This window comes from Cercospora beticola, chromosome 10, assembly GCF_033473495.1.
Source record: "Cercospora beticola chromosome 10, complete sequence".
Classification (NCBI taxonomy): Eukaryota; Fungi; Ascomycota; class Dothideomycetes; order Mycosphaerellales; family Mycosphaerellaceae; genus Cercospora; species Cercospora beticola.
In genome coordinates this window covers 352,289-495,705 of record NC_088944.1, presented here as the reverse complement: position 1 = coordinate 495,705, position 143,417 = coordinate 352,289, and the positions used below count along the sequence as shown (strand labels likewise).

The window sequence follows — 143,417 nt, the reverse complement described above, 5'->3', positions numbered from 1 at the left end:
TATCTCAAGACGCGTTTTGACAAATAGTCGTTAGAGTCTCGACATATTTGCATTATCAGACACTTACATGGCCGAATCCAGTAATGAATGCGGTCCTGCGACTAACGTGTAAGGGACTCGCTTGTGCCGGCGAAGAGGGACGTTATATCTCGAAGATCAAGAGATGAGCGCGCCGACCTCGTAGTGCTTCTGGTGGCGTGAAAGCCGATGCTGGAGACGTGAGCGTCAAAACGCTGTCCTCATGCCGTAAGGTTGGCAACATCGACAAACTGTTCCTACCTTGGGTGCTTCTTTGACAGCTTCACAACGCTAGCCGGGATTTCCGCACCCATTCCGTGCCAACAATAGTGCGCAACTCTGTTACAGGACCATATCGCGGCCAGCGTTTCCGTAATGCACTGTTTCCTGTCCCTGGTATCTAACAATGCTCCGCACTGAACAGACCTCGCAAGTCTTCTGAGTTTACCCCAATCCTCACACCGCGATGAGATTTAAGCTCTTCTGTACGAATTTCTAGAGCAGTGCTGATTGCGACGACATTCGCAATCAGTCGTGCTGGCTCTTAAGCGTCTTATAGTAGACGTTCAAGTTAGAAAGTACATTGCCATCCTGCGAATCGAAAGTCGCGCAAAGCTCATGATTGGAGGAAGCGACTAACGCATACTTTTTCGGGATCGTGAGCGACGACCGCCTCATGATGCCTGATGTTGTTGTAGTAGTGCAGAAGGACGCAGGAGGAGAAAGAAGAGCAAGTTGGCTAGTGCTTTCGTCAAAGCCTCGTTTGAGCATCGAGTAGTGTCGACGCATCAATGAATGCGTCTCGGTTGTTTTAGCTGCATGTCAACGTTGAGCTACCTCCACGACGAGTCGATATGGAGCTATCGACACCTGTGATCCTGTTATCGATCCACGCGGGCCATCACGTTTCTCGAAGTCTATGCATCGGAGGTTACTGGATGACGGGTCACAGTTACGAAACGAATCCATCGCGTTGGAAATCGTGTTGAAGCATGTGAACACCTGCTCTCAGTCCCTGTGAGTTTGCTTTTTAGCAAATCTTACAGCCACGGGAGGACGCAATTCACTATGCAGCCTTCACAGCAAATAGACGCGCCCTCAATACTAAGCATACCTACTGAGCAACGCTATAAAATCCTCTTGCACGTGTTTCCTCACCAGAGAATGTCTTACATACAAGCACTAGCCGACGATGGATACGGAAACGCTGCAAGAAAGACCGCAGGCGTTTAAGAAGCATCAGCGATGCAGCGTGTATGATAAGTACTGTATACTCTATCGACATCTCGACGCATTCTCCCCTCATACCCGAGAGGAGTTCCCTTGCCCAACGCCGGCATACTTAAGGCCTCAGAAGCAAGCGATACATCAATCTATCTTGAAGGAATTTGAGCGATCTCTCTTTTCTACCTACTCAATATGTCGATGCGTCCACGTCGAGACATCGCCTTTGAGTTACCGTCACAACCCCTCTGCTTCAACTCTCCAGGGGCTCTTACACACTTCGTTCAGCGAGTTTTGATGCCATGGCAGGCACGTAACGTAACATACATGGTACTGGTGTACCGCTGGCGTCCAAGCCTCCCACAACCTCCGCGATTGCACTTCTCTTAGATGTTGAGCCGCCACCGGAGTCTGGTGCTGTTTTTGAAGATCGATGGTGCCGAATTCTTCACGATGAAAGTTCAAGCCACGTGAGCTTCGACGGCCTCACAGCGTCATGGTGTCCACCACTGGAGTCCGCTGTGGTGGCTGCTTATCCGACCGGTCTTTTGATCCCTGCTACAACATCAAGCCCGACTTCGATGATTACATGAACGGGACCCAATCGATCATTTTATCGATTGGCTCGAAAACTTGGAATCTATGTTGGGCAAAAGCTCAAGTCTTGCCAAGGCCCGGAAGCTATACTACATTGGGCTCAAGCTCGCACTAGTGAACTTGGATTCCGACTTCACCTCCTGAGGTATGCGAGGAAAAGAAATTCATAACGTAATGAGGATAGGATTGAAATTACTCTGGCCATGAATACGAGTCAGCTGTTCACGATCATTGTAGATGCAGCAATGAGAACTGCGGTCTTGACACGAATTCAGACGATAGAATTTCGGGTACCGTTCTTGTTTACGTCCTTCGAGGACATCAAGTACCTAGAGCCTTGCGCAAGCACCATGCGCTCACAAATTCCAACTAGAACCGATCCGTGAGTCCGGTTGTCACTCCAAAGTCGTTCCAGACACCCGAGGGCAACGATGCAGTCTGCATGCAGTCTAGTGAGGGGCGATTCGAAAACGTAGCTATAGACCCTCAGCAAGTTGTAAGTGTAGCCCGCCTCCAGCTTTGGTTCAGATGCATGCGCCACTCTCCTAGCATGCATGCCATCAACCCTGGCAAAGATCCAGCCAAGTCGAAGTCCTTATTTATCACTAGACCGATTCTGTTACCAAGATTGCGTTGCCTCGCTCACGGCCTGGGCTTTGACGGATCCGATGTATCTCGTTCAAAAGCAAACGATCTATTCGACTGCATCGTGCGTGCCTTACTACAGACGGCACGGCCGATAGATCTCTTCCGTTGCAATGCCTCGGAGTTGGAAAGTGAAGTACAGAGTGACCTGAAATATCCCGCAGTATTCGCCCGAAACACAATGAGCAGCGCAATTCGCGACTAGTGTGCTATCAATCCAAAGAGCCGTTACTATATCGATGTAGCAGACCGTACGAGTACCTTCGCGATCAACGCTTTCTCCGTTCGTCTCACGTTTACCAGAGTGGTGACGGTGAGACTGGTGGCTATCTGACTTCTTTTGGCTACCGGATCAACATATCCTTCCGGCCATCAAAGTTCTTTCCGGCCACCAGCGGTACGACCGGCCAATCCAGGCTCGACCTCGTCGCAACCCTCTCCGGTCAGCTGCAAGCAAGATGATTCTTCTTCACCCCGAAGTCGGCTCCACCCGTTCGGGGTTAGATAATGCATCAGCACAACTACATAGTCCCGGTTCTGAACTTGCAGCCGGACACTCTGCCAGTCATTTCCCGGACGTTTTTTTGAATTTGCGGTGATGCTGCTGACCCTAGGGCTCGGTACCTCGCACTGACGGAGGATCAGCACGCTCAGACGTACATCCTCTGCGATATGCTCACGAGGCTCACTCCCATCATCCCAGCCGCGAGCATCCTGACGTCTCCACATCGACCGGCGACCGCTTAGCACGCCGTGACGATGGAAGTTTCTATCATCTTGGTGCCAAAGTAGCCAGGGCTTCGATTCAGGATGCGAAAAGGGACAAGTACTGCTACGTGGGTTGCATTTGCGTAAAGTACTGGATTGGTACTGTGTTGAACATTTGTGATCTGCTGCACGCCACTGGGAAGCCATAATGTCTTCTCCCTCTCCAGGTTTTGCAGCCACGCCTTATATCGTAGCTCGTACATCATGAGATCAGGCAGTCGTACTCTGCACGAAAGTCAAAAGTCTGTCATGTGTGCTGTGACCCTTGTGAGCTTCCCCACTGTTGCTTGCTAATAGGCACGTGCACTCACTTCTCTAGCTTGTCCAGCCTATCGTAGACCTGCTGATTGCTTCAAAACCTGAGTCAGTACTTGAGCAGATAGCACATCAAAATAGGTACTCCATCGAGCATGCAGCTATATGATGCTGCATGTTTTTGCGTATCTCCTGGACCGATGGCGTGATGACACGAAAGTCGTTACCATCGTCAAATCTTGGCCGAGCCAGAAGACCTCTTCGCCTCGCGCTTTCTGGCGTGCCCGACTCTATGATTAAAGCATGCATCATGGGTGCGACCAGGTCACCGGATCACCATAGCCTAGACGTGCACCAAAACTGCCATTCTGCTCTTGATGTGTCGAGAATGGCCGGTTAAAAGGCATCAGGGTACGACTGATCAATGTTTGGCCGCTGCTCAAAGCGAATGAGTTGTGCGAGGATCGTGGCCCGTTGGACACCTGAGTTCGCGAAGGTCGGTATGACAAAGACAAACTTCAAACGATTAGAACGACGGTGAAACGGTGCGCTGCGTGCTGTTTAGGAATCATGACATGGGCTCGAACCATGAGTTCCCGCGGCTGTCCATTGTGACGGTGCTTACATTTGCAGCAGCCACTGCGAGCTGCACGTTGTTCACACGGCCCGGGAGCCGCCAGCAGCGCACGGAAGCCTGCGCTCGAAGGCTTAATGTTGTTTCGCCTTAGTGTCGATCAATCTGCGCTCGCATCAAGGCCTCTCTGTGCCACTCGAAAACCCGTTTCCCCGCGTGTCGCCAGGCAAATGCTCGAATACATGACTTCAATCAAAAGTACGTGCTATGTACTGTCCAAAACGTCGATGCTTTCTGGCTTGTTTTGCTCAGCAAGAATCCCATCTTCTCCACTTTGGCTCACAGGACCACGAAAGGCCGACAGTGCCTGTCGTAGCTCCTTCCGCACAAACAGAGAACCGGCGATAACCGTCATGTACAACGATTCTCTGCTGATCTGAAGTGACGGGTAGATAACATAGTCCCCTTGCTGTCATTGTTACTTACAAACTCGAATTCCTCCCTCATGACTGAAGCACAATCAGATGTAGGCGTCAAGCTACTATTGAAGCTGATCACGGGCTGCTAACCACGTTTCAAAGGAGATCAGATGCTGCCATGGTAGCTGCCATGAATGTGACTGTGACTTCCTCAAAAACCTCCTGTTACAAGAGCAGGCTTTTATGGAGGATAACAACGTGCTAAAGCTCAGAATACAGTCAAGGAACAAGAGATCTAGAGCTCGTTAGCTACGCCGTGGCTTAGCCTATATTCTACTAGAGGACATTGAAAGGCCGTGAAAGGAGAGAAAGATCGAGTGCAGCAGCTATGCAACGAGCGGCAGGCGAGGAACGACGACCTCAATAGGCGGTACGACTATCTGTTCGAGTAGCTCAAGAGCTGGGCGACCTAATGATTCAGCTTGCCGCAATTGATGATATCGCCGCCACTTCATTTCAGGGTGCAGTCGATGTAGCAGATCTTATGCTTCGCAATAAGTATCAAGAGTGTGAGACGTAGTCTACAAGAGATGAGTTGGACATCAGCAAGCGTGCGGTGGAAGCAAATTACAGCGTGCACTCTGACGAGCCTCTACTGACAGCAGGAACGACAGGAGCTAAGTTTATCGAGTGTGATGCAAAGACATAAACTGACTTGTAGTAGCATTAAAATGCGCGTCAGATGAATCAGATATACCGCTACCCCTAGATAATGATTTCAAGGTGGTTCGCGAGGATGATGCGACTGCGTGTGCGCAGTGGAGGAGCACATTTCCGAAACATTTCTGTCGGCGGAGCAATAAGTAACAGACGCGGGCTGACGGAAAAACTCAAAGTGCTGTGGCAATTACAAGGTGGATTCTGCCTGTAGACGAGTCTTGTAAAAGTCTGCCATGGACCTTCCTATCGACTTGGTTTCAGATTCTCGAACAGGCTCTTTACTTGGGTATCCTGTACAAGCTCGCACGTGTTTACAGAAACATTGATCCACCCTGAGAGATCACTTTTTGCCCTAAAGCTGAGAATGCCTTCCATCCCACTTCCAGCGGCCTACGGCAGCAAGATACTCGAGGAAAATGTGCAAGACAGAATTAAACTAGCAGGGGGATTGCAGCTCACCCTGGGCGGGTACGTTCTTCTTGGCGGCGCGGTCTGCTGGCAGAGAGAACGAGGGTTTCTCCCTGTGGAACAAGCCGCATGGGATCAGGAAATCTTTCGTGAACGCAACATGAGTATCTGTAAACAACGGAGCTTGAGCTCTAACGATGCCGGAGGCAGCAGAACCAATCGTCAATCAACGGACTGACTTCGCAACCTCATTATATACCTCTCCGCGCTGCGGTGGTTCCTAGCTACTAGTTATCCTTATCTTCGCGTCGTTAGGTAGACATAAGTCATCAGGCTGATACCTCATCGCCTTTAGCGTCGCCCGTACTCGCGCAAGAAATATCGGAAAAATCGGAGCCCCTTGGAAGGGCGTCGCAGCAATGTGCAATTAACTCCAGTCGGCATACCCCGAGTCTCTAGGGTCCGATGCAAGGTAGTGTACGGGAAAGTGACAATTCTCTCATCATTTCAGACTCTGTTGTCATAAATTCAACGCCTTTTCGTCTTGAAGCCACTCGTGTTAGTGAAGGCCCTTTGCCAAGTACTCCCATCGGCCGAGGACATGGTTTCTCGTCGGAGCCGGCTGCCTCTGAATCTCATGCTGTTCCCAACGCACGGATCGGTTCGAGCGCTGACACTCGACCCAGGACCATACGAAAGTGGTCCAATATATATTCCATTGATCCCAATTCTTCATCACAGATCGGGGCTCTCACGCACAGTGGTCAGACCTTTCTCCAGCTCATGATATCGTCTGGAGTTTCGCATCATTGGCGAACATGACTACGGCTTGCGGGTATGGATGAGAGATCTGGTACACACAACTTTAAGTCCGCAATCTGGCAACACGTACACCACGCTTTGGCAGCCTTGGCGCTCAACCCTACGACACAAAGCATCTAGGCTTAGTATATTTTCGCCTTCCTCATAAGCCTAGCTTCCATAGCATTGTAGGCGACGCCAGTCGACCTTGGGTAGATATGGACGCACTTCACTCAGTTCTGGTACAAACGCATAAAAGGTTCGGCACACTCGCAAGAAGGCTTTCAGGAGAAGAGAATTGCGCTCGACCACAACAGAACTGCGTTTTAGTTGAGCGGCCACGAGAGCTTGGAAGGTCATCCTAAGCTGCTGTCTTTCTACGCGTTTGTATACTAGCTAATTTGGGGCTTGAAGTGCCTAACCGGGTCCGGCACAATCCAAGTGAGGTTAGCAACGACCAATTGACGCCGGAGAGAATCAACGCCTAGACGTTTAGCATCGAGCACCAGATTATTTCACGATAGGACGAGGCGGTGAGACATTTTTCCGACTATGCCAGAGCCACTGATGTGATTCACCCAGACTTGGCGGTCTCATAGTCCAAGATGAAATAGGGATTGATGCTGTCGAGATGACAGGACAGTTTGAGAGAGAAGGCACTGCTACCACCAACGCGGGTTCCACGCCTGGATCGTGCCCACCAGGCCACGGAATAAGGAGACCCGCGATCCTTGGTCCTCACTTTTGCCAAGTTCAGTATACAGACCGACCCTTTGAGCAAAGCGTGCGTCGGTATATCACTGGTTGGAGGAAGCAAGGCTCCAAGCCCATATTATAATCAAGAGTTCTACTGCCGGGAGATCCCTTCTTGCTCACTGCAGTTTGTTCGGGAAAGGTACATGGGAGAAATTTGAGCATAAGCATGCTCCCATCGCCTACAACGACCAGGACGAGAAGCATGTGATCTGGAATATAGATGCGCCGCCGAGTTTGATCACTGAGCGTCGGAGTCAGTGCAAGGGCGCTGCCCCTGGAATGCACCCTATTGAGTGTATAGCGCACCCATGTCGGGACTCGGCCATCATACCTCCATCTGAAGACAGTTGGCGGTGGACCGTAATTAGGCCTCATCTGTGAGGTTCGAACATCGGCAAAGGCCTCAAATTATGGTTTTGGGCCAGTGATGTGATCAGTGAGCGTGGTGGGTCCAGTCGAAGTGCAACGTTTTCTTGATAAACAGAAAGACCGACTAACCCGGGAGGCAGAACTAGCCGAGAGGCTAGCCGTGAAACAAGTCGGAACACTGGTCGTGAGTCTACTCATAATCCAAGCCATGTGGCTAGCCATGTCTCTGATGCTAGGACGGCTGGATTAGTAGCCTCGGTAGAACATCAACTATACTTAAGGCAGGACGAAGTTGCTGATATCTTACGACTAATTCAGCAGCGAGATTTGAATCGCTGGGTCGCGTGGACTACAATAGCACCAAGAGCTACGGGAGCGAATCATCTCCTAGTTCAGACAGCTATCGAGCTAGAACAATGATCTGTATGCTTACAAAGATATGACCATGTGAATTATGAACATAGACGAACGACGTGCAGTTGTGATATGTACTGTATGGTTGGACGAGCTAATTTCGACTTCTAGGAGATGTCCACGGTGCAGAGCAGACCTTCGCAACGGTGGGTCAGCTGAGACGCTAAATACACAAGGTGGCTCGGACGGACCGACTTTGATGACTGTAAAATGGGTAGGAGGTGACTACGCTGCAAGTAGGCATGCAGATTCAAATGAAAATGAGCGAGCTCAGAACTGAATACGTCATGAGCTGTGTCCATCAACGGCAAAGAATCGCTATGCTCCTCCACTTGATCTGATAAGGTTGCATACTAATAATCAGACACGAGACTCTATTCCCAAGGAAGGCAATTTATCGAACAAGAGGCCAGCGTTCTTGACGAGCTTGATATCTTTGCATAACACCGTGGTTTCAACGTTGATACAGAAGATTAGGATCTTAAACTAGAGCGTCGTTCTCGGGCGCAAGGTTTATCACCTTCCCAGGAACCGTCGCTTAGTTATTCGTGTTAAGGTGTCAAGAGGTTATGAGATCGGGACGGGTACAGGTACGAAACTATCTGTCGTTCTCAGATTCCTCCGGTATAGTCCAGCATGGTGCATTCAATCTGTCCAAGGTTCAAAATCGGGAAGCCGAAATTCCGAGTACAAGTTGCACCTACCAGGAGATCTTATCGTAGCGGAGGCTCCATTTGGTCGTCTTTAGCGCTCTCTCGTGGTTTCTTCATTCATAGTAGGCTGATCGACGATTCCATACTGAACCCAACGATCGATTGAAACGCATCTACCTTTGCGCAGAAAGGGACAACATTCTTCCCGTCCCATCATGAAACGAGTGGCAGATGAGTCCTCTCTCCGTACTAACGATGTGATGCAAGTCCGGTATCTCGATTCGTACTTGTCTCCCTTGCATTCTACAGGCCAAAAAGATGGGCTGTTCGATCGTCGCCGGGTCAATAGACGGCATGTAACGCTGCTTGCAAAGTGATTCAGTATCCCTTCCACACTCCTCTATACTCCCCTTCTTTGATCGGCTGCTTCGATAAGCCCTTGAGAAGAGCCGGTATCCCACATAAGCTCCAGAACCTGCGAACGCTAAGCCATATAAGCTTCAGAACCTGCGTCCTCCTACAGCAGGTAAACAGAAATAGTAGACTGCGCTAACTCCACTGCGTCTTGGTAAGAAATTTTCCACAGCTGGCTCGAATACCTCTTTGTACCTGCCTTTGCAAAACTTTGTTCGATGCAGGGTATCGCTCAAGTCAATTGGTAATCAAAGTGTCGTGTCACCAAAGCGAGCGGAACAATCATGACTGCACCACCGCAGATAGATGTACAGGCGTCCCAAACGCGATCGTTGCCATTGTTCTTTAAAGAGGGGAGTACTGCAGGTTCTTGAAGCGACAAGCGCTCGAAGAATACTGACTCTCTCGTAAAGCGAACAGTCGTGTTGGCGGGTCACTGAAATTCAAGATGCGAAGAGACCATTCCAGACACTGAAGCCGGACAACTCAGTACCGCGGGATCTGTTCCATTGCTCGACCTCGATGGTCAATGCTTTCTGAAGGGTGGTCAGGTCAGTGTCGACAACCCGCAAATTGTGACTGTGATCGGTACTGACGATTGCTTCTATGATCAAGAGACCTTGCCGAGTAGACTCTTCAGCTGCTTCTTGCGCACTCTCAGACCCCTCCATACCGTATGTGTACTCCTGGTTGTGTGAAGTCTGGCCACTGTTGGCAGAGTAGGGAACAAAGCCATCCGAATTAGGATTGGTGATTGCATGCCGTTGTGGTCCGGACTGTAGGTCTGAGTCTGTCCTGCTTTCAAGTTTACTGATAGCGCCTTTGCCTGCGTTCGCACCGACAGCATACACGGAATCGACGGCAGTTGTGTTTGTATTATTCCATTATAAGGCAAGGCAAGCGGTACGCAGGTTGAGAGAGCTGTGTCTCCGCATCAATTGCGCAGCAGTATAATAATACAGGACAGTCTAATGTTCCAAAACGGGTTGTTGACGGTCCGAAAGGGTTCCTACCCAGAGGACAAACTCACCAATTTTCGCAACACAATGAGTGCCCGTCGCCGAACTGCTACGAGCTTCACTTCATATCATTGATTTGTACGGAATGATTATGAATCAATCGTTTGATCAATAAGAAGGATTAGGAATCAAGTAAGATTGATTGGAGATACATTCACTCGCAAAATGCTGCTTTGGAATCAAAACAACATGGAATAAGGGCTATATATTCACTCACTTTGGGCTGCCTTAGAATAATCAAGCAATCTGATATCCGCCCGCCTACGTTCCAACACATATAATCTTTTCCAAACGGACTTCTTCATGTAGCCACTGCTCGCTTTGCATTGTCCGAAAGGACCTGTTAGCACGGCTTTCGCCTCAAAGACAGCTGCACACAGCTTTCCTCCATCTTTGCTGTTGTCCACGGATTTCGCATCAGTCTGGATTTTTCATGTGGCGCTTATGACTCCGAGTGTGCCGCACCGTACACCGAGCGGAAAAGTCTTCACGCGTTTCGACAGCGACGTGCGGGATACTTAGTACCAATTTCCCACTGATATCTCCACCTTGCTGGATTCCCGACGATCGATTTTCCACTGACCTTCTCACCTTGTCGCATTCTGTCCACGGACGTCTCCAGCGCTGATTTTCTCCCACGACAATTTTGTTCTATGTTCATGCCCACTGAATATGGAGCCACGCATGGAGTTTTCTACGGAGAGTTCTCAGCGAGCCATTTTTCTGCTAAGCTTCCCATGTTCTTTTGGCGCGTCCAAAGTTCACAGTATAGATTGTCTACATCTACCAATGTAATATTGGATGTCTATTACTATCTTGATAGTCCAGAGGAATTATGATACTCCTTTGCTGTCTCTGATGTGTCGCACGAGATCCTATGCCGTCGCGCATTTTCCGCGAACGCTTCGGGCTCTAGACGTCTTCCACCTTGCAAAGAGTTTCGCACTTCGTTCACATCCCGTCAGGAATATGGCATGGTGATTTCGGCCGGCAATGGTCATCACTGAACCTGCGAGTCGACGTCAATCGGATGAGGAGAGATGACTATCTGTCATACGTAGCCGAACTGAAAGTAGACTTCAAAATCTTCGGCGAATGCATATTCTGTAGACACCATGAATCACATACGACAGGAAACAGAATCACTGCTTGAACGGGCCGATATTGGACGGGCTAATAACTGCCACATCGAGCCAACTCAACGAAAGGCTGGAATTTTGGGAAAATAAGTTTCGTGTCTTAACTGTAGCGCAGCATTCCGCGTGCTTTGTCCCTGACCGCACGGTATGCCGAGACTAGCTTAATATCAGTCATGCCTTGATTTTAGATAGCCCGACACCTACCAGAAACGACGGTCTTGCCCTCGGCGACTATCGATTGTTCTACCAAGTGGATCTTAACAAGTCAGCTTGAACGACGAACATTGAGCCGACTGTGGTCTCCATACCGCTCAAATGCACTGCCAGGGTCATGACGACAGTATATCGAAATGCTCAGCATCTGAGCAGTCATTGGCAAGTCGGCTCATCGTGCTTCATTCGAATTATACCAGGTGTTGACCTTCTTAGAGCAGTTGATCAAGCTGTTCTCTTGCTCACCCACTGTGGCCTGTAAGGTCGTCAGATCTTCGTGACAAGGGCGCAAGACTCATCCTTGCAGCTGTCTCCAACTTCCTATTCCAAGCGGGTGCTACGAGTACAAGGTGTCTTGTGCACCGCGGCCTAGAGCAATTCCTTGGCCAGCGGGATCTGTGCAGTAATTACCAATCCCCGCGGCGAGCAGTATCAACGTCCTGAACTTTCCAACGTTAACCAAACATACTTCCGGCCCATTCACCCAGCAGGGGATACTCTGCGGTTTAGTCGACGTGAGGTCCCGGATGATCTTCTAGTGATGCCCTCCCGAGGCAAGAGTAATACACTGAGCCTCAACGCTCGGCACTGAGTTGCGTGATGGTCCTCGCGCCACCAACAAATCATCAATGGTCGAGATTGGCAACTCGAGAGAGCGAATAAAAAATGGCTGAGAATTCGTAGTCGAGCGTCAAGAAACGACACAAGACCGTCTTTACCAAAGCTCACAAGGTTAACGATCACTCCCCCGAGAGCGTGAAGGTTTACGTGCTCGTTGAGCGGGTAGATGAGGGCACGGTATACCATTGCAATCGTGGGCTGGACCAAGGCGGGGATGTGATCTGACCGCCTGATATGAATGGCCTAGTATGTCATTCATCTCAGATATGAGATCGAACTGACAATATGAATCATCTTGGGAAGATGAAGTCGATGAATCCAGGCGAAATGGAAGACGTGGAACAGCGCCAGGCGAGACGTTCTTCTAAGCGAGCATTATTGAACCAACAGCAGACTTCGCATGCCTTGGGTATCCGTCTCGGGCGTGTAGTTTGCCAAAAGGGTGGTCTGGTCTTTGTCACTTTTGTCGTCCCGATCGTGAATCGTGTGCGAGTGAAAGTTATGGTACAAGTTGTAGTTGGGGTCGACAAGGCTAGGGTTTGTTGTTGTGCTGTACTAGCAGCTTTTACGCTGTGACACGCACATGGAATAATGTGAGGGCTATGGAATCTCATGTCGTAGTTGTTGGCAGTTGAAAGCAGAGATCTGCTGAGCATGCTGTATATTAATGGCGGCTACGGGCTGGATGATTGTCGCGAAGACGGGCTCTCGCATGCCGGTTTGGTTTTCCGCATCACGTCAACTATACCTCAGCATATATGCATGCCGGAAAGACCGGCTACATACTGTTATCGACTGACCTCAAGTCGCATGGCATAAATAATTAAAGTCCTGCGGCTTAAACATGATATAGAAGGAGGCAACAGTCTCGGTGACCTCATGCGTAAGAGATACAGTCCCCGAAGAGAAGACAAAGACGAGTTACTCTCATGAGAAAAAACCCTCACGAGCTCGTTGTAAGATGCGATGTTCACGTGTATATCCTAATCGGGACGGGACGCTGGCGAAGATCGATGAGCAAGACCAGTCCTAGTCCCAATCCGACTGGAACCATAAAGAGGCTAATGAATGCTAGGAGGTACTATTTGTCTTTGTTCCATAATTTCTTCGAAGGTGCTATACAGAGAAGTGCTATTTTCACGACTATATACTACGACCTATGACGAACTATAACAGGCTTAATAAGTCGAACCGAATCTGCAACCTCTATGAGCTTTCTCGTACTGCCTCTATAGCTTCGTCCACGCTCGCGACAGAGATTGTTTTCCGCTTCTTGGCTGTGCTGAAGCCTTGGCCAGCCTGTCCTTTGGCGCGACGTGAATGACGCTCAACGAATGTGCGAGCATAATATCAAAACAAATTCGATGTGGCTTTGCCTCGACAAAGCTTGTTGTCGTCCTGACCACCGAGATCGAAGGTCAATGACCTAATCGCACCTGGGCATGCGACCCAAGTCACTTCTGATTCGATAAGACTGTAACTGATGGTAGTCGAGCTCTTTTTCTTCGCGGTGGTGAGGGCGTTCGTAGGGAAGCGCGTGGAAGCTAGAGACGGCATATGTTCAATGGATCTGATTCGAGGCTACTGTTGCAAGTGCTACTGGAGCAGTTGGCTTTGGTAGAAGCCCTCTGGATCGTTGGCGCTAGGGAAAGGTCAATGTATACAGGCGACAACGTATGAACTGCGGAGGAACGCTTTCTTGGAGGCATAGCGCAGAGAGTAATCTTGAGTCTGAGGGTCGCGGTTGCGTAAGGGAACACGCATATATAAACCGTACAACAGGGCTGCTGGCGGTTATATCTATTTATGGCAAGCGACTGTCAGATGGCACATCGTAGACATCTTCTGAGTTCACCCTCTAGATCCACCCTTGATGTTGAAGCTCGCACCAGGTGCTATGTCCGAACGTGTTGACAAGTTTCTTTGTGTAGCGTTCACAGAGATCGCTCGAACTTTGAATCATACTCGAATCTGAAGAGCCATCAGCAGAACATCCAAGACGCTCATCAATACGACTTGCGCTGAAACGTAAAGATAGTCCACCATGACTTCGGCTTGACACCGTCCTCACAGTGAGGATCTTCGGACGTAGTCGCTTTATGGCAGATAAGCATCCTTAGTGACGCCACGAGGTGAATCGCGAAGAGGCGACGATTCTTTCTCACTCGGGCTCATCAGCATTGTCTACTGATTAGGCTTCGCATCTTGTGCCATATTGATCGGGCGCTGGCAGTGGCTATTCATCGTTGCAATGTCCCTTATCAATCCTAACAAACTTCAGGGCAGCAGAATTCTAATACACGAGGTCGTTAAGCGTCGATCAGTGATCGAACTGCTCTGGGAACTTATTGCTGCCTTGCTCGCAACTGATCACAGAGCAGTACATAAAAAGTCCACCCATCTTGCTGGGGTACCGAACATGAAACGAAGCTCCCAGACGGGCGAGTCAGTCAATCCTGGTAAAACTGGCCGCTTGAAGCTCGTTGAAGAACAACATATTGTGTAGAAGATGCAGGGCTCCAGGACTGAAGCTTGTCTTGTTCAAGGTCGATGTGTATATTCGCCTCTGCGTCGCCCTGCTCGTGGAACGCGTCACCGCTAGCAGCGGTGTCGGCCCCCGATACAAGGGAGGGGATCGGTCTACCTCATTTTCTGTGGATGTGTCCCTGGAGATTGAACTCAGCAATCATGACTATGATCTGGCGGCGCCCTATGCTGACGCTGCAAGACTGACAACAACTATAGTCGAAGCTCAGGGCAACGATGTCTTCCAACCAATCCATGTCACTGCCAGCTGGGGTGATCTCGTGAAGTTCCAATTCCTGTCTAGTAGTACCCGTACAGTGAAACAATCCACTTTCGAGTATCCATGTATTCCCAGCGGCTCCTTGGACATGGACTATCTAACTGCAGAAAATGAGAATATAGATGTTCTGCTCTCCATCACGTCTCTCAGTAGGGCTTCTGCGCTCAGCAAGGACCTAGCAGGCACTGCCACGGGGGTATGCGGTTTGCTATCAAATTTCAGAGGCCACAAACTAGACTCTGTCAAGATGCTAGTCAATGGAACTACCCCTCGTACACCATCAAGACCGCACGTTTCCTCGTTTCCCACGATAATTGCGGATGGTCATGGGATCTGTCCAACACAGACTGGAACAGCGACTGGTGGCGCGACAGTCTTGACTGATTGCGTTAAAGTTAGTAGTATGGCCCAGACAGGCTTCGCACACTCCACAACCTACGGTTCAGGAGCTTTGACGGTTTCAGGCCTCCTGGCGACCTACTGATCGTCTCAGCTTGGGTCTCGAATATCACAGGAGAAAGCACTTACACTTTGACGCCAACGTCGACTATGACACTGCGTGTTGGCCGGAGGCTGGGGCATAGTTACATGGCCGGAAGTTGCCAAGCAATATCTTCAGTCGCCTGTGCGATCTGCTGCTTGTCAGTCCGAAACGGGATGTTCAGGGCCCAAACTTCTCTTCGCCTGACGTCGAGCGAGTCTACATGGATCACCACTCGTCGGCTTGTTTGTCGAGTTTCGTAACCACCCTGACCACGTGATTCTTGGTAGGGAAGAGTTCTTACAGCACGCTGGAAACGCGTGTTATGTAGTCAATCAATTGAATAATCAAACATGGAAATCGCCCACCGCCATGCGTGGAACGACACTGCATAAGCGTAACATTGTTGCGTTGATATTGTGCCGATCGAAGCAGCTCTAAACTGCCCGAAGCGTCCAAACAGCCACAACTGAATAAGGAAGACTGTTCAACGCTCGCAGCTTCGAAACTTAGTATGGCATCCAGTCGCATTCCTGCGTACCATCGAGGTGATTGTTTGCTCGTCGACCGTGCCAATGCGTAAGTTTCCTCGTTGACCGTACCAATGTGTAAGTCTCCTTCCGCCCCCAGAGGCGAGCGCTAACTGACACCATACCTCCAGACATCTGTATTTCCATTTCTTTCGTCTACCGAGAAAGGATGCTTCACTTCTTCGACCAAGCCATGCACCGCTTGATGAGAAGCACTAGACTGAGCAAAGATGCTCGAAGATGAACGAACGACGCAGTTAATGACCACTTACACCACATTATCCTGTCCTATCTTGTCCTGCTACTCCTCCTCCTACTCCTTTTTTGCGGTGATCCTACGCAGTGTACGGCCTACCAACCACCACCACCCTGCTCGCCAAGATGTTCATTACTCCAAAGCTAGCTTGCAAGGACTTGTTCTTTGTCCTTTTCCGCATGAGATTGCCATCGATCGCGCTTCATCCCGTACGGCGCGGCGGGCTGTCTCGGGAGGAGCGTAAGAGCGCTTTCTGCCTCTGTCTATCGCAGTGGTCTGAATAACATCTGGTTCAACAGACGCTGAAGCACTTCTCTCGGCCGCGAAACGGTGATTGACAACCTGCCAAGGCAACGCACCGTCTCGAAGGCGATGATGTGGTGCTCTGAGAGAGTAAATCCTTCTCTTGAAATGTTGCTTCCGACTCGCTTCCGCGCAAGCTGGAGTTGGCCTTTTCGATCAGGTTGCGGTTGATTTCCTGCTGCGTGAGAGTGATGCCAGGTGCTTCAGCCATCCATGGTGGCGGTAGTGGCGATGGTGCTAGTGGCGGCGGTGGGGTCTATATAAGTGGTTAGTGGCAGCAGTCTGGAGGTTTGCTTCAGTCGCAAGGTCAGCAGCTGTCACTTCCCGTCGCGTTTGTTTTCAAAAGTCAGTAAAGCGCTCCTCGGCTCGGAGCAACGACTGCGAGCGGGCAGCGAGAGAGGGATGGGAACAGGGGAGTGCAAGGAAAATGATTGCTAACGTTGATCCATACTTGCTACCAAGTTGGTGGTGAGTGTCCGCATACGGCGAACGCCATCCGTGCGGAAATCAGCTATGGCGAACCCTCACATCAGTCATCAAGCGTATCATTATCAACCACTTCATCGTCTGCATCATCGAAACCGTGAAGGTGTCACGAGAAAAAGCCCTCCTCAGCTGAAACAGCCTGCCGAATGTGCTCAAGACTACTTACTTCCGAGCCTCTCTCAGAGCTTTGATCCGAGCACCTATTGCCACGTATTCTTCTTCTGCCTTGCGAAGCAGTGAGTCTGCACTATTCTCAGCGTCCTGGGAGAGTTGTCGATATGTACGAGCATCGGCTTGAAGCACTTCAATCATCATGTTTTGATGAGTCCTGTCCTGGGCCGCCAACTTGTCTGCCAGGGCCGTTTGCTCTGCAATCTGGGCGTCGAAGCTGCTGAGCTGCCGGCGGAGGAACGTTGGGGCCAGTTCCCGACAGAGAAGACCTGCTTTCATTTCTTTGAGCCAGTCGAGGTGCGCGCGTGTGCTGTCTAGTGAGACGGAGCCTTGCACTTGCTCGACGATCAAACTCGTCTCTCTGACCAGCGCATCGAAACAGCGGCGAATTGTATACAACTTGGAAGTGGTCTCCAAGTCTTGTTGCGTCGAGCGCGGTGTGCACGGCCATGTCAGGCGGCCATCCTGCCCTCGCTCGAGGTCCAGTCCGAAATGATGGGCAAGGCGCTCTGCAGTCCATGATGGCGCAAAGATTTCGTCTCCGACGGCAGAGCTGGGCTCATGCACCGTGGACATCAATGACATTGCTCGTCGCCACACCTCGGGAATGATGTACTCAGGACAAAGCCTCTCGTGCATATGAAAGATGACTCGGGCAGCGGCATACACCCCACAGTCGTACCCGTTGCCCTGGCGCAAGCCCGGAGCTGCGACAATCTGCCACTCCTTGGAGCCCGAGCCTGTCGTATGGAAACCGCTTGCGAACTCGAGCACAGCTCGACGAACTGTGGAGATGGGTCGAGGGTGGAGGGAGTCGTACAGCTCGATGGTTTTCGAATTGCGGTCCAGAATCGCGATCATGTAGTGGGAGTTGTGGTTCAGAAGACCGTAGATGACGGATTGCTGGCGACGTTGCGCGCATTGGCGGCCTTGCTTTGCGTTGTGCGCTGCTCCGTCTGCGTCGAATCTCAGGAACCCATTCTCTAGCACGAGCCGGCTGCTTGAATCGGGGTTCAGAGCGGAAATAAAGTTGGACACGGTCGTGATGGACAACCACCTGCCAGGCTGCAAGAAAGCCATCATACTATTGGCAGTAGAGCTGGGCGGCTCTTCGTTGGTGGAGACGTTGGTTTCGAGAATCTGTGCAATCAATGCTCGCATGTCCATGTCCGGTACAGCAGACATCTTGTCCATGGCGACTGCCGACTGTGGTGTTGTCACTGTACCAAAACTCCAAGGTGTGGGAGACAGTGGTGTACAGGGCTGGTCTTGACCTGGAACGACGAAGCTCTCCTGCTCGGTCATGGCAGCTTCGGAGGCAGTCGGAGACATGACCTCTTGCCCAATTTCTGTTGTGCTGTGAGAATCGAGCTCCAAGTGGGACACCGCATCAGCAGCGCTTTCCAGGAACGACCCATGAATGTTTTTCAAGAGCGAGCTGTCATCATCCTCTGTCGGCGCAGCGCAGCGACCATGTTCGACAGATATTTCTGTATGGTCTCCGTCGGCGCTCTCCGCAGACTCGCTTTCCGCGTCCTCCTCGTTCTCGTCTTGGTTGTCTGTGCAACCTTCGTCTCCGTCCACGTCCTCCCAATCTTCTTCTCCAGACTGTGTCTCGGCCGCGACTTCATCGTGTTGGAGAACATTCGTGGCTGAAGCGGGCGAACGGTCAATAGGGGGTCGAGTGGCTGGCACGTCTCCTTCCTCGCCGTGATCGTTGACGTGCAGCTCAGTTGCACCATCGTCCGCCTCGCCGTCATCGTTGGCATGCAGCTCAGTAGCACCATCGTCCGCCGTGATCCGATTCTCAGGAGCGTTGAGTAAAGGCAAGTCGTCCACGTCCTTGGAGCGAGCTTTCAGCGCATCAGGTGTCGCGTGACCCTTCGCTGAAATCAGCCCGGCGCCGGTGGGGCGGAAGCCGCGGCGGTCTCTGAGGCGGCGGAAGGTGAATCCGAACTGATCTGGCGAGCGCACAGTCATGGACGGAGGTGAAGGCTTAGGAGGGACAAAGATCGGCGGTGGCGAAAGGGGCGACGCGGCGCCATGTTCGGGCTCGCGCTGGTCGTCGCCCGAGTCGGAGTCGTAGGTGTCGTGAAGGGGGAGAGTGGATTCGCGATGCTCCTCCAGCTCGTGGCCGCCATCTGTCGCCGCCGGTCGAGGCTTCTTTGCGGGCTGCGAAGCGGAGGGGTCGGTGCCGTTGGGCGAGGCCTTGCGTTTCATCCTGCCGCTGCGAGGGGAATCGGTGCTGCGGACCGCAGAAACGACGGTGGTGACCAGACGCGCCTGCTGCAAGTTCGCGATGGCGTTTTTGACGTCGCTGGGCAAGAATGGTCGGGTGCGACTCTTTCCGCGGCCGGGACGATGGAGGTGGCGTTGTTGTGCCTCGTGCAGCACCGCACGCGCGAATGTCAGCCAGGGCACGCGCTCGCCGTCGGTGTCGAGCAGCGTCTGCGCGGCGCAGGCGCGCATGAAGTTGCCGCTGTGGATGGCCTCGAGTCCCAAGTCGCGAATGATGTCGTGCGCTTGGAGCGACCACGTGGAGATGCAGTTGCGCAAACGCCCGACCGCATCGGTGCCCGCGGCGGTACTGCGCTGACCCTCCCCTCTCGCAATCAGCTCCGCGTCGGCTGCCACGGCCGCCAAAGTTTTATTGTCCAGCTGCTCGTCCAGTCGCTCCCAGCGTTGGGGCGAGTTCGCCTGCCATCCAGGCACGCTCTTGAATGTTTCGCACAGTACCGTGAAGGCCTGCAGGCGGGACAGAGGATCGAGCGCAGCACGCAGGACCGCAATCTGTGCTGCGACTACACGATCCATGGAATGCCGTGATTGTTGGTAACATGGAAGAAGTGTCGGTTGTGGCAAGAGAGAGCTTCACCGAGCTTGATTATCGTAGAGAAGCTCCAGCTCGGTGGGCTTCGAAGTTGGCCAAGAGTCTCGGTGAAGTAGAGCAATGGCTTACATCATCGTAGCAGTTGACCGAGATTGCTGGTAAGATAAGAGCTTGGCCTACGTCAGTGTTGAACTTCACCGAGATTTACGGTCGAGTATGATGAGCTTGGCAGACGTAACCAGTACGAAGTTCACCAGAACAGCAGCTTGGCACACTCATCTGCTGCACGGCTGTGCTCCCATCCCCATCAGCAGCTCTCCCATCAGTCTGTATCCTCGATTATTACCAGGTTTACTACAACTGCGGACGGGATTGAGCCCGTTTCAACTTCTAAACCTTCTGATTTCATCTCGCACCTTCTGCCCGCCGTCCTCATCTTGCGCCCCGTCTGTAGCCGGAGCAGCCCAGCGTCTCCACCACTCCTTATCCGTCAATTGGCAGCTCGGCGCCCTCATGTCCCCCGCAGCGACCTTGTCCTGCACAGCTATTCGTCCGTGGGGTGCACATTGGCAGATGGCAAGGGCGGCGGAAGGGAAAATGCCACAGTGAGTGTCGGGAGAGTTGATCGGGAGGGCTGTGTTGGCGAACAGGCAACATATCAATCTCCGAACCATCATGGCCAAAGTCCGCACGATTTTCAGATGCAGCTGAGCCTGTGCCGGTTGTTGCAGCTCATAGTAGTGTGCCAGCGTGGTTATCGAAGGGTAGCTCTCTCAACATGCCCGGACGAGGCGATGATGGGACTGCACGTACATCCTTCTCGAGTCTCGTGGCATACGCGTCTGGCTGTGCTTCTGGCTTACGTTGCGACCCCGAGGAGGAGCAAATCTTGGCTGGCAGAGTAAGTCTTGTATGAAAGGCGTGCCCGTTCCTTTCAAGCAGGACGCGCCCAAATCCAAACAGATGGCGTGGACCTCGAGATCGAGTACACGGCGTCCGCGACACTGGCTGCGTCGCAAGAGTTGATGAAGGCCACCTGAGGCAGATGGGTTCAATAACACTGACGGACTGGATAACAACGACGGAAAGCACAAGAGCCGAAGGGATCTGCAAGATGTGGACCGCAGCACGTGAACATGCGAACGCCAACCAGCCGGCGGCTTGGAATGATCTTGTGCAGAAAGAAGCAACCACCCTCGGATCGCCCAGCGAGGATCGTGACGAAGCGATGCGGGATGGAAGATATCTACGTTGGCCACAAGCGAACACTTCATCCCAGCAATTCAACATGCTCTTCGTCCTGTCCTTTCCCCACATGCTTTTCACGACGAGCAGCGAACGAAACAACCTAGGTGCACGGCCTGATAAAGAGCCATGTGTTTTTCAGTCTTGTTGCAGCGATGCAGCAAACATTTGGCCACTTCCGAGAGCCACAGGCAGCAAGCACCTGTGTGAGTGTCAGCGGTTCAATCGCGATAGACGACGCACTAAGGATCGGTTGCAGCAAGTCGCTGAAGCTGAAGCGAGACACCGCGAGGACAACGACGACAATTTATACCACTTATTCTTCTGCAGCTCGCCTCTCTACCACCCATCACAAGTCAGGGCGACAAAGCCGCTTCCACGCTGCAGCACCTCCTTGGCGAAATGAGACCAGATGACAACAGCAGCATAGAGTCATTCATCCATGATGATGACAATGACTCGCGATGCTCCATCATCTTCTCCTCACACGACGGAAATGAGGGCGAATCTCTTAGCTCAGCACTCCCGTCATTCGATCGATGCGGACAAGAATCTTCTTCTTGATTCCAGTCAAGAGAGAGAACAAAAGCCGCAGCAATAGGGCAGAGCGGCAGAGGATAACCTCCTCCTCCCTGCGCTGCTACTAACTTCTCATCTCCTGCGCCCATCTTGTCCGATCCCTCCTCCACAGTCGTGCCGGTACGGCTTTGCGGAGCGCTCTCCGTCTCTCGCTGCGGCGAGAATTCGTCTTCCTTTTCTACTCGCCGTTGTAGTTGCATAGTACAGTGTACTGCTTTCTACTGATACGACCAGCTAACACGCCTATGAGCACGACACATAGTCCCATCTTCGTGGACTGCTCCCGCGCAGCGTCGTGGCCTCTCACTCATTCATTCCCCTCGTTGCGTTCTTGGTAGCGCGGACCTTGTGCCACTTGATTTGATCTTCTATCTGCCTGCGAAGGCCTCATCATCCCCATGTCCCCTTTCACGCTGCCAGGGCTGCAATAAGATTGAGATAGAAGAATTCGATACCTCTCGACGCCCAAGTACGCTATCGGGACCATCTCGCTCCCTAGCCTTCGCCGCCACGGCGCTTGGGGCTGAGCAATACAAGACGTCCCTCGCTGTTGAATGGCTAGACAAGCACACCTTCACAGTCAGCGATCGATTTGCTATCTACGGCTTGACCGATACCCTACCACCAACCTCCGTCGAGCTCCGTGCGCTGTTCGATGAAGCCACCACAGGCACCACGAACGCAGCTTGGAGCAACCTCATCGTTGTCTGACAGGACCTCAGCCACGGAAACTGTCAAAATGCTTCAGCTGTGCAGCAGTGAAAAATTCACGCAAGCCGAATGGCAGCTGTATCGGATGGGATTTCTCATACGGTCACGACCTGGAGGACTTCCATCTGAACGATTTTCAAAGACGAGAACATGTGAAATAGTGGAGAGCATGAAAGCGTCGGACTCTAGCTGCGGATAACGAGATCGCCCGAAGAACGCAGGAATTACGAGTCAATGCTCGACTTCCCCCGCACGCAAACAACATTGCTGTGGCCGCTGATGCCTGGTCTACAGTCGCTGGTCTGGATCTCGATCTGACGGTGACAGACGGTGACGATGACGGCGGTTCGGGGCCGGAGGCAGTATCCGAGGAAGAGGTAGCGGCGACGCTGACCTAGATAAGTAGTAGGAGCATGAATGCGTTTCTAGCAAAGAAGAACGATGTTGAAGAAAGAGTAACCCGGAATCCCGTGACAGATATGTCATGCAAATGGTGTATGGACTTTCCAATCAGTGGGCTGGTTGCCATCGGAGAGTCAAGAGCGAGGCCACAATCCATGACGGGGTCGTCATGCGAATCAGACATGCACTTTCCATTAACTACGTTGGTTGCCATGGCTAGAAGGGGGCAGGGCAAGGCGTCTTGGGGTGATGGCATTCGGTTGCTACGCCAGTAAGCGCAGGTGGAAGGCAGGTATGAAGCATAGGTTGGACGTCTGTATCTAAAATCTTAAGGAGTCTCTTGTTGTTGATCGTGGTAGCAGACAGACAGCGCACGCACAGCACACGCGCGCACACACACACACACACACACACACACACACACACACATAAGAAGATGGCGGCCACAGAGTATACTGCAGCAAAAGCTTTTTTGGACAGCCTCCTTGCCCAGCGAACGAATGATCGTGCAAGACAGAATTTTTGCGAGCAACAGATTCGAGACAAGATACAATTATATAGCAAACAAGGCTGGCAGATTTTTTGCGCGTGGGAATGGCTGCAGCGATACGACGGCCGTAGAGCCGAAGAGTTCCGATCGACTCTCCCGATGCCCGAGCAGCTGGAATCCTGTGTGATGGGGTGTAGTGAGACGTTGCGGCGTGAGCGCGGAGCCCGAAGGGCTATCGAGGAGAATTGGGCGGGATGGAATGGAATTTTCGGGATCGCGGAGTATACTCCCCCAACTTTTTCGATTGGGCTGCTGGAGAAGCTTGCTGCCCTGGCCAGGACCACGCCGGGCCATGGGCCCCTTATTACTGGAGAGATCGGTCGCCGCACGCGGCATAGGCTGCAGACCACGAGAAGCACGAAGCGATATGTTGTGCTGCGCGATGTGGAAGATGTGCTGAAAGAGTGGCGCCGCCCTGTTGTTGCTCCTGCTGGTCCTGGTAGTGGACATCGCTCCCGCTCTCGCTCTCGTTCGGTGGAGATTGGTCGTGGGGCTGAAAAGCCTCTGGTCGACCGGCCTTCGTCCCTCTTTGTCTCGGGCGCTCCGTTGGATGACGACTCTGCGGGCCCTGCTGGCGGCCTGTCGCTCCTGGACCAGCTCGAACTGGACCTGCAGTCGGCATCTGGCCGACATGACGCCTCCTCCCTTGCCCCGCCTCGCTCTCCGTCCCCTCCTCCGCCTCGCTCTCCGTCCCCTGCTCCGCCTCGCTCTCCGTCCCAGAGTCCGGCCCGGCGTGGCCGTAGATCCGTCAAGGATCGGATCCGCTCGCTCCTGGAGCGAGAAGTGCGTTTCGAGGAGAAGAATGGTGGAGACGAAAGTGCGGCGTCGCGAGCCTGGCGATCGTCCACTGAAGCAGGCTGGCTAGATATGCTTCCGGAGCATTGGAAGTAAGGCCACATTGATGGCACAACGCTGGCGAAAATCCAGGATAAAAACTATACCTCCAACATTCATGCTCGCACCTTGAAGGTCTTTGATACCTACGGTTTGGAGGCAGGAGTACCAGGCACGTCATTCGTCCTGGGAAGCTAAGCGCGAGCATGGCGATCATCATTCCGCAACTGTGCCATCTTTGGAGCGACATAGGAACCTACATGACAAGAGAACCCATCGGTCGACATTGTTTGTCTCGATACAGCACCCACTGCCGACGTTCTTCATCTTCAGACAATACACCGCCGACCTCGTTCGTCTCTGGCCAACGTGTGCGACATAACTGGCCATCACAATCGCACCATATTTCCATCCGAACATCAGAACGATCCAACTTCATCTGTTGACAAAAGCCTAACCCACCATCGGACAAGCAAGCATGGATCATGGTTGATGGCTTCCGCTTTGCTAAGAGTATGAGGGACAAGATTCCTGGGGCCCAGCCAAGACCATCAAGCCCGACCATCATAGGAAGTACATGTGTATGCTAAAGAATTTCACTGGTTTCGGTCCCAACAATAGGGGCGAGTGGGATGTCCCTGACCCTACGGTGTTCCTACACAGCAGTTGGTTGTATTGGACTCTTTCGACAGGACTGCTGTCAGCAGCTTTTCGCACCGGACTTGAATACGAAAGAGCCACTCAGAAGACCTTGACTTGGACGCTGACGACATGTCATTCGACGACCGTAACAAGACGACCACTCTCGCTCCAGCTCTTGCAAGGCGGAGGACAATGGATCAGGAGTCCTGACAAGGATCGGGAAACCAACTATCCACGAGCTGCTGGAACGATGGACGATAAAGCAAGGGACAGTGATTCACTCCAGAAAATGAGAATAATGTTACGCTCACGGGTCCAAGCCCAAGCGCGAGCAAAAAAGAACGTCTGTGGGTCCTCGCTCTCATACGTTACCAACGTTCAACAAAAGCAGCGCAAGACAGGAACGGAGCAGACCAGACCAGACCAAGGCATATCAGTTTGTCTTTTCTCCTTGCAGCTCGCAACCACAACGTCCAATCTTCACCATCATCGTTTCACGAAGTACCGGCTCCATCCGCGTGCAAATCACGTCTGGTGCATGCATTTATGCATTCATCCTGGAAAGAAGATGGAAGCCATCATCTGACAATACCGATAGCCGTCCGCTCCGTCGCACGCATCCGTGATGCTCTTGAATCCCCAACGCAAGACCGACAAATGGTGCACCATGTGCTGCTAGGAAGCAGATACATCACAAAGCGCAAACTCACGTCAGGGGTGGTCCCAGATAGCAAAGGACCAGGCCCGATCTTTTGTGGCACCAGGGGATTCGATCAGGTTCACGATATTGACTTTTTGGACGAATCCTTTGCCGGTGTGATTCAGCAACCATTGGACCAAGACTCTATTCCCACTGCAAGCCCACGATGGCTAGCAATGATATCAACTTGGCGTCAACATGGCCCGCGAGTTTGGTGACCGTACCCGTCCGGAACGACTCAGATGGCCAGCATGCGCCAAGCAAGGATAGCTCCCGCAATGATGGCTACTTCAAAGAACGCCTTGGCGGGCTGGGGGTAGAAGAGCACGGTCAGGCACATTCTAGTATAGTGTACGGGTTGGATCGCTTGCCCACAGGATACTCGGGGTGGGAGGAGAAGCGGCGAGGCGAGTCTAAGCATATCGATCGATGTAAGCCGGACCTGTCACATTCGGGAAAACTCGTTAACCTGATTGCACAGATGTTGCTAAGCACCTGGGTTGGAAGGACTTTCGGCCGCTGAACGAAGCATGGCCTCATTTTCCAACATCTCATCGCACACGATGGTGACGACGGGTGCCTGTGTATATTGTGCTCGCGCGACCGGAAGAAGACCAAGACGAATCGAAGTGGCTCGCTTGCATCCAACTGGACGGCAGAGCCGTCGTCCTTCGCGGCTTTCGAGAGAAAGACACCAACATCGAACCATTCGAAGTTCCCCGGACCCTACGGCAAGGCACCGGAACTCAAGAAGCCACTGTACGGTCTTGAACAAGCACTCAGACGATAACCAATTCGACTCGGGGAACTCCTTAGAGCGAAAAGCAAGGCTGGAGTAAGAACTAAAACTCCACGACTGCATGACAACAACCCAGTCAAGTGGCTCCTGTATGTCACCTCCCAAGTCCGATTGAGGATTTCCGATTGAGGATTTCACTCCCGTCAGGTTTTCTCCGCTACGCACGTCGAGTAGTAGGCCCAGCTGGAAAGGAGATGTGTAAGAAATCAAAACAGCGCGAAGGAAAAGACAAACCGAGGGATTCGTCCCTGCTTGCTCACCCAACAACTATATACTCCTCCACGGTGATTTGTGACGGAAGCACGATTTGGGCGTCTGTCTGTTTGTCTCTGACAAGGTTTCGACAAACGACAAGATGTATATATGAGAAATCAATCGTTCTCTCTACACGAGAAAGGAAATGACGAAAAGGAAAAGAAAAAGCAACGGTGGCCGGATCCGATCATGATTATTGTGTCCGAGCCGATAACCGCGGGAGGGTAGAATGTGGAGTTAAGACGGACAGCTGAAAAACGCATTGATCCGCTTTTCAACAATGCCGAAGAGAAAGTCGCAGAGGAAAAGAAGAATGCACTATTGACTGACCGGACAGCAACAACACGCATACATGCATGCAACAAACAATGCATTTGTTCATTCCCAAGTATCTATGAATATGGCAGCCAGCCAGCAGAGTTCAAAGGGTCGCGTCTTCTAATCATTTGCTGCTGCTGCTTGCTGCTACATACAAGCATGCACGGCGATAGATATCCTCAAAAACGTCCTGTGCGGCTATCGAGACAGCTGCCCAGCTCTCGCGACCTATCATCCATCCTCTAACATGTGCCTGAGCTGAGTACAAAACAAACGGTCGAAACGCACATCCTCTTCTCCACAGAGCGTCTAACCCAAAAAAAAAAACCAATGCCGAAACGAAATGGAACGCCATCGTCGTCGCCGGAGGAGATGAAAGAGAAAAGGTCTCGTCATCGCTACCCTTCCACCCCTTACTTCCATCCCCTCCCCCCCTTCAGCGCTGTGCTATCCCGACTGATCACTCTCACCGCCCCGCAGCAATGCGCCCATCTCCTTCTCGAAACTGCCGTAACAGCGCGACATAAGCTCTCTGCTCCTGTTGCTCCGTCTCTGTCAGGAGGAGGACAGAAGAAGCAGAAGAAGAAGGATCCCGCCGCCGCCTCGCTCGGAGGAGAAGAAGCTGAAGTTCAGAGACGGCAAATTCCAATGCTGATGCCGCGTTTCTGCAGGCTAGGCGTGCGAGATTCTCGGTCTGGATGTGCGTGTTCATGAGATCTGCGACAGTTGCGTCGGCGCGGGGAGATGTGGTGGTGGCGGTGGTGGTGGTTGTTGTGGTGGTTGTTTCGAGTATCTCGCGAGCCGTGCTCAGGGCGAGGAGGTAGTCTCGCTGGACGTTGTGGGTGGTTTCGAGATGGCGAATGTAAGTGAGCTGGCGGGCAAGCTGGCGTCGATCATCGTGATCATTGTCGCTTTGAGCGGAGGTGCTGCTCCCGGTGGTGACATTCATGTCGATGAGTTGATGGGTTGCCCGCTGAGGTCGTTGTCGTTATTCTTGTTGCACGAAGACTCCTAAAGGTGCAGATTATGTTTTGGAGACGGCTCAGGTCAAGTAAAGGTCTTCGTGCGGCTTGCGTAGAGTTGCAACTGCCAGATAGAGAAATGAGAACAAACGAACGAGAAGGAACAATCGCCTCACTTTCCCACAAGCATCGCCCCTTCCTATTCGAGCTTCTTGTCTCGTCACAACCACAACCACTCCATCGTAGCATGCGGCCCGGAACTTCATTCCGCTGTCTTGGAACATTTATTATCAAGTTATTACTTACGATGCGAGAAACGCATACATAGCCTAAAGCAGCATCGGCGCCCTCGTTCTACACAATTATCGAAGCTATAGCAATAGCAAAGCTAGTCCTAAATATACCTACGAATTATTTATTAAATATAAACAAAAAGTATAAAGCAACGGTTAAGTTATCGATCTTATTCGATAGATTTATCGCACTTCCCGAACCTACGAACGGTAGAGATTTATAATAGTATAGAGCTAAATTAGTCGTATATCGGTAACCTCGTTATACTCTTAAGCCGCTTTAAGCTTCTTACTATATAGAGATAGGTATAAGTAAGCTAAGCGCTTAGTCTAATAGTATAAGAATAAGAATAATAATAATAATAATAATAATAATAATAATAATAATAATAATAATAATAATAATAATAATAATAATAATAATAATAATAGATAGATAGATAATTCTTATACGCTAGTCTACTTCTTTTAACTAGAGTAAGTAGTATACTCTATAGATTTTAGTCGAGAGAAAAGTCTTTAAAAAACTCTTATATATCTCTTTATTTATAGTCTATATATCTACTTTCTTTACTTCTATTCTTCTTCGAATAATACTAGGTATCTAGTAAGTTCTTCTCTTACTAGGCTCTATTCTTCCTTTTCTTTCTTCTTTTATTTTTCTATATCTCTTCTTTTATAAGTAAGAATTAGTTTAGAACCTCTTCTTAAATAAGCTATTTTACTATTATATATAGCTCTCTCTTTATATTAGCTAGATCCTTCTAGTTTATAGATCTTTCTATCTAGAATAGTAGATATTTTCTCTTATTCTATTTTAGATAGAATATATATATATATTTTAGTATCTTATATCTCTACTTATATTCGTAGTCTAGTATAAATTCTAGGACTCTCCTTTTAGTAAAGTATTACTTTATTCTAATATACTCTATTCTTAAGAGTATAACTATTATACTCTCTAGTTTAGTAAGTTCTTTATATAGATTTAGTCTAATAGTAGAGAAGATAGTAGTTTTCTATACTAGTAGTTATTTCTCTTCTACTTTTACTTTTCTTTTTTCTTTATTTCTTTCCTACTTTCTATTCTACTAATATTTAGCCTACTATACTTTATAGTCTAAGTATATCTATATTATTATTTCTTAGCTTTATACTATTTAGAGAATTTTCTTCTATCTAGTTTAAGTTAATAGTATAGGTTACCTAGCTCTCTTTCCTACTTATACTTACTTTTTAATCTCTCTATACTTATTTTTAATATACTAGTATATAGGTTAAGTATCTTACTTTTTAGATACTTACCTAGCTAGATTCTAAGTATATAAATAGAGAGAAGTAATATTTGCTTCTCTTTCTAGAATAGCTATTATAACTAACTTATATACTTCTATAATATTCCTTAGAGCCTCTCTCTAGATCTTCTTAATAGATTTAGTAAAGTTCCTATAGTAGCTTTATATACTCTCTAGGTTAGACTAGACTTAGTAGCTAAAAGTAATAGCTAGTCTTACTACTACTATATAGAGGTACTTTGCTTTTTAGAAGAATACTCTCTATATAGACTTATATAGTCTCTAAAGTAATTATATTTAGTAGGCTTCCTTTTCTACTACTTATTTAATATATAGGCTCTATTTAAGTTTAGTATCTATCTATACTCTAAGGAGTCTAAGTAATAGTAGTAGTTCTCTATTAAATCTCTAGATTTAGACTATAGCTTTAAAGTTATATTTCCTACTTCTAGTAAAGTAGATTAGCTAATATTTCTATAGTATAAATTCTACTCTATATCTCCTTACCTATTCTTTATATTTCTAGTAGGCTTTCTTAAGTTACCTATAGTTATTCTCTATTAATATACTATATATAAGGATATTAGAGTTATCTATAAACCCTATTACTAAAGTAGTTCCTTTATATAGTATTAGGAGTAGAGTAGAAGTAAAGAAAAGGAAGAGAATTAGAAATAGAGTAGAGCCTTAAGGAATTCCTATATTTTAGAGCTTTAGTTAGTCTATAAATTCTCTAAGCCTTAGGTAGATAGTTCTATCTTAGAGGAATAATTAGATAAAGCTAATAGTATAGTCTAGAAAGCCTTTTATTCTAATATTATAAAGTAGCCTCTAGTAGAAGACCTTATTAAATACTTTTAAGATATTAAGGTAGAGTATAGATACTATAGCTACTAGCTTAGTTTTCTAGATAGTTTTTACTTATTTAGTAATAAGGTCTAATACTAAAGTAGTAGACTTACTAGGTCTAGTACCTATTTATTCTTCTAGAAGAAGCTTCCTTTCTTTAGTCTTCTTAGATATTCTCTTAGCTACTATAGCTTCTAGAACCTTTACTATTATATTAAGTAGAGCAATAGGTCTATATACTTCTAGCTTTAAGTAGTCTAGTTTCTATAGTTTCTTAAGTACTACTATTATAGAGTACTTAAAAGCTTTAGAGTAGTATACTATTCTTAAGTATATAGTAAAGAGTTTAGCTAGAATTAGGGAAAGTTATACTCTATACTCTTTAAGTAAGAAGTTTAGTATTTAGTTAGATTCTAGAGCTTTATTACTAAGTAGTTTCCTAAGGACTTCTTCTACTTCTTTTAGTTAAATCTTAACCTCTATTTAGAATTAGAGTAGTAGTTAGGTATATTAGATATTACTTAAGTCTACTTCTCTTAGATCTAGGAAGAAGTATTTTACTAGGATTATAGCTTTCCTCTTATTAGTATCTCTATTATACTCTATATTAGCTAGACTTAGAAAGTATAGTAGCTAGTACTCTTAGTTAGCTCTCTCTCTAACTTATTTAGCTATTTTCTAGATCTTCTTAGAGTCCTCTATAACTTCTTTTATTAGTCTTCTCTAAGCTAGGTTTTACTCTTTTCTTATAGCTTTACTTCTTATATATAATACTTTAAGGTATAGCTTATAGCTCTATTCTATTTTATAGTTCCTCTATTCTCTTCTTCTTCTTCTTACTAGCTTTATAGCCTCCTTATATTCCTAGGTCTATACTATCTTTATATAGCTTAATAGTCTAGCTATTAGAACTATTTTCTTTATAATTCTCTAAATAGAGAATTATATTCTATAGACTAGTATATCTAGGTATTCTCTTATATTAAGTAGGAGTTAGTTAAGTTAGTTAGTATCTTAGGCTATAAGGTCCTAGATTCTATTCTAGTTAGTAGCTTTCTACTACTTTCTCTAGCTTCTTCCTCTTAGCTCTTAGAAGTTAATATAGAGAGTTATTCTAAGAGAGATATAGTTAGAGCTATATATCTATAATAGTATATAATATCGTAGTAGAATAGAAGTCGTAAGATAAGGTATCTAAGGAGAGTATAAGAGAACGTACGACTATATATAAGAAATATATATTATAGAATATACTATACTACGATATATATATAGCGTTATATACTATTAAGACCGTTTACTACTATATTATAGGCGAGGTCGTAATACTACTTCTCTCTAAACCTACTTCTATTCTTAGAAGTAGAGATTAACTAATTAGAGCTTTAGAAATACTTCTAACTTATTATTAGCTATACTAAACGCTTTGTTTACTAATCTAAACTCCTTAATCTAAGTCCTACTATTCCGGCGTATTACTAACTTAGCCTATCTAGTACTTATATATATAGTCTACTATATTATACTCGTTACTAGCTTCTACTAGATAACTACTAGTCTCTACTAGTATACTTATACTAGAAGTACTACTCTAAGAACTAGCGCTTCTATATAGGTCTAAACTTAGTATAGGTATCTACTAATCCTATTAGAGCTTTAGCGTAAAGTAGCTTACTTATATTATAGTATAGTTTAGAGTCGAGATAGTATTCGCTTATATAGAAGCTAAAGCCGACGAACGTATTATATATCGCGCCTCTATACTCGGAGTAATACGCTAATCCTTACTAGGTTCGCTAAACTCCTTTACTTCTATCGCCTAGTTAGAGTTAGAGTATATAGATATACTATCGAGTTACTTTATATAGAATACTACTAGTTCTTCGGATATACTTTAAAGAGATTCTATAGGCTTCTAAGTTAGCTTAGTATAACCTATTTATTTTACTTTAAATATTAGCTTCGGCTTTCTATCTAGCTATCTCTATTATCTATATACTAGTTACCGAATAGTACTATTAGTAATCTCTTTAACTTTCTATTCTTCCTCTATTCTATCTTCTTATATAACTTCGATTAGTAGTAGTAGGCTAGCTACTAGCGAGTTTTACTCTAGTAGTAGATCGTTATCGGCTTTACGTAAGAAGTTAAAGTAGAAGACTAGGTATTTCTAAATATTAGGTAGTAGATTAATATAGTAGGCGTTACGTAGAAGTACTTCTAGTACTTTATATAGCTTAGAGAATTTAAAGTCGAGTTTCTTAGCAAGTCTATATATCGACTAATTCTTAGTACTAATATAAATAAAGTTATCTACTTAGTAAGTAGAGGTAGCTAGCCTATATTAGTTAGTATTATTAGCTTAAAGCGCTTATACTAAGTATATATTCTGTCGAACGAACTCGTAGATCTAGTTTAGCTACGTACTATATATATTAGTAGCTACGAAGTCGATTCGGAGCTAGCCTAGTAGAATTACTCTATACGTAGCTTTAGTATTAGCTAAGTTAGTACTACTAGCTAGGCGTAGATTATAACTATAGTTAGCGAAGAATAGTAAGACTATTATAACTTTAGAGGTATAGTTATTAATCGTAAACTCGGCTATAAGTAGGAAATCTACCTAGTCTATCTAAGTATAATTATAGAACGAACGAAAGTACTATTCTAGTCCTTTATTAGAGTTCTTAGACTATCTATTAGTTTCGAAATAGAACGCTATAGATAGTTTCTACTTAATTCCTAGAATTATACTAACTCTCTTAAAGAACGTCGAAAGCTAGTTAGTACCTCTATCGATTACTATAGTTTAGTATAGCCTATACTATAATATAACGTATTTAATAAATAGGCGAGCTACGTATTTAGTATTAAGCTTCTAGGCTAGTACGAAATATCTCTCCTTTATTAAATAGTCTATAATTATTAGAATATTCTTATAAGTAACTCTCTTAATACTTTTGCTTAGTAGTAGGTCGATAATAAAGTCTATAGCTATATCCTACTATAGTTTATATAGTACTAGTAATAGTACTAGGAGTCTACTATATACTTAGTAGATTGCTTTCGTTATACGATATACTTTATAATTATAGATATAGTACTTAACTATCTATTAGGCGTATAGCTATATATACGTTCTTATAACTAGTTTAAATATTTTCGCGATACTTAGGTAGCCTATAAGAGTAGTATTATAATAGCTACGAATAATCTCTATATAAGCGAAATATATTATTTCGGAGTTAGTTAGTAGAATTAGTAAGCTTAACTCGCTATAGTAGTTAGTAATAAAAAACCTATCTTATTATAGCTAGACTAACGCTTAATCGATTTTATACTAATATAGTATATCTACTATTTTGCTTTTCTAGAATTACTATAAAGCTTAAAGAACTACTAGCTTCTAGTATAGTTATTCTATTATTTTAGATAGTAGAGAGAGTTCTAGAATATCCTCTTTAAGAGTTATTATAGCTACTATAAGTAGGTTAAAGTAGTATTCCGGAAGTAGTACCTAATTCTAATACTAATTTTATAAGTTATCTAGAGATAATAGAAGGTCCTAGAATCTTCTTATTAGACTATTAGGTTTAGTACTTTAAACGCTAGGTCTATATATAATCTTAAAGTTAAATTATAATAAGAACTTAGCCTATCTCGCTTGTCGATAATTAAGCTATTTAGTTATTATAAAATACTTAAAGTTCTTATAGTTAGATAGTACTTCGATATATTTATTATTCTAGAAATACTCGAAATCGCTATCTTCTTCCTTTCTTTCTATTATAAGTTTAGAGCGCTATTCTTTAAAGGCTTATACAATTACTAGTAACTTCTTATTATAGATCTTATAGTTATATTCTACTAGTAATATCTTCTTAGATATATACGCTACTAGATACTATATACCTATATCCGAGTTTTACTAAGAAAGTACTATAGCTATAATAAAATCGGAAGTATCTATTTCTAGTATTATCTTCTAGCTAGGTTAGAATAGAGCTAGTACTAGCGCTTTAAGGAACGCGACCTTTAGTACTTAGAAGGTAGCTTTATACTTAGTCGTCTAGTTAAATAGTATATACTTCTTTTTATTAGACGTACTATTAGTCTCCTTCTTAGTAAGAGTAGTTAGTAGCGCCGCTAGTCTACCGAACTTATCGATAAACTTATAGTAGAAGTTTATAAACTCTAAGAATACTTAAATATCTTTAATATAGCTAGGTATTTACTAATCTTATATAGCTTAAACTTTCTCTAGGTCTATTCTAATACTATTACGACTAATAATTATACTAAGATACTTAGTTTTATATACGAAGAACTCGTACTTATTAATATCTAGCTATAAGCTAGTAGCTCGAAGCCTCTCTATTATACGACGAATATACTATATATACTATTTATATAAATTAGAGAAAACGAGATAGTTATCTAGATAGACTAAGTAGAAGTTATTAAGGAACTCTCTTCGCGTATTATTAATATAACTTTAGAAAGTACCTAGTATATTATAAAAGCTAAAGAGTATTACTATATACTTAAACTATCTATATCTAGTAATAAATACTATCTTCTATTTATTTCTAGTAGTAACGTAGATATAGTTAAACGCTATAATTACGTCTATCTTAGTAAACTACTCCTTTCTAGTAATCTAGTCGAGAGTTTCCTAGACTAAGAGTATTAGGTAGCGCGACTTAATTATTAGCGTATTTAAACTCCGATAATTAAAGTATATATAGAGTTCTCTATTCGGCTTCTTAATAATAAGAACTAGTACTATAGTAGGAGATATAGAAGCGTATATATTACTCTTCTCGAGCTAGTTATTAATCTATTTCTTAATTATCTTATTCTACTACTATAATATCGAGTAAGGTCGTTTAAATAGTAGAATAGTACTTTCCTTAAGCTTAATTTTATAATCTAAGCTAGAATAGTATAGTAGTAGCTTATTAGCTTTGCGCCTATCGAATAGGTCGGTAAAGTCTTAGTATTCTATTAGTAGGTAGTCTATAATCGCTTTTAGATCTACCTAGTTTATAGTACTAGTTATAAACTTCTTAAAGTCGGCTATAGCTATAGCGTTAGTATATACTTACCTAATATATTAATTAATTACGATTATAGTAGAACCTCCTCGGTATAGTATAGTTTAAGACTTAATTATTCTTATTACGTATATAGTTAGGCTATTAAGAGGTACTTAATACCTCTCGTCTAGTCTAGCTATCTATATTATATAAACCTTAGTTCCTTATTAATATACTATATAGTATAGCGTAGTCGGACTAATTTCTTTAATATTAGTAACTAGGTTACTACTAGAGATATACTTGCTAGAAACTTCTATAGAGTAGTATACTATATATTCTTAGTAGTCTTTATATAGAAAGGTAATATAATTATCTAGCTATATAATATTAGGATTATATTAGTTAAACTATCCTTTTCTAAGTACGAGGTTATACGTAGAGCTTAAATATATAATAAACGCGTAGAATAGCTCTCTATAGTCGCTAATATCTAGTTTAACTTCGGCGACGGCGGTAATATCTAATAGAGCGGTAACTTCCGACTCTAGTCTAAGCTTCCTAGCCTATTCGAGTAGAATTAAAGAGAAATTATTTTTATATACGAAAGATAAGTTAATATAATAAGAGTTTATACTATAGTTAAAGTAGGCCTTAGCCTAGATACTATTTACTATAGTATCTATAATAAACTAGTCGGTAATCTCTAGTATTACTCTAAAGCTTTTAGCTATACCTAATATAGTAAGTAAGTATACTTTTAGTATCTCCTATATATTAACTTTATTACTATAACCTCTACTCGTCGTACTCGAGAGAAGGTCTAGGTATTTCTCTAGTTCTAAGTAGTACCGGTAGTATTACTAGTAGTATTACTAGCGCTAGAGCCTATAGTTATAGCGTTAGCGTTAGAGCCTATATACTTCTTAAGAACGTAAGTAGGATTATAAGAGTAGTAACTCGGTTTATAGTAGCGGAGATAGTAACTACTATAGATTAAACCGGCGCGCTAGTTCTCGGATAGAGGCTTTAAGTTCTTATACTTATTAGAGAGGTCGGCGTATAGAAGTAGATTAGACGAGGACGTAGTATTACTACTACGTCTATTACTATAGTTACGACTATTACTACTATTACCGTTACTATTATTACTAGTATTATTATTACTAGCGTTATTACTACTCTCCTTCTTAGAGTCCTTTTTATTCTAGTTAAGATAGGCAAAACTAGTCTCGATATTATATAGCTTATTAATAAGCTCCTTAAGAGTAGTCGGCGGCGTACTATTAACTAGTCGGTTCTAGTAACGATAATAAAGTAAATTATCGAGTATCTATATCTCGATCTCCTTAGTTATAGTAACGTAGAAGCGTAGGCTCTAGAACTTAGTATAGTACTCGGAGAATAGTTAACTCTCCTTCTGCTTAAGCTTAGATATATCTATAAAAGACTTACTAGTAACGTCGCGCTAGCTATAGCGCTTAACTAGGAAGATAAGTATCTCGTTAATAGAAGTAAATAGATTAGTAATAGAGCTCTTTTAAACGAACGAGAAGAGGCGAGTATTAATATAGAGTTTAAGTAGTATACGAATATTGCTCTTAGTCGTAGTAAGGAGCTAAGTTATAGCCTAATCGGCTAATTAGAAAATAGTATTTACTAGGAAGTAGTCTACGTTAAGAAGCTACTTATCGAATAGAGGCTTACTATCTATACTAAACTTCTTTAGATAATAGATACTATAAGCTATCTAAATACTAATCCTAAAAAGAGAGTCGATCTATAATAGCGTCGTTACGGCCGAGTCTATATCTAGTATCTTAAAGCGAGGTATCTTATAGGTACTATTATAGTCGTAGCTATAAGATAGGTCGTAGCTATTACTACGATAGCTATTATTACGACGGCTGCTACTATAGCCGCTATTATAAGAGTAGTTAAGTAGTCGGCTAGAGCTACGACTCGAATTAGAATCGGAGTTAGAGTTATTAGGATCTAGATTACTATACTAGTAGTATAATTATAGAGATAGAGAATAATAGCGCGGACGCGTATTATAATCGGAGTCGTAACTATAGCTCTCGTCGATTTTCTTCTATAGCTTCTTATTAGCTTTACTTAAAGCGGCTTTCTTCTTTATTAGAGTAGCGTTATCCTTTCTTAATATAAATAATATAAGATCTATATTCTAGCTCTCTACTAACTTTTACTTCTTAAGCTATATAATATATACTTTAAGCTCCTCGATATTAGCTTCGAGGTCCTTACTATAGTTATAGTAATATTTAGCTATCTTCTTAAATTTAGTAATATTAGCTATAAGGTCTTTAATAACCTTCTTAGTAGTATTATCGGACGAGAGGCCTATTATATCTTCGAGTCGCTTCCTAGACTCTTCGAGGTTATTACTAAGCTAGATATTCTCGGCTTCGAGGTAGTCGGCTTAATAAGAGAGAGCGTAGTACTTCTTTTAATTAAAGTTATATATAGCTTAAAAGCCTTCGAGTTACTAAAGAGCTATATAGTAATCGAAGTAAAAGTAACGAATAATAGTATATACGCCTTCTAGAGTAGCTCGGACTTAGTTATAGAGCTTAAAAGCACTTATATTCTATAGCTAGATAGTAGAGATATAGACTTCTCTACTAGTATTATCTTAGAAAGTAATTTTGTTTTATTCGGCGAGAGTAGTTTAGAACTTAAGAAAGTTAATAGGTTCTTCTTTAGGTTCGGTAGCTTCTTCGATAGTAGCGAGTTATTCTTTAATAGCCTTCTATTATTAAGCGAACTTACTATCTAGGTTATAGCTCTAGGTCTATAATTATAACTTAATATAGTCGTTTAAAAGCGATACGTAGAAGGAGTAGTAGCGGCTATTCTTACTACTAATACTACTCGGCTTCGCTATTATTAAAATAACGAGTAGACTATAAACTATATATATAAAAAAAAGAGTCGCGCTTAATATAGCGACCTACTATATTTATACTATATACTATATAATTATCGATATCGCGCTTTATCGTAGCGACTTACTATAAACTATAAACTATATAAACCTAGTCGTATAGATTAGTCTTACGAAGTATAATAGTATATAATATCGTAGTAGAATAGAAGTCGTAAGATAAGGTATCTAAGAAGAGTACGAGAGAACGCGCGACTAAATATAAGAAACGCGTATCGTAGAACGTACTATACTACGATATATATATAGCGTTACGTACTATTAAGACTATTTACTACTATATTATAGGCGAGGTCGTAATAACTCCTATATATTATCTTTTAACTATATCTATTCTCTAGTATTTCTTATTACTTCTAGATTATTCTAGCGAAGTTCTCTAATAAGAGCTACGAAAATAGAATAGAAAGAAGGAAAGTAGATTATAGTAGAGAAGTAGTAAGAGATAATAGTATACTTATTTAGATAGCTAGAAAATATAGAGATACTAGAGAGGAAGTTATAGTAGGCGTTATAGAGTCTAGTATATATACTACTATTAGAACTACTTTCGAGAGTATTATTAATAGTATTATACTATATAAACTATAGAAGTATAGTTATATAAGTCTTAGGTATATCCTTAGTACTATATAGAAAATATAGAGAAGTAATTCTTATATTAAACTTAGAATAGACCTAAGTTTCCTAGTAGTAGCTAATATCTTAGAAATCCTTCTTAATAAGATATTAAGAAGTAATTATATCGATATAGCTACTAGCTAGATCGTTCTCTAGTCGCTTAATTAAGCTATACTCTACTAGATACTTAAACTAAGCCTAGAACTTATTCTTATAGTATAGCCTCTTTATAATAATAGTATCTATATTATTATCCTTATCTATAAACGAGACTATACTCTAGATTATCTAGATATTATTACTAGTATTTAGTTTATATAGGCTAATATCGATATACTTAAAAGCTTTAAAGATATTAGCCTCTTATTCTAGCCTCTTAGACTTATAAGTATACTTAGTATAGTATAAGTATAAGACGAGGTTTATAGTATAGTCCGGATAATACTCGATATAGTTTATCTAGTATAGTAGGTCCTAGTAGATAAGCTACTAGATTAAACTATAGTATATATTATAATACTATTTAAGGTTATTACGACTATTAGCTTTATAGAGATACTAGTTATATATCTCGTACTCCTAGTAGATCTTCTATTCGATTAATACTAGCTAAGTAAAAATATCTATAATAACTATATCTATCTTCTTAAACTTAGTAATTATTTCTTTAAAGCTAGGTTTTATTCTTAGAAACTAATCTATATTCTAGTTAGATAGTAGCTTTAGTAAAGTAACTACTCCTTCGTTAATATTATAGTAGTAGATACCTAGTTCGTCTTCTAGAATATAGAAGCGATAAGTAGCCTAGAACTAAGTAGGCTATACTACTTAGACTATAGTAAAGCTATTATCGATATAGTTCTTAAATCGAGTATAGATAATAGCCTAGGTTATTCTCGTATAGAGCCTATATATTCTACTAGCTATATAGTAAATATAGTTAATATAGAGGATCTTTATATTACTAGTCCGAGCCTTAAGATCGTAATATTATTACTTAATTACTAGTACTATTTTAGAGAGTATCTATATAGTACTAGACTTAATAGTATCTACTATTCGAAGAAGCCTATTATTAATATTATACTTATACTTATAGTATAGAGACTTAGTAGAATCTATTAGCTTTAGAGTTTATCTAGAGTTCGAAATATTAGAACCTATACTACTTATACGACTATAGTATAGTAGGCTAGATACTAATTCGTAATAACTACTTAGAGTAGAACTAGTAGATACTATCCTCGAGTACTATAGTACTATAGATACGACTATAGTATCTAGTAGAAGTTATTTCTAGTACTATTACGACCTCGTCTATAATATAGTAGTAAATAGTCTTAATAGTACGTAACGCCGTATATATATCGTAGTATAGTACGTTCCGTAATATACGTTTCTTATATTTAGTTATATATTCTCTCGTACTCTTCTTAAATACTTTATCTTATAACTTCTATTCTACTACGATATTATATACTATTATACTTTATAAGACTAATCTATACGACTAGGTTTATATAGTTTATAGTTTATAGTAAGTCGCTACGATAAAGTATAATATTAATAATTATATAGTATATAGTATAAATATAGTAGGTCGCTATATTAAGTACGACTTTCTTTTTTTATATATATAGTTTATAGTCTACTCGTTATCTTAATAATAGCGAAGCCGAGTAGTATTAGTAGTAAGAATAGCTACCGCTACTCCTTCTATATATTACTTTTAAATAACTATATCGAGTTATAGTTATAATTATAGACCTAGAGCTACGACCTAGATAGTAAGTTCGCTTAATAATAGAAGACTATTAAAGAATAACTCGCTACTATCGAAGAAGCTACCGAACCTAAAGAAGAACCTATTAACCTTCTCGAGTTCTAACTCGCTCTTACTAAATAAAATAAAATTACTTTCTAAAATAATACTAGTAAGGAAGTCTATATTTCTACTAACTAGCTATAGAATCTAAGCGCTTTTAAGCTCTATAACTAAGTCCGAGCTACTCTAGAAGGTATATATACTATTATTCGTTACTTTTACTTCGATTACTATATAGCTCTTTAGTAACTCGAAAGCTTTTAAGCTATATATAACTTTAATTAAAAGAAGTACTATGCTCTCTCTTATTAAGCTAACTACCTCGAAGCTAAGAATATTTAGCTTAGCGATAACTTCGAAGAGTCTAGGAAGCGACTCGAAGATATAATAGGCCTCTCGTCTAATAATACTACTAAGAAGGTTATTAAAGACCTTATAGCTAATATTATTAAATTTAAGGAAATAGCTAAATATTACTATAACTATAGTAAGAACCTCGAAGCTAATATTAAGAAGCTTAAAGTATATATTATATAGCTTAAGAAGTAAGAGTTAGTAGAGAGCTAGGATATAGATCTTATATTATTTATATTAAGAAAAAATAACGCTACTCTAATAAAAAAGAAAGCCGCTTTAAGTAAAACTAATAAGAAGCTATAGAAGAAGATCGACGAGAGCTATAGTCGCGACTCCGATCGTAATATACGTCTATACTATTATTCTCTATCTTTATAGTTATACTACTAGTATAGTAATCTAGGTCCTAATAACTCCGACTCTAATTCTAATTTAAGTCGTAGCTCTAGTCGACTACCTAGCTGCTCTTATAATAGTAGCTATAGTAGTAGCTATTATAGTAATAGCTACGACTATAATAGTATTTATAAGATATCTCGCTTTAAAATACTAGATATAAACTTAGCTATAACAATACTATTATAGATCGACTCTCTCCTTAGAATTAGTATTTAGATAGCTCGTAGTATCTATTACTTAGAGAAGTTTAGTATAGATAGTAAGCTTCTATTTAATAAGTAGCTTCTTAATATAGACTACTTCCTAGTAAATACTATTTTCTAATTAGCTAATTAGGCTATAACTTAGTATTATAGTTCTATCTACCGAAGAGTCGACTAACTAATCGAAGTCGAGTAGGTATAGTAGCTAAATAGAGTACCTATTAGGTAGACGCCGAGCGCTCTACTACTACTTACTCTATACTCTATTATACTCTATAATAGAGAGTACGAGAGTACTATAGAGTAGATAGCTAAGGACTAGTAAGTCTTATTTATATTTAATAGTAATAAGTATTACCTCTCTAGATAGTTATTATATATAACTTACTATTCTATCTTACTAATTAGAATTAAGTAACTCTTCCTACTTCGTTATCTTCCTCTAGACTACTCGATAAGCTTAAACTCTAATCGAGCTTAAGCTTCTACTTAGTAAAATCTTAGATTATTAGCCTAGCGTCGATAAACCTAATAGCTTTATACGCTCTTAAGAATATCTACTATAGAAAGCTCTAGAGAGAATCCTACTTCTAGCGAAGTAGAATCTAGCTATAGTAAGCTAGTTTAAGCTCTAAGACCGACTCTACTAGACGACTCCGATAATAAACATAGTAGCCTAAGACTAAGAAGCTTTAAACTAGCGAAGCCTAACTACTACTATAGAGATTAAAATAAGTTCGATAATTAGGTTAACTAGATAGATATATACTTTATATTTAACCTAGTCTAAGTAATACTTAAGACTATTTTTATAAGTATATACTTTAGAGATAGTACTTAGAACTAGATTAAATCCTACTTTAAGGTCTACTTAGATAGCTAGAGAACTTAGGATTATACTAGTATATTTAGAAACTATATAACCTTTAAGGCTAAGCTTAAGAAGATCTTCGAATCTTCTAATAAGATAACCTAAGCGATTAGAGTTATCTAGTACCTCTAATAGCGAACCTTAGTATCTAAGTATATAGCTAAGTTCGAGGAATACTTATAGGTAACTAGATAGGACTAATAGACGTTAATAATAATATTTAGACGTAGTCTTAAAGACTTAGTTAAGGACTAGTTAATAAACTATAGAGGAATACTTAATACTCTAAAGGATTTAACCGAAGCGGCTATTAAGATCGATAACTAGCTCTATAAAAGAGCTCTAGAATATAAGTACGACTCTAAGATTAGAGGAATAGCTAGGTTTACTCTAGACTATAGAAGGAACTATAGATACTATTCGAAGCTAAATAACTAGTCTAATAAACTATACTATAGACTCTAACTAATAGAACTTAACGTAACCTAGAAAGATTATAGAATTAAAAGAAAAGGTAAGCTAAAGAGTAGGCTAAGCAAGAAATAAAGTAGCGATAAGACTTATTATAACTATAGTAAACTAGGCTACTTCGTAAGAGATTATCGTTCTAAGAATATAGTATAGCGATAATCTTTTAATATAATATAAATAAAAGAAGAAGGACGAGGAGGCTATAATAATAATTAGTCTTCTAAGAAGGTCCGACTTCTAGATATAATAACTTAGAAATATAAAAACGAGAAAACTATAGAGGAAACCGACCGACTCGTTAAGCTTACTAGGCTACGAATCCTTCTAGACAAAATCTTATAAGAAAAGGAAGAGATTTACTTTTAACTATAGTTCTAGGAACTTAAATAATAATAGGAAACTTTAGACGGAAGGTACGATACTATCTAAGACGAACTCTAGATTCTAGAAGACGAAATATAAGAAGAAAAGTAGACGTTCGGAACGATATAATAACGAAGTATTCCGATATAGATCTACTAGGAAGAACGTTATAGATATAGAAGCCTTTATTAGTAATTCTATTATAATAATATATACTAAATATATATCTCTTCTAAAAGAGAGAATAACTTTTTTCCGACTAAACTAACTTAAAAAGAAGATCCTTTAATCTAGCGATATAATAACGAAAGTAGACTCTTATCTATTCTAGAGAAGCTATAAGAACTAGTACTATACTTTAGACTCGCTAAGAAAGAAACTAACGAATCTTATTATAAAAACTAAAAGAATACTTCTTCTAAAATTAACTCTAAGAAGAAAGAATAAAACTCGACTATAAATAAAGAAGACGTATCTAAAGAATTATCTAACGAAGAATTAGATCTAGATAACGAGATTATAATATTTATATATATCTAGGTAGGAATTATATATAAGGTTATACTATTCCTAGCTATATAATAAGAAGATATATTTCTAAGGATTAGTAGGAAGCGATACTTATATTCTACTAAATTCGATCGAGTACTTAAGGAACTATAAGTTAAGCTCTAGAACTAGCTAAAAGTCTCTATATAGTACGACTTTAGGTCGCTTATATAAGAACTCGTTCCTATTAGAAGTACGATTATACTATTTAGATATATTATACTAAGCGAAGAAATCGTACTAAACTTAGTACGAGAAAATATATACCGAATCTCTAAATAATATACTAAAATATAATAATATTAGTTAATATATACTTATATCGAAACTCTAGAAGAAAAGGCTATATATAAAATAATTAAATATACGTTATACTAGATCCGAGAATAGTATAGAATACCTACTATCGAAATCTAGTTAGAAAAAGGATCGACTCTTAAGGAATAAGTATCTAAAAAGAGTTCTATAATATAGAAAGTACTTAAGTATTAATATTAGTCTTTCGTACTAATATTACTATTAATAGATATAGAGTCTAAGCTATAATTAATTCTAGAGCGAGCGGGAACTTTACTTCTAAATTATTAATAAAGTAATATAGAATAGCTACTTAATCGAAGGATAAAGAGTATAAATTAATTATAGTCGATAGATTATTATTACTAAGTATAGAACGAGAAACTATTCTATTACTACTTACTATCTAATAGTACTACGAGGAAATTATCTTAGATATTACTAATATAGCTAGTTATAATATCGTACTAGGTATACTTTAGTTAAGAAAGTATAATCTAATTATCGATTAGAAATAAGAAGTACTTAGGTTTAAATAATACGATTACGTTATCGATATTAACTCTATATAGCGATAGCGTTTACTAATAGATAAAGCTAGAAGATAGATTAACGAAATAATACTCTAGTTGCTTAGAGCTATAAAATAATCGAGCCTAACTCGGATAGTTACTTATAATAGTAAGGAGAATAAATAAGTTATAAGAATAGATAGAAGTAATATACTATCGAAGGATATAGTCTTAGAACTCGATATTTCTAAAGAGTATTAAAAATAGGCGAAACTTTTTAAAAAGATAAAGGATATTACTATCTTACCTAAATACTAGATATAGGATTACTAGATTAACCTAAAACTCGGAATAGAGCCTCTATTTATACTACTATTTAAGAAATCCGAATACGTACTCTAAGAAGAGGATAAGTAGCTATATAAGATACTAGCTAAGAGCTAGATATATAAATCTAGGTCTAGTATAGAAGTATCTATCTTCGGCGTTCTAAAGTCTAATAGAAAGATACGAATCGTCGTTAACTATAAGAAACTTAACGATATTATAATTAAGAACCGATATCTATTACTTAATATTAAGGAATTATAAAATAGACTTACCGGATTAGACTAGTATATAAAGATCGACCTACGAGACGTATTCTATACTATCTATATAGTAGAAAGCGAAGAATAGAAAATAGTATTTCGAATACGCTATAGATTATATAAATTTATAGTTATACTAATAGGATTAACTAACGTACTAGCTTTCTACTAGAAGATAGTAAACGATATTCTTAGAGATCTACTCGATATATATATTATTATATATATAGACGATATTCTTATCTATACTAAAGAATCTCTAGAGAAATATAAACGATAGGTATAAAGTATATTCGAAAGACTCTCTTAAGTAGAATTCTAGACTATACTCGAAAAATACGAATTCTATAAAAAGGAAGTTAAGGTCCTTAGCTTTATTATTAATATAAAAGAGATCGTAATCGACTCGGAAAAGATCGAATCTATTAAGATATAGCTAACTCTAAAAATAGTTAAGAATATATAATTATTCCTTAGACTAGCTAACTATAACTAGAAGTTTATTAAGGACTACTCTAAGATCGCTATACTACTATTAGACTTTATAAAAAAGGACCTTAAATAGAAATAGAAATAATAATATTAAAAGATATTCGATAAGCTAGTATAGATATACTACGAAGTACTAGTACTAATAATATTTAATACCGATAAACTAGTCTTTATCGAGACTAACGTATCGGATCTAGCTATAAGAGCGTACTTTATATAGATATATAATAGGAAAAGATACTTAGTAGCTTATTACTTAAGAAAGATATTACCTATAGAATAAAACTATAATATTTATAATAAGGAACTACTAGCTATTATTATAGTATTATAATACTAGAACTACTATATAGAAGAAGTACTAGGACTAACGATTCTTTCTAATTATAAGAATCTAACTTACTTTACTACGACTAAAGTACTAACTCGTAGATAGACCTACTAGTTAGAACTACTCGGATAGTATAAGTTCGAAATCTACTATACTCTAGAAAAAGAGAATAGTAGAGTAGACGCTTTAAGTCGAAGAGTCGACTATATAGAAGGAAAAGAACTTATATAATAATATATTCTTAAAGCTAATCCGAATAGAAGCCTTAGTACTAATACTTAAGAGTTTAATAATATAGTACGAATCCTTAACGATACTAAGGAGCAGTTTCTAATACTATAAGGCAAATACTAGGTACTAAAGGACCGAGAAGAAGAATATATATAATAATATTATAATAATCTCTCGAGAGAATACTTAGAAGTAACTAAAACTATAGAACTTATTTAGAGAAGTTTTAGCTTTCTATAAATATAATAAAAGGTACTTAAGTATATTAAGCGCTACGAGTATTACTAAAGAAATAAAGCCGAACGATACGCTAAGTATAGATATATATAGTTTAGAGCTCTACTATAATAACCTTAGAACGAAGTTACTATAGACTTTATTACGAAACTTCTACTTTCGAAAGATAGGATTAATAATACTATATTCGATATAATTATAGTTATAGTCGATAGACTTACTAAATATATATACTTTATATCTATAAGCGAAAGATATATAGTAGAGTAACTCGGATACCTTATAATAGATAGGCTAGTACGATACTATAGATTCCCGAAAATCTTTATTACTAATAGAGATAAGTTATTTATATTAAACTACTAGAAAATACTAGTCGGAATAATCGGAATTAAGTATAAGCTATCTATAGCCTATTACTTAGAAATAGATAGCTAGACGGAGAGAACGAATTAAATACTAGAGTAATATCTCCGATACTATATTAATTACGTATAAGATAACTAGGTTATACTACTCTCTATAGTATAAATAGTACTTAATAACTATAAGTTAGAGACTATATAGGCTATACTATTCTTTACGAATTATAGACGAAATCCGAATCTATTTAGAGATCTATATAGTTACTTCTAGGCTAAGAGAGCTATAGTTATAGCTTAAGATATAAAGACTATTTATAAGGAACTAGAAAACTATATCTAAGACTTATAAAAAATAATAGCTAAAGCTAAATAAGAAAGAAGAAAAATAGTATTTTAGCTTAAGAAAAGAGATAAGGTCTATCTTCTTACTAAAAATCTAAGAATAAGAAAGAAGACTAAGAAACTAGATTATATTAAAGTCGGACTATTTTTAATTAACGAAGTTAGAGGACTAGTTAACTACCGACTTAAACTACTAAAAGATATAAAGATCTACTTAGTATTCTATATATCGCTACTAGAACCTACCGACGCCAAAACTCTATACTAAGAAATATTTTACTTCTAGCTAGAAGAAGAAAACGAGTTCGAAGTTAAAAAAATCCTAGAACGAAAGAGTTAGAAATACCTTATTAAATAGAAAGGATACTTCGAATTAAATAATACCTAGGAACTAAAATTAAGCTTTACGAATTGTTGTTAGCTACTAATAAAGTTCTACTAATAATAGAAGAATCCCGAAGAGAGAGAGAACTCTAAATCTAGAAATTCGAAGAGAGATTATAGCTCTACTCGAGTATAAGATCCTATATCGGAAGCGAAAAGTAGAAGTCTTTATTAATATTCCTAGACCTAGCTTTATACGACTTCTTAGCTTCTAAGTTATAAATATTCGCTTTCTCTACTACTAAGACCTTCTTAGTACGACTATCGATAAGATCTATCTATTTCTATAGCTACTCCTTATAAGTATATATAATATCTAAGGCCTTATAGGCCTTATCTTATTTAGCTCGAGCCTCTTTAATTTATTTTAGAAGCTTCTTCTTCTAACTAATTAAGCGATCGAACTTAGAGCGAGTAACCTTAATATCGTACTTAAGATTATAACGATTATACTTATTATACTAACTCGACCGAGTATATACCTTATAGACCTACTTCTATAACTAATAGTACGAATAAGCTTAGACTATAATCTCTCCGAAGACGTCGATAAAATCTATATAACGTTTTCTCCGAATTATACTATTATCTAGAAGTATATCTAGAAGAAAAAGGAAGATATATTCTAGGAAATAGAAACTAGATAGACGAGTTATAAGGTTAGCTCGAGATAAGCTAAGCTAGAAGAGAGATAGTATTATAGTTCTACCTACCGAAGAGTCGACTAACTAATCGAAGTCGAGTAAGTATAGTAGCTAAATAGAGTACCTATTAGGTAGATACCGGGCGCTCTACTACTACTCGCTCTATACTCTATTATACTCTATAATAGAGAGCGCGAGAGTACTATAGAGTAGATAGCTAAGGACTAGTAAGTCTTATTTATATTTAATAGTAATAAGTATTACCTCTCTAGATAGTTATTATATATAACTTACTATTCTATCTTACTAATTAGAATTAAGTAACTCTTCCTACTTTATTACTTTCCTCTAGACTATATAATAAGCTTAAACTCCGATCGAGCTTAAGCTTCTACTTAGTAAGATCTTAGGTTATTAGCCTAGCGCCGATAAACCTAATACTTAGCTCCTTACTACGACTAAGAGTAATATTCGTATACTACTCGAACTCTATATTAATACTCGCCTCTTCTCGTTCGTTTAAAAGAGCTCTATTACTAACCTATTTACCTCTATTAATAAGATACTTATCTTCCTAGTCGAGCGCTATAGCTAGTATAATATTACTAGTAAGTCTTTTATAGATATATTTAAGCTTAAGTAGAAGGAGAGTTAACTATTCTCCGAGTACTATACTAAGTTCTAGAGCCTACGCTTCTATATTACTATAACTAAAAAGATTAAAATATAGATACTCGAGAATTTACTTTATTATCGTTACTAGAACTAACTAGTTAATAGTATACTACTAACTACTCTTAAGGAGCTCGTTAATAAGCTATATAATATCGAGACTAGTTTTACTTATCTTAACTAGAATAAGAAGAACTCTAAGAAGAAGAGTAGTAATAATACTAGTAATAATAATACTAGTAATAATAATACTAGTAATAATAGTAATAGTAATAGTAGTAATAGTCGTAACTATAGTAATAGATATAGTAGTAATACTATATTCTCGTCTAATCTACTTCTATATACTAACCTTCCTAATAAGTATAAGAACTTAAAGCCTCTATCTAAGAACTAGCGCGCTAGTTTAATCCGTAGTAGTTACTATTTCTACTACTACGAATCGAGTTACTACTCTCGTAATTCTACTTATATTCTTAAGAAGTATATAGGCCTTAACGCTAACGCTATAACTATAGGCTCTAGCGCTAGTAATACTACTAGTAATACTACTAGTACTACTTAGAACTAGAGAAATACCTAGACTTTCTCTCGAGTACGACGAGTAGAAGTTATAGTAATAAAGTTAATATATAGGAAAAGAAGATACTAAAGGTATACTTACTTACTATATTAGATATAGCTAAGAGCCTTAGAGTAGTACTAGAGATTACCGACTAGTTTATTATAGATACTATAGTAAATAGTATCTAGACTAAGGCCTACCTTAACTATAGTATAAACTCTTATTATATTAACTTATCTTTTATATATAAAAATAATTTCTCTTTAATTCTACTCGAATAGGCTAGGAAGCTTAAACTAGAGTCGGAAGTTACTACTCTATTAGATATTATAGCTATCGCTAAAGTTAAACTAGATATTAGTAACTATAGAGAGCTATTCTATATATTTATTATATATTTAAGCTCTACGTACGACCTCGTACTTAGAAAAGGATAGTTTAACTAATATAATTCTAATATTATATAGCTAGATAATTATATTACCTTCTTATATAAAGACTACTAAGAATATATAGTATACTACTCTATAGAAGTTTCTAGTAAGTATATCTCTAGTAGTAACCTAGTTACTAATATTAAAGAAATTAGTCCGACTATACTATACTATATAGTATATTAATAAGGAACTAAGGTTTATATAATATAGATAGCTAGACTAGACGAGAGGTATTAAGTACCTCTTAATAGCCTAACTATATACGTAATAAGAATAATTAAGTCTTAAACTATACTATACCGAGGAGGTTCTACTATAATCGTAATTAATTAATATATTAGGTAAGTATATACTAACGCTATAGCTATAGCCGACTTTAAGAAGTTTATAACTAGTACTATAAACTAGGTAGATCTAAAAGCGATTATAGACTACCTACTAATAGAATACTAAGACTTTACCGACCTATTCGATAGGCGCGAAGCTAATAAGCTACTACTATACTATTCTAGCTTAGATTATAAAATTAAGCTTAAGGAAAGTACTATTCTACTATTTAAACGACCTTACTCGATATTATAGTAGTAGAATAAGATAATTAAGAAATAGATTAATAACTAGCTCGAGAAGAGTAATATATACGCTTCTATATCTCCTACTATAGTACTAGTTCTTATTATTAAGAAGCCGAATAGAGAACTCTATATATACTTTAATTATCGGAGTTTAAATACGCTAATAATTAAGTCGCGCTACCTAATACTCTTAGTCTAGGAAACTCTCGACTAGATTACTAGAAAGGAGTAGTTTACTAAGATAGACGTAATTATAGCGTTTAACTATATCTACGTTACTACTAGAAATAAATAGAAGATAGTATTTATTACTAGATATAGATAGTTTAAGTATATAGTAATACTCTTTAGCTTTTATAATATACTAGGTACTTTCTAAAGTTATATTAATAATACGCGAAGAGAGTTCCTTAATAACTTCTACTTAGTCTATCTAGATAACTATCTCGTTTTCTCTAATTTATATAAATAGTATATATAGTATATTCGTCGTATAATAGAGAGGCTTCGAGCTACTAGCTTATAGCTAGATATTAATAAGTACGAGTTCTTCGTATATAAAACTAAGTATCTTAGTATAATTATTAGTCGTAATAGTATTAGAATAGACCTAGAGAAAGTTTAAGCTATATAAGATTAGTAAATACCTAGCTATATTAAAGATATTTAAGTATTCTTAGAGTTTATAAACTTCTACTATAAGTTTATCGATAAGTTCGGTAGACTAGCGGCGCTACTAACTACTCTTACTAAGAAGGAGACTAATAGTACGTCTAATAAAAAGAAGTATATACTATTTAACTAGACGACTAAGTATAAAGCTACCTTCTAAGTACTAAAGGTCGCGTTCCTTAAAGCGCTAGTACTAGCTCTATTCTAACCTAGCTAGAAGATAATACTAGAAATAGATACTTCCGATTTTATTATAGCTATAGTACTTTCTTAGTAAAACTCGGATATAGGTATATAGTATCTAGTAGCGTATATATCTAAGAAGATATTACTAGTAGAATATAACTATAAGATCTATAATAAGAAGTTACTAGTAATTGTATAAGCCTTTAAAGAATAGCGCTCTAAACTTATAATAGAAAGAAAGGAAGAAGATAGCGATTTCGAGTATTTCTAGAATAATAAATATATCGAAGTACTATCTAACTATAAGAACTTTAAGTATTTTATAATAACTAAATAGCTTAATTATCGACAAGCGAGATAGGCTAAGTTCTTATTATAATTTAACTTTAAGATTATATATAGACCTAGCGTTTAAAGTACTAAACCTAATAGTCTAATAAGAAGATTCTAGGACCTTCTATTATCTCTAGATAACTTATAAAATTAGTATTAGAATTAGGTACTACTTCCGGAATACTACTTTAACCTACTTATAGTAGCTATAATAACTCTTAAAGAGGATATTCTAGAACTCTCTCTACTATCTAAAATAATAGAATAACTATACTAGAAGCTAGTAGTTCTTTAAGCTTTATAGTAATTCTAGAAAAGCAAAATAGTAGATATACTATATTAGTATAAAATCGATTAAGCGTTAGTCTAGCTATAATAAGATAGGTTTTTTATTACTAACTACTATAGCGAGTTAAGCTTACTAATTCTACTAACTAACTCCGAAATAATATATTTCGCTTATATAGAGATTATTCGTAGCTATTATAATACTACTCTTATAGGCTACCTAAGTATCGCGAAAATATTTAAACTAGTTATAAGAACGTATATATAGCTATACGCCTAATAGATAGTTAAGTACTATATCTATAATTATAAAGTATATCGTATAACGAAAGCAATCTACTAAGTATATAGTAGACTCCTAGTACTATTACTAGTACTATATAAACTATAGTAGGATATAGCTATAGACTTTATTATCGACCTACTACTAAGCAAAAGTATTAAGAGAGTTACTTATAAGAATATTCTAATAATTATAGACTATTTAATAAAGGAGAGATATTTCGTACTAGCCTAGAAGCTTAATACTAAATACGTAGCTCGCCTATTTATTAAATACGTTATATTATAGTATAGGCTATACTAAACTATAGTAATCGATAGAGGTACTAACTAGCTTTCGACGTTCTTTAAGAGAGTTAGTATAATTCTAGGAATTAAGTAGAAACTATCTATAGCGTTCTATCTCGAAACTAATAGATAGTTTAAGAACTCTAATAAAGGACTAGAATAGTACTTTCGTTCGTTCTATAATTATACTTAGATAGACTAGGTAGATTTCCTACTTATAGCCGAGTTTACGATTAATAACTATACCTCTAAAGTTATAATAGTCTTACTATTCTTCGCTAACTATAGTTATAATCTACGCCTAGCTAGTAGTACTAACTTAGCTAATACTAAAGCCGCGTATAGAGTAATTCTACTAGGCTAGCTCTAAATCGACTTCGTAGCTACTAATATATATAGTACGTAGCTAAACTAGATCTACGAGTTCGTTCGACAGAATATATACTTAGTATAAGCGCTTTAAGCTAATAATACTAACTAATATAGGCTAGCTACCTCTACTTACTAAGTAGATAACCTTATTTATATTAGTACTAAGAATTAGTCGACGTATAGACCTACTAAGAAACTCGACTTTAAATTCTCTAGGCCGTATAAAGTACTAGAAGTACTTCTACGTAACGCCTACTACGTTAATCTACTACCTAATATTTAGAAATATCTAGTCTTCTACTCTAACTTCTTATATAAAGCCGATAACGATCTACTACTAGAGCAAGACTCGCTAGTAGCCGGCCTACTACTACCGATCGAAGTTATATAAGAAGATAGAATAGAGGAAGAATAGAAGGTTAAAGAGATTACTAATAGTACTATTCGGTAACTAGTATATAGATAATAGAGATAGCTAGGTAGAGAGCCGAAGCTAATATTTAAAGTAAAATAGATAGGTTATACTAAGCTAACTTAGAAGCCTATAGAATCTCTTTAAAGTATATTCGAAGAACTAGTAGCGTTCTATATAAGGTAACTCGATAGTATATCTATATACTCTAACTCTAACTAGGCGATAGAAGTAAAGAAGTTTAGCGAACCTAGTAAGAATTAGCGTATTACTCCGAGCGTAGAGGCATAACGTATAATACGTTCGTTAGCTTTAGCTTCTATATAAGCGAGTACTATCTCGACTCTAGACTATACTACGATATAGGTAAGCTACTTTACGCTAAGGCTCTAAAAGGATTAGTAGATACCTATACTAAGTTTAGACCTATATAGAAGCGCTAGTTCTTAGAGTAGTACTTCTAGTACGAGTATACTAGTAGAGACTAGTAGTTGCCTAGTAGAGGCTAGTAACGAGTACGATATAGTAGACTACGTATATAAGTACTAGATAGGCTAAGTTAATAATATACTAGAATAGTAGAACTTAGATTAAGAAGTTTAGATTAGCAAACAAGGCGTTTAGTATAGCTAATAATAAGTTAGAGGTATTTCTAAGGCTCTAATTAGTTAACCTCTACCTCTAAGAATAGAGGTAGGTTTAGAGGGAGGTAGTATTATAACCTCGCCTACGATATAGTAGTAAACGGTCTTAACGGTACGTAACGCTATATATATATATCGCGGTATAGTACGTTCTATAATACGCGTTTCTTATATTTAGTTATATATTCTCTCGCGCTCTCCTTAGATACCTTATCTTACGACTTCTATTCTACTATAATATTATATACTATTATAGGAGTAGAAGCTAGTAGCTTACTAGAATATAGCTCTTACTAAGTATAATAAAGTACTAAATAAAATCGAGAGCCTCGAGTATATACTATTCGGTAATAAGAGCTACTATATTAATAAGAGTAATTAGTCTAAGTAGCGTCTCTAGAAGGATAATAATATAGTAGATAAGAACGACTTATTAGAGATTTATAAATAGAAGGCTAATACTATCTAAAAAGTATAATATAAGAGTTAGAGCCTCGGAGCTCTAACTACTATATTCGTTTAAAGAATTTCCTATATTCTTCTCTTTATAGTTTTAATTATAAGATAGATTAGGTTTAAAATAGAAGTAGAGTATATTAGCCTACTAATATATAGAAAGTATAGGCTCTATTTAGTATAGGTCCTAGTATCTACTTCTATATAGAGAACTTAGTATATAGTTATAATAAGGATATATACTAAGTATAGTAGAAAGATATCGATATAGATATATATATATAAATAGAAGTAATACCTATCGTTCTACTATCTCGTTTTTCCTTTTTATACTCGTATTTCGTTCTATATTAGAATAGCCTCTAATATATATATTACTATAATATAGTCTATCTTTAATAGAGTCTACTACTTATATATATATAGAGTATTTTAAACTCTATCTACTCTACGACTAACTTCTTCTATACTTTAGAGCTTCTTAGCTATAAGTATAGTTTAGAGTTATACTATATAGGCTATAAGATAGAAGGAATATAAGAGTTTTTCGAAAGCTTTTCTCTTAACGGAATACTATAGAGTATACTACTTACTCTAGCTAAAAGAAGTAGACTAGTATATAAGAATTATCTATCTATTAACTATTATAGTTAGAAGCCTACGAAGACCGATTATATACCTCTATATAGCTATAGATAGAAATAGATAGTTAAGCTTATAACTCGACTATACTAGTAAAGTATATAGTATAGTAGAGTAGAGTAGTAGAGTATAAAATCTAGTATAGTTTCGCTAAAACTACTCTAAATAGAGAACTACTACTAAAATAGGTATAAAAACTACTTAATAATAATCTATTTATATTAGAAGTAGGTCCGCTCGATTATAAGTATATAAAAGAGCCGCGGAACTTCTAGATATCGATAGGATACCTCTAGTATATAAGAGGAATTCTTAGCTAAAAGTATTTAGAGCTAAAAGGATAATAAGTTACTTAATATATAGCTTCTAGATCTAGAATATTTATATCTCGAAAGTTTTAAGAAGAATCGAAGAGCAAATATATTATTAAAGCTAGAAGTAAATATATTATATACTTAGAAGAGCCTAGACTAAAGAGCTAGAAGGAGAGTATTAGTTAGTAGATAATAGAGCTTAGAGGAATACTACGAAGTCTATAGGAGCCTATTAATTACTTAAGTATAAGTAGGAGAGTATTATCTAGAGTATAGCTTTATAAAGAGAGATATCTAGTCTAGTAGCTATCTAGAAGAGCTTAGAAACCTAGAAAGGCCTATATAGAGAAGTAGGTAATAGAGATATAGAGAGATAAGCTAAAAAGAGTACTTAAAATAAGAAGAAGAAAGATATAAAATATAAGAGAATAAGAAGGAAGTAATATATTAGTTAGTAGATAGAAATATAAAAGTACTACTATCTAGCTAGAAGTAGGAATCTAAGTAAGCCTACGAGATATAGCTAGCTATAGCTAAAGAGATATAGTATAGTAAAGCGAAAGGAGTTATTTTCTTAGAGTATAGTAAGTAATAGTAGTAACTAAAATACTATCTACTTAGCTCGAGAGAATAGATATATATATTAGTTTTAGAAAAGAAGTAACTACTCTCTAGTTCGCTAGAGCTCGAAAGAGTATAACTAAAGCTTAAGGAGTAAATAGTATATAGAGTATAGAGTAGAGACTTTAGTTTAGAGTTTCTTTCTCGAAGCCTAGAAGTATATAGTAAGCTACTTATAGTAAAAGTCGAAGCCTAGAAATAGGAAAGTATAAGTAGGCTTTATCTACCTATCTTATATAAGTTTATAGGAATAAGTATAATTATATACTACTACTTAATATAAGAGAATATCTAGATATACTAGCTTATAGAATATAATTCTCTATTTAGAGAATTATAGAGAAAATAGTTCTAATAGCTAGACTATTAAACTATATAAAGATAGTATAGACCTAGGAATATAAGAATACTATAAAGCTAGTAAGAAGAAGAAAAAAAGAATAGAGGAACTATAAGATAGAATAGAGCTATAAGCTATATCTTAAAGTATTATATATAAGAAGTAAAGTTATAAAAAGAAAGTAAAATCTAGCTTAGAGAAAACTAATAAAAGAGGTTATAGAGGACTCTAAGAAGATCTAGAAAATAGCTAAATAAGCTAGAAAGAAAGCTAACTAAAAGTACTAGCTACTATACTTTCTAAGTCTAGCTAATATAAAGTATAATAGAAATACTAATAAAAGGAAAGCTATAATTCTAGTAAGATACTTCTTCCTAGATCTAAAAGAAGTAGACTTAAGTAATATCTAATATATTTAACTACTACTCTAATTCTAGATAGAAGTTAAAGTTTAACTAAAAGAAATAGAAGAAGTCCTTAGAAAACTATCTAGTAATAAGGCTCTAGAATCTAACTAAATACTAAACCTCTTACTTAAAGAATATAGAGAATAACTTACTCTAATTCTAGCTAAACTTTTTACTATATACTTAAGAATAGTATACTACTTTAAAGCTTTTAAGTACTCTATAATAATAGTACTTAAGAAACTATAGAAACTAGACTACTTAAAGCTAGAAGTATATAGACCTATTACTCTACTTAATATAATAATAAAAGTCTTAGAAGCTATAGTTACTAAAACGATATCTAAGAAAACTAAAGAAAGAAAGCTTTTTCTAGAAGAATAAATAGATACTAGGCTTAGTAGATCTACTATTTTAGTATTAGACCTTATTATTAAATAAGTAAGAACTATTTAGAAAACTAGACTAGGAGCTATAGTATCTATACTCTACTTTAATATTTTAAGTATATTTAATAAAGTCTTCTACTAGAAGCTACTTTATAATATTAAAATTAAAGGCTTTCTAGACTATATTATTAGCTTTATTTAATTATTTCTCTAAGATAGAACTATCTATTTAAAGCTTAGAGAATTTATAAACTAACTAAAGCTCTAAAATATAGAAATTCTCTAAAGCTCTACTCTATTTCTAATCCTTTTTCTTTTTTTTATTTCTACTCTACTTCTAATACTATATAAAGGAACTACTTTAGTAATAGGGTTTATAGATAACTCTAATATCCTTATATATAGTATATTAATAGAGAATAACTATAGGTAACTTAAGAAAGTCTACTAGAAATATAAAGAATAAGTAAGGAGATATAGAATAGAATTTATACTATAGAAATATTAGCTAATCTACTTTACTAGAAGTAGGAAGTATAACCTTAAGGCTATAGTTTAAATCTAGAGATTTAATAGAGAACTACTACTATTACTTAAGCTTCTTAGAGTATAAGTAGATACTAAACTTAAATAGAGCCTATATATTAAATAAGTAGTAGAAAAGAGAGCCTACTAAATATAATTACTTTAGAGACTATATAAGTCTATATAGAAAGTAAGTATCCTTCTAAAGAGTAAAGTATCTATATATAGTAGTAGTAAGACTAGCTATTACCTTTAGCTACTAAGTCTAGTCTAACTTAAAGAGTATATAAAGCTACTATAGGAACTTTACTAAACCTATTAAGAAGATCTAGAAAGAGGCTCTAAGGAATATTATAGAAGTATATAAGTTAGTTATAATAGCTATTCTAGAAAGAAAAGCAAATATTACTCCTTTCTATTTATATATTTAGAATCTAGCTAAGTAAGTATCTAAAAAGTAAGATACCTAACTTATATACTAGTATATTAAAAATAGATATAAAGAGATTAAAAAGTAAGTATAAGTAAGAAAAAGAGCTAGGTAACCTATAATACTAACTTAAACTAAATAGAAGGAAATTCTTTAAATAGTATAAAGCTAAGAAATAATAATATAGATATACTTAGGCTATAAAGTATAGTAGGCTAAATATTAGTAGAATAGAAAGTAGAAAAGAAATAAGAAAAAGAGAAGAGTAAAAGTAGAAGAGAAATAACTACTAGTATAGAAAACTACTACTTTCTCTACTATTAGACTAACTCTATATAAAGAACTTACTAGACTAGAGAGTATAATAGTTATACTCCTAAGAATAGAGTATATTAGAATAAGATAATACTTTACTAAAAGGAGAGTTCTAGAATTTATACTAGACTACGAATATAAATAGAAGTATAAGATACTAAAATATATATATATATATTTTATTTAAAGTAGAAGAAAAGAAGATATCTACTATTCTAGATAGAGAGATCTATAAGCTAGAAGGACCTAGCTAATATAAAGAGAGAGCTATATATAGTAGTAAAGTAGCTTATCTAAGAAGAGGTTCTAAACTAATTCTTACTTATAAGAGAAAAGATATAAAAGAATAAAAGAAAAGAAAAAAGAAAGAATAGAGTTTAATAAGAGAAGAACTTACTAGATATCTAGTATTATCTAAAGAAAAATAGAAGTAAAGGAAATAGCTATATAGGCTATAAAGTAAAAAGATATACGAGAGTTTTTCGAAGACTTTTCTTTTAACTAAAATCTATAGAGTATACTACTTACTTTAGTTAAAAGAAGTAGACTAGTATATAAGAATTATCTATCTATCTATTAATCTAATAGTAATACTTCTTCTATATATTTCCTTTATAGTCTATTTATTCTATACTACTATAACTACTAATAAGAAGTTAGTCTCTTCTTTTACTTTTTAGTTCTTAAGCTAAAAAGTCTTCCTAATTTTAAGTCTATCTAGAAACTAGATAAGATTATTTTAGTCGAGCTAGATCTAGCTTTTTATATTCTCTAGCTTCTAGAATATTCTAATACTATATATAATTACCTAAGTACTTAGTATCTCTACTTAGGCCTCTAAGTATATAGCTTTAAGCTATAATTAGTTCTTTTCTAGTCTACTTTTCTTTTCTTTTCTATAGAGAATAACTTTAAAGTCTCTACTTAGAAGTTTTTATATAGCTTTAAACTACTATACTTCTAGTTTTCTTCTAAGCTTTTTATAGCTTATTTTCTTTACTATTTTCCTTTCTTTTTAGTTTTCTATTCTTACTAAAATAGTTATAGATACTTAAAGCTAGAGCCTTAGTATTATATATCTAATTTAGGCTATCTAGACCTATATTTTAGAAGTAGTAGTAGTAGATATTAGATAGCTCTAGAGAGTTTTCTAGATTATCTAAAAAGTCTAGAACTCTTTCTAGTAGAAAGTATAGTAGAGAAGAGCCTATTAGATCTATTAGAAAAAAAGAAGAGTTAGAAAGAAAGAAAGAGTTACTTAGAAGTCGAGATAGCTCTAGATCTATTTAGTAAGTATCTTTAGGTTCTTCTAGATTATTAGCTTTAGAGTATAAGTATTAGTATTATTTTCCTAGCCTTATAAGCTAGAGAGAATAGTATATAAATAGGTTTAGGCTATCTAGAAGTTAGAAATATAATCTTCTTCTCTTAGGCTCTTTTCTCTACTTATAATATTATAATATTAGTTAGAAAGTATTATTATATATTAGGAGACCTCGAGGCCTTCTATCGTTATTATTATTACTAGCTAGAGCGCGTTTATCTTTTTTAAATATATTAATATTATATATAATTATATTAGATATCTCTAGTAGTAAAGAAAGATTATAGTAGAATATATTCTAATAAAAAAAATAGTTACTAATAGTTTTACTAAACTAAAGAATAGACTATAGTTTTAGAAGTTTATAAGATAACTCTAACTTATATAAGGAAAAGTAAAAGATTCCTACTCTAACTATAAATTAAACTCTAGACTCTTAGAAATTAAAATAGTAAGTAATAAAAACTATATAGATAGCTTTATTACTTATAATACTAAGCCTAGGAATTATACTATAGGAGAAGTAGCTTACTATACTTAATAAGTAATTAGGATCTAAAGATCTATATATAGTTTAAAAGAGAGTCTAAGTAAAAGAGTAAAAAGTATTAAACTTTACTCTACTCTAGTAGAATAAGTTTAATACTAGTACTAGGCTAAGAAGTTAAACTAAAATAGATTAGATATATAGCTCTAACTATATAACTATAGTACCTAATAACTTATTATAATTTAGAGTTAGATTTAAATATAGAAATATAAATAGAAAACTATCTAGCCTAAGTAGAAGTATTAGAAAGTATAGACTAGTTAGATATTCTAAGAAATACTTTAAAGATTAGAATTAGGTAATATAAGTTATATAATATTAGGTTATATAACTTAGCTAATACCTATCTTAGAAGTAAAATATAACTTATAACTAACTAATATAATTAACTTAGTTAGTTTCTATTTATTACTTTTACTTCTACTATACTATATACTTTATAATCTAACTTACTAACTCTATAACTCGATAGTAATAGTTTATAGTATACTTAAACGTATAACTTCGAGTAAGCTAAAAACTATAAGACTTATAAATAGAATAGAAAATATTAGATCTTAGTAGAGAATAGTATATATATATAATATAATAGCTATAAAAAGAATAGATCTCGAGATCTAGTATATAATTAGAAGTAGGTTATTTAAAATATATATACTAGACTAAGTATAGCTTATTATTTCGAATATAGCTAATCTTTTATCTTCTACTAAGACTTAAGTATAATAAATTTAATCTAGTAAATATCTTTATAAAAGGAATTATATAGCTAGTATAGACTTTACTTTCCTAGTTTTATTAATATTTTTTAAATAATTTTCTATTACTAAAAGAAGAGAAAATTAACTAGTAGTAGTAGTAAGTTTATAGTAAAGATAATAAGAAGAGATTTATAGCCGATTAGACTTACTAGGAAAAGTAATACTACTACTATTCTAATAAAGCTCTATAATATAGTACTATTAGATTAGCAAAAATTAATAACGTATTTCGTATAAAGTCTAACTAGATTAATAGCGCTTTGTCTCGGAGAGTCGTCGTCGTCTCTAGTTATAGTCTCGGTGTTATTACAAATACTATAGTTCTCCTCTATTCGAGGGCATTTACGGAATATTAGCGACGAGAGCTGCGCTCTTACTAGCAGTGCGAGTCTCGAGTGCGAGATCTAGGAGAGGTATGCATCGAGCCAAGGTTGGCCTAACATGGCCAGCCTAAGGGCATAGATCCATTTCCATATTCGAGGATCTGATACCTCCAAGCTGGTCTGGTGATGCCGAAAGACGCGATGACGCTCGAGGCCTGCAATATTAGCGTTGAGGGAAGTGCAGTGGTGTCTGGCGATTCCTGCTCCGACAACTGCAACGAGGAAGCCGCAGAATGCAATGCCTTTACCCAGCTCAGCTGACTCCGATTCACATCGGGCCGCGATCTGGAAGACAGCCAGAGGAGCGAGACGAGCTGGCGAGCAGTATCCCGCGCACGTGAGGAGGTCCGAAGATGCAAAGCATTGTCGAACAATGGCGATTTGTAGTGCTCTTTAGAATGATCTGGCTGGAAAGGCTGTTTTGAAATGTTCCAGAAGAAGGCACAATGCCAGCGCCAATAATCAGAGAATGCAACCAGTCAAAAGGCGACAATGTTTAATGTAGGCTTGAGAGAGGCACCGCTTTTGAAGACGACTCGTGCGTTTTTGTTTTTCTCCTTTTCCAACATTCCCGTACCATCTATATCATCTGAAGTCGACTGATGGCGAGATCGAACAGGACCTAAGTTGGTATGCCAGGCGATTGCGATTGAAACTCGATCTCGAAGTCTTCAGCATTCTGTATACCAGATCCTGTCGGCAGGAGCGCACTTCCTTCTACACAGAGTGCGCACAGAGAGCTGTCGCCAAAGTGCACTTCCTTTCTACCCAGAGTGCGCACCGAGAGATGTCGCCGAAGTGCACGCCGTTTCTTCAGAGTCTCATGATCTTCTCCAAACCTCTGTAATCCTCAGAGTCTTGCGAATCGCTCGAAGGGAATAGCACGCTGCACGTTCTCTCCCGCCCACCTGTTCACTTCTTCTTCTTCTTCTTCCTCGTCGTCTTCCCGTTCTGGGATGCTTCCCACTCCTCAATTGCTGCCCGACCAACATTCGCCTTTGGTTCCCACGAGTCGGACCATTTTTGGCCAGTGGCAGGATCTGCGCCATCCCATCGAATTAGGTAGTGTCTTGCTCGTTCGTCCAGGATTGCCTCGACGGCCCACACATTCTCTGTATCGCCATCATCATCATCTTCTTCTTCTTCTGTCGCAGCGACCGCAGTGCCGCGGTCGGCTGTGCTGCGGACACGCCCGCTCGCTTTTCGGTGGCTCGCCGGCCTCGCCGTCCTCCTCCAATGCTCCAAGGCCGCGCGGTTGAGGTTGCTTCGTGGCTCCCATGAATCGGGCCACTTGGAGCCGGTGGCGGGGTTTGTGCCCGACCATCGTACAAGGAAGCGCCGCGTGCTCCGGTTTTCGTCGATGATGGCTTCGACGTCGAATTCGCGCGTGTCGTCCTGCTGTGGTGGTAGCACCGGGTCGAGGGATGCTGTGGAGCGTGCACGTGAAGTCTTGGAGACGAGGTGGGATTTGGCGCGGCGGGCGTAGGTGAGGGTGCGCTTGCGAGTAGTGGCTGGGGAAAAGATGGGCGAGGACGCACCGCCCGATGCGGAATCGTATCGGCGCGCCATGGCGACTGCACGTTGATGAATGGTGCTCCGAGTAGCCGGAAGCAACAAGGGTCGAGTGAGTGGAGCGCTGACGATGGGCCGGGTGGAGAGACACGGACCATAGCCGATTCGCGAGCGGAGCCTCCTCCGCCTTCGCGACTCGGCTGTGCTCTCTCTCACGGACCTCCGCTCGGCTCCCTTCGGAGATCTTGTCGCCAGTGTTCTCGCCGTCATAATTCATCACACAAGGCTTTGACAGGACGATGTATGTATACGACGGCCCACGGAACATTCCTCATCAACGCCGCCCTGCCGCAAATTGGAGGAGCTTCAAGACGCTCGGCTTGGTGGACTGATGTCGAGGAAGACAAGCAAGGTGCTACTCAGCGGGTCGAGCCCTTGCCGCTTGAGGGACTGCTTCTGCTCTGCTCCTGACGTTTGTGCAACATCCTTCCGCTCCACGACAGTTCCCTTCCTCATTCATATCACACGCCCAATCGCGTCACCAGGACCGCGCTATGGATTGGAGACTGCTACAACGGGTGGAGTCTGCCCCGCGAAGCCGATTGCCCCGACGACATCCGAGAGCTGGACGGCGCACTCAAGGTTGGCGGAAAGACGACCGTGGAAGGCGGCGCAACGAATGGCGGCATGCAGATTCTCAAGGCGTCCATGAAGCGTCGCACCAAGGACATCCTGAAGCTAGACGGCGCACTCAACTTTGGCGGAAAGACGAATGAAGAGGGTGGCGCGATGATTGGCGATATGCAGCTCGTCAAGCGTGAGCTTCTCGCAGCGGAGTGCGATTTCGATCCGGTCGAGAAGGAATACCACGACACGCTGCAGTTCGGACATGTGAGGTGGTCCTGCTTGGCGTTCAGCTCCAACCCCGAGTACTTCATCTCAAGCACGGGTTTGGACAAGTATGCTTCCACGATCAGAAAGATGATGAGGGCTCTGTCCGAGGAGGACGATCGCAGCCACGTCAGGCACGTGCTGAGAAGCAAGGCCAAGACCTCGAACGTCCGCTCGAATGTGGACTTCGCGGAAAATCGGCGCGCATCCGTCCGTGTCTTCGTGGTGTGTCACTCGTTGGAGCGTCCACAGATGCTACTCGCGATGGAAGAACCAGGGCTACATCCTCTTTTGAAGGCGCTCGAGTCGTCCTACCCGTTCAGGGCCGGGTTGTGCAGCCTTCTCTCGGCTACAAACGTGTCCACATTCTGCAACTCGCTGAGTATTACACTGACGAACGCCGAGAAGAACTCGTATCTAGAGCCGATCAGGGATTTGCCCGAGCACGAGAATTGGCTCAAAAAGAAGTTCAGAAAGGGCTACAGAGTCTCGTTCGTGGGCGACGATGTTCTCACGCTCTCCAACCGCATATACGATCCCGAGAGGTACTGGTCCAAGAACAGATAACCGAGACAGACGACATAAGATCGATCTTGCTGAGCAGGGTGAGAAGCATCAAGCCGCCCGAACCCGCTCCGATAGACTCCTCGAAGCTGCTGACGGTCGACACGAGGATCAAGGATGAGTGCATGATCGCCACCATGGACTTGTTGAAGAAGTCGAAGCCCCTATCCGACGGCCCAACATACGACTGCGTGGCGAGGTCCATGCTTATGACCGCCCGCTCGTGCCCGCCCGAAAGCGTGTGCATAGGCATCCTCCCGCACAGGAATGGTATACTCCCTCCCGTCACGTCCGCGCTCGCCTACTCGCCGCTGTCGTGCATCGGATGTACGCTTTCGGTTCAGGGCCTGGCCCGGATCATGTCCATGGTGGCCGTCGAGAACGACAATGCGTACAAGTCCAAGCTCAAGGACGGTGCCCGGAGGCCATTCCCGACTCTAGAGGGGTGCTACACGAAGTTCGCGTCGACGCTGAGGGCATCATACTCGTGCCTAGATGCCCGTGTGGCGTTCGTCAACTGCTGCCCCATCCTCGTCAGCAACACGGCCAAGCGCGTATGTGCCATGTCCTTCTTCTCGGAGTTGTTGGCGTCGATAGTGAAGATCTTCGACAACTCCTACAAGCTGGTGGTCATATCGATGGGCGCAGTTCCAAAGACGTCCGTGAACGACATGCTCAAGTCGTACCCGAACCTGAAGACTTCCTTCACACACTACAACACCTCGGACCCAGCCCAATTCGAGCACATGAACGTGAACAAAGTCTCAGCCTCAGAGCCGATCTCGCCGACAGCCAGGGAGAACGAGCTGCTCATGTACGATCTGCTCATGTATGATCTCTGCGACCTCGAGACGGAGCTGAACATCAAAGCAACCTTCACGTGCAACTTGTACCTGGTCACCACCCTCAAGATAGGGACGAGTGTGGACGGGATATCGAGACTGGTGAAAGCACTCGTTGGGCACACACCCGACAGCTTGTTCAAACCCTTCGTAGACAGGTTCAAGCAGTTCAACGCCAGCCAGGCGATCCTGAACGCAGTCAAGATGGACTCGCAGATGATAATCGCCATGAGAGCTAGAGCGGAGGTGGGAGCGGCAGCCGACAGGACCATCGGGGACGACATGGGCAGCCCCGCTCCGAGCTCGCGGGACCTCACCTTCAGGAAGAGGAACGACGATCAGCCGACGCTCGAGAGCCAGCAGACGAGCCAGTTCCAGGCGCCTGCACGTCCCAAGAGCACGCACCTGTTCGCAAGGGCGAGCGCGGATCAGAGCGCGTCGCAGAACGGGGGCACGAACCAGGAGGGTCAGAGACAGCACTTCCAGAACGGGAGGATCGTGACTATGCCTCTTACACGTAGCAAGTCCTTGATCCGGCCCACGCACCAAAATCGACAACATGCCGGCATCGGACGTGCATGCGGTGTCGACTGGCATCAACAAAGTCCAGTGGGTTCGAGACTTCTACATCACACAACTGCTGTCGGTCCTGGACCAGGGTTGCACTAGCTGGCCGGAGCTCTATGTGGAAAACAAAATCCTGGACCCAATCCTGACCTCGCGTTCGCCGCCGCCGTCACAGACCTCGATTTCGACTGGTACGTGGACAATGACTATGGAGCAGCTGCTAATGTGGCTAAGTCGCTCGAATTGCTGCATAGGGAAGGTCGGAATCGCTGTCGCGGCGGCAATGCCTGAGGTCTGCCACGCGCTGCATGTACTTACGTTTCCATCTCGTCTCGGACTAGCCTTCTAGAATACCATGTCATAAACCGCACTTTACTGGCAAGCAGCAAGGGGATTCTCTCATGCAGAGTCTGCTACACGCTCGCGATGAAGTGAAGCAATCGTTGATCTATTAGAACAGGAACCAGCGAATAAACGACGAGCGAACCATTGTCAGGCCCATCCACTCAGCACTCAGTACCACCAAAGTCTCCAACTCGGCCATGGTGCCGCCTGCCCAGGTCACGAAACGCAGTAATCCTGAAGCATACATTGCCGATTGCTCGAAGAACCATTGCATACACCGGTCACGAGTGCCACGGAAGAGTCAGAGCGGGAGCATGAATCGTCGAAAGAGCCAGTGCGATATACAGAGCCGTTGTCAGGGAGCAGCGACTACTGCCATGTCGCTCGACAAAATCACCCAGAGGACATTAGGCGCAATTACGGAATGGACAAGAAGCATGTGCGTCTTGGAAACCTCTAGCAGGAGCGCATATCAGAGGTCTCTGAGCGGCATCACCGCAGCAATCAACGCCGCGTCTCATTGAGTCAACAATCACCGATCAGGTACGAACACTTTACTGAAGATGACCCGTTGACGCAGACAGTCCGCGAGAAAACAGGCTAAGATCCGCGCAGTAAGAACTGGCATTCAGCTTAGAACGATCTTAGCACATAACATCCAAGATACGCCGGTCCCATCGCGGAAAGCGATCCTGAAGGCCGCCGTCGCATCCGGAATTCACGGATTGGGGTCGTGTCGGAAAGAGTTACCGGCGTCAGAAAACGGATCAGGCGAAGAACCAAATGAAGAAACGCCGGAAACAGCGAGGTAGACGACAGGTCTGACGCAACAAGCACCTGCGTTTGCCAACGAGAAGTTTCATGATCGCCAGTGTGGTCAGCACTAGTCTAGCAGGGACAACATCAATGGCTGCAGTAAGAAACTGCATCTTGCGCTCGATCATGTTCCTAGCAAGCAGCATCATTCTCGCTGCATTATCGCGCTGCAGTGTATCAACTTGCACCGCTTGGACGACCAGCGCTAACTTTAGCACCGCCATCGAACGAGTCGTCAGCTACACCGCAGCCTCAACCTTCTGAGCAGCCTCCGCGATCGTCCAAGCCGGGTATGCAGCAAGAACATCAGCAAGAAGATCCAAGGACCACAGCCGATCATGGCCCCTACTCAGATGGCCAATCTGTTGATGCTGGGTCCACCATTGATTGAGCGCTGAAGATACGCAGGCCAGCGACGACGACTGCGAGATTCGTCGGCCGAGGATCGCGTGTAGGCACGAGCGCGGCTCGGGATCCAATGGACGAATTCGTCGACCTTCATCAAAGAGAGGAGGACACGCATCATAGTCATTGCGAACGCACCGCACGGACGACTGCTGCGTCTACGCGGCGCCAGCGACGACGAGACTGCAGGCTCGCTGGTGGGCAAACACATGCTTCAGCATGTTTTTGGCGTCTTGGAGAGAGGGATCTTCAATACAGGGCTGGAAATTGTCATGCTTGGTGCGGAGTGTGGGACGTTGGCTGAGGCTGACCGCGTGACTCAGAAGCAGCAGTGAAAGCTGACTGCAGAGAAGGACTTGCGCAATCGAGCGTTCGTGGAACAACCCGGCAATTCTGACACAAGCAGCCCAGGCCCTCGTCAATGGCGAGAAGGGCTCGACCGGGTTGAGCAGTCAGATGAAGACAATGCTCGGAGCTATGAAGGACACACCAGAGCAATCGTCAACTACCATGAGCACCATGGTACCTATGGAGGTAGCAGCTCACCGACTGGATTCGGGGCAGCCACAAGGGCGTCCAGAGTTACCAATCCCAACCCCATCGCGATGGACGTGCTCACCGTTATCTGCAAAGGCAGCAAAACCGGAAGATTCAGCAACGAGCCCATTGAGACACCAACATTGCACCACAGTTAGCAGATCCAACAACTCCACCTTTCGCAATAGCCGCAGTCTCAAGGACAGCCACCAGCATATCAGGGGCGGCGCTCTCGTGATCAGCGCGACCCCGGTCAGCAGCACAAAAGGCAACAAACTTGGTACTGTAATGCTGTTCGCGTAAGACAGCAGCATCAATAGGAGGAATCAATGCAGAGAAGCTCGTGTTGAAGCACGGCGAGCGATGACATTATGTGATACTCAAATCTACAGTCCCTCGATTAGCCTTCGCCACTCTTTGAAGAAGTTGTTCACTTTTCAGGCGCAAGAGGGGTTAAGGGAAGCATGCAGTTGAGCAATCTTGCTGCTAATTCCTGCTCATCGAACAGACGTGCCTGGCTTCAGAGTCCACCTGTTCGATGGAACGGCTGTGACACAGCCTCGAACGACAATCTCCTCCGATTCTCTCACCAGCACACCGAGATCCGTGCCACTCTGCGGTACACGGATTGCTGTCAGCGACACGGATTGCCGCCTGACCCCTCTTACTGAATGCTTTCTCGTACAATCAGGCTCCTATGCCTGGCTGGTATAAGTCAGACGCTAGCGAAGACCACGCAACTGACTTAGTCGCGGAACATCAGTATCTCTTGCACAATCACTTCGTGAAATGCCGCTCTCTCATGTGAGTGTGCTTGAACGTGCGGTACTCTGCTCGTGAACGACAGTCTCGATCACAAGATAGTAGAGCCAGGGATCCGAAGAACGCTCTGAGATTTGAACTCCGGCTTGATCTCTATTCACGCACCCGAGCAACGGCGTCACTGAAGCTTCTACAACTGCTCAGAGGCTTAAGGCGATGGAAACGACTGCGCTGACTTGATCAGCGCACATCGGACACCCACCGCCCACATTCTGCCTTTGGCAGTTGTCATTGCTCGCTGACCACTGCAGTCCGGATTGCAATGATAGTCTGAGAGATGTTGCTATCGTGAGGCAGGTGTGAGATCTCTCCTCCGATCGAACTCCCATTATTGTATCACTTAGGCATCTGGACGAAGAAGCCGATGGAATAGGCCATCTCACATGTGCTGCTGTCTGGGACGCTGATCTCACGGCATTTGCTGATCTGGGCGATAAGAAGCGGAAGAAGCAGCAGACCCAACTGCACGAAAGGAATCCTTGATGATAAGTGATCTCATCAATCATGTTTCCGACTGCATAAGTATTTTCCTGAGCGCATACTTCCAATTCTCCTTCAGAAATTCCTCGTCATCACCTTCAACCAGAGGGCCCAGCTGCCTCCACGCCTCTTGATGGGTCGAGCCAGATCACCTCCAGACCTGGCTCGAGGGGACGACAATCGCAGTGTTGAAAGCTTCCGCGCGACAAACGCCGTGCTCTGATCTGCGATCGACAAAGGTGTAGGAGGCAGGGAGAGGAGCGAGAGCGAGGGCAGAGGCAGAAAGCCGGCTCGGAATGCCAACCGCGCGATTCGCCGGCAAAGAATTGCATGTCACTTGGCTCAGCGTGATGGCGGTGTTCTCAATGCATGCGGCCACGGCGGTTCTTTGGACGATGAGCACGGGTAGTGTATGCCGCCAATGGCGTCGACCGTGATCATGCGGGTCAATGCAAAATCTGCCGCAGCCGGTGACGATGTGTTGTTGTGGTCGCTGTTGTCGTGCCTGTCGTGACGCGACGTGGACGCGACGCGTGACACCGCTTTGTCGGCAAACAGACATGCGACCGATCACAAACTCATCACACCTCCGAGGCGAGCCACGCAGAACGACTTGTCCCATCCGGATCGCGAGCCCATCCCTCCAGGATCGAATCTACGACGAACTGCCCGCACCTGACTGCGGTGCCGGGAACGGGCAACTACACACAGAACGACGTCGAGCGATCGCAGTGGTCGCCGCACATCTCAACTCGAGCGACTTGCCTTCCACATGCAGCAATTTTCATGCCAGTATTGTGAATGTTCGGGGTCGATCGCACTCTCAGACTCTCGGATTGACAGCGCAGTTCGACTTCCACTCCAACGTCGGCTTCATCAGTTGTGGAGGGCCAGCCCACGAGACCAAATCATCCAGGAAGCGATGCCGAGTTGTATGAGGAGGTAGTGGAACATGACACAGGAAACCTTGGCGATTGTGCTGCATGCAGCGAAGGAGAGGATTGGAGGCTCGCGGACCCGGAAGCGGTGCAACAAGAGCATGTCGATCTCTCGGGTGACGATTCATCACATATTTCCCATGCTTGACGAACGAGGGACAGCCTTTGATCATTGCATGCAGACCCAGCTCGCTGGTTCAGCCACCACGCAAGTCGACACCTGGCCACAATCTGGAGAGCGGCCAGAAGAGCGGTGCGAGCTTGCGAGCAGTCTCTAGGGCGCGTGAGATAGCTCCAAGATCCAATCAAATCTGTCGCCGCATCCACGATATGATCTCTGCCCTTGAGCGCAGACACAAGAACCACAGTCGACATTCTATCGCTTGCCGCGCTTGCCTTTCTCCTCGCAGCCGCGTCTGTTCTGTCCTCCTGGTCTTTCTGCTGCCTGTCGTGTCTGCACCTGCACTGGCTATCGACTCGGCCCTCCCCACGCGGGATTTGCTGCTGCACCCACGGCTGCTCAAAAATTCTGAATGCAATCGACTGTGTGACAAGATGGGTTCGCTTTGAGGCGGGCGAAAGAATCAGCCAGAGCGTCTTAAGCGCTGCACACAACAGCCCGGACTTCCAACAATGGCGCGCCCACGCACCATTCCGTTCGGCCTGACAGGTTGTCCTGGCGCAGGCACCCGTTGCTCTGCAAGTCCCGCACGGCAATCCCGCGTTTTCGACAGACAATCGTTACAAGGCAGAGCTTTTGATCGAGCGTTCTCCTATGCGCCATGCTCGTCGCTGCTCTCAACGACGATGACGAGCCTAAACGACCCCTGTCAGTAGCCATTGGATAGGTACAGCGCCTTCGTGTTGTCCATTCTCCTCACAGTCATCGCCCGCAATTGTCGCCCCATTGCGGTCCCAGACGCGCATGTCGCACTGTTATATGAAGCCTGCACACGATGTCTGGGGTCACTACCGTCTAGGAGGCCCCAAGCAGCAGGGGACATTGCTCAGAACCTGCAAATGCGCGTAGGAAGAAATGACAAACAGCACCGGTACCCTTGTGCTGGCTGGGTACAAATTCACTCGCCACCCATCAGTGTTGACACTGTCTCCATCCTCCAAAGCTCGACTTTGTCACTTGGCTGGCAATTCCGAGACATCACACCCAGTCTAGCGAAACTCGAGACCGACCTCAATCCCTATCACAAGCTTTTCCAAAATTCGTTCACTACGCTTTTATTCGCAACTCGTCCAGCCATATATCCAGAGTCGAAACCCATCTCTACAAGACGATCATGAGCCTGGACTTCTATGCTAGTGGGTACCACCCGCATGAGCATCCAAGTCCGGGAGCTTCAGGCATTGTCAGTCACTATCGGCAGCTCCCTGCTTACGGTCGCAGTTACTACGAGCCGCAGCACGAGCCATATTTCGATCGCTTGTGTGCGAGGGCACAGACGCAAGAGCAGGATTCAGGCACCGTGCAATCAGGCAGCTCGCGAAGACGAATCCAAGTCGCAGTGAGTGGCTTGCCCAGTTTTTGAGCGAAGAAGCTAATAATTTATCAGTGCTCGAGGTGCCGCCGACATAAGATCAAGTGCACAGGTGATCCAGGCGACGGCAGTACCTGCTCCGCTTGCAAATCGGCGAAGGAAGATTCTTGCACCTTTCGCAGAGTAAGGTCTCGTAAAGGGATCTTGGTTTTCGTATCGACTGACATGCACTAGGTCGGCAGTCACGAAGTGCAACTGCACGATCTGCACGCCAGCAGCACTGACATTGGGAACGGTAGCTGGAACACAGCATCTTACCTCAACCGACGGTCGGACAGTTCCTATCACGGCAGCGACGGAATGCAAAGTGATGGACGACAGCGTTTCACGTGGAGCGGGCACACCGACTCCGATTCCTACAGCGCTTCTCCCGTCTTCGCGTCACCCGCGCCGATGAAGCATGACCGCTATCCTAACGATGCTCCACTGGTCGGATCATCAAATGTCTCAGCAGTGGTGTTCCCTCCGTTGAACATTGGCTCAATGCCATTACAGCTGCCGATGCCGGCAGCAACAGAGCAGTCGTGGCCTACCTACGATGCACTACAGCACACGATACATTCATCGACAGTCTTGCCTCCGATGCGACTGTCGGCACCTTCACACGAGCCTCAGGCCTCCATTGACAATCCAACCAGCCGGCGGAAGCCTTGGTCGTGTAGCAATGCCGTCGTCAATGGCGTTGCTTCCTCTGGCCAAGCTCAGAGCACTGGTTCCGGCAGTACTATACCTTTGGGTCACGTCTGCGAGACCTGCGGCGCACCTCGCCAATAGCCGTTGGAAACAATCCACGAAACCCGTGGGATTTACAGCGATTCCAGACTGGTCTGTATAGCTACAGCAGGGCGGTCGAGGCTTCTGATCTCAGCAATCAGGTGGGAAACGAGGCTTCGTCTTCTGACTTGCATCGCCACTCGTCATGTACGGCGCTGGAAAATCAAACTCAGGCAGCTGAATACCACATGGGACGAATCAATATCTGTCAAACAGCTTGGCCATCACTGACCCGATCTGGCGGCCAGCAAGGGTGCGTCCTCCATATTACATGCGCCGACCTTTGAATATCCCAGAAATCCCCAGAACAAACCCCACCCGAGCCGGCAGTCACAGAGCCTTTCTCACCGCGTTGCCTCCAAATGGCTTCCCTTCTCATGGCTTTCCGCGATACCTTCGCTTTGACGCCCCAGCCCAACACCTAATCGATACCAGCATCTTCAGTAACCACAAAGGCAACGACAGCGGTGATGATGATGAGTCTGCCTCCTCAAATATTGAATCTTTCGGCCAAATGTGCTCGGCTTCGCCGTCAACCTCAGACCTCAGGAATCGCGGCAGCGTCCCAATTGCAGTAATCTACCTGTTCCGTTCGAAGCCAACATGGTCAACGAAGGTCCCGCAGTCCTCACGCGTATTTGAACGTCCAGTCTCACCCAGTCTTCCTGCTCCACTAGCAGCGCTCGATTTGCCGAACGGGCGTTGGGATCACGGATGACATCTCTCGGAAGTACAGCGATTCATCCTGGAGCAAGCCTCTCGTGCAGTCGAGCGAGTCAGCGTCGCTGACATGCACGGCTTGATGGAGACTCCGGTGCACCTGCTAGGAGCGGTGTTGATGTTGAGGAAGCCCTGAGCCACTCGAACTCATTGCTATTGCGTCGTCGTCATCCTACCACCACGAGACGATCAGGTGTCTGGGGGAATTTTGAGCCAAGAAACAATAGCTGTAAGCTAGATTCGTTCGCCAATATACATTGAACCACTTTGGCCTATCGTCTCCATCCTGTTCACCAGGCAGTCTTATATTAAGTCCAATGCTCGGAAGTTTTGATCATTGGATTACGTGCTATTAGAACCCAAGTCGGGGCGGGCACAGAGAACCAACACAAAGTGCGCTTCACTCATAGAGGGTTTGTCCGACTCCTTGCCTGCCCTGCTCTCGTCATCGTCGGCGACTCATCTTATCCACGCTGGTTGCACTGTGCACCCGCGGTAGTGCAGACTCAAGAGATCATCAATGCGAAGCCGGATGTGCAAAATTTTGCAACTTCGACAAAGCGTCAGCCGCTTCTTCTGAGCCCGAACACATCAACGGAGCAGCCTTTCTTTTTTTTTTTTTTGTGGAAAGAAACATTCCCAGCGCGGCTTTCGACAGAAAATCTGCCAAGGAGCTCGACCAAGAGCGGAAGGTAACTTAGTCCTGGAGAGCTCGGCCTTGAATACCGGCGAAATTCGCAGCTGCAACGGACCGGCTGGCCAGCGTTTGCTTCGGGAATCTGGAACTCGTGTTTTCACCCTACGAAGGACCTTGATGTGTAACTGACGAGACGGGTGCGTCCAAATTTTGGGCTTCGCTGGGCTGTTGCATGCCATGGCTTCCGCGGTTAACCGCGTCGTGGCGTCGGGAAAGCTGCATGTCAACTCCGGACAAGCCTGTGCTTCAAAAACTGCAAACAAGATCTCAAAATCGCATCCCCAAAGGTCAGGCACCTGAAGCATAGCATGTGGAGATACCGAGAATCCATCCGGTGAAACACTGTCCTATCTTGGACGAGAGTCGATTTAGGCATTACGGACATGAGCTGCATCGTTTGTACTGAGGCAAGTGGCAGAAACGGCTGAGAAGGTCATTTAGGGAAGATTGCCCTGCTCACGCTTCGTCTTGAAGAGCGGCAATGGCGGGAGGACGTCGATTTGCAACCCCGTTTGTCAGCACCACGAACGGATTCGTCTCTGAAACCCTTCATTATAGCATGAAATTCTCAATACGATCGTGCTCCTTTCTACAATCTTTGGTGCTTTGCTGCCTTGCATTTACTGGAAAGTGAACCAACATGACACCTGCAGCGACGAATGTCAACTACAGGAACGACTTTCCTGGCATGAATCCGCGGCGCGTGTACATCGATCTCACTGGGGACGAGCCAGTGGAATGCGACCCCTTTGACCTAGACCATCGATCAAAGAACCACAACCAGCGCTGCGACAGTCTGGATCATCCATCTTCATCCGCGACGACAGAACCAACGAACGACTCTGAGCATCACACGCACTATACAAACGATTGGGGTATCTGTGCAATATGCCAAGAGCTTCTCGCCAACAGCGGCACTTGCACCACCGATGGAATCACTCTCACCACATTCCGCACCAAGTGCAAGCACGCCTTTCACACCCAGTGCTTTACACAACACATTGTCGAAACCGATGTTCGTGTCACGGCCGCCACTGTCGGACATTCGTCGATTCTTACGAATCGTCGCCATGTTGTCGTCGTGCGCTGTCCTCTCTGTCGAGAGATCGAGGTAGAATTCCTGCGAAGCGAAGTGGGGAGACAGATCTGGGATGCTGTAGCGAAAGCGATGGAGGATGAGGTGACGGATCTGTTTGAGCCAGAGACGGAGCGGACTACAGGAACATGAAGGGAGATCGAGAAGTAAATGACATCTTGGGAAGGGAAGAGGACACTGGCGCTAGCGAATGTAAGACGTACTCGGGGAGGGGCAACAAAATTTGGAGCATAAGGCAAGGTCGTAGGGTGGTTTACATCAGAGCTTTCATACTCTCACATACGATGCGGAAGGGCGAGCGATTGTCGACTTGTAGGATTTGTAATTCGCATAGAGCATGAGAAGACCACACAGGTTCCGGCAGTTGCCGGGGAACGCACTAAGTGATGGGGGCGGCATGATGCGTGGAGCGAGAATGAAGAGAAAGAAGATTTGGTACAAAGTTAGCTCGTTTCGTTCTGTTGATTGAGCCAGCGTGGCAGATCTGATCTTCACCGCACCATATTCCGATATACCTGATGTTTCTTATCCACCGTTACAAGCCCAATGAATCGGCCCGCGTCAACCGACACGCACATAATCTCATCCTTATTGAGCGTACTCCCGAGCTACGCAAGGAGCCATAAATGAAGATACTGTGGTGGGCCAAATTGGGACGGCTACGTCTGGAGGAGAGGGCCAAAAGGGTTGGAAGATGGGGACTCGTCGGCTAGGCCTTGAGAGACGGGAGCTTCAAGTTTCTGACCAGAAGTCTTGCTCGCGATCATGCTCACCCCACCCACAACTGCTATGTCTTCCATGCATTTTGTAATACCGGTCTCGCTCGTAGACTGAGTTCTCGATGGCGTGGAGAACAAAGTAGAACGTGGGGTTGGTAGAGAAGACGCGTCACAGTTGCAGTGCTTCGGCTGCGGTAATGGTACGTATGAAGAAGCCGTAGTCCCTGGCAGCTTGTCTCCAGAGTCTTGGATCTCTGGAGAAGATGTTTCATCTTCACAGATATACTAGGCCTGCTTGAGCTTTGCGGTCAAGTGGTGCCTGCTAGCATATGGCGAAGGATGATCTTAGGGCAGCCTTTGCTTGGAAGGACGGAACTTTCGAGGCGCATGTGGTAGCAGTAGTGGATTGTTGCGTCTGGTGGAGGTGGTAGGCGGAGTGTCGTTTGAGTTTGTTATGTCACTTTGGCGTTTGGAGGATTGATAAGGTGATGGGCGTTGACTGTCAGAGGAGAAAGACGCGGACATTGTCTGTCAAATCCAGTCCATTATTACTAAAGCCGTCCGTCTATGGCAAACACTACATACGACGAGCGTGATGGTAGTGGAGATCCAAGATGGCCATATCTCGATGATTGCTGGACGAATTGGTCACTGCCGCCTAACGAGGCCATTTCGGTCTAGTCCGTCCCTCGCAGCTCCTAGAGTCTTCACGTACGCCGCCGTTCCATCTTATCTCTTCCCCTAGCGAAATCTTTCGTTTCATCCTAGTCCAGCTTGTGATCTAAACAGAAAGCGAAAACCTTCTGAGAGCTGCGGTCGTCGCGCAGAACGGGTACCTTTCTGGTCTGCAGCCGCGCCGAATCGCCAGGAATGAACTGATCGGACTATCTTGGCGGAAGAGCGTTGGTCGGCTGGTGATGCTGTTGAGGTGCGGCCGGAATGTCCTTAACTACACTCGTCGAAGGATGCTTGAATGCGTATGAAGACACAATAACACGGAGTGTTTTGCATTTCATCTCTGCACTCGTCCCCTAGGCGGCTATCGGAGCAGTGCCCGCTTTTTCGGCGCCGAACCAAGTCTACAAAGCTTACAGACTCGATGCAGATTGGAACAACGCAACCTCCCAATGTTCTAGGCCACAACGTGCTAGACGATGGAAGACGTGGGTAATAAGATCGTTCATCGAGGGGCAATCTCCCACATAATAAGGCCACAGACCTGCTCGGGCGTGCTTTTGCGCTGCTGATTGTCAAACGGCCAACCTCGGTCAAAAGTCTTGGCGATAGTCCACGTCGATGTTGGGCAGATTCTTTTCACAACTCGCATGGCCTCCGAACTCAGACACTTGTGCAATTTGGGGGAGTGCAGGATGGAAAGTTCGAGACCGAGCGGGAGGATAATCGTAGGATCGAAGCATAGAGATGGGAGGCTCCGGGCCATAGCAGAAATTGCCACGACACTGATGCCCCCCCTCGGCAACAGTCTAGGTCAGTGCTTGCGACTAAATTTGGTTGTGTCTCGCATCTTTCCTTTGACAACTGAAGCTTTAGGAGAGGGGCCGAAGCCAACGATAAGAGAAGCGACCTAGAGATATCACGATGGTAAGTATCTCTGCTGGCAAGTTCAACGGAAGGGGTCAACTTCCCAGCGGACAGTGAGAGCCTCGCGGATGCTGCGCTGTGAGGCCCGAGTTTCGTGCTCGGCGAGGCCAAAAGCTGAGTGGAAATCCTTGCGCTTTGAGGTTGTCTTGACATCGATGAAGAATGATTGTTGTAGGCGATGGTGCTGCTGGAGCTGTGATTGGAGTTGTTCAACCAGAGAAACGCGAAGAGAGAGGGGAACTTAGCTTTGGCTGTGAGTTCAGGAGCAGGTCGGGTGACTGGTAGTTCTGCAAAAAGCGTCAACAGCGAGACGATTCTCTTGTAAGATCCGACAGTGGATTGATGGAGTAGACCTGCTCAAAGTCGACGCCGAAGCCCCTACGGGTGGCCAGCCCGTGAGGGCTTCGGCGTCGACCTCGAGCAAGGAAGGTAGGTGTTTGTGTGATGTGGGAGACTCAGCTTTTCCATTCCGACGTTGAGGTCGGCAGCAGCGGTGCCGAGATCGGTTCTGAGGAGGTATCGAATGCCGTGAACGGGAGTTGTTGCTTGATTGTTCGCTCGATGCGGAGATGTTGCTCGACTGTTCGCTCGATCGGAGTGGCTCGGGCTCTGCAAGAAGTGCGTCAGCTCGTGTGTAGGCGCGCGGCACTGGTGATGGCGGGCTGGGTTCGTGTCGGCAGATGCAGTCCGGCGGGCGGGTTGATCAGGCCCTCCGCTCTCCTGTTGATCTCGACTAAGGAAGGTGATGGGTGCGGTTGTTGGCTGGGGGAGACTCAGCTTGAGAGACTTCGTTCGAAGCGGATGCTGGCTGGCCGGGCACGGGTCGTGCGAGAGGTCACTGGCGGCAAGGGCTGCAGAGTCATGTTAGCGGGCTCGCACGAAGAAGACGGCGGTGAGCTTGTGCGGTGGGCAAGGTGCGTGGTAGGTAGGCGGATCCGACTCGCCGAAAGGTGATCAGTCTTTCAGCTGCATCGTCACCGCCCACCGCGACGCCGGAAGTGGTGCACAGGTGAGACTTAGCTGAAGATGCCGCCGGGGCGGTAGGGTCGATGCGAGGGGAAGCCTAGCTCAAGGCCAGGCGAGCGGATCTTGAAGAGGATGAGGCGAGTGGTGGGTGTTGGAGTGGAAGTTCAGGTGTGGAGGGAATCGAAGAGAGTGGGAGGAGGAAGAAGGAGAACAACAAACGCGCGGGGCAGGCGTCAAGCGCGAGTGAAAAGGGAAGGAGTGACAATCAAGCGGCCGTTGAAGACAGTCGCGCTGCGCTGCATGAACGCGTCAAGGAAAGCGCGGCCTCCAGTTCGTGCAGGCATTGCAATCTCGTGCGCAACGCCTCTACGCCACTCTGCAATGAATTGCGATAGCGGCGATGACCGACCGATTGCTGCACCAAGATTATCATCGTGATTATAGCACAAGCCTATGGCGAGGAGGTAGTCCTGAGTTGACCGTGCAAACACCACCAGACGCCAGCACCTGGCCTCTACCGCGACCATCGAGACTTCGCCCCGCGGCAGCATGCTCTGTGGCAGGCCCGTCATTAGCCATTTCGTCGGTGGTAGTCTTGCATCGCCCTCCCGACTTCTCTCGCTGAACTGCTCCCCCACCTGGATATCATTATCGCGGACGGCTAGCGAGAAGAACAAGTGGCGAGCGAAAGACTAGTAACTTCTCCCATGGTTAAGATCGCATCAGAAATCGCAGGGGTGCAATCCGAGCCTTCCCAGATCCGCAAGCCATGCTCTCTCGACAACCGGCGCAGGAATTTTCCAGTCTCATGGTACTTCTTCCACACTCCGAAGTGAAGTAGACACCCGAGAAGAGGGCCAGTCGAGATGAACCCGGAAAGCGCTGTGTTGTCCACAGCCAACCGTCCCGATGAAGTTTGTGGCTTGTGCCCATGATATGAAAGCTCCCATGAAGCAGCTGATGATCTTTGTTCAGCCGAACGCCAAAGCTGACAGCACGCTTGCCTCGTAGCGCCCTTCTTTGCTTTGAGATCTCGAGGATGGTGACGAATCGCATGCATTGTGGCTCCGCCTCAAGCTGTCCCAGTTTCAGATTCGCGACACTTCTGGAGAATCGCCTTGATCATCTGACGACTCCTCTGCTTCTTGGCTTCGAAGGTATGGAGAACTTAAACGAGGAGATCGCCGCAGGCTAGAGGAATATCCAGAGGCATAGATGGATGCACGATAAGTGGGAGCCACCAGGAGACAGGCGTTAGTGTTTGGTACCCATCTTGCTCGACAGATTCAGCTGGCACATGTTCAGTGATATCTCCCACTGTCACGAGATTATCGATTTGGTGGTTATTGCAGAATCGCATCTGGAGACAGTGCTCAAGCTAGTGAGCTCCTCCCACCATATTATCAAAAACAACCCCAGTGTCTCGATAACAGTTCAATCGTCTAGGAATGTAAGCACTCAGAGCTACTGTCCAATATCACTGGATCATGTTCGTCTGATCCTGAGGATCCAGCGTTGAACAGAAGTGCCACTTTGTAGTCGACTCTGTAATGAGTTGTTCAGCTGAGGACGATGTGCTGTTGTATCCACCTCCACGCATGGCACGCTACGCTTGAGGTGTTGAGGCTTTCCTTGGAGAAGTCGACGGTCACGTAGACACTGTTGACCCAAAGCACGAGTGCGGAGTAGGGCATTCTGCATCTAGGATCTGGCCCCAAAAAAACTGTGGGCTTGCTTGTATCGTTGTGATCCAAGGTTGACGATGCCAGTGGAGATATCCGTGGCCAATAGTGCATCAGGTTGTTGCTTCGATATCCCGTTACCAAGGCTCTTTCCGTCGTTCCTGTCTCGAAGAAGTCGAAATCCGACAGCGCACGGGGATTTTATGGACAGAATCAATTTCGATTGCACAATATGTCTGCCCACTTTCGAGTCCGAGTTGCTCGGAATGGGCAGAAACAGCAGACAGAAGATCCGCCCCCTGCAAATACCTGTCACCCTCCCCGCCTGGCATGATCTCCGCAACCTCGTTGCGTTGCTTCCTCCGACCACAGTAGACATCTTCGGTATTGATGTCCGTGATTACTTACCGCGAGCTAAACCAGATAGATAGCTTGGTAGAACTTGGACGAACGAGTTGATAGTGGAATGCTCTGACGTTTGCACGAAGCGGCTGCTGGGGGAGGTGGAAGAGGGAATGGTTAATGAAGAAGTTGCAGGTGGAAAGGCAGACTCAACTATTTGAGAGTTGTGCATGTGTGTGGCTTGTAAGTTGTTGCAGAAGTAGACCAATGAGATTCTGGCTCTCTGTTATTGCTGTTCACGGACTTCGTCGTTGCGCGAGAAAGATCTACCATACGGCAGAATCCAGGAGGCTGATGTTGTCCTTCGTTATCGTAATGACAAAGAAGCCCAGCCGGAGCCGATATGCCTCCCGAGCCACATGTGTTCAGGCGCAGATCTCTTCTAGCCGCGCGAGCGAGAACGAGTCGGGAGAAGATGTTGCGTGTCTACGAGCATTGAGTTTGTCTTCAAGAGTAATATGGCGCGGACCAGACTACAAGCGCGTCTGTTTCGAATCTAATTGGGGACCTAGTGATGCTTCCAGGAAGCTATGACGAAGACTGTTACACCTCAGCAGTGATTCAGGCAAGTAAGAGAAACAGCCTACGTTGAGGTTATGAAAGTTGTGCACACGTCAAGTTACATGGGTGGCTGTCTCATCCGCTTCCTTGCATTGGCCCGAAACGCAACGAGGTCGAAGCGCATGTCTTGCTGCTCACTTCCAAGGCTGCTGTGTGCACCTGTACGCGCCGTTGAGAGAGAGCAGGAAAGGCATAATTCGATCGTCTCGAGATCCGCAGCATCGATGCCTGAAGCCCACGAGAGTGATTGAGGAGCTGCAGTGATACAGGAATCCGAGGTCATCGCATGGAAAATGCTGGCGCTCCGCATCTGCAACATCCTGGACTGATTGCTCATCGTCGAAACTTCGGAACCGCGGCGTGCAGGCTGTCGGTGCAGACATGGCTTCAAATCACTTTGGAATTGATGCGAATGGCCTCGGACCTCTTAATCATTGAGGGATACAGCGCTACGGGAACTATCTTGGATCTGTCCGTGTCTAATAGTGGAGCTGGTCAGCGTTGTACTCCCACCGCCCTTTCTCCCAAATGTGACACCAGACGTCACGACGGTGGGTCTCGAGTTATGCACACGCTTGATCGAGATGTTGGCGCGAGATGGACTAGTGTTCGGAAGGTGTTGGCTGTAGGGCGCTTCGAGAAGAGGTTCACCAGGCGGCAAGCGGCAAGCGTGAGTTGGCTTCGGGGAGAAACGGGCGGCGGCGTAAAAGTGGTCGGCGTGGGTGTATTGTTTCTGGTGGACCTGCGCTGCGACGCCGTCGTGTCGTCGCGGCGGTAGGGCATCGATGATGACGGCCTTGAGCTCAAGAGCGGCGGCGTCGAGGCAGGTGACTGCGGTGGAGTTGCAGGCGACATGACATGGTAGTGCTGAGGAAGAGATGTGTGAAGGACAGCGAGCTGGGTGACGGTGGACGTGGGCTTGGCGGTGGAGTACAGCGTCCGAAGTATGTCCGAAGTACCGAGGTGGCGCTTGAAGACTGTACTTTGATCAGAGACAGCACTCCGCAGACCCTCCGTGTTCGCCCATCTTGATACTCTCTCGTGCGAACAACACGCCCGCAAACTGTCCTCATTCATGGATTTTCCATGGCCCACCATACCAATTCCACGGATGAAGGTTGTGCTGCAGCAGAGGTCGGTTCCCTTGCAGAGAGCGTGCGAATGTGCAAGAATACAGTTGTGCTGCTTGCAGCACCCCAAAGTCCCTCATCCCCAGTCGTGGACCGCAGGATTTATAACTCGAGACTGGAAAGAGCATTTGTTAGTCACTTGTGCTCGGTACCGACTGACCAACTGCCAGAGCTGATCGGGTCTCACAATCCCAGCAGACCACCTGGCGTTTCCCTGGCCGCCGCTCAAATGATCACTGAAGCTGAATCGACATGAGTGTTCGCATATACTGTGGTTTTGTATCAAGTCTCCTCGAGATCATCATCTTCATCTGTTCAGGTTTGGAGCTCACGATCATGATGATCCTCAGATCAGTGGATGTGTCCCTGGTATTCGCCAATAGTAGAGGCGACCTTGACGTTAGCCGACTGCTCGTGTCGAATCACAAAAGGGTATGCCAACTGGGACTCTATACACTGCCAACACACCCTTGATAGCTTTGGACCAGCCCATACGCGCAGCTACCTCTGGGCACGAGACTGACCAAGCTGCAAGCTGGGCGTTGCAGCTCAGCCGACGCTTTAACGACTTACTGCTCGCCTCAACACCAACACTAAAGTGAGGGAGAAGAACAGAATCACGATTCCTGTTCAGCACTGTGCCTGCCAAATTATGGTCCTAAGCGAGATATCAGCACACGACTGCCGACTTTCGACTGCTACCAGCACTATCAGACTATAGTTGCGATCTTGAACGATGCGGCATATTCCTCAGCGACCTATTCGAACAGACGTATGTTGCTGGCAAGCCCGAAGTAGTTCGTGGCCCGAGTCAGTACGAACGTCATGACCTTAGTTTGCCATCTTAGGTCCTTTTCTCTGGACTTACTGGAACATGTCTTTGGAGCCCAATCGTTTTATCGGCGCTGGATTTCACGCATTTCGTTTCCAACATATGCATCGTCATGGCTCCTCCGCAAGATGGTCATCTTCACCATATTGGGAGCCGGCACTCCGGTTTGTCGATGTTTGTGCTCAGAGTGTTATAGCTACCGAGTTGAGCAGGTGAGTAGGTACTTATGTCCGGCGCCTTTTCCGAACTTCGCGAAGCCCAACAGAATGCCTGAATGTCGAAATGTCCTGGCGCCCTTACACTCAGCGCAGTGTTGTTGGACCAAGAGCAGGCAGAAGGCACGAGATGGCTCCCAGAGCGGCAGAGCCGACAGCACATTGTCTTCTAGCTCTACCGGCATCGCAGCCACTAGTCTGTATCGATCCACGCCTGGAGGAATGGCTATTCAACCAGTCTCCGAACGACAAAACGCTCTAAACTTTTACGAGACTGGTACTTGCCCAGACATCCCAGTCGACTCATGTGCTACTTTCAGCATACTCAGAAACGCCCTTTACACTTGATCTGATCAACCGTAAACTATTGCGTCGAAATTTCGAGCGTCTGCGGAGGGCAGCGCAAATCAGTCAGGGAGGGTCCACCTTAGCGACAACATCCTTGCTCATGCTGGAACCGTAGCTATATAGCTATTAGGACAGACGCAGAGCTTGGCAGACAGTAGTGAAGGGCCAAACATCGAGTTACCCAAAGTGTGTGCCAACGATGGCTGCTGGAACAGAAATATCTCCACTCAAACCCCAAGCACCAGGACACATAACAAAGTCGTCGTCACCGAAATCATTGACGTTTTACGCTGTAAGCTTGCACGACTGTCGTACAGTCTCATGAGATAAGGGAACGACTAGACCAACTTTGTCGTCTTTCACATACGGGAGGGCTCTCCTCTAATGGAATGTCAATGTTCTTACTGTCAATGTCGATGCACCACCATTCAGGGAACGGGGGCATCTCGCAAGCACAATAACGACAACAGCAGCACCAAAGCGGTTACGATGGCGGCGACGATGATGCGAGCAGCGCTTCTGCTAGCAGGAAACACTATCCTTGCCAAAAGAGACGTCTGATAACCAAAAGTCTGGCGAGACCGAGCTTAGGCACTATATATACCGGCACTATCGACTCAGCGATAGTTAACCTGGGCATAATTGACTGGCGTGCAGCTTAACTACGATGGATCCACCACGGCCCTGAATCATCAGTACTGTGAGGCACGCGAGACCACGACAACGCGTGTGGAATGGAATCAGCTCTTAAATACCAAGTGGATCGAGGTCATACCTAGGTCATAGCACAAAATGCCATCCTGTCCAAAATCGCCTTTGCGACTCGACCTATTGTCCTATCAAAAATAGTCTTTGCAAAGTACCCCCAACTTGACTGTGAAAGCGCTAGAAGGAGAGTTCCGAGGACACCGAGGCAGGTGTTCCTTCGTATGCTTGAAGACCTGTCGAGTATGGAACTTCAAAGCCGCGGTGGAGCTGCATCTTTCGGGTAATTTAGTTTCTAGGTGCCAACCATCGCTCAATGGGACACAGCTTCTCGGTCGGATCTATGACATCGCCACGCGTTAACAAGCTCGCACCCATGACGACCGCGATGGAAGTAGAAAGCTCGTGGCACAGCTCCAAGGACTCTGCAAATCTGGTACGGCGCGTCTTGGTTTCTACTTTGCCGCGTTGTCGTTCCGCCGCCTCACGCAGACGCTGCTCGTCCTCACGGCGAAGTTGTACTTCCTTGAGTTGACGACGCAGAGCCTCCAACTCATCTCGTATATCCTCTGCCATAGGAACGAGAGTCTCCTCTGACGGGGTAAGCAGCTACTGTTTGACAGCTCATTGTCCCATGGACCTGGCGGTGACGGCGCAATGAATCAACAAAACCCAGAACCTCGGTAAGGAGCAAGACAGACTGATGGGTAGGGCTACATGCGCGACGACGACGATTCTGGTTCTTTGTGCTTCGAACCGTTCTCCGAAGAGCGGTGCAGATAGCTTGCATAGTCTCTGCACATGCTGCTGAGAAGTCCTTGCGGCGGGCTGAGGCTATGCGAGTGACAGGTACACGGCTTTCGCGCTCACTGCTGCGCCACGCTGACGACTGCCTTCTTTAGCGCCCGTTCTAGTGCAGTGACAATCATCGAGTTAATACGAGAAGGGAATGGGTGAAAGCACACGAGTGCTCGATGCTGGTGGTCCCTTCAATTTTCCCAAGCAACAATGGAGGGAGCAGGGCGCCATATCGCATTAGTCAAACCCTGAGAGCTGTACGCCACATCGGCAAACTCTCTGCGATGCAGTGACAAGACCCGGACGAAAGACCCCGTCTTCCCTCATTGAGGCCTTCTTCAACAAACGAATGTGCCATACAGAAGGCCGAGTAACGCGCGCGCCGTAGTCACGATCTACTATCGGGAGTTGACCAATCCATACACACAGAAACAGAGGGAGACAGAGATCCCCGCGCACTTGGGATACTTGACTCGATGGAACCCGCGGAAGAAAATTGACACTGTTTAGGAGCTCGCAAGTATCGTTCGAGAGGCAAGCGCCAGCATTCCAAACGTGGACTTTCATCGTCGCCCTCATCACTTGCCTCATGTTCGAGAGCGTTTATGGTTCCGAGGCGTGGGGAGACGTGTTCATGTCGGAGCCGGTGCTGGTAGTACCTGTGGTGGGGTTCCTTCAATGATGGTGGGCGGAAGTGGAAGCTTGACTGTGCACGGGGTGGTGAAAGAAGTGTACTGCGTAACGCTGGGTTGGAAGACGGTGCGGGCGCTGGTGTGGGCGTTGCTTCAGTGCTATGTTCAGGTATGGCCTGGATGATCCGCCGCCAAGCTCAAAGCGCTTCCCTGCTTGAATCGTTACGCGTGGAGACGCGACGCATGGCGGGCAGGCAGGACGCGTGTGCTCTTAGAACTTTGGGGTTCAGTTCTGAGAAGCTTTCCGCCTTCAACACCGCCGCGCTCTCTGACCATTGATCAACAAAACTGCAGCGGTCTGCCAGCGCAAGCCGTCAAAAGCGCTATGAGCGACGGAATACGTGTGGCGAAGAGGCGCCGGTCAGTTCTGGCCCCCTGGCGTATTGCTGTTCCGGACACTGACCAAACGCGTAGAATCACCTCCGATCTCGTCGAAATCACCGTGGGCGAAGACAAGGGGGAACCCTTCAAAATTCAGCGCTTTTTGCTCGAAGAGAACTCCGAGTTCTTCAAGGCCGCCCTTCGCGATGAGTGGAAAGAAGGCCAAGAGAAGAAGGTCCACCTTGCAGACGACGACTGCGAGACTTTTGCAGTCTTTGAGGAATGGCTGTACTCGGGCAAAATCGGCTCAAAAGAGGGATGTGACACAAAGAAGCTTACCGCACCACAAATCTACAGAGAACAGCAGCTCATTGCCAAGCTGTACGTACTGGGAGAGAAATTGGTCGCCGACCGGTTTGCCAACTGTGTATTACGGGCGATGGCAGAGCTCTGTACAACTACCGGCTACATCGTAACATCGACAGCCATGGGCACCATCTACCGTGGCACGACAGAGACCTCACTCATGCGAAAATTTCTTGTGGACTCCTTCTACAAACACGTGGACCCGGAATTCCTCACTGAGGCCAATGCTTGGGCCGCTTGGGCGCACCCTTATCAGTTTTGGTGCGATCTCACCAGGAAGTGCCTTGCATCTCACGACCGCAGCAAGGTTGCAGCCCCCGAGGACAATATCGAGATCTACCTCAAGAATGAGTAGTCTAGTGCTTCGACGGTAATTGAAGATTTTCCATCGCTTGAACGCAGTACAGCAGGGTAGAGTGAAAGGCGTTACTGAAGGGCGGGTTGAGCCTACGCTGATGGTTCTGAGAATGTATTGCCTGTCGTTGGTTTGCTGGTTCCTACTCATCTATGTAAAAGGCGGAGCACAACCAAGAACCGGATCTCAAAGCCAAACTGCGATTCTTCCTCAGTAGCTCAATGACACACGGCGCTTCCTCAAAATAGGATGCGATAAAGTTTGTCAGAACCATTAACGCATACAACAGCTTCACGGACGCGATCGGCCACCGACGCTGACATCACACACGCGTGTAGAACAAGGCCAGCTGCCTAGGAGCGTAATGCGACACTGAAAATGCGGTTGCCAAACCACAAACCCGATCGCACCGTGAGAACTGCGACCGCGACAAAGCCACCGAGCCAAGAATCCACGAGCAGCAACGGGACGATAGCAAGATGATAAGAGCGTCAGAAGATAGAGAATCGGGAAGAAGGAAGGGAAAGGAGGATAGTCAAAGCCTGCAAGCAGACAATTGCTACCTTCTGAAACACAGATGAAGCCTTTCTCTGGTCTCTGATTGGCTAGAAGGCATCGGGCGGATGCTCTCTGCGAGCGAGCGTGCGCACTCGGACATTCGAAGCCAGCAGGGGAAACACGGTGAGCAACAGCGTTGCCTGTGCCTTCGCTCGCTGCACCCACAACATCTCCAACGTCGCCACAGCCCATTGCTAGTCCGATTGCTCCAGAAGAGAGGGGCGAATGAAATTCCTCGAACAGCCACGCGGCAGAGGGACTGTTCCACACTCTCGAGCGCGGAATGCTTAGGACGATGGCATAGATCAGGACAAACAGAGACTCTTAGTGCTCGGCATCACACCTTGCCAGCACGAATTGTGTCGACCTGCGTTCGACCTAAGACGTGCAAAAGGCGATTGAGCGTGCCGATCAGCCGACTACGAGGGGATCCAAAGATCGGCAGAAATGCAAAGAGTCAGCGAAGCGCAACTTTCACAAAGAGCTGGGTAATGAGGAGAAGGACACCGGCCAGGCCACTGCAAGTGAGGGGAAGGTTTCGCATGGAGATGATGAGACAAACAAAGAGATGCCAGCACAGGAAGAGCGCTTCGGCGATGGCTATCGACCAAATAACAAGCAGATGATCCCGGAAAGTTGGAACGTGGACGAGGAAACGCTCGAGTCTGTGACTGAGGATCGGAAAGAATGATCGCAGCATTATCTACGATTGACTGACAGATCTCCTGCCAGCCCACAGCTATCACGGGAGCCGGGCGAAACGGCTGAAGCAGGCAGGCTGGGCGAAGCAGGTGTAGTCCTTACCCAATTCGAGCCGGAAAATATACATGAAACTGCCCAGTCATGGGCATGCCAAGTCTGTCTGGGCTGGTGGTACGCGGATGGAGTCGTGGCAGACACACCGACTGGAGCCGCTGCAGGGCGAGGAAAACGTCAACAGCGAACCAAAGAAGATATCGAACTCTATCGTCGGCATGCTCGGGTAAAGGCCAATTGACATGAACCGCGTCATCAACGAGCTATGCACGATGCATGTTCAGCTTAGCATGATGGAATTTGTTCAGTGAAACGACAGCATCAGCAACCACCCACGCATGAGCCAAAGAAGGCTCAGCAACTAGGGACAAGCAATGGAGCGTAAAGTGAGCAGAGAAGGCATTGGCAAAGCGAAAATTGGGGCCTATGGACTTTGAATTCAGAAGAGGTTCCAGAGTTGCCAACGACTTGACGCAGATCGGATCCCGCGACACCGAATGGCGCCGTCAGCAACAGCGCAGCTAGTGGAAAATGTCATTATCCACACGTCGGCGGACCATGTCGGAACGGAAGTCAACTGTGTGCGTGCAGAGGTGCCGGAATTTATCAGCATGTAGGAGGATCGCGGCAAAGAAGGCAGGGCGTTCGAGGTGCCGAGCTCACTGTGGGCAGACGACGGCACTGTGGCCAATGATCAGCAGGAGCACAAACACAGCCGTGTATGAACTGTTGCCCCACGTCTTCACCATGGATTGCAATACCACACCCGTCGCCAAGGAGTTCCTGGTGGAGGCACAGTATTCTTGACCAAGTCGGCCAGCGGAAGTTCTTTGAAAGGCCATGGCCACATCCACAGCCACAACCGTGCACTCGACGTCTGCGTATTACGAAGATTCTGCTTCGCATCCCAATAGTTTGCTGGTCGGCATGGGCGGCAACATCAGATTCGACAGTAATCTGGAGGTACGGGCACACCGCATGAACTCCCGAATAGCACGCAAAAAAACGTTGGGATCTTTCCAGGGAGTATGCTTTACGCCGCTGGAAGGCAGTGCGCTTTGCGACAGCGTTTTTCAATACAGATCTGTCGTTGATGCCGAAAATTGTGTTCGGTCTCAAGTCAAGAATCGACAGCTTGAAGGCCACACACATTTCTCACGAAGCCGACCTTCGTGACAAGACTACTCAAATGGTTCTGGTAAATCTGATCCAGTCACGCCTATCGGACGAGACACGGGCAGTTCGCGAAGCCGTCTATGTGCGCTCGTTGTCGGGTCGCAGTCGTGCTTGAGTCGATGACAGTCACTGTCACTTGCTCCTTGCCGAGCTCAGGGCGGGATTTTCTGCTCGCACAAGGTATGCTGGCGTACCGCACACGATGTCACACCGAGACAACCTCATGCGGATATTGCAGAAACATGATATCTGCGTGCGATGCACAGAGTTTCCATAAGGCAGTGACCAACCAAACGACACGACACAAGTTGGGACTGTCCACAGCTTCGAATGGTTCCGCTCTCCAAGTGCATGATTTCGTGCGAAGTGCTTTTCTCATACCGCGACTCAACGTTTCTGGTTGAAGGCTTGTGACTCAAAAGCAGGACAATAGTCTCAATTCTCACGTGTAAGATAACAATGGCAGAGCGCTTCAGGTGCCTCCGTCGAGGTAGAGAAGTGTTTCTTGATGGAAAGCCATTGAGTCGATGGGCTCGAGCTTTTCCAGGCCTCAAAGCTGCCCCGGCAGATCTGGCCCGCTCCTCCGGCCTTTCGCAATACTGTGCTACACACCCGCCGGGCTGCGTATACTCCCTTCGCCGCGACGGAGCTGGCATCACATCCATCGTGGACTTTCCGAGAAACGGCGCCAAAGTGTCGCAGGAGCGTCGTGGTCCACAAACATGTGACGTGCACTACTTCGCAACCTCCAGAGTCATCACCAATGCAGATCGTTACTGAGGCCCTGGACGATACCCTACACGGCGACTCGCTTGTTACCAAGAATTCACCATCTCCAGCATTCGTGCCGCTCTTGGACTCAGCGCTCACGACTTGAGAGTTGCATCACTTAGGCCCATCCAAAAGACTTTTGTGAGACTTCCGGAAGAATACGTTCAGGGATACGAAGATGCAATCAGAAAGCGCTTTGCACTGAGAGAAACGAGATGCAGTTTTGGAAATTTCCAGCTTGTGGTCAAAGCCGTAAAGGCAGAACTTCAGCGATTGATCCATGGCATTCCGATCATACGTCACGTTCGGATGTTCCGCTCTGTGCGGAACACATGATATGCCTTGTGGAGTACGAAAACTGGAGCTCCTTTGACTATCAGCCCATCTTGATGACATGAAAAGTTGAGCAGACCAAGATGCTCACTGAGCGTCTTGTCGCCTAGCACGTTGCAACGTCTATAAGCGTAGATCACAATATGCGCGAAGCAGCTGGGCGGTCTCCAGGGAACACACAGTCGACAAAAGCCTGCTTGAAACCGTGATACATTAGCAAAACACTACATCACATAATTGGCTGCGATCATTCACATGCTGCTTCGCTGCTCACAATCTGTTTTGGACGAGTCGAAAGCCTGATTTGCAAGGAGGATGCATGAAATGAGACACGTATAGCTCTGGCCCTGGGTTATATTTAAGAAATGGAAAACATGAGTTGTTTGGCATTTCAACAGCAGCTGTAGGCATTGGGATCCGCGCAGGGCTACGATAACACCAAAAGGAAATTTGGATACCAACGACAACGTTCCCTTTCCAAGTCTTCCGATCATTAGTACATAGCCGTGGAATCAGTCCTCCCTACCATTTCCCAGCCCCACATCCTCTTGCTCTTGCTGCATACTCAATAGCATTATCGTCGACTAAGCCCCATTCTTGGCAGCTCATATTTCTCTATACACACTACTACTGCAATCGCCCCACGCAGTCGCAGCTATTTTTTCGCCTCAGCAGCTCAATGCAAGGAAATGCGAACGGCGATCTCAGTCATCTACGACCAACGAAGCCGAGGACTTGTCGGAAGTTTTCTACTGACAGCCAAGCAGAGCCGTCGAAGCGGAATCGACACATAGCCGATATCCCTCTCTTGGCTCACAGCCGCAAAGATGTTCGCAGACAGACAGCCATGAACCAGCCAATGACGAGTGCTGGATACAGATTCTACTCATATCCAGTTCTGTGACAACGCGATGATGTTCCGTGGAAGCATCAATACGGACCATGTTCACGGAAAGGAGAAACACAATCTCGGTTGAAAATTTGCACATATGTTCCAATACTGGAATAGATTTTGTCCTCATGCATTGGCCACGCAATTTCTCTTCGCATTACAGCAACACATCTTGCAGGAAAGGTCAAAGTCTGCTAAGTTTTTGAAAGAGGACCTAGTCTCTTATCTCTGCATACGTCGAAATCTCGTAACAATGTTTTCGTAGATAATCCTCGACTTAATCATCGGGTTACGCGCCGAAGAATGAGTACCGCGGCATAGGGACGATTCTGTATGTGGAATTGTGCAATGACGCGCTTCCATCATTCATGGCTGGGAGCGAAGAGTGAAAGCAAACAAGAGCGAACACTTCTGAAAGGAGCAGCAATCGCGATGTTGAAATATGATCAAGTGGCGTAATGTTGAGTTTCATGGGGTCACGCCTTGCACCAGAATTCAGCCCTGAGTTTCATGGTGAATCTCATGGGGCAACTTCCTGCGATAGAATTCGGCCTTAAATTCGGCCTTGAATTTCATGGAGCTACGCCTTGCGACAGAATTTAGCCTTGAATTTTACGTACGAAAGTTCTCGTAGGCACCCGTGATGCAGGCTTCCTATGCTATTATGTTGTATTGCCGGAACCACGGCAATCCGTATTGCTTCTATACAGTACCAGTTACCATTGATATCAAACTTTCTCATCGTCTAATGTGATGAAGTGGCTCTTCAAGTCATACTTGCGCATCGCCTCGGCACAATGTGCAAATGCCACCTGATCCTCTACCAGAACATCTCATATCGGCTTGCCAATCGAGTTGCTGGCAGCACTTCCGACAACCTCCATGACGGGCTGACCCGGCGCACCCTGCCATCCAGACCCGGCTCGATTATTGTGTTCAGAAGCTCTCCGACTTCTTGAATGTTAGACCAGCGCTGCGGGGCCTCAGATGGCAATGTTGAATTCAGGTCTGCTGGTGGCACACTCCATGTTGTACGAGCAGCAAACACTAACGAGACCGAGTACGGCAACACCTCGTCGGAAAACAGTGATCGCCACCATCGACAGATTTCCCGTCGTTACCGCAGTTGCGGAGACTCCTGCCTCACGACGTACATCGATCGTCCGGCAGCGTGCCTGCCCTGCCACCCTGTGGATGTCGCTGTGCGCATTGCCTTCGGTCCTATTCTGCCCGTGTTGGTAGAAATCAGCCTCGGCTTATCGTAGTCATCTCGTCCGCGCGCATCTATGCCACAATCACCTTCTAGACGATAGCACTTCGAGGAGTGCCGCTCGAGGTCGTCACCGATGTTGTCCTTGACCCGCACATCACATTCGCCATGTTGAGCTCAACACCCGGCGCGATCACGTCCGCCGCGCCATCCCTTCCACCTCTCAATGGCAAGGGAAAGAAAAGTCGGCTCTCCAAGGCAGAATTCCAACAAGTTCTAGCTTGTTCCAACCTCGAATACGACTTGCTTCGTCAGCAGATGAAGTTGATCGGTCATTAGCCAATCTTCGACGGCAAAGCGCTGCTGCGCGAAAACTTCAGTAACTTCGATCCAGATGGCGCTTACTGCGCGCAATTTTGGGGTGTAGTGCAACACAGCAGCCCACTCTTCGTACAACTGTTCTCTAGCACTCGCCAGACCTGAGATTCGGCGACTTGGAATCAGTATCTCAGCAGAGCCAAAACAAGGCGTAGGTGCAGGGTTGCACGGACTGCCCGATGTTCCTTGCGCTGGACACTGCACATGCGTCGCAGAAAGCCTCGCGCTGTCAGAAGCGATGAACGCTCAACAAAGCAGTCTGGTCCTCGGCTCGCGGGTGCACGAAGAGTACACTTGCCTTTGGAGTGGAGTTGTGATGTGTGGGAGAAGCGACCAAGTTGTCGCGTGGCTGCGTTGTGTTCGGCACGTCTGTCATTTCGTTAGGCTGAAGCTGGCAAGAAGTGAAAACGGCAATGAGACAGCGTCTCCTGCAGCTGGCTGGCAGCGTCGTCACAGCCCAGCGCTTCTTGCTTCACCACCACTCTGCTTTGCCTTGCACGTATCTATCCTTCGCGGCTTCCATGCCTGAGGCTGGCTGCGATATCATCGTCACGCTCGCCTCAAATCTGGAACGGCAAGCCTTCAGCTGGTGCAGCTCATCCTGGAAATGGATCACCATCGGCGCGGAAGGTGAGTCGAGTCGGTGTGCGCCCCGTGGAGGTGCAGGGCGGAATGCAAATAGTGCTGTGCCGAGGGCGCTGTGCTGAATGTTGGTGTTATGGATCGGCCTTCACTTCACCGAACGTTGCTCATCCACGCACCGGTCAGAACTATGGTCATACACGTCGCACATGCTCCTACGCCCAGCTGATCTCACTCCTCGTCGCCTGCTCCGCGCGCCGCCTCGCACGCGTCAATGCCCTTTCGATCGCAAAAGCTTGCTTCGTGAGCCCAAGAACGGCCACTCACCCGCGATCAAGCCAGAGTGACGCGGACGAAGGGAGCAGCGTGAACGAGCTCGATTGGAGGCGCACGAGGGCTGCGAGGAGGAAGATGATGCAGGGAGTGCCGACATGACAGGACACGGTGAGACTCGGCAGGCAACAATGCGACGCATGTCACAAGGAAAATGGAGAGGAGTCAAGAACGAGCAGACTTGTAGGCGTGAATAATCAGAGGGGAAACACCACGATGAGACTAGACAGGCTACACCTCGCTAGAACGTACTGCGACTTCCCAGGCAAAGCGCACTGGATAGAGCAATCGATGTCGCCTGGCCAAGCAACATCAGACACAAGACGCGAGTGCCACAAGTCATAAAGAGAACACCCAACCCGATCGAGCCGTTGGTGGCCAAGTTTTTCTTTGCAAAGAACGTGCCGTACTCAAAGGCACATTGCAAGGTGGGGAGCGTCAATGAGAAGGTGGTTGTGTGCAAAAAAGCGCTTCTTGACCACCAACCTCCTGCGATGAGTATGCAGGGCGCCAGTGGAGTTGCAGTGCATTTTAATTCATTCACCTTTGAAAGACCACCACCAGCTCCAGACGGGCGCCCGAAAGGCACATTTGGAGCACACGACCAGCAGACTGGACGTCGGGCTAACAGGGGAGAAGTGCCAAGTCTTCGGTGTTGTTTGTTTGCAGCGCTGTCGCATGCACGCTCGCGTTGACATTCTCACAACCCTCTACCGTCCTGTGGCCGAGTGGGACCGGCGCGCCCTCGAATCCACCTCGATCTCTCCATTTCATCGCCACCACCGTTGCGATCGAAGTTCCGCCAAATCCCTGGCTCCGCATCGACACGCGCAGCGCCCAACAAGTTTTCGCAGACATGGCAAAAGCAGTGAACTGCGGCAATACACCATTTGATGAGAGCGATGACGAGCCTGTGTTCCCGGGTTACAACTTCAAAAAGCCAATCGTCACATACGCGGGATCTCGAAAGAAGAAAGTCGCAGCATTCAAAGGAGAGGCAACAAACACAGCACAAGCGGAGCCAAAGGACAAGAAACAAGGCGTCACATTTGGGGGATCTACAAATAAGAAAGACGCGACATCCGAAGGAAAGGCGCCACGCTTCGTCCGACTAGACTACACTGTGGCAAGCAACTCTTCCGCAAAAGCTGATCAAACTATCGAAGAATATCGTTGCCCTTCTGACTCAGATGAGGAAGACGACTCTCCCTGCTGCAGTATCTGCAAGGCGTCTGTGGACAGCTGTGCCAAACAAGATTTCGAGGACCTGAACGCAGGATGTATTTGGAACTACAAGACCCAAGTTAGGTTTTGTAAATGGCACTCAAGCAAGACCGCACGGGAAACGTGGCGCCAACGAGGCTACCCTGAACTTGATTGGAAGTACCTCCCGGCACGTATGCACAGACACCTAGACTTCTTGTCGGAGGTTCTGAATGGCCAGGTTGAGTCGTATCATCGCGCCAAGTTACAAGAGCAGCAAGGATCACACCACATTGGGTCAAAGGAGAAACAGGCTGCAAAGGTACGGAAGACACCTAAGTCTCGTCGTGGCGCAGCGTCGGAATAGCAGCTGATCGAGCGACGCCAGTCACAACAGATGTTGAAAATGGCCGATAAGCCAATAATGGGATACTACGGCCCCAAGGGTGAACGTGTCATGTAAGTTTCGGGCCATTTTCCCACAACAGCTTACCACTAACCTTGTTTAGTACCGCCTTCGTTACTGAGAATCTCGCGAGAGATCTCGCCATACATTCTACCCAGGACAAGATCTTTCATGCACCAGGCGTACAAGGCGGTGTATGCACTGTTGTCGAATGGGTCCTGGCTCCCCACATGGTAGAGCTGCTCGTCAAAGAAGATCTGAAACTCATGCAAAGCGATTGGGACGCCCACGCCCGAGCGATCTTGGCTGACAGCACAGCAATTGGGGAGTTGTTGTGTCTGGAAGACAATCCCTAATCGACGTAAAATTGGCGGAAGGGTTCGTCTAGATGACGCTTCTTGGCTATTCCAGCATGCGTTCGCTTCAACTCTCTTGCCAAAGTTCAGTCTAGTTTGGAGCTTTCGCGTGATCGTTTTAAGAGCGGAAGGTGGGTGGCGGGATGTTTGGTCCAAAAGGCTTTACACAACCCATGTGGATGACAAGGCAAGGTCGATCGCAGATTGCATGCGTGGCAGGGCTGATGAGACAGATGAGAAAGTATGGGCGGACACTGGTAGGAGGCATGCTGAAGTCTATCGTGCTCAACCCGACTTCATCATGTCTTTCAGCAAAGCTTTTTCGTTTTTCGTTCGCCGTCTACGAGCTGCATCTTATCCAACACGTTTCCAAGTTTTCCAAAAGATGAAGTACTTGCTGACTACGGAACAGCCGCAGGTCATCGAGCGCCTGTTGAGGATAAATCCAAAGAAGTGAGCAGCATACATTCCACGCACACTAACACCGCCTCGCATCGAACAGTCGATGCCCGCTCAGAGCCACGCCCGTCTCGGCCGACCAGATTGAGCTCCGAAGGGGTGTCGAAAAGCGAGTTGCAGCGGCCTCTTTTCCGACGATTTTTAAGCAGCGTTCCATCTTGGACTCTATGTGATGAAGAAGCAATCTCCTTCGCCCCACACTGTTTAGCTCCACGCCTAGCTCGCTTGCGTTCGAGGAGAATATGGTTAGCAAAACTCTGTCCAGCATATTAGCCCACTGGCACATCAGCCCTGGAACCGTGCTGCAGGCTTTTGGCTGCAGGCCTAGTCCTTTTCTGCATCAGAGTGGGTTTACTGTACTCTGAGCTCCCCTCCAAATCCCTGTTTTCCTGTGGGTCCTGTTGTGCAACATTTGATGTTTTGCTTTGGATCGCAGTCTTCCGTTAGTGCCAGGACTGGCTTGTCCATTGGTTTCCTGGCTTGGCTCAGGTGGTTCCACCTTTCTCCTCTCGGGGTTTCCCAGGATTTTGTTCTTCTGCATTTGCTGGAGTCGTGCTTGTCCTTCCGTGGAGGTAGCAACCACACAAAGGGTGCTTGGGTCAGATCTGCAGGGTTTGTTGCTCTGGCTGCAACTGCTGTTGGTTTAGCCTTTCTGGAACCCGACGTCACTGGCCGACTGTCAATGATAGCGAAGTTTCCCATGGAGATGGAGATGGCGAAGGCCACTGCTCGGCCCGATCCCATCCACGAGCGAGGGTCCTTCACCGTCAACAGCGGGCATCATCTTCCTCTATCCCACCATGCTCCACACCAACACCCTCCCTCGATGTCTCGACACCGTGATGCGCACGTCCGCGGCACACAGCCACAGTGCATTCCACCTTCGGCCTCGCCACGAACCAAGTCTCGTCGCAGCACGTTGATCTTTCTGCTGCCGCAACGTCTCACCATGATTCACGCCCGATCCCAGAGCCATGACAAAGACAACATGTCACGATTTTCGATCAACAATGCCTCCTTGGCACATGGCATGCCCAGGCTAAATCACGATGCCTCCGCCGTGCCCTTGGCTGGCAGTGAGCTGTATGCCAGAGACAAGCGCAGTCATGTACAGGCACACGACAATGCAAATTCGTCCCATGCCGCACCTGCTTCTGGGTGGCTACTTCTGGTCCCAAGAGTGATGATTGATTCTGTCTGCGCAGCAAGATAACATTGCAGCATTGCACTCATGGACCAGGAATCGTGGTCAGTAGCTCTCAATGTCAACATCCTTCACTCATGCGGCTCAAAACAATCCACACCAGCTACACATCCTCAGACGCGAGCCATATCTCCCGCTTGCAACACTCCGATCCACTTACATTAGCCATTATCCCCACATCTTAGCAGTCCAGATTCTCCGCCGCCGTCCACCCTTCCCACTATGGGCAGCTTGCGCTGGCGCCGCAAGCACAAGGTCACTACTTCACCATCACTACTTTATCACTACTTAAAGCATGCACTGCTGACATGCTCTTCATCGACCGCGTCGTGGCTCCTCCGACGGATACTCCGACGAAACTTTCAATGACCTCCGTCAGCTTCGCCACTCCTCTCATCAGCAAGCCGTGAGCGAGGACCACACCAGGTACAAGATCATCTTTGTCGACCCCTCAGAGCAAGACACTGCTGATGAACACCCGTTTCGTTGGCCACTCAAGACCAAGAATGCGAATCTCATACACGTTGTCAATAGGTATGCCCTCCTACACCTGCGATCTTTGCGCTACCCCTAGGATCAAATCTGACATCACTCCTGTATAGCCGCTACTGCTCCTTTGCATTTCCTGTTCCCAAAGTCCTGCTTCGACTCCACAGGGTGGCCTACCTCTGGATTGTGGCATCGAAATCGCCGACATCTGCATCAAGAAGTTAATCTCCTGGTAATCGGCAGCACCCTAGTCAGCAAGTATTTCGAAGGCCGAAAGAAGGTCTACGTTCCAAAGGTCCTTCCCGATTGGGCCCAGAAGAATTTCTCATACGAATGAGTCAGAAACGGTCGCCTTGGCGAAAAGAATGCCGGGTTGAATTGCGCTACGAGAAGACCAAGAAACATCTCGCGTATTGGTGCTACTCAGCTGTGTCCCGAAGTCATCTCCTATGTTATCGAAGAAGGAGCGATCACAAGACGTGCTGTGAGGAGGACTGGAAATATATAAGGCTGACGACAGGGGCGATGGCGAAGGCATCGGTGGAGCCATTTGCATAGGTCTCCTTAAGGAAGACTTGTCATGTTCTGGGGAACAGTCATCGGATCACGAGACATGTGAAGAAGAGCCGGTAATTGAGAAGAAAAGGAAGTGCAAGAACAAGCGCCGGGCTGGCAAGCATAGCACAGTCAAGGCCGCCAAAGACGAATCCGCTAAGGTCAAAGATTGTGAGCTGATCGTCAGCGATACTCTGCTGGGGTATTCGTCCGAGGATGACTCCTGATCCAGAAAAAAGTTTCATAAAGAAGAGCTAGTGATCAGGAGGAGAAACAAGAGCAGGAACAAATCGCGGCGATGTCGGGCGTTCTGGACTTGGAGGAAGTATTGCAATGTTGAGGAAGGTTCGCATATCGAAGCCTATGACTCAAGGTGGATGCCGTCAAAAGATGTCGAGCGGAACATGATGGCCTGTGCAGCTGATACGCCACGAGAAGCTGTCGTGGGACAGGTGGTGGATAGCTGAAGGCTGACGCTCATGCGTGCTGTTGCTGTCAACTACGAACGAGCTCTCTTGTGACCGTTGGTTCATCAGTCCCATCAAATAGTTGGACGGATCACTTCCCAATCACGACTTTCTTGACAGTGGCATGCATTGTGGCTACTGAACATCACGGTCGAACACATCAAGGACGAAAGAAATGCCGCAGCAGATGGACTTTTCAGGCCCCATTCAACAAGGAATGCAAGATCAGGGAAGACACTAGGCTTTTCTGGGAAGAAGCTACCGGGAAAGCGGAAGAAGGAGCATGATATGTTGGCACAGCTTCGAGAGCCGGAGGAACAGAATGAGGAAGCATGCCTAGTGCTGAGCTAGGACCACGGAGACTCGGAAGAAGACGAAGAGAGGCACGATATCAGTTGCATATGGAGGCCGATGCGGACCAAGACTGGACGGCAGGAGGCGCATCAACGAGTCAAGGGCCGGGTGGAACGAAGAGCTGCCAGAAAAGTTACCACAAGCATGGCACATCAACGAGCGCACATCGTTCCGGTCTTCACTGGATTTCTCGGTACTCACTGCAACACACCCACAAACTCGCCGCCAGCAGCTGTGGCTGGAAGTCTGTTTCCTATCAACGCATCCACTGCGCCCTGATTGTCGAACTTGTGGCATGGTGGCGAAGTACGGAGCAGAACTGTTAGGATGAAGCCGTCGATGTGTATGAGGGTGCGATCTGCTTCGAAGGTTTCGATCCGAGCATGGAGATTTGTTCCTCTTTTGATTATCGATACTTGAGACAGATTGTCAAAAGACGATCTCAACTTCTCCATACCTATTTGGTGGATCTATACTCCATTCGAAGGCGCGATCTAAAAGCCTATTCAAGCATGGTCAAGGACCACCGTTTCCTGCCCGAGCATGGCGAAGCTCCGAGCATGCAAATCCTTACTCAAGGTGGTATCGACACACATCATCCAATCGAATTCACAGCCGCCTGCTTCATGTGCCCCGTTCAATTCATTTCGTTTGATCCTCAATCATACCAAACATCTCTCACTTATCTGCACCAGCTCCTCCAGTGAACTCTTTTCTTGGAGTGTGCCTCTCGACGAGCTGCTCTTTCTCGGACGTCCTCTGCTCCGTCCACCGACTTTTTCTTCTTGCCTCTGGGCCCAGGACTCTTGCTCGCGCTGCACTCGCTCGGGGCGTCGGCGTCGTCCTCCATACTTTCTTCGAATCTTCGGTGGAGGCATCCTCGCTCTTCTGTTGATGATTGATGGCAATGCTGTAACCATTTGTGTGTAAGACGATTTTCGCCGTCATATGAAACGTCTGGCAGAGTTCCTCTCGTTTCCAATCACGTGCAGTAGCGCTGGCCTGGTCCTTCGTGCTAGTCAATGGCTTCGTGCTCTTGTCTGTTCAGGCAGTCTCGCTGTTTTCGTGGCCCATCACCAAGGTCCGGCCGCTGCTTGAACTCGATCGTCGTGTGGCCGTGTTCGACGTCGCATTGAGTGCGTTCGCGGTCCTTGGTGTTCCGGTCCATACCGTGACTGCCGAGGAGAAAGGGCAGAATATCGCTTCTGCTTCGTATCGCTGCGGTGTCGTCAACTTGAGCTGGTTATCCGTGGCCGCCTGACGCCAATGCGCAAGCTGTGCCCTTTGGACCACGTGTGGCGTCGTGCTGTCCTCCGTCTTCTCCTTCACTTTCCTCGACTGTCCACGCTGCTGGAAGGCTGGTCATGATGGAGATGCTGAGCGGTGATGGAGGTATGTCGAGTGTTGCGTTGCAGATTCACGCAGAATGCCCAAGGAAGAGAAGGCACTGCTTTGATGCCGAGATTAATGCTCAAATGGGCGCTTGAGAGCTGTGGACACCTGAACTTGAACAAATTGGCAATCCAGCGCTTCGAGGTCGCCGCAGCGCCGCCATCGACTTGCATTCGCTCCCGAAGCCCGTTCAACCACTTTCTGCACCAATGCAAGGAGAAACATACGTATGATGTCTGCTGCTGCTGTTCGCGCCGATGCTGACTCGCCGGGAAGAAAACCGCCGCGGCTGTGAGCAACAGTCAGCGCCTGGAATAGCGCACGCACCTACGCTACACCACTCCTCCATCGTCGCCTGCCGCCCTTCACCTCTCTCTCTCTCTCTCTCTCTCTGTCCCCATGCCTGCTGAAGAACCGTGCCGTCCTTGCACTTCTCCTGGCTGATCTGGAACCCATCAAGCGTGCGAGTTGTATACAGCCGAAAGACACTGCCACCGCTCGCTGTGGACTGGTAAATGTCGGGAGGTCGTCATCTGGATGCTTCGTGGCGACAGTCCCTTGCTTTGGCAAGTGCTTCTCAAATTTCCGCCACCACCCCAAGTCGAGACTCGTTGCAAGCGCATACAGCGCACTTCTCTCATCTTTCTCATTTAGGGGACTGCTCGGGCGTCTATTTCTCAGCACGTCTCTTCTCATCTGAAGCTGACGGGAACATTTCGGTACCGGTTTCTTCAACATGATCAACCATCTCAAAGGCCGCTTCCACACTTCGGATCGTACACAGCTATGCTTCGCTATCGGCTCCCGGGGATCCAGGTGTAACGCCAAGACTACCCGTGCTTCAAGACTCAACTTTGCAAGGCTGGAGAACGCCGTCCACCAGGCCAACAACAATGATCCGATCATTCAAAATGGTATGAGGAAGAGCTACGGTAAGATGAGGGATGGATATCACAATAAGCATTCAGCGCCAACGACAAATGATTTGGTCATACAACAAATATACGCCACGGGCATGGCCGTGCAGAAGCTTTCCCGTTGCGAGCAAAGCGGTCTGTGCTTTGCGAGGCCCAATTAATTGCTGAGGCGTAGCAGTATCCAGCTGCTCGTGTCATGGGCGAGCATCCCCTGCCTACGTGGTCGATTGGTGATGAGTCGTTTATCACCTCTGCTGACATTGCTTGCTTTCTTGCTGGCAGCGGCGGTTCCGGCCCCGCTCTTCCTTTCGGCCACGAGAGCTTTCTTACTCTGCAGTAACTCTGGGCCTGAGCGTCTCCAGTCTCCCCAATTAATTGATTAGCCTAGTACACCAACTTCGGTTGCCTGGTGAGCTACGGGAGCATCGGTGGTCCTCCTTCCGGTCTATCTCTCCGCAGTATCTTTGGTGCTCGGAAACAGCCGTATGCGAACCTCAACAACAAGCATCTATCAGGAGTTTCCTGGTAGACAATGGGTTCGCCCTCCACATATGCTATCGGACTTTTGGCTATCGGTAATTCTTTGGCGACGAGAAGTCCTTCGGTGGTCGGCGGTGATGTTACGACCTGGCCAACAACAACCTCACTCTTGCTGCCGCTGGCGGCTTCGCTCTGCCTCATCTTGATATTTCCTGAGCTTCCCGGTTGCGGCTGTTCCTCCAGTTCAGACCCGGCCCACAGCCGGTCACCCAGCATCTCTGGTCCTCCCGATACCTCTGATGTTCAGGAACAGCAGCCTCTCGGATTCAAAACAGCGACATTGACCTTGCTCTTGCTGAGAACGACAACATATTCTCCCAAATCTACGGCCCTCATGAGAACAACAGCATATTAAATCCTCCAGGAAGGGGGCTGTTGCACAAAATACCTGTTCTGCGAATGTTCGGCTTGCTGATGAGTCTCCCAAGCTCCCCAGAAGCGACAGCTTCATCTTTGCTGGCAATGGCTCTGCCTCCAATGGGCCGGCCAACAATGGTTTGTGCAGTCCAATTCTTTTCATCAACTTCCAACGTGCTGGCGAACTTGACAACTTTCCCAGCAGCCGTGACAGTTTCGTCGTGGCTGGCAGCAATACTGTATGAGAAGAGGATGACATGCCTAGCGACGGTGCTGCTTCCAGATGTGGCATGATCGGCAATGGTGCTCTGCCTCTTGGTGATGACTTTAGTCAGGTTGAAGGCCACAACTCCGGGCAGCATGATTGGTGACATCACTATTCCTCCCGTGATGACTTCGGACTTGACGATGAATAGCGCTCCGATTGCATGACCATTGTGCCCTTCTCGTTGGGACGTATCAGCGTCTAAGAGGGCAACTTCGAAAGCACGGCGAACAACGGTCCTGCTGGTACACTTCTTTCTGGCTGCGATGTTGATCACGGCGATTTGATTGACTTGGAGAATGACCCCATCATCGATATCTCATCGGACGCTGCCGATGTTGAGGATTATGTGGAATGGTTCGAATTTACTGGCTTCTACGGCACTTATCAGTGAAGGTGAGATTGAGAAGCTATCGAAAGGGGCGAAGAACGGGCAGCGGTAGTAACGAGCTCATGGCTCTGCATGCTGACGATCATGAGCGCATGCCCAAGAGATTGGTGGTCCATCTTAATTGAGCGAAGTCAATGGAACTCAAGGGACGCCTTCTTGCTTCATCCTTCTTTGGTCCCGCTTCTATATTCATTGGGCACGGCTCAACGTATAGCTCTACGTTCGCTGGGGCTTGGAGAAGGACGAAGACTTCCTTTGCACAACAGCGACGCTGTCTCGGGCATGTGCACTAATCCATCACGGCATTCAGTACCCTGCCAAAGCGAAGTACACATCCACGTGTAGAAGTTTCATCGAGCCAGGCGAATCTGTCTGCTTCAACCGAGGCTCACCGGCAAAAGCCTGGGTACTGGAAGGCTCTGGTCGAGAACTGGGAGAAGCTGAAGCAAGACACTCCTCGTCAGCCGGATTGGGCTCACGCCGAGAGGAGCCAGGACGAAGGGGAGAAGACTACGGACAGTGAGCCTCGGAAGTGGTCGAAGCGCAAGCCTCAATTAGAGGAGCGGTACGAGTGGAAGTGATTTCGCCAGTGAAGGATCACTTGACCAGTATCAGGCGAGGAGACACGAATCACCAGCACACCACTTTGTGACTTGACAACCGTTCCACAGTTTCCAACATCACATTTGCAAGCATATACGCCTTGAGCCAAAAGATCAGTGTAAAGTTAACATGAAATGTGATTCCTTCACTCATTTGGTAGCTTGTTTGTAGGTCTTATAAGGCCGAAGAGGGAGGGGATGGGAGAGCAAGAAGTGATTACCAAAATGCAACAGTTCTTGGTTCTTTCTGGTATGAGTCGACTGTGCTTGTCATCCCTGTACGGAAGCCCATTCCCATTGTCGTCGTGCCCATAACTCTCTTGGTCATCAGTGCCATCAAATGTGGTCCATCTCTGGTAGCGTCTCCACGTGCACACCTCGCTTGACTGTGACCCAACAATCAGCTCTGCTTGATGCTTGTGTGGCGGAGGCCATAGTACCCGCGGTCGCGCTCCAGTCCAAGCCGTCGACTTATGTGGTGTCATCCGCATCCACAGCTTCGAAGATCTCGAAGAAAGAGTCGTTATGTCTCTCTCGCTTCGTGGCGTTGCGCCTCCTTTCTCGTATCGATCATAAGCGACAGATGTGTATTGAGGAAGGAGACCATCCTCGAATGCAACGTGGATGATTGACACGATGGTCCTCGAAGTCTCTCGTGTGTTCTGTTGACTGGCGGCGTTCAGCTCGTGCTTGAGGATGATGACGACCCGAGCAGCAAGCCGTTCAATGGCCACGAGATTACCTCTTCCGTCAATTATGACAACGCTCTTATCGTACGCAAATTTCACCACGTAGATTTCTTGATTTTCTCTCGGCGAATGCTGCGCGAATGTCACCCGTGCGGTCATATGGGCATTGGGATGGGTTCCCGTAGCCTTAGTAGCGAAAACCTCGAGCCGTGATACGATAGGTCGATACTGTGTCGTTTCTCGTTTTCAGTGGTGAATCGCGAGTCTCCGTGTGCCGAGTCGGCGGTGGTGAAAGGCAGATGGAAACCTCGTGGGGAGTCTGACGGGCACGGACGTACCTGGCATGCCACTTTCGATTGCGGCGACGGACAAAAAAAGCAGCTGAGGTGGTAAGCTGGCTGCGGACGCCGAAATCAACCTCTGCGGGCATCTCATTCGATTATGCCACCTGCTTGCTAATGTCGTCATCTCAGAGACGCTCCCGACACCCTTCGTTTGCAGCACAGTATGATACACGTTGCTGAGCCTGTCCAAAGGTCTCGTCAGCGGAGGTGCAGGTGGGGGATCTTGGCAATCACAGTGGCGGCCCTTCCGACACCACAATGCGGTCCACCTTCACTATCAGGACTTCAACATGCCGGCGAAACGTCACTGCCGCCAGAGCGATAGGTCCCCGTCACGAACACGCGGACCAGCAACCTATTATACTCTCCCACCAAGTGCGGTCTCATCAGACTTCGGCGGGGATGTTGGAACACCTGGCTATATCACAGCGCTACTCCTATGGCCTCCATTTCCGGTATGGCGTGAAGACGAGGTAGGCAAGCTAGGGAAGCAATCTGACGTATCAGCAGCTCAGCTTTACCTCGCGCTGGGCCTGCTGGTACACCACCTGTATCTGGCAAATTGCGCCGCCCTGCGATCGCGTTCCCCCCGATTCCGATCGGCACTCTCGTTCCAATCGCGCTACCGCCTCTGTCCTTGATCTCCATCTCGAAGGCGTGGTCTAACGAGTTTGCTGTACGCTCAGTACAAGATCCGATACCCTCGCGACGCGGACCTACATATTTCTGCCCCTTCGCGTCGCCCAAGAAGATGCATTGGGCACTTGAGCTTGTGACGAAGTCTCCCCTGCCCACTCCGCTCGTATCGCCGATTGTAGCAGTTAAGAAGACTTGCAGACCGAAAGTCGATGACTGAAGCATTAGCTCCGAGGATGACACGGCCTCCCGGACGAGCTGGATGGCGAGCTCTGCGGCGGAGAGTTGGTGTCATTGTGCCCTGGTCGGCAGAAAAAGTTCAGCCGATGACTGGAGCGGCAAACCCAATAGCAATGCCAGTGCTGTGGCGGACACCCCCGCCTGAAGACGGAGGCGTGGTGAGGCCAATGGCAGTCATTGGAGATGGGATAGCGTGAGGAAGAGCGACGGCGCCGAAAAATCCAGAGCTCACAGCTGCTTGTCCGACGCCAATTTCTGTGTCGGCAGAGTCCTCGTCCTCGCCCAGGACGGTGGGATACTCATCGCTGCTAATGGAGATTGGCGGAGATCTGCCATGGAGACGAGGGCTGCTGCGCGGAACGCCTTCTCTGCGCCAATCGCTTCACTGGCTCCTCTGTCGCGGCGGTCGCGAGTCAGCTGGCTGTCCGCTTGAAAGAATGGGAGCAGACCAGGCTACACTTACTCTGCCATGTCACGGATGTTCACGATACGCTTGAAATGTGCCGCTGAGGCCATGCTGTGTAGGTAGAATGTCAGTGATCACTGTGCAAAGTCGGCGGCGCCGCGCAGCTTGATACATGCCTTGCTGGTTGTGCTGGTGCGATTTCAGGAATCGACGCGTGGTGAAGGTGGATGAAGTGGTCAAAAGCTCATTGGAGAAAAAAAAAGAGTAGAAGGGCGTGGTGGTGGCAGAGGCAGCAGTTAGTGAATATTGATGTCGATGGTAAGCTGCACAAGCGCTGACGACGAGCAGCCTTGCTGCAAGTTGCAGATACAACGGTTTCTTTGGAAGGCACGATATGTTTCGCGGTTTCCGCTTGGTCAGAAGCGCACATGGAAGGCCGTTGAAAATATGCCCATGCATTGTGACAAGAGGTGTGGCAAATGTCCGTACAATTCTGCATAGTAAATGTCCCAAAAACAGCAGCAAGCAGTGCTGCAACGAATCCACCACTTCCGGCCACGATCAGCACTCATTTGAAGAGTCATCGTCAGACCACTCTGGCACGCCGTCGATACTGGCCCTATGCTCTCCAGCGCTCGTCCAGTTTTCCCAACCTCAATCCGTTTCCGAATCTCCTTCGCCCGACCTTGCCAGTACTGTGTTCGGCGCGCCGAACTCCACGTGCTTTGGTCGGAGGCGATGGACTTCTTGGTGCCGCCAAGGGTGTGGGTGCTTGTGCTTGTTCGAGTCACAGTGCCCATGTGAGGCGAGAGCAAGAGCCCTAGCTCGCAGATCACACTCTCTATGTTGTGTTCGTAGTCAAAGTTCCATCTCCTCTGCGAGACGAGCAGACGCTGCAGCGTCCTGCATTTGTGCTTTTCTTCGCAATGTCCTCGACGGTGGCAGCACTTCTGTCTGCATCGTCTTCGTGACCGTAAGATCCCCATTGTAGTAGGTGCTTCGCGATTCGTCCATGTTTCTTGTCCGAGTCGAGCGAAGGATTGGCGTTCGGGATGTGCGCGGTGCGCTTGGTCTGAGAAAGGACGGAAAATGACATTGCTCCGTGTGCGCTGCGTCCATCGCTTGTGTGTCCCACCAGGCCATCATCGACGCCTCATTCATCTCCCAGTCCATGCTCGTGTTCTCTGACAGTGTCAACGCTTATTCTGGCGACTGTGGTGTCGGCGGAGTAGCGAACTCTAGCTCGGGAGGCGAGGGAGTATTGCGCGATATGCCTTCTCGAATCTTGAGCGGTGCTGCAGTACTGGACCGAATATGGTCAGCGTATTCTTCGAGCTGACGCGCAGGAGCTCACGATCTGCAGCGGGTATGTTGCGTGCGACTTGTGCTCGCCAGTCGTGGTGGTATTATGATGATGAAGTGTTGAACATGCAGCAGTGCGAAAGAGACAGGATCAATTTAGAGGCCATCAAGCGCGCGTTACATGAGCTCGACTGCCTCAGCGCTCAGTGCAGTGCATGAGCGCGAGTGGCTAATACTTCGGCTTTCACATGCGCTTGGCACTCACATCATCTCAATGGTCACGCGCCTAGCTTGCTTCACTTCCACCATCCTCTCGTGATTCTGCCCTTCACCAGTGGCACGCGCGTGTGCACCGGACAGGTTGCACCCCGTCTTCCACATTCAAGCACAGCCGCGACCGTCACCTGCCTGCACCGGTGCATCGGCACCGACCTGTCGAAGACGTGGGTTCCCATCGCTTTCGTATGATCGAGTTGCATGGCTGACAGGCGACACTATTCTCCTTTCCTGCTTGACTGAACTGCCGTCAAGAGCTCACAGACGAGTAAGCCATCAATGGCACCATAATCCCGCACAGGCGCATTAGCTCCGGGCCCATCAACGAACAGCTGCCCGAGCTACGGCTCCTACAACTCGGCAAACTCGACGTGATATTGGACGTCACTTTGCGAAACTAGGACGCGTATAAGTCGGATATTTGGGCGTTCGGCATTCTCATCGCCTTCCTCTAGGTAGGGGAGTGGATTTTCGACGAGATTGAAGACATGAGCAAATCACCTTTGACGAGCGTGGACGACCGAGGATACAATGTCAATGGCGTGAGACTGACCAGCTTTCGTGGCGTCCCCAAAATGCTACAAGACTTGGCGGAAGCGAAGCAGCTCGTGCAGCAAAGGACCAATGAGTTCGCAAACAGCGGAGATCCGGTCAAAGAGCTCATCGCGAGTTGCCTCAACCTCAGACCCCGTGCTCGTCCCAACATGAAGCAAGTTGCGAGCCACCCAGCCTTTCAGAGCATCTGTATTCGACAGTGGACAAAGTTGGATGCACGAGGCCACGATCGAGGATGGAGAGTAGAATATCATCATTTGTCAATAGAGCTGTTGCTCTTTTTGTTTCCTTCTTATGTTCCTCGTCTATGCGGCGATGATTTGCTCTGCTGGTGCTGGGTGCGCACTTGGACATACCCACCAGCAACTAGATGACGAGCGAGGAGTGGCGATGGTGTGTTTCGAGCACCTTGAGTCAGCTGCAAAAGCATGTATTTGACAGAATCATATCAGAAACTTGCTTGCTGTACACAGACATCTATTGAATGCCGTGCTACACGAAGAGTGGTGACATACCGAGCCTTGCGTGTAAGCACGCAAGATGTTCTTCTCGATGTAAGGGTAGTCACAACCGCACGTGTTGTATCGCATCGCTCGCAAAATGCACACCTCCTCTATCAGCCTTTATACACCAGTCACTGTTGTCTGGTAGCCAATCTAGTCTCCTCGCTTTCGTTGTCGTCGCTTTGGTCGAAGTATTCCTCGTCTCCGGACGTGGAACTGTTCTGGTATGGAACGGCTGTGAGGAAGTCATAGCATCAGCATACCGTGCCGAGTTAAAGTGCAGAGTGGTGCCAACTACATGCATTCACTTTGTCCTTCGCGCAATCGTCATCGACAAGCACCACATTCACTGCTGTGTCGCAAGATCATCTGGCTTTGCCAACATCACCGCAACCGCCATCACCCATTATTACCGCCACTGCAATCCTGTTCGTGCATCTTGACCGCAGCTCATGGCGCAACCTGGTGCAACTTCGGGGCGTCAGCCGCAGGGCAGTCGCGCTTCACCAGCAGCAGCCATCTGGACCGCAACCAAGACCCAAGCCTCCTTGCCGAAAGCTCGACAACCGCTTCCGCAGACTCGAGAGCTCCTCAATTCGAACAACAACCACCGATCCTGCGATTCCCTTGCACAGCAGAGCAGTATTGTTGGAGAACACGACGCAAATTTGAAATTTCCAGAGCCCAGCTAGATGGTTGCTAATCGTTACGGACATTTTCACTTTCCTACTGCAGAAATGATGAGTATAGAGCAATTTGACTCGAAGCTCAAGAACACCGAAGTGCTGAGGATCATGAGAGATTGCACAAACAGCCGCCGAACAACAACAGAGCAAGATTATAGGAACCTCCTACAGGACCTTTGCGAGCATTTAACATATTTCGAAGCTGTCCAATTGCTTAATCGCTTCGTCTTCAGTGACACGAAGGAGTTGGAGCTACGCGAAAAGGATGGAGGTTCCTTGGTATCTAACAAGTACTCGAACATGGATCGGCAGACGTGCCAAGCAATACTCGAAAATCAGCCAGCAGTGGCAAAGATTATGAAGTCGTGCGAGAACTGCCGCTTGACCTCTACAAGAAACGGCTACATGAGCGCTCTGTGCGCCTTGAGTATGCATGTTACTATGCAAGAATCTATCGAGATGCTCAACTACTTCGGATCCATCACTCTGCTCAAGGATACCGACTTGGACAAGCTCTTCAGAGCAATGAAGAGCAGAAAAGGCTTTACTGACGCCTTCAACTTCGTGCTTAGCCACGCGACACAGCCGAACCAGAAGACGGTGGTGATTCGCGGGATTCCGGTCATCCTGTTCCATTCATGGTGGCAAACGCTTACACCACCTGACAAGGAGATCGAAGGGGACGATGATGGTGAGGAGGAGCATGAGGAGGACGACATTGGTGATGAAAATTCCAGCAAAGAGAACAGCAGCACACACCTACGCTCACAACATCATGTGGCCCCGGCGACAGTACAACTACGATTTGGGAATTCCAATTTTCGCGTGATGACATTCGGAACGGCCGAGCCACATTCACGCATCACCTCAAGCAAGCTCTTTGTAGGCTGGGATCTCGAGGGGTACTTTTGCCTTGTCGACCCTGCCGCCAGAGGCTGCTATGGCGATCAAAAGCTTGCATTTGCTCGTCTACACGGACCGGACGACGTGGAGGTGATGTTCGGGGACCAACCCAACGATATCACACTTCACTACCCGGAGGAGTAATGCACAATGCATCGACTTTCGAAACTTCTCCGTCGGCCACTACGGCCTACTGGCAGGACGATGAGGAAACCTGCGGTCGAGAGGAAGGCTGTGAGCGGGTTCATTCAGAGCCAACGAGACTTTTGGTAGGGTTTCGTAGACGCAAAGACGCATTCATGTCCTGGCCAAGGTTCCAAGGAAAGCGGTTGGGAAGTGCAGTCTCTACAATTGGTAGGGGCGCGTTGCCTAATTGCGATGAGACGAACGGAAAAGCTCGGCCGCGTGAGGGATATGTTTTATGCCAATCTGTAGGTAGACTGCAATAGTACACTTAGGGTTTGGGCCTAGTCAGGGTGGACGGAGACCGAAAATGCTGATCACGACTTTCGCAGTCCGTGGCACGCTCTCCCACTCTTCCTCTACCATTGCAATACACATGGCACGTATTCCCTACATGCTTCAGTCCCAATTCCAAACCCAAGCCCCAAATCACAACCCCGAAGTTTTCCAGCGTTTGCACAGCTTCTTCCAAACTCACCTGCTCTATGCACAGCCGATTGCCTTTCTTCGACCAGGAACCTCCACACCCCACTGTAGGGCTATCGTCACCTTTGTGGACCAGGTGCTGCCAACAACCGCCGCACTCATTAGCTCTATCTACAAGGAGCAAAAGGACAGAGAAGGCTTCCTCTGTGTTACGTCCTCTGGCGAGAATACGTTCGGTAAGTTCGCACAAGCAGTTGCCGCTTCATCACCTACGATCACGACAAACTTGCTGGGAAGCTGCAATGTTTAGCCACGTCCTCTATGCTCATAACTGGAAGTTTCTCTTTGAGAGCGGACGTTATCGGGAGGCGATTATGCTGGGAATTCAGTGAACTGTTGTAGTTGGACGTGGTGTTTTCGAGCGCGAACGCCGAACGGCGGCAGGAGCCTCTATTGTGGCCTGGCGATGCTGCGCTACTGCGGCGAGTTCTTTGCATCGGGATCTCGCTGATGGTCAAGAAGCAAATGCTCTGTAAGATACACAATATGCGAAACTTGAAACCAGAAACGACTCTTGCTGCCTGCCGTGGATGATGAGATGTGGTTTCTGAGGTCAGAGAGTCTTCTTTCCTTTGCCTATCAGTTTGAAGGGAACAATAACGAGGAAGGCATCGGTCTCCCAAGACATTTCACGTGGCAGTGTGCTCTGCAGTAGTGTTCTGAGATGCGAGGGTGATCAAATGGTCTTGCATATTCTAGGAAAGTAATTGACCTGCGTCTTATCAGTTATTGCGGCTTTCCTCAATCCTCTCACTCGAACCCAATAGTCACTGCTGGGTTGCCGACGACAACGGCTGAGCAGGCTCCGAACGTGTAGCATCCCAGACGGTACCATCTTCATGATGTATACCATCATTGCTCGTCGCCTTCTTGATCACTGCTTGGCGTCCAAACATTTGGTGATCTGGCTTGCCGTGCCAACCATCTTCATCTAGCGTGAAGACCTATGCATGGCGTGCAAGCCGCGGCCTCCGTACCTCCTCCGGAGGCCTCTGCTCAGCTACCTCTCAGCTCTCGCTAGCCTCAGCCTGCTTGTCTTTGTACGACTTCCTGGCAGCGTCCGAGTCCTTGGAGTGCCTCTTCCGCCGTAAATTTGAATCACCAGTTTCCCTACTCTGATCGGACTTGATGGTGCTCTGCCATTCGAGCTGGTCATGAAAGCTCGTCTTGCATGCCTGAGTTGCTCAAATCACTAGGATCTTCTGGATGTCAGCTTTGCGATGGTGGCGTCTTGTTGTTCAACCCAGCCATCTAGGCGTGCATTGGCTTCCTGCATGATTTTGGCATCTGCTTTAAGTGGCTTTATCTCCACAACGTTGACGATGAAGTGTCGCCTAGGTGACCTCATGATGGCTCTGAGATCCGACGTCCTGTGGTTCGGCCTGGCCATCAGGCTCGGCATTGGAAAGTTCATCCTGGACGTTCTAGATTTCCTCCTGGTCGTCATTGAGAATTTGCTTGGTGATGCTGTCAAGCCATATGCTCTTTGCTTGAGGGTCTGCATGGTGGGCTTGATCGACTTTCTTATTCAGGTCCGCAATGCCTTCGTTCACTGACTCGGCATCTTCGTTGAGAACCAGCTCCCAGGCTCTGATTTTGCTAGACCTTGCCACGAAGGCCCGGATTGGCTCTGTCAGGGTTGTAGTTTCTTTCATATCCGCTGTAATGATATGCTTAGTTGGCTTTTGGCTCATTACACAGCTGGCTATCTTGTTGCGCGGGTGGAAAACTTGGTGGGAAGATCGTCGCCATCGAAGATGAAGCCTTTGGCGATTGAATCTGATGATCTGATGAGTTGGGCTGGCCAGTCGAGGTTGAAGTGGTTCGTTGGGCGGCGGCAGGTCAGATTTCTAACAAATTCTTCGTCATGTACGATGCATCAGTGCGCGCAATGGCCAAGAGGGCCGCTGAGCTGGGCTTGGAAGAGAGATTGCCTGTCAGTGGCGACGCGGAGAGACCACTGGACAGCGGCGGCTTGTGCTAGCATATGAGACGATTGAGTGCTGGAAGTCCTTCCGCAAATGAGCATCTGACGTCTTCAATCCATAAGAAAACATCATCCCCTTCAGATTAGAGCTCAGGCTCCACTATCGATGGACTTAGCCGGTGTGCATGCAGACAGCGCTTGTATTACGCGGCGCGGACATTCTCTTCCTCATGTCTAGCAGCCTATCCTTGGACATCTGGAACACTATAAGAAAAGCATTCCGACACCCTGAGCGAACACCAGAGCGCAAAAGTGCCCACTTGGACCGCCGCGCACTAGCAGCCACTCTTTAATCGACGTCGATTCGCGTGCGGGGATATGGTCGTGGCGGCGAAGACCGGGCTCTGTTGGTCGCTCGCAGCGCTGTCTCGTGGCGGCAATGGTGACGTGGTGTACGACGATGGTGGCGCGGAGAGGTTCGGAGCGGCAAGCAAAGCTGGAACAAAAAAACTCGAATATCTCGTGTCCAGACCCTGCCTCAGGCTCGCACGCGCTTCCAAACCATCCCACCACCATCTTCACTCCACCAACCATGAAGTCGATGAGCCTGCACAGCTTTACACAGAAGAAACGTGTGTGCAGTAACACTCCATGCTTCGACAATGCCTCTTCGCCTCCAACTTCGATCGGTCGCCATAGCACGCATCGACAGTACCACAAAAGGGGCCAATAGTCCCGCCCTCAACTTCCGCCTTCCACCGTGAAGCTTCGCCAGTGGCGCAGTGATGCTCTGCGAGGAAGTGAGCCGAAAAACATATGTGCACGTCTGTCAGAGAGGTTCGGTCAACTATTTCGAAGCCGAATAGACCAGGTGACTGTCGATACCTCTTGGCAAGGCGAAGGAGCATCCCTGTTGATGTCTGTCGCTGTGATCAAGAAATCTGAGTGACATTTCGAGAATTGTGCGAGTCGCAGTGAGAACCGGGACGTGAGCTTGAAGAATTTGTATGTGTACCTGTGTGACGCTCGACCATCCATGATCACGATGTACTTGTCTGCTCCAGAAGCTTCACGGTGTATTTGGTTTAACGTGGCAGCGATTTCGATGGATCGTGACCGGAGAGGTCGGCGTTTAATAAGCGACTAAACCGGCTGACAGCACAGGATGCAGTTGCCGCCGCATGCGAAGCTGACCTCAGTCTGCAATTATGCGCTGGACGCAGCATCCCACTGCCCACCCACATGACTACTACGAGGAGCCTGTTACATACAGGAAGTCACAACAGGAGGCTTGCGAAGTTGCACAGGCCTGCTTGACGTAGTATCGTGGCCAATGCCTTGCGCTTTCATCTGGTTGAGCTGTGGTGATCAATCTTAGTGGGAGAAGAGTGAGCAGAGCAGAGTGCAGACGTTGCGATAAGGTATTTCTAACGGCACTTCCGAAGTTCCGACCGTTCCGCTGGCCAACAGGGTTGACTAGCTTCGTTAGCGCAGAAGCCATCTCGGCTTTACTTCACCTCACCTTGCGCCCTCCCCATTCAATTTATTTTCGATTGAAGACGAGTTCCCCGCTGCTCAATCGTAGCTAGAGGAATGTTGCAACGCCACAGAGCTGCCAGATTTAGAGGCGTAGGCCTGGCGCGCTGTGTCAAATGTTGCACGACAGCAGGTGGTGGGACGCCAAAAAGGAATTTTCTACAGAGCCGCTAGAGACGCGGCAAAGCGAAAAGAGACGACTCGCACAGAAGATCCACTTCAAGGTAACACACAGGCAGATGTGGCCTGAATGACAGACGCAGAACGCGAAACGCGAAATCAAATACGAAGCCTCATGCAAGCACCCAACCGCCCAAACTTAGCCGTACCAAATGTTACCAGCGCACGAATTGTTCCGACCAAGCAGCGACCGAGCGAATATGCAGTCACAAGAGGAGAGTGGGCAAGGAGAGTCCGTACCCTGAGGTCCGTTTCTAAGACAACTGTAGGATCCTTGAACATTCTGCAAGAGAGATGGGAATCACAGCGGGACAGAGGAAATGCACGCCCAAAGCAGCAAGGCGGAGACAAGGGAGAGCGGTAGCAAGTTTAGGCAAAAGGAAAGTAGGAAATTGTTGGGACCGGAGCCGGGAAGATACAAAAGGAGCTCTTTACTACTACTAGCTGTCGGAGATAGACCTTATAGACTCAGATCCTTCTGAAGAAGTCTCAATCTGGCTCGGCCTACTGCAGAACACCTCGTCCTCCGCTCCACAACCACCTTAATGACCTCAATCGTTAAGCAACTCGGACACCAGAACGATCACTTTCCTAAGACGAGCGCCAAAAAGCCTGCAAACGAGATGGACAAGAAGTCGAAGAAGGAGCCGACAACTCAACCACCATACAAGGGCAGAAAAAACAACACCAGTTGCCTCGACTCTGAACCTTGGGCCATGAGCAAGTACGGCGGCCTGGGAGGTAATGCTCAAAACCTGGAACTGCAACAGAAAGACGTATGGGCTGTGGAGGCTATCGTGGATGAGGACCGGCGGAGCTACAAACTACGCTGGGCAGGTGTAAATAACGCCACGGGCGAAAAGTGGCCTGATAGCTGGGAGCCCAAGAAAAATGTGGGAATGGCGGTTATAAGGGAATGGAAGGAGCGCAATGAGGTGGGCGGGGATGGGCAAGCAGAACAAGCGGCAACGGGAGGAGATGACGAAGATTGAGGAATGCTCGTCAGGCCACGCGAAGGTCGGTTCAGGAACGCCTATAGAGAGCTGGTCGACGGGCAAATTTGATTTTGATGTTTAGAATCGAGCTGCATTGAACAAATATCAACTGCTTTGATCTCCCTATCTCCCTCGGTCTCATTTATCTTGCGCACTCTGCATATCAATTGGCACAAAGACACCCGTAACCCCATCACTCGCTTCGTCTCCCCATATCCGAAGGACAATGCTGCTGTTAATAGGAATGCTGTGCCTCTTCATGCCCTCCATTTCTTTAACAACGGGTGCTACAGTTCTGTTGCCAATGTCATACCCCAACGCCGCAACATAGGATCCCGCGACTGTCACTTGAAGGCTTCTCCATTCGCCAGAGTGGATCACATTGAATCGCAACAGATTCGCAACGACCGCATTCCACAATCCACACTTCACCCTGGGCGGTTCGTGCTCTGAAAGATGGCCGAGTGCCTCGGAAGGCCGGTCGGCGTCTTGAATCGCTGCCACTGACAGCCCTTTTTCCTGGATGCGCTCTGCGGACCATCCAGCTGATTGGTGAGCGTTGAGGTCTCGTCCGGAGCCACGGGGACTTGTGAAGCGGCAGTGCCGGATTGTGCAACTTCAAGGCAATAGAAGTGAGATATGTCTCATTCCCACGAAGACGATGAGTAGTCTGTGTGTTGTCGGGCTGACGAGGAAATCGGAAATACGTCGACGCTCGCGTTTGCCTTGCAGCTGTTGCCCATTCGAGGAGCGCGCTCTGCCATAGACGATCGCAGACCTGCTGCTCGCAGCGTACGAGTCGTCTGCGCTTGCGTTGTGGTGATGAGGTGGAGAGCGGCGCGCAAGATGGGCTCGTTCCATTGGCGACGATTCAAACTGCGGCACGTAAGCACCTGAAACTTTAAGCTTGATGATGACAGAAGAAGTTTGACCAATGCTTCACCCGTGTAGACATGATCAACTTCTTTGTCGCCTTCGTAAGAAAGATTTGCAATGTTGTAGGTGCGGAGTTGGTAAGCAGATCCATCGATCTAAATGACAAGGAGTACCGAGTGATGAGATACGTCCAACTTACAGAAACAACTGCCCTTCCGATTACTCGAGCCTATGTGCCGCTTTTTCGCGTACAAGAGTTCGATCTCGGCGGAGTATAGCGGGCTGATGAGACCGTGGTCGCCGGAACAGAGCAATGGGGATATTAGCAGTTGTCTGCTTTCACGATCTTCGCTCCAGCCTTCGATTATCGATGCGGAGAAGATTCGTACGTGCCCTCAAGCTATCCGCGGAAGCTTGCTACGTGACAAGCTGATCCTCGTGGTTGTCCTCTCGGTCGTCATCATGGTCAACATACGCTCCGTCTCCACGAACGCTACCGGCTCCATAATGTAGAGGTCCCCCATCTTGCTCACAGTCATCCCACTCCTGCGAAGCTGGGCTTAGCGTGTTGTGGTTGCCTGACGCCTGGCTTGCACAGGCTCCAGCGTTCCTACGTACCGAGACAGTGCCATCACTGTGATCGGGAGCGGCTCATTGACACCAACTTCCGAGGCGCCGTGTCAAAGACCTCCACCAACGCTTGGCTATTGCAGCTGTCGCCGAACAATGCTCACAGCTTGAGGAGGTCCCAGTGTGTGCAGGCCGGGCCTCAGATCTCCGCATCTTTCCAGCCTTTGTCTCCCGTTGCCTCTCTTCATCCACGGCTCTTCTGGTGTCCCCATCAGCCTGCTGTACATGACCATGCCTTGTCGCGGAATGAGATGTCGTCAGGGAGGTGCGATGCGCGTGCCACATCGATCTGCATTGCTGTAGCGCTTTCTGATACGCCTCGTCGTCACCCTTCCCCATTTGATTTCTTTCGGGCGATAGTTGGGTATGGTGTGCGAAATGGCGTTGCATTGGGTCAGCACTGCTGAAAGTTTGCATTCATTGAGCGCATTCGCTGCTCGTCGCGCCGGGATCGTTTAATCTGCTGGAGCGAAGAAGTCGATCGTTGTCGGCGCGCCATCATGGAGCCGTGCACCCTGGTGGTGTCGAGGACGGAGCGCACCAATCGAGTCGAGAAATCGTGTAAGCTGTCTGCGGACGATGTCAACTTCGGCTTACGGATCATACCATCAACCATCTTCACCCAGCTAAGGAACATACTGGTGAAGCACGACTTGTCTGCTTACCCCAATGCATCGAAGACATGTTGAGAGTCCGGGTTTTGGTCATTGGCGAGCGGTCTGTGTGCGCGGCGCGCCTGGGATCGCATTGTGAAAGTCTCAGTTCTCGGGTTCTCGCACCGTTTGTTGCGCTCGTTTCTGTTCCTGTCAGCGGCGGCTTTTGAAAGCGATTCTCTAGGGTCAGACCAGCGGTCGTGGCAGCCTTGCGATTGCTCGTGCATGCGATTCAGACCACCGCTCAGCGTAAATGCCAAGAATCAGAAGCTCTGAGAAGTAACGAGACTAGTAAATGCCGTGCGATTTGACTGACCAATGTTTGAACACTTAGGCACTGGATTCAGACGTCAACTCTGTCTAGTGCAAGACATGACAATCCACAAAGTCGCACGCACTTATTGTATCATCTGTCGATCATTGCATTCGTGAGCGTATGGCAGCATTGATGCTACAAGCTCTTATGGACATCGCCAGAATGTTCAAGATTGCCGATGAGAACTTCATGGGTCCTGCTTGGCTCTTGCGATTGCTTCATCCAGCTCTCTCCTCGCTCGTTGAAGGAGAGTGTTCATGTGGCCGCCAAATGAGCCCACTCGCACATCCTCTTCCCCAAACAAGCTGTCGAGGCTCTCGGGATCCCAGCAACCTGGCAACGTGCTCCTGCGTTGACTCCTTTCCACAGCTGGGGGAGTGTACAATTCCGAAGCCAAGTCGGTCTCCGAGATGTCTCTCAAGCTCAATCCTTGTTGGTCCCGCTGCAGAACCGCGCTCACATCGAGTCCAGATTCGCTAGAGTTCCCATCCTCGGCAGGTTTTGGGCTGATGCGTCCAACAATCTCCCCACGCCTGTCGTATTCCTCGACGATATCCCCTCCACTGATGCTTCCATTCCCGCTCGTGTCTATGATCTCCTCTTCATTCTCCTCGTCGCAACCTTCACCCCGCTCTCCATTGTCCCCTTCCACGTTGCCTACCAAGTCGCGGCGCTCTCCAAATGTCTCCAAGTATCTTTGTTGAGCGACCTTCCATCCCTGAACAAGTGACTCGGCCGATGAATTGCACAAATCGCAAGTTTTGTTCAGATTGCCCCATCCGTCTCGCAGTACCTTCCCGGTCCAGAATTTGGACTTTGGTTTCGTTACGTGGCACCAGGTGCAAGTACGAGTTCCCGAGGGAATGCGAATCGCAAGGAGTACTATAACGCTGTTCTGCGCGGGTGGTGGGGAAGTCGTAGTCGATGCCATGGTGCGGTAGACAGGCTGTAGTGAATGTATCGTTAGAGCGGCAAGTTTGATCGGAAAAGTGCCAGTAGCCTCGAGTGACTTGATGGCAAAATACTGAGGCAACGAGGTCTTGAAGGCAGCACGTCCAGAGGGTACGGAAGCTCAGAGGGGAATATCATTTGTGTGAGGAAGTTTGCTCATTCGGGCACGAAGAATGGCAACAAAGGAGCGAAAGCGACTGTTCTCTGCAAGCTTTTACTCACGAACATTCTGGTCACCGAAAGTCGTTCTACTGTGTTGAACTTACAAGTCGACTCCATGATATGGGGCATTGTGCGCCGTGCTTGAAGACGTTGGGCAAAGGGTAGGTTCCAGTCTAGCAACCCGACCTGCATGAAAGATGGAATGAATGGCGATAGGCTACGCCGGAATGTACCAGATTGCGTAGAAGACTGAAATTTTGCAGGTGCTCCCCACCGCTGCTGATTTGAGGGCTTATCAGTCACAGAGCTCGATGTTGTTTCAAAGCTGACGTGGCTCTTTCACGCTAGTGACACTGGCTTCTGAAGTAGCTTTGCAATGAGACCTGTGGAAATGGCCGCGTCTGATAGATCTGATAATGTGTGGTACTTGACTTGGGTTTGATGCAGTCCAGAGTCCAAACCATTGAGTGAGCTCGGTGACGGACGCCTTGATATTAGAACACAGTGAATGCTCTCACCGGATGTTGGGGTATGACATCCGTTTGTTCGTTGAGCACGATGTGCGGTGTTGATGGTGCTGCAACCAAACCTCTGAGTTCGTAATAGCACATGTGCAAGTCAGAACAAACCCTTTGCGGTCTCTCATGAGTAGCTGGATCACTCGTGCTGCTGTACAGGCAGTGGGCATATACCCACGATGAAGTCGGGACAGACCGAAGGAGGCTTGAAGGTGCCATTGGTGTCAGTGGGTACCCGGATGGCGCAACTCAGCACGATGTCCGGCCATGCGATGCCAGTCGAATCTACTCTTTTGTGAGACATGCAAATGTCAGCTTTTGATGAGGACGCGCTTTTGAGGATGGCTGACGAGATCTTTGCTACCGATGTGAACACCGAATTCATCCCTTTCGTCCCTGGATACACGTATCCTTGGCGAATTCATTGACCACTGTTATGCTGGGGCAGAAGATTTGCATTTTCGGGAAGTGTTTTTGATGAAGGTGAGCTGACTCGGGCTTCGCCACCGATTAGAACGATTGTGAGGCAATTCGTTCTGACGCTGGCGGCTGATGACCACAATGCTGCAGTCGGCGGAGGCTGCAGTGGACAGCAACGGGTAGAGTCTGCGTAAGCGGTGCCCAAGCGAGCCAAGGCCAAGGACATTCCGTCGGCTCTTTGTCGGCTCCGGCAGGCGGAGAGGGTCTGCGCGCTCGCGGCAAACGCTGGTGCCGTTCACATTGTGGCATTGTTCCAACCGCCCATTGTCTTCGCCTTGATACTCCAAATACTCGCCGCCTACAGCTGACGTTGCTCACTTGATCTACGGAGGTCTTCGACGAGATCGCGAACTCGCAAAGGTAGCTAATGCGATGCCTGCTTCAATCTCTAGTCGCAAGCATGCAGAACACTCCACAGGCTCATCGACCATCGCTTTGCGCTGTCCAATCAATAGCCCAGCACTAGACACATCATCATTTTAGGAGGATGTGAGGAGCGACCTTCACGTCCACTTTGTCCCAGGCGGGAGTGGACGGCGCACTTGGAGCCCACCAAAGCCTGCGAACACGAAAGCAGACTCTCCATGTGCGAGACTGGACACCGGCATGGATTCCAATTTACGCACAACACATCTCCGATACCCCAAAGCTCGGCCAGAAACACTGCCGTGCACGGTCTCCTTCGGTCTAGGCCAATACGCGCCAAACGAACGAGAAGAGGCACGAGAAAGAGCTTGACATGCAAGAGCAGGCTGCTGCTGGACTTGAACGGGCACAAGAGAAGGACGAGCTGCATAGGGTGTGAAGGAGAGGTACGATGCTAGGACAGACGGTGCATGCTCTGCGAATCCGGTCAGCCCTGGACAACGAATGACAGCGAAGGCAAAAGCTTCCGGTCAGAAACGACAGCGCCGAGGATAGCAAAGCACATTCGAGAGAACACCGAACAAGACCACATCAACACGGCGAGAGCCTTCCTTCTCACTTTGGCCAAGATGGATGTCTCATGTCGCCGGAGAAGCCAATGGAGCCAACGAAATCACTGCCGGCCACGTGAGCTTCGGAGCGTCCTAGCCCTTTAAGCATCCGAGTGAATCACGAGGTAGCAGATGAATCGCTGCTCACGAGGTGGACGAATGAAACGGATTCGAAAGCATGGAGAAATAACATGAAGCTTGCTTTCTTCCCCACCCACTATGACGAGCTCCTATGATGGTATTGCCAGCTTCCTCAACGTCCCCGACAGCGAGAAGGCCCAAGGCGAACGCGACTCCATGCAGTGGAGCGCAAGACTCGGCAGACGCAGTCAACCTTCGGAAGTTGTTCGCTTATCAAGAAGAACTTTACCCACTCCCGACCCTGGGACTTATCAACTCTCCCGAAAGAGAATCTTGACAATTGTGAAGGAGCCAACAGTCGAAATTTAGATGGCTGTCCAGGAAGCGAAGATGAGATCGCACCAGCTGGATTTACAGCCACGAAGAAAGAGTGCCAAGAAGAAGAAGTCTGAGCTCCCCTCCGAAGAGTCCATCGCTTAAGGAACATTCGAAACAGTGGATTCAAACGTCGCAGCCACCTCGACGCAGGTCAGATTAGAGAGCTTCTTCGTCAAGAAGGCAGATTGGAGAAATGGTCAGAATGTCCTTCCTAAGAACGCTCGCAGGAAAGTCTTCAGCGGTGAAAGAGGATGCCGGGGTTTGTACAAGACGCTTATGAAGAGCTCACGCAAGCAGTTTCAGAGGGTCCGTCTGGCGCTCAAGACGCCGCTCACAACCGAAGGCTCTTGCCGATGCCGAGTATCTCTCCCGTTCTACGCTCGTCACTGGAATGGTCATGCTGGCAAGCTGTTATCTCTTCTCACACGCAGAAATTCGCGACTTTGTCAGACAGCGCACGAGCCCGATTGCCGATGCCAGTGACCCTATCGACCTCGCCTGAGCTACGTGCAGAGGTATGCCGTAGTCGGCAGACAGGGACTCGGAAGCCTACAGATGCATGCCGACTTTTGTCAGAAGATGCAGTACCACAATCCGCCGCTGCAAGTACCTGAGCATATGTTTGCTACAGGCCATCGTTGTCGGCGAGTCGGTTCTTGGAGATACTGGATCGGACACCACACTTGGACGTTGTCCATGCTTGTTCTTGCAAGACCTACCACTAGAAGAATAACGAATGAATGTTGACCTTGACGTGGTCATTATTGATCAACCAGGCACTCATCGCACACGCTGTCTGTAATCATGCTCTCGGATCATAAAGCGTCACACGATGTCCGCTATGTCCGACTGGCACAATCAACGGCCATCTCCACATTAGCCCCACATGCGCTGTTCACAGTACCACGTCTCGTTGCTTGGTCTTGAGTCCCCATGGTCTAGCCCAATATTGTTCCAGGAAGTGGAGATCGTCCCTGGACGTAAATTGACCTTCTTCCGGAATTTAGAGTCCTCCAGGGAGCCCCCAAAATTTCATGGCTCCAGGGTCGGTCTGTCCACAACGGCCGACCTCCCGTCACCAAACCTGCCACCATAGACTGGCGAAAGGTGCAGCAAATTACCGTCTCTCTTTTACTGCACATCGCTCTCCGCACGCACTGACCTGACCACAATACTGCCGTCGTTCGGCTCCTGGCACCACACCGTCGGTCCACAGCCTCGCCGCCAACATGCCGCCATGTCTGATCTGCGGCGCCCTCACCTCGACGACCGGCGACGACTATCGCTCCCAATCACCTGATTCTAGGCATGCCATGCGTAGATCGTTGGACGTCCAGGAGCAAAGTCGACATGAACGCGCCAAAAACGCCCTTTTAGACTGTACTGTCGCTTCCCGCTAGGACGCTAGAATCCGCGCGCCTGCGTGGGCTGCACTAAGCACACAGATCACGCTCACCGACCTAAAGAGCCCACACGGCACCACCTACTGCCTCTCAAGGGTTTCACCCGCACGTCTGGTGATGTGATCAAGTTTAGCGAGCATGGAGATTGGTAAGCGACCTAGAAGGACGTGAAACAAGGGACCGACCATCGTCACGATCCGCAAAGTTGGAAGGTCGGCAGAGATCTGGCTGGTATCTGGCCTCGCGATGGTCTCCAGATCCGGCAAAACTCACGTGGAGAGACGCACGAACAACGCCTTCTCCGATTGCGCTGTTCTCTCGCGCCAATACCACACTTCACGGCACTTCAAGGCCGAGAACGCGTATCATCCTTGCGCTGCCAACTGATGCCTCGAGTGCGGTGAAATAGTCATGAACTCAATGGCGCGATTGAAGCGGGAACGGGCACGACCGCACAAATCAGATCAAACACGAACTGCCGCTTTCGCATGCTGTGGTATCGCTGTCGGGCTCGAAACACCAAAGGGCGAGTCTGAACAATGCGCAGGTAGAAGAAGAAGAACGACCCGAAGTCGTGCTGCGAAAGATCGGTCTCACTTTGTAGGAAGAAGGCACAGCGACATTCGGCCGTAATGTTTAAAGAAAGACGAACGTCTGGTACAGCATGTCGATAGTCGTCTGCCGTAGAATGATTCAACGAATAGCGACGAGGACTCATGCCGCAAAGCCCTTCATCTGGTGCTGCAAACCGCGTGGCACGAGAAGTGAATCCTAATCTCATTCCATCTGGACTGCCAGGCGAACCAGGCGGATGTGTTCCGGAGATCCACATTTACGGTCACCGCAGTGCAGCATCGCTCGCAACACAGAACGCCTTCCAGGACTTTCGTCGTCCGCTGGACACCGAGAAATTCACGCCTGCTAAGAGTAGAAAGGCTCTCATGACACCTTCGACACCTACGCGGCCCTACGACCAACTCATCATCGACTAGAAGCTCCACTGTGTCCAGCTCAATATCTGTTTCCAATGCCAACGGCTAGGTCTCCGCGGTCACCATCACTTCTCATCCAGCCGCCATTAATGGGTACGGGATACAAGACATACGCCACAACGGCAGTGAATATACAACAACTCGCAAAATAATTCCAAACGCACCCTGGTATGAGGAGGCCTCGTCTTGCTACATTGAGTCTGCCACTCGTCGAGCAAAGCACAAACAGTCCTCTGTACGAGAAGATATTGTAGGTGAGAACTGGGTCTCTAACCCAACGGAGCCCGTAGGAACACTAAAAGGAAGAATTGCCGTACTTCAGAAGCTGCCACTCCTAAGCAACGTCCCGATCAAAAATTTGCACCATTCATGACCCTCGTGATGCGCATCTATCAGGACGCCGCTATTTGGGCATGACTTTCCGCGAAGAAGAGAGCGAAATCCGAAAGGGCAACTTTGAATACCACATTGCCATGCTCAGCCGAGCTACTGTATTCGAGAAGTCACTTGCTATCCAGCCATTGTTCTCAGTTGCCTGCAACGCTGCAATTTACACGACTGAGGTATGTACGCTTAAGCCCGTGGTGCTTTCATTCAGCGAGTGTACGGAGTACATCGAGGCACAGGTGTTCGCTATTGAGTATTGCTCGTGCAGCATCGAGATATCCTTTGGCATCGAGGAACCGCTGAGTTCGCATTAACGCCACTGCGAGGGATATTGGGAGCCGACAATGACATTCTGTGTAGTGTCGCATCTTATCGAATTTCACCGGGCTTGGAATCCTCTTACAAGTGAGTTCGTTTCACCCTTTGCTGAAGCAAGCTTAGAGCTGCACCTTTGATGCAGGATGTAAACGCTCAGCACCAGTTCATTATACAGCTTGGAAATGGTAGTATTATTATCGAAACTGTCAGAATGTCATTTTCCTACGCAAATGGGAGCCTGCCATCAGGCCCTTTCGGTCTTGAACACGACGATCCGCATGGTCATCGACACTTCGTAAGCCTTCGGGCGTGCACCGTCCGGTCAGCACCCGACACCGTATATGATGATCCCCTTTTCAGCTTTTGATTCGTAGGCACTGTATTATCGTTGTAGCTAAACACGAAGCACTGAATTTGATCCCGTGGTTGATACGAACCCCCGATATGGTTACTCATATCCATGGTTTCAGATGTTGCAATCACAGTCCGAGTTCTTTTCTGTACACAGATTTTGATGCTTAACAACACACGCCACGGATCCGCCGACATTCAGCAAATACCTGCACAATCCACTCTTGTTCGAATACACCTTCTCATACGTGCTTCGCAAGTCTCAGAGTCAGCAAGCACGGCAGCCAAGACTTCGATGCGTAGCAAAGCATCCAGCCTCCCACCACTATAATACGCCTAACTCGATTCTTCTAACATCTTCCGGTTCTCACGAAATTGCGTTCTTTAAGCACAATATCTGCTTGTTACCTATTCGGCCGCGGTGAGCGTGCTTGTTCATTATTCATGCAGGTCTGGACAACATAGACAAAAAGAACAAGACCACCTTGGATAATCGGGCAACCCAAATCAGTTTCGAGAGCATTACTTACAACAATATTCCTCGACAGCTTAACGCGAGAAGTTCCGCTATCTGCTTAACACTCTCGACAATCTCCGTACCTGCGGCCTCGATAAGACGATTTTACTACCACAAATGTTATTTGCGGGAGTCCGCATACTTCCAAATCCTTGGTGCTTAAGCTGCTCATTCAAGAATCCGGCAAGTTTCCAGAGCTCATCGCGAACGCGACCGAATTGTTCACAATCTTGAATGGTCTCGCTGAAGGCGGACAGCTTCAACGATGATTGCGACTCTGCCGTCTTCCGTCCAGCCTCCGATACGACAAGCCCGAATCAGGAGGATCTTCGATCACATCCATTGACCTCTCGATAGCTCCAACGCACATGCATCGCCCGGGAGCTATGACATACCTATATCATGAAGCCGACTGGGATAGACCTTCTTCTCAAGGAACACGGCGACAATTGATAGAGATCTGTCACTGAACGCAGATGAAGAACTCCATACTTCGGCCACCGGTGATGAAATAGCCGCAGCCGTGGCAAGGTGACTGGACCCAGAGGCATCATACCGAGCGCTATCAAGATGCTTCTCTCCGAGATGCAGCGGCTGAAATCCAAGGGTTGGGAATACGCAGTGGAAGCCGACTTCGTTGAAGTGTACGACGAGACTTTGAACGATTTGCTCGGCGATGCGAAGTCTTGGGATGAAGGTGATGGCGTTACCACCGCATCGCGTGGCAAGACGAAAGAAAAGCATGAAATCCATCATGATCCTGCCACAGGGAAGACATCCGTATTCAACTTGTCAACGATAGGCTTATGGCCGCCGCCTTCTAATGATGGCAGTTGCGACTACTGGTGGGAACGGCATTCACGGCGGAGGTACGAGCAGGCCCAGATGGTCCAGAGCGACTATAACGTTCAAGTCACAGGAAGATGCGCAGAGATCGATGCCGACTGAAACATTTGAAGGAAATATTGGCCGAGCTCGCAGAAGTGAAGTTCCAACCTCCCCAGCGAAAAGGAGCGAGTTTCAAAGAGAGGCACGAGCGCAGATTTGTTGGGAAAAAAGTATACCTAAAGCTTGCGGGGCGAAGAAGCGCAACGAAGACGAGCGGCTAGATGCCGTGCAGGGCATGTTCGCGAGATGAAGGGACGATGGGAGGAAGGATTGAATAATACTCATCCATGGTGTCCAAAGTTTATACGATGTGTCCGTAAGCGCAAGCGAGAAAGCAAAGGGATCCTGTGACTCAAATTGCCTTGCGTACCCCGAGATCATTCAGAGCACAACGACGTTCTTGAAATATGTGTAATATTGTAAGCAGCATGATAAGCCCACCAGATGCTTGTGGAGCAGCTGCACGACATCTATTCAGGTTCGTGTTACTGTCGACTTGTTTCTCATGGCATAATGAACCGGAAAGAGCAGTGTTTTGATTTCCAGGCAGCAAGGATGCGTTTCTTTCTGGTTCCAGAGGGCTCATTCAGGACAAGGGAGGAACGTTACTAAGGTGCTTGGACGAGAGGCAAGGTCTGCTTGCGAATCTGTTTCCTGTGCTTCTTTCTTGCTGTGCATGGAAAAAGTCGTGCTGCGCTACAGCTTGGGGTTAAGGAATGTTCTGCCAGAGAACAATACGGGAGAATCAACTTGTTTGCTTGGTCGTGCCCCTGTCGGCCCACCCACTCAAGGGAATGCCTACAAGATACTGCTTCCCAGAACTCCCTTTTAATTATCGAACGCACAATCCAGCTTCTGCCGTTTCCACTGATACTCATACGTACGCAGTTCATACTCGTTGCTTCTCGCTCTTGTGCCCTGGATATCTCCTGCTCGGTCACGGCGATGCGAACTCTTAGCGAAGCGATATGTCGGTCGGCCGCCGCCATGCGCTTTTTGGCTTTCTTTTCGATGCCCTCTCGGCATTCAGCAACTTTCTCCTATGACGAAACTACGTCTACCGGTGGTGGACGATCGAGTATCCGAAGAGCCAAGTGGGCCATGCTGTGTGCCTCATGACATAGCCTCCGAGCACACTCTTTAGCAGACTTGAACTTCTGATAGATGAAGGCGTCGAATGTCCAGCCCGTCGGTCGATGGCCTGCTGAAGAGCAGCCGAAGACAGCACTCTGCTGCCTTCTTCTCAAATCCATATGCGTCGCTTAGAGTTTGTCGCGTTTTCGTGGCTAGGTAATGTGTTTGAAGGAGATATGCTGCGCTGTTAACAGGTCGCTTCTTGAAAGATCGCGCCAACAACTCCGCAAGTGCGAGAAGGTCGGAAAAGTGACATTGGCCAGCTTCATTCTTCTAGGAATCATCAATCTATTTATTGCTTAGTGTGCGAGGATGGCGTGTCTTGATCAGAGCTTATGTTAGAGCATGCGATCAACGATGTTTCTTACTGAGGACTGACTGATCGAGGAGGATGAAGCACATGTAGTCTGGCCGCAATTGTGCATTGCTTGCAGCGGCAGGCGAGATATGGCACATTATATGTCGAATCGAAAGAGACATAGGATACGATTCCTAAACGAGTGTGGTGAGACCATCGAACACTTTTACGCAGGCCAGCACACCACATCGGGCTGCCTGTGAGCGAGGGCGGCCAACAACCTCTCTCTGCAGTGCACCGGTAGCGTAGTAGTGCGTGACAAGGGTGGAAGAGATGGAGAATCGGTGGAGGGAATGCAAAGGCTCCGTGAGTCGCTTCTCGCAATCTCTGGAATTGTGGTATTGTATTGGTGAAGAAGTACGGGTCTAGAAAGGGCATGTTTTCGTGGTTCGGCACTGTCAATTGTGCAATGCTGTGCTAGTCAACCTCCTGTGCAGCAGTGCAATGTCCCTCGTTAAGGCGAAGCCCAGCGACCCGCCAATTCTTTCCGTTTCCGCAAGAAGACTGTGATCAGGCACCTGCAGCTATTCATCCGTGCCCTCGCAACAAGCTCGTGCGATATTTTGGACCGTTCTGGCGCGGAACAAACCTGCTTCGATGAAGAGTGCTGAGTTGAGATGCTCTAAGCAAGGAAATAGTGCCATCGACACGGACGCCGACTATGTATTCGGTAGCGTAGTTCTTCCAACCACTTTACGATGGCATACTTGGAGCCGGTGACGCGTCTGGCTTCTCACGCTGTTCGTCCTCATCTTCGGTGTCGAAAACCTCAGCCGCCTTGCGCTTGTGTCTTCTCATCGAAATAGGGTCAAGGTTGGCTGAGCCAAACTGGTCTTTGAAGACATGATCCTTCCAGTCCAGCAGATTTGCGAACTTCTCGTACGATATTGTGGTTCCTTTCATGTCAACTGGTTGGCTCTGTGTGCCCATCTTGCGTTGTTCTGGCGAAGTTTCCGGCGATTTGACGGCACTGGCGGCGCGAGAAGCGGTTGGAAGGGGACTACCCTCAGGGAGGATGCGGAAGAGGATGGATTCGCCATCGCGTGTCACTAATGTATATCAGCAATCGCAGAGGCGTGAAGAGACAGATATCCCAGGTCGGTTGGTGTACCTTCACCCGGAGACACAAAGTCGCCAAACTTGATTACATCGCCAGATCGGAGAAGCGACGAGAGTGCTCAAACTTGAGTCGCGCTACATGGAGATGCGAATCATAGCGTGCTGGCGGGAGGCAACAGCACAGTCGAACAAAGCGTTCTGAGAGCGGATCGGGTGTGCTCGACCGACTGCGCAGGGCTTATCGCAAGCAAAATCGACAGAGCGACGGTCGTGGGTGGTCGAGCTGAGGGTGATGCGTGCTGTAAAGAACAACATGTTGGTGGCGACAGCGGTTCGTGATATGGCGCACAGCGGTTGAATGTTGTTTGGTGGGTGGGCAAGCAGTCTTGTGGTGGTCGTGGCCGAAATAAGGCAGTGTTGGCAAAGCGCGTCGTGTTGCACCAAAGGAGTTTCTCGGCGCGTCCGCCACACGCCGTCGAGCAAGCAGAGTGAATACATCGCCCATCGCGAACTTTTGAAGGGGCATCCTCGTCCGTGTTGGGTGGGCCGGTCGATTCGTCTCCTCTGCCGCCCGCGTGAGACGCGCCTGAGCTCTTCGGTGCCTGTAAAGAGGCTACAAATCTGCTTCCTTTTCTCCTCGAGCTCCGGGGCGCGATTGGTCTACTACATGCGACGCGAACGCCAACACGAAGTGAAGACCAACTCTGCGCGACCTTCCGCGTTGGACCTCCTGCAGTAAACATCGCCGAACCGCAGTGACCGTTGCGCCAAGTCATCGTGCACAACGATACTGTATCCTCATTGATGTTCTGTTTTGACCAACTGTAATGGGCCAAATTTTCACCGCAGGCTTCTCTTCGCAACGGATTGTATCCATTCTCTTTGGTGGTTCTCCTTCTTATCTGCCGCACCTTTCTGTTGCATACACTGGGTGAGGGAATATTGTCTTCGCGCAAAATGACCGTATTGTCTGCCTGTTCCGACCAAATCTCCCGAGTCTCTCCTTCATCGACGAGTTCTGTCTCTTTGCTCGTTCGTCGATTGAGACACACTGACAACCAGCCGAGTGACCGGCAGTGGCGCGACCAAAGCTGCTCCTATTGCGGGGTGCAATGTAGTGGTGGTGACAGCGGTTGTGGAAGCACGGCACGCGGCGACGAAGGAAGCCAAATGTGAGATGGCGAGTCGGTCGCCCTCGGCCGGTGCTGGTGGAATCCGCAGTCGCGCTCAGCTGCTCCAAATGCTTTCCGAACCTCGAGCTGGCCTTCTCATCCATGTCCTGCAGGTCCTTGGCTGTCTCTGCGTAGTCGATGTCCTGGTCAATCTCCTCCATGTTGTCCTCATCGACAGTCTGACTCGCCCTTGCGCTCTTCCTCGCTATTCTCCGAGTCGTCCTCATCCATGTCCTCATTCCGGGCAGCGGCCTTGCTCTTGCCCTTTGTCGAAGGCGCTCGTATTCATCGGCGTGTCGGCCCCATCCGTAGACTTCGTGGCATCCTGAGCGCTCACCTTCGTGGGGTTGCTCGTGAGTGTCGGAAATGAGTATGATAGATTTAGCGAATCCGAGGATGAAGAGGTTTGGGCACGTCTCGAGAATACCCTGCAGATCGACAGATCTATCATTGCATTAAAGCGGAGGCTGCTCGGGAGTTGGTTCTGCTTCATCAGCTCGTTGCCGGTGGCCAAGCTGCGGCGGCGTGGATGTTGGTAGTCTGCGTACATGAATGAGTACAAACAAACGGTGTTGCTGGTGCAGCACGGCGGGGAACGCTTTCGTGGCGCCAAGCCGCGGTGATAAGGAGGCCCATATCGGCCACCTCGCCACTACGTCACTTTCGCTTGATTCTCAGTTTATTCAATTACTATTGTCGCACTTCTACCTCCACTACTATGATAACGACGATAATCGCTATAGTATTAGGTAACTCGCTATTATACGCTCTTAATAATAGTATTACTAATCTATATTAGCGCTACTACTACTGCCTATAATCGTTTCTACGATACGTATACGATTACTTCTATACTATAGCTACCGACGGCGATAGTAGTAGTACTATAGTTTCGTATATAGAGTTTATTTTACTTATTTATAATTATTACTAGCTTTACTAATACTTTATTAGTATACTTACTACTATATCTAGCGTACTCCTTAATAATATATAGCTATAGAATAGTAATTAGACGAATAATAAGGATAGCGATAGTACTAATAGCTTTAATAGTACTACTTCTAAGTATATAAAATCGTATATTTTTAAGTACTTTCTAAGGCTTTACTAACTATAATAGACCTCCTCTACTACTTTCTATACCTCTAGTTAATCTATAAATCCTCCTCTACTCTACTACTACGAATATTTACGACTTTTAGTTTTATAATACTAGTAAGTAGTAGTAATAGCTTAACGAGTATAATAGTAAGAATAAAATAAAGAAGAGAGTAGCTAGTAATAATCTATATAAGTTTAACGTAGCTCGGCGTATTATAGAGACTTCTAAGAGTATTATAGCTATAATACTATACTACTAGTATACTAGGCCTAGTAATATATAGGTTTATAAAGTATTAAATAAAGCTAGAGAGGTTACTTATACTTATTATTGTTAAATTTAGAAGTCTAACCTATCTAGATATAGTAGAATAAAGCAAAGTAAAACCTTTCGGAATAAGTAGTTAGAAAGGCTTAGGTTTCTATCTACTATAAGCCTATAAAGAAATACTTTCTACTAAGAATTTCTAAAGCCTAAAATACTACTTATTTAAAGCCTAACTATTAGATAGAGAGATATAGTATCTATAGAATCTTAAATTATAATACTCTCTCTAATAGCCTATCTCTTAATAGCTAGTTACCTTTTCTTAGTCTTATTCTCTATTATAGTAAAAGCTCTTACTTTACTTATATTTCTAAAAGCTAAGACTATACTTCTTATAAGTTCTAAATACTAATAGCTTAATAGTAAGTATCTCTTTCCTTAATATAGAGTATACTACCTAGCTTTAAATAACTCTAAGTTATCTATCTTCTTTTTCTTTTATTATTATCTCTATATAGCTCTTATAGTATAAGCTAAATACTCTAATTCTTCTTCTAGTTTAAGTTACTTAAGTATCTCTACTTCTTTCTTTTCTAGAATAGAAAGGATATTATTAGATAATAAGTATAGTTAGATATCTATAGTATCTCTAATAGATAACTAAAATTTAGATAGGCTACTAAGTAGAACTTAGATTCTATTCTTAGGTTTAACTACTTCTACTATTACTAGCTAGGCCTTCCTTATTTTCTTTCTAAGTAATAGTAAGCTAGACTATACTTATAATATACTCTATAAACTTATTATTTAAAAAGTAAAGTACTACTATACTAGTTTCTTTTCTAATACTTTATTATCCTTATACTTCTTCTTTAGCTCTTACTAGATAGCTTTTGCTATCTCTTTCTCTAATACTATCTCTTTATTCTCTTTACTAATATAAAGCTAAATCTAGTAGATTACTTTATAGTTTGCTTTATTAGTTATTAGAGTAGATATTAAGGTCTTAATAGTTAAGTATAGGTCTTTTCTCTTAAGGAATATAGCTATCTTTCTAAACTATTATTCTAAGTTCTTCTTAGAGAGTACTAGATATAGTCTCTTTACTAAAGTACTATTTATTTTATTTTATTCCTATCTTATTTTCTAAAGAGTTAACTTTAAGTATATATATTACTAAGTTCTTATAACGAGTCGTTCGGAGTAACTTTATATATTCGGAAGTTTATATATAAGTCTAGAAAAAAGTCCTAGAAACGAGGTATCTATATAGGCCGGACGCTAGCGCTAAGATAGGACGGCCTATTACGATTACGTAATTTAAGTAAATCTAGTCTCTACTTATAATACTACTTTCTCTCTTAAAAGGTTACGTTCTATTATAATACCTTATAATACGTATTATATTTATAAATACTACGTCGTTTTCTAGACCTAATTCTATATCTATCTATCTATTAAGCTCTATACTACTATCGTTAGAGTCTTTATTAGAGTACTACGGCGATATATAATAAGTATTACTTAAGTATATAGTTATAGCCTCGTTTACTAGTAGAGCTATAGACTCGTTACTAATATCCTATACTAGCTACTATCGAGTAGATATAGTTATAGAGTCTTAACTACTATCGCTCTATCGCTTATTACTACTAATTATTTTACTAAAGTTACCTTTCTTAAAGTAAGACCTCTAAGTAATACTTCTATCTAATAAGCTTAATACTAATATATTTTAAAATAATACTTCTAAAGGCCTAATACTAACGTATAGCTACTACTAAATAGATATATTAGACGATAAGGTTCTCGAAGCTTAGAGCTATAGTTGCCCTCTAGTATATACTATATAGTAAGTAAACTCGTTTATAATCTAGCTATTAGAAGTAATTATAATATTAGGTTTAGACTTTATAGAGTAGTTATAGTAGAAATCTATAATAGAGGTAGTAGCGTACTCTACAACTTCTTCGGCTAGCTTCTATATCGTATCGTTTCTATACTCTTACTACTTAATCTTATACTAAAGCTTTTGTTTCTTACCTCCTCTAGAAGTATATCTCTATAGTATATACTATTTAGAATCTATAATCTTCTCGACGACGTATTTCTTATTAGTAACTCTATCTTCTCTCTATACCTCTATAAGTAGTAGTAGTAGAGAGTTCTATTCTAGTAATAGGTCGTTAGCTACTACTTTTAATAATAATATATAGAAAGTATTAGCGATCTCTATTATTAGTAGTAGTTCGAGTCGATAAGCGCTCTCGAGTATAGTAGATACTAGATAAGAGCCTATCTACTTATTATCGAGTTTCTTCGCTAGCCGAGTAGTCTTCTAGTTCTTAGTACTAATATATACTATATCGCCGACTTAGTACTATAGTACTAGATCCTAGTAGTAGTTAGTATAGTTAGCTTAAGTCGCTTAGACTAGTACTATATTCTTATAGAGCTATAATTATATCTACTATATACGTTCTATAAATTCGGTAGCCTTCTAGGCGTCGAGCTACTACTATCGTAGAAGTAGTAATAGTAGTAGTATTATATCGAATTTAGTATATAGATTATATATAGTTTCTATAAAGAACGCCGAGATGCCTATACTTTCTAATATATAATTATTTAGAGCGAACTTATATAATACTAGCTAATTAACCTAGTTATCTTAAGTATATATAATAAAGGTATATAGGTATTACTCTATAGCCTTATTAGTATTCTTAGCTTATCTATTTATCTCGGAGTAGTATATAGAGGATATTACTTATTCGATCTTTAAAATCTAGTATAAACGCTTCTAGAACGCTAATACCTATTATAATTCTCTATTAGAAGTAATACGTAGTAGTAGCCTATAGTACTTATAAACTCGGTTAATAAAAACTAGAGTATAGTATTCTGCCGTTATCGAGTCTACTTCTATTAGATACTTCCTCTTTCTAAGTCTATTAGTTACTATAAGGATATTTCTATACTTGTTATAGTTAAGGCTACTATAGCTTACTAGTAGATTAATAACGAAGTCTATAGCTATATTATCTTATAGCTAAAAGAGGATCGGAAGAGGTCGGAGTAGGCCTAAGTACTAATCTTATAATAGCTTAGTTCTTTAGTACGTTCTATAGTTATAGATATATTATTATATAGACTACGAAATACTAGGCTAGTAATACGATCGTACTAGTAGATCTAGTATTTTAGTACGACCTAGATACTCTATAGAAGGTATATTATAATATACTTCTATTACCTAGGTACGAACTTTATTCGTAGGCTTATCGCTTAGTAGTAGATATAAATATTATTTGCTATACCTATTTTATATATAGATTAAACTATCTATAGTACTTATATAGTAGATCTTATACTTCCTTAGTATTAGATAGAGCTTACTCGCTTCGAGCTACTTAACTACCTTCTATACTTCCTCGTTAGATATATATAACTACTAGATTACGAGATTTAGAGAGATCTTATTCTCGTTCTAAGGCTTAGTATTAGTATCTATAGTATAGTTAGATAGATTAAATAGAACTCCTCTATTCTCTATATTAGTATTAGTATTTTCTTCTACGATTATACTTATAGTAGTATATAGAAAACAATCGGATAGTAGAAGGATACGTTCTTAATACTTAATACGTTCGTTATTGCTATCTATCGGTAGATCTTATATACGTCGTATAAAACTATCTAGTTTTATACTCTAGATACCTAGACGATACGTAATTTTAAAGTTAAACTTAGAGAGGAATTCGGCCTAGCGTACCTATCTACGATTAAGTTACTTAGTTAATATAAAGTACTTAAGATTCTTATAATTAGAAAGGACTAGAATTAGCTTATTTTAATTACCTAGTAGGTTCTCGAATTCTTCTATATACTCTATAGTAGATAGTTCTAGTCTCTATTTCTCGAAGGCTTTTATAATAGCTATTAGTTCCTTATTATAGATATTATAGTTATATTCTATAGGCGTTATCTTTTTAGATAGAAAGGCGATAGGTCTAAGGATACTATTATAACCTCTCTATAATAGGACTACTATAGTAACGAAGTCCGAGATATTAGTTTCTAGTATTATCTTTAGTCCTAGCTTAAATATAGCTAGAACTAGTACTTCTATAAAAGCTTTCTTTAAACTATTAAACGCTCGCTAATATTCGTTAGTCTATACCTATAGTAGAGAGTTCTTAGTCTTAGTTAGTACTACTATTAGTAATATAATATAGCTAAAGTTCTTAATAAAGCGCTAGTAAAACCTAGCGAATCTAAGGAATATAAGTATATCGTTTAGCTTCTAAGGAGTCTACTATTCTTAAATCGCCCGGACTTTCTTAGAATCTATCCGAATACTATTCTTACTAATAATTAGCCTAAGATACTTAGTTTTCTATATATAGAATTTATATTTATTAATATTAAGCTATAAACCTATCTTAGCTATCTTTTCTAGTACTATAGCTATATATCGCTTATATTCCTCTAGCGTATTACTAAAGATAAGTAAGTCGTTAATATATACTAAAATAAAGTCGTCTAAGAACTTTCTTATAGAGTCGTTTACGTAAGACTAGAATATCCTAAGTATATTATAAAGGCCGAAGAGTATTACTAAGTACTCGAACTACCCGTAACGAGTCGTAAATACTATTTTCTATTCGTATCTCTATATAATACGAATACGATTAAAAGCTATAATTACGTTAAGCTTTATAAACTACTTCTTTCTACTAATTCGGTTTAAGGTATCCTATATTAGAGAAATAGAGTACCTAGACTTTACTATAATTACGTTTAATACTCGGTAGTCGATATATACTCGTAGGCTATCTCTAGGTTTCTTAACGATAATAACTAGAGAAGTAGTAGAAGAGTTACTCTTCTATATATTACTTTTCTCTAGCTACTTATCGATCTACTTCTTTACGATATTATTCTTAGCGTTTAATATTAGATATAGTCTCTTAAAAGGTAGTTAAGTGTTATCCTTTAACTTAATCTCTATATTAATACTCGGATAGTATAGAGATAGCTCGTCTACTATATATCTTAAGAATATATTCTTCTAGTCGCTATATTCTATAGATAGCTTCTCTAGTAACTAGTTCTTATCCTTATCTAATATAAATACTTCTATATTAGAAACCGATAGTATATTCGTAGTTAAAGGACCTTAGTCTATAATATCTACTATACTATTATCGATATATATTATATATATAAAGGCCTTATTACTAGATCGCGTATATCGGACTATTATTCTATAAGCTATTAGCGTTATCGTAGTAATCGGATCTACTAGGCTCTTATACTAGTTACTTTCTTATAGATTAATATAGATAAAGTATACTTTAGTACTCTATTATCGAGATATTATTATATAGACTTATAACTCGATTTCTTAGATATTAATAGTATTATTATAACTAATATTCTTAATACTAACTATAGGTAGTTCTATTACTAGTAGTTTGCCTAGGCAGGCTCCTTTAATTATTAGTACTCGTACTATCTTACTATTAGTATAGCTTTCTAGATATTACTTATTATCGAAGATTACTACTCTATCTCGGTATCTCTTCTTTAAGTCGTAATCTTCGTACTATATCTTTCTAAGCGTTATATTATAGTTAATCTAAGCTATCTAGTATAGAACCTTCTCGACGTAACTATCTAGCTAAAGAGGTACTTTAGCGTATTCTATAATTATATATAAAGATATACTACTATCGGCTAGACCTATAACTAGAAGCTTATCTAGCTTCGCGATTCTTATATTATTCTTTAAGTTATATATAAAAGACGAGTTTATATATATAGAGTTAGTACTATTATTAAGGAATATTATAGTATAATTTCTATTTACTCTACCTACTACTACTATATAGTTAGTAATTCTAGAGAGTAAGATTACTACTAGTATTCTCGGTAATAGTAGCTCTTCTTATAACTCGTTATTTAGTCTACTACTTCTTATACTTAAGGAGCGGACTAAGTATTTCCCGAAATACTAGTATTCTTAGTTATATTCGAGAAAGAGGCGTTAGGCTTCTTATTATCCTAGCGTAGTATAGTATAAGTAAATAGTAGATAGGCTTTAGAGTTCTTTATATAACTATACTATTAATACTTATAGTACTTACCTTCCTTTATTAGAGTAGTATAGTATAACTTAGATAGTAGTAGTAAGTTCTTAAATATAGCTAGTCGATTCTCCTAAGGTAGCTTCGGCGTAGTATTACTATTATTAGAACCTCTAGTCTTATTAGCTCTACCGCGACTATTTCTATAACTACTACTACTCTTCTTATTATCCTTCTTTATATCCTTCTTATCGTTATTAGTCTTCTTTAGACGAGTATTAGCCTAACGCTCTAAGTCGACCTTAATCTTCTAATACTTCTTAACTATACTTATAATAGACGAGAACTCTAGTCTAGTAAGGCGGCTATTATAGTTATTATTAAGCTTACTTTAAAATAAGTAGATCTTAGTTTCTAGTAAGAGCTTAATATAGATATAGGCTATCTAATACTTATAGTAGAAAGTAGAGAACTTCTCGTTTTCTTCTATCTTTAATAGGTACTAGTCTTAATAGGCCTTACCTATCTCGTCTCGAAGACTCTAGTTCTCCTTAATATACTTTATTATATATTATACTAAGATAAAGTTATCTACTATATTTTCCTTATTCTATATCTTAGTAGGTACTATAGGCTTAAGCTAACGCTAAACCTCTCCTCTAACCTAGTTATAAGTCTAGCGTAAAGTATAACCGATATCTTTAAAGATAACGCTATCGAATTTATTCTCTATCTATAGCTACTACTTTTCGTATAAAGGTTTACTTTTATTAGTAAACTTCTAGATCTTATTACGCGATAATTCTTTAACTCTAATAGACTACGTAGAATCGTACTATACTAGGCCGTAATCGCCCGTTATAGTATAGTAATACTTTAATACTACTATACTTTTATTATTAGAAATATTAATAGAGTCGTTTTTCTTTAAGCTCTTATTACTCTTCTTTATTAGATAGTAACGGCTATAGCTACGACTACTATTATCGTTAGTACTAGAGTTATTAGATAGAAATAGGTTATTATAGCTATAGTAGAGAGTCTCTTAGAAACGCTCTATCTCTTCTTCTAACTAAGTATAGTAGCTATAGCTATAGGTATAGTTAGAGTTCTTCTTAAGCTATACTACTTTAGCTTTTAGTAATTTAATCTAATCCTAGTAGTCTTTATTAATATTATTAAGATCCTACTAGGTAAATAGTACTACTTCTTCTAGCTCTTTTACTTAGCTCTTAGACTTAATAAGTACCTACTTAACTTCTCGAAGCTAGCCTTAGTACTTCTCTATCTTTATAGCTAGTTCTAATACGCGCTCGTCTAGGTTATTATATAGTAGCTTCTCGAGTTCTTTAATCCTTAACTTAGAAGTAGTAGGTAGCTTAGATTATTCTCGAAATAACTCCGAAATATACTCGAGCTTCTTCTTATTAAGATCGTTAGCCTACTATAGTAGTTTAATCTAACTAACTAAATCCTAATAGTTCTTCTATAGTATAAAGATAAGTAAGTAAGTAAGTATCGGCTCCTATTATACTAACTTAATAAAGTCTATAATATTAAGACCTTAGTACTAAGCTACTAGGAGTTTCTTAATCTATAGTAATAGTCGCTCGGTACTATTATCTGTTTCGTTTTCTACGAGAATATAGTCGATTATAATAAATAGCTTACTATCTTCTTCTTTATAGATATTATCGAGTCGTATAAAATATACTAAGTCGATATAGCCTTTAATATTAGTTTCTTCTTTTTCTACTATCTTCTTAATAGTAGATAGCTTACTCGAAATATAACCTTTATAGTTAAAATACTTAGTAAGTATTAGGTTTATTAGTACTAGGCTAATAACCTAAGATCTTACTAAGTAGAAGCTTAAGCTCGATCGGAGTTTAAGCTTATTAAGTAGTCTAGAGGAAGATAACGAAGTAGGAAGAGTTACTTAATTCTAATTAGTAAGATAGAATAGTAAGTTATATACGATAACTATCTAGAGAGGCGATACTTATTACTATTAAATATAAATAAGACTTGCTAGTTCTTAGCTATCTACTCTATAGTACTCTCGCGCTCTCTATTATAGAGCGTAATAGAGTATAGAGCGGGTAGTAGTAGAGCGCCCGGCGTCTACCTAATAGGTACTCTATTTAGCTACTATACTTACTCGACTTCGATTAGTTAGTCGACTCTTCGGCGAGTAGAACTATAATACTATCTCTCTTCTAGCTTAGCTCGTTCTAAGCTAACCTTATAACTCGTCTACCTAGTTTCCGTTTCCTAGAATATATCTTCCTTTTTCTTCTAAATATATTTCTAGATAATAGTATAATTCGAAGAAAACGTTATATAGATTTTATCGATATCTTTAAAGAGATTATAGTCTAAGCTTATTTATACTATTAGTCGTAGAAGTAGGTCTATAAAGTATATACTCGGTCGGGTCGGTATAATAAGTATAATCGTCGTAATCTTAAGTATAATATTAAGGTTACTTACTCCGAGTTCGATTGCTTAATTAGTTAGAAGAAGAAGCTTCTAAAACAAATTAAAGAGGCTCGGGCTAAATAAAATAAGATCTATAAAGCCTTAGGTATTATATATACTTATAAGGAGTAGCTATAGAAATAGATAGATCTTATCGATAGTCGTACTAATAAGGCCTTAGTAGTAGAGGAGGCGAATATTCGTAACTTAGAGGCTAAGGAGTCGCGCGAGGCTAGGTCTAGGAACGTTAATAAAGACTTCTATCTTTCGCTTCTAATATAGAACTTTATACTCGAGTAGAGCTATAATTTCTTTTTAGATTTCTAGGTTTAGAGTCCTCTCTCTCTTCGGAATTCTTCTATTATTAGTAGAACTTTATTAGTAGCTAACGATAATTCGTAAAGCTTAATTTTAGTTCCTAGATATTATCTAATTCGAAGTATTCTTTCTATTTAATAAGATATTTCTAACTCTTTCGTTCTAGGATTTTTTCGACTTCGAACTTATCTTCTTCTTCTAGCTAGAAGTAAAATATTTCTTAGTATAGAGTTTCGGCGTCGGTAGGTTCTAGTAGCGATATATAGAATACTAAGTAGATCTTTATATCTTTTAGTAGTTTAAGTCGGTAGTTAACTAGTCCTCTAACTTCGTTAATTAAAAATAGTCCGACTTTAATATAATCTAGTTTCTTAGTCTTCTTTCTTATTTTTAGATTTTTAGTAAGAAGATAGACTTTATTTCTCTTTTTAAGCTAAGGTACTATTTTTCTTCTTTCTTACCTAGCTTTAGCTATTATCTTTTATAAGTCTTAGATATAGTTTTCTAGTTCCTTATAAATAGTCTTTATATCTTAAGCTATAACTATAGCTCTCTTAGCCTAGAGGTAACTATATAGGTCTCTAAATAGGTTCGGATTTCGTCTATAATTTATAAAGAATAGTATAGCCTACGTAGTCTCTAACTTATAGTTATTAAGTACTATTTATACTATAGGGAGTAGTATAACCTAGTTATCTTATATATAATTAATATAGTATCGGAGATATTGCTCTAGTATTTAATTCGTTCTCTCTATCTAGCTATCTATTTCCGAGTAATAGGCTATAAATAGCTTATATTTAATTCCGATTATTCCGACTAGTATTTTCTAGTAGTTTAATATAAATAACTTATCTCTATTAGTAATAAAGATTTTCGGGAATCTATAGTATTATACTAGCCTATCTATTATAAGGTATCCGAGTTACTCTACTATATATCTTTCGCTTATAAGTATAAAGTATATATATTTAGTAAGTCTATCGACTATAACTATAATTATATCGAATATAGTATCGTTAATCCTATCTTTCGAGAGTAGAAGTTTTATAATAAAGTCTATAGTAACTTCGTTCTAAGGTTATTATAGTAGAGTTCTAAACTATATATATCTATACTTAGTATATTATTCGGCTTTATTTCTTTAGTAATACTCGTAGCGCTTAATATACTTAAGTACCTTTTATTATATTTATAGAAAGCTAAAACTTCTCTAAATAAGTTCTATAGTCTTAGTTATTTCTAGGTATTCTCTCGAGAGATTATTATAATATTATCGTATATATTCTTCTTCTCGGTCCTTTAGTACCTAGTATTTGCTTTATAGTATTAGAAACTACTCCTCGGTATTATTAAGAATTCGTATTATATTATTAAACTCTTAAGTATTAGTACTAAGGCTTCTATCCGGATTAGCTTTAAGAACGCGTTATTATACGAGTTCTTTTCCTTCTATATAGTCGACTCTTCGACTTAAAGTATCTACTCTACTATTCTCTTTTCCTAAAGTATAGTAGATTTCGAACTTATACTATCCGAGTAGTTCCGACTAGTAGGCCTATCTATAGGTTAGTACTTTAGTTATAGTAAAGTAGGTTAGATTCTTATAATTAGAAAGAATCGTTAGTCCTAGTACTTCTTCTATATAGTAGTTCTAGTATTATAATACTATAATAATAGCTAGTAGTTTCTTATTATAGACGTTATAGTTTTATTCTATAGATAATATCTTTCTTAAGTAATAAGCTACTAGGTATCTTTTCCTATTATATATCTATATAAGATACGCTCCTATAGCTAGATCCGATACGTTAGTCTCGATAAAGACTAGTTTATTAGTATTAAATATTATTAGTACTAGTACTTCGTAGTATATCTATACTAGCTTATTAAATGCCTTTTAATATTATTATTCCTATTTCTATTTAAGGTCCTTTTTCGTAAGGTCTAATAGTAGTATAGCGATCTTTAAGTAGTCCTTAATAAACTTCTAGTTATAGTTAGCTAGTCTAAGAAATAATTATATATCTTTAACTATTTTTAGAGTTAGCTATATCTTAATAGATTCGATCTTTTCCGAGTCGATTACGATCTCTCTCGTATTAATAATAAAGCTAAGAAACTTAACTTCCTTCTTATAGAATTCGTATTTTTCGAGTATAGTCTAGAATTCTACTTAAGAGAGTCTTTCGAATACGCCTTATATCTATTGTTTATATTTCTCTAGAGATCTTTTAGTATAGATAAGAATATCGTCTATATATATAATAACGTATATATCGAGCAGATCTCTAAGAATATCGTTTACTATCTCCTAGTAGGAGACTAGTACGTTAGTTAATCCTATTAGTATAACTATAAATTCGTATAATCTATAGTATATTCGAAATACTATTTTCTATTCTTCGCCTTCTACTATATAGATAGTATAGAATACGTCTCGTAGGTCGATCTTCGTATACTAGTCTAATCTAGTAAGTCTATCTTATAATTTCTTAATATTAGGTAATAGATATCGGTTCTTAATTATAATATCGTTAAGTTTCCTATAGTTAACGATAATTCGTATCTTCCTATTAGGCTTTAGAACGCCGAAGATAGGTACTCCTATACTAGACCTAGATTTATATATCTAGCTCTTAGCTAGTATTTTATATAGCTACTTATCCTTTTCTTAGAGCGCGTATTCGGATTTCTTAAATAGTAGTATAAATAGAGGCTCTATTCTAGATTTTAGATTAATCTAGTAATCCTATATCTAGTATTTAGGTAAAGTAGTAATATCCTCTACCTCTTTAAAGAGTTTCGTCTATTTTTAATACTCTTTAGAAATATCGAGTTCCGAGGCTATATCCTTCGATAGTACGTTACTTCTATTTATTCTTATAACTTATTTATCCTCCTTACTA

General features: G+C 45.0%; 21 protein-coding genes across 21 annotated transcripts; 14 read left to right on the top strand and 7 right to left on the bottom strand.

Moving 5' to 3' along the window:
- Positions 1–17,051: 17,051 nt before the first annotated feature.
- On the bottom strand, positions 17,052–19,874 carry RHO25_013199 (uncharacterized protein; the record flags this gene model as incomplete). The annotated part of the gene is made up of 1 exon (XM_023600703.2): positions 17,052–19,874. The coding sequence occupies one exon, from the start codon at positions 19,872–19,874 to the stop codon at positions 17,052–17,054; it is 2,823 nt and encodes a 940-aa protein (XP_023449551.1).
- A 3,602-nt stretch (positions 19,875–23,476) lies between these two features.
- On the top strand, positions 23,477–24,268 carry RHO25_013198 (uncharacterized protein; the record flags this gene model as incomplete). The annotated part of the gene is made up of 1 exon (XM_065603681.1): positions 23,477–24,268. One exon carries the CDS (start codon positions 23,477–23,479, stop codon positions 24,266–24,268), a length of 792 nt encoding a protein of 263 aa, XP_065459753.1.
- Positions 24,269–62,510: 38,242 nt separating this feature from the next.
- On the bottom strand, positions 62,511–63,167 carry RHO25_013197 (uncharacterized protein; the record flags this gene model as incomplete). The annotated part of the gene is made up of 1 exon (XM_023605040.2): positions 62,511–63,167. One exon carries the CDS (start codon positions 63,165–63,167, stop codon positions 62,511–62,513), a length of 657 nt encoding a protein of 218 aa, XP_023448475.1.
- A 630-nt stretch (positions 63,168–63,797) lies between these two features.
- RHO25_013196 (uncharacterized protein) lies at positions 63,798–64,568 on the top strand (the record flags this gene model as incomplete). Its single annotated transcript, XM_065603680.1, has 1 exon — positions 63,798–64,568. The coding sequence occupies one exon, from the start codon at positions 63,798–63,800 to the stop codon at positions 64,566–64,568; it is 771 nt and encodes a 256-aa protein (XP_065459752.1).
- A 134-nt stretch (positions 64,569–64,702) lies between these two features.
- RHO25_013195 (uncharacterized protein) lies at positions 64,703–66,076 on the top strand (the record flags this gene model as incomplete). The annotated part of the gene is made up of 1 exon (XM_023605038.2): positions 64,703–66,076. The coding sequence occupies one exon, from the start codon at positions 64,703–64,705 to the stop codon at positions 66,074–66,076; it is 1,374 nt and encodes a 457-aa protein (XP_023448471.2).
- Positions 66,077–67,473: 1,397 nt separating this feature from the next.
- On the top strand, positions 67,474–68,380 carry RHO25_013194 (uncharacterized protein; the record flags this gene model as incomplete). The annotated part of the gene is made up of 2 exons (XM_065603679.1): positions 67,474–67,510; positions 67,947–68,380. The coding sequence occupies 2 exons, from the start codon at positions 67,474–67,476 to the stop codon at positions 68,378–68,380; spliced, it is 471 nt and encodes a 156-aa protein (XP_065459751.1).
- Positions 68,381–71,612: 3,232 nt separating this feature from the next.
- Positions 71,613–72,644, top strand: RHO25_013193 (uncharacterized protein; the record flags this gene model as incomplete). The annotated part of the gene is made up of 3 exons (XM_023605037.2): positions 71,613–71,837; positions 71,886–71,993; positions 72,045–72,644. The coding sequence occupies 3 exons, from the start codon at positions 71,613–71,615 to the stop codon at positions 72,642–72,644; spliced, it is 933 nt and encodes a 310-aa protein (XP_023448476.1).
- A 2,057-nt stretch (positions 72,645–74,701) lies between these two features.
- Positions 74,702–75,289, top strand: RHO25_013192 (uncharacterized protein; the record flags this gene model as incomplete). The annotated part of the gene is made up of 1 exon (XM_023605036.1): positions 74,702–75,289. The coding sequence occupies one exon, from the start codon at positions 74,702–74,704 to the stop codon at positions 75,287–75,289; it is 588 nt and encodes a 195-aa protein (XP_023448474.1).
- Positions 75,290–84,607: 9,318 nt separating this feature from the next.
- On the bottom strand, positions 84,608–84,895 carry RHO25_013191 (uncharacterized protein; the record flags this gene model as incomplete). Its single annotated transcript, XM_065603678.1, has 1 exon — positions 84,608–84,895. The coding sequence occupies one exon, from the start codon at positions 84,893–84,895 to the stop codon at positions 84,608–84,610; it is 288 nt and encodes a 95-aa protein (XP_065459750.1).
- Positions 84,896–86,134: 1,239 nt separating this feature from the next.
- RHO25_013190 (uncharacterized protein) lies at positions 86,135–86,851 on the top strand (the record flags this gene model as incomplete). The annotated part of the gene is made up of 2 exons (XM_023605034.1): positions 86,135–86,169; positions 86,224–86,851. The coding sequence occupies 2 exons, from the start codon at positions 86,135–86,137 to the stop codon at positions 86,849–86,851; spliced, it is 663 nt and encodes a 220-aa protein (XP_023448480.1).
- A 623-nt stretch (positions 86,852–87,474) lies between these two features.
- Positions 87,475–88,100, top strand: RHO25_013189 (uncharacterized protein; the record flags this gene model as incomplete). The annotated part of the gene is made up of 2 exons (XM_065603677.1): positions 87,475–87,532; positions 87,793–88,100. The coding sequence occupies 2 exons, from the start codon at positions 87,475–87,477 to the stop codon at positions 88,098–88,100; spliced, it is 366 nt and encodes a 121-aa protein (XP_065459749.1).
- Positions 88,101–94,696: 6,596 nt separating this feature from the next.
- On the top strand, positions 94,697–95,805 carry RHO25_013188 (uncharacterized protein; the record flags this gene model as incomplete). Its single annotated transcript, XM_023605033.2, has 3 exons — positions 94,697–95,365; positions 95,432–95,502; positions 95,553–95,805. The coding sequence occupies 3 exons, from the start codon at positions 94,697–94,699 to the stop codon at positions 95,803–95,805; spliced, it is 993 nt and encodes a 330-aa protein (XP_023448479.1).
- Positions 95,806–100,377: 4,572 nt separating this feature from the next.
- RHO25_013187 (uncharacterized protein) lies at positions 100,378–102,901 on the bottom strand (the record flags this gene model as incomplete). Its single annotated transcript, XM_065603676.1, has 4 exons — positions 100,378–100,691; positions 100,953–101,014; positions 102,136–102,418; positions 102,571–102,901. 4 exons carry the CDS (start codon positions 102,899–102,901, stop codon positions 100,378–100,380), a joined length of 990 nt encoding a protein of 329 aa, XP_065459748.1.
- A 428-nt stretch (positions 102,902–103,329) lies between these two features.
- Positions 103,330–103,776, top strand: RHO25_013186 (uncharacterized protein; the record flags this gene model as incomplete). The annotated part of the gene is made up of 2 exons (XM_065603675.1): positions 103,330–103,403; positions 103,506–103,776. 2 exons carry the CDS (start codon positions 103,330–103,332, stop codon positions 103,774–103,776), a joined length of 345 nt encoding a protein of 114 aa, XP_065459747.1.
- Positions 103,777–105,785: 2,009 nt separating this feature from the next.
- Positions 105,786–106,222, bottom strand: RHO25_013185 (uncharacterized protein; the record flags this gene model as incomplete). The annotated part of the gene is made up of 2 exons (XM_065603674.1): positions 105,786–106,011; positions 106,170–106,222. 2 exons carry the CDS (start codon positions 106,220–106,222, stop codon positions 105,786–105,788), a joined length of 279 nt encoding a protein of 92 aa, XP_065459746.1.
- A 3,263-nt stretch (positions 106,223–109,485) lies between these two features.
- On the top strand, positions 109,486–110,481 carry RHO25_013184 (uncharacterized protein; the record flags this gene model as incomplete). Its single annotated transcript, XM_023605032.1, has 1 exon — positions 109,486–110,481. The coding sequence occupies one exon, from the start codon at positions 109,486–109,488 to the stop codon at positions 110,479–110,481; it is 996 nt and encodes a 331-aa protein (XP_023448470.1).
- A 4,791-nt stretch (positions 110,482–115,272) lies between these two features.
- RHO25_013183 (uncharacterized protein) lies at positions 115,273–115,641 on the top strand (the record flags this gene model as incomplete). Its single annotated transcript, XM_023605031.2, has 1 exon — positions 115,273–115,641. The coding sequence occupies one exon, from the start codon at positions 115,273–115,275 to the stop codon at positions 115,639–115,641; it is 369 nt and encodes a 122-aa protein (XP_023448481.2).
- A 2,665-nt stretch (positions 115,642–118,306) lies between these two features.
- RHO25_013182 (uncharacterized protein) lies at positions 118,307–119,050 on the bottom strand (the record flags this gene model as incomplete). Its single annotated transcript, XM_023605030.1, has 1 exon — positions 118,307–119,050. One exon carries the CDS (start codon positions 119,048–119,050, stop codon positions 118,307–118,309), a length of 744 nt encoding a protein of 247 aa, XP_023448477.1.
- A 4,735-nt stretch (positions 119,051–123,785) lies between these two features.
- RHO25_013181 (uncharacterized protein) lies at positions 123,786–124,061 on the top strand (the record flags this gene model as incomplete). The annotated part of the gene is made up of 1 exon (XM_065603673.1): positions 123,786–124,061. One exon carries the CDS (start codon positions 123,786–123,788, stop codon positions 124,059–124,061), a length of 276 nt encoding a protein of 91 aa, XP_065459745.1.
- A 2,143-nt stretch (positions 124,062–126,204) lies between these two features.
- On the top strand, positions 126,205–126,582 carry RHO25_013180 (uncharacterized protein; the record flags this gene model as incomplete). The annotated part of the gene is made up of 1 exon (XM_065603672.1): positions 126,205–126,582. One exon carries the CDS (start codon positions 126,205–126,207, stop codon positions 126,580–126,582), a length of 378 nt encoding a protein of 125 aa, XP_065459744.1.
- A 2,125-nt stretch (positions 126,583–128,707) lies between these two features.
- RHO25_013179 (uncharacterized protein) lies at positions 128,708–130,795 on the bottom strand (the record flags this gene model as incomplete). The annotated part of the gene is made up of 3 exons (XM_023605029.2): positions 128,708–129,063; positions 130,130–130,595; positions 130,673–130,795. The coding sequence occupies 3 exons, from the start codon at positions 130,793–130,795 to the stop codon at positions 128,708–128,710; spliced, it is 945 nt and encodes a 314-aa protein (XP_023448478.2).
- Between the last annotated feature and the right edge of the window lie 12,622 nt (positions 130,796–143,417).